We start from the raw sequence: 130,288 nt of genomic DNA, 5'->3' as shown, positions 1-130,288 counted from the left end.
CTTATGCCGAAATTTCATTCAGTTTCTGTGAATGGTATGATAGTTAGGGGCCCATATGTCGGGATAGTTTTTTTATAATCACCCCGTATATATATATATATATATATATATATGTGTGTGTGTGTGTGTGTGTGTGTGTGTAAGTTACATATATGGGATGACCATATGTCCCGTATTTTCACATGATTTTGACCATTTGGACTTATTTTTCCGTGTATTTTCAACAAAGCCTACTTGAGTTTTTGCTTTGTTGAAATCAAAGATCGAAATTATTTTTCAATTCGTAAGTTACAGCATGATAATTACGAGTATAAGGATATTCATCTCACAAAAAGTTTTATTTTCTGGGATTGATTTTAATCCACTGCAATCTGCAGTAATCCTTTTTTCCCCGCCATTGGCAATTTTTCGATGATTTATGCAAAAAGTTATCAACCTTGCAGTTTTTGGCATTTTTGCTTTGGCATCGTTTTTGGCGGTACTTGGCAATGCCTCGTATTTTTCTCGAGGACATATAGTCAGCCTACATATATACTAATCTTCTTCTAACACTCAGGATCCTCCTGGTTTTCCCTCTCGCTAAGGATTCAATGTACGGCAGAGGTTCTCAAGCTTTTTCTCTCATGGCTCCCTTTCCTTAGTCAACGTGTAGCTGCGGCTCTCCAGAATAATCTAACGAAAAACCGCTTCAAAGACTGCACAGGCATACGTCAATATCGCCCGCTTACCACGACGCTCCTGAAAAAGGTTTTTAACACTTCTAGGAGTCGTGATGCACACTGAGAACCACTGGTGTACGGTAAAGAAAGCCCTCGGTTCAACCGAGCCGTGGTTTTTGTAGATCTTGGTTTGAATCTCCACGTGGAACATGGCTATAAGCTAGGGGGGGGGCAGCCGCTACTGCAAAAAAATCGAAAACTAGTAGCGACGAGTTGATTAATTTAGAACTTACAAGCTTATGGGCAACTTTATGGAATAAAAGTCTAGTTATTCATTAGGTTACATTTACCGTCATAGGCAATAGTTTATTTGGAAGTCATTTCGTCTAAATATCCAAATATTTTCTTGCATTGAATTCTAGAATTTCAGTCGGAAATCCTGTGAAAAATTGTTAATTTGAATTAATAACGAATTAAATAAATACTCGAAAAGATTTTAAGAAATATATTTTACATCCTAATATCAGTTGAGTTAAAATAATCTTAATGAACGATATCAAATTTTCACGTTTCATTGTTCTACAGCATAATAGAAATTCCATGAAAAAAATTGTAATTGTCACTGATTAGATATATTTTTAATCCTTGAGAAATGCTACTACATCTTCTGTCTGTGTCGTTTCTGGTACAATGATTCATTTCAGCCCTTTGTACTCGAAATGAATGAACATTGTCTATTATTGATTGACGGTAGTCTTATCAGATTATGAAAAAAAGTCCCAAAAACTTTTTTTCCACTGTAAGATAAGATACACTCTTTCTTCGCTATCATCTTGCAAAAAATGATAATATCCGGGAAACGATTAGAAAAATATTTTCAACATATCTTTTACTTGGGGCCATATGACAATCATTTTGCTTTTCCCGTTTATCAGGTTAAATCACGAAAGAGTTGTGAAATTACCCGAGTTTATTTTCTCGTGTAAGAAACAATCATATATTAAACGCAAGGCATCTTTTTATTGCATCAAAATGGATTACACTCAGCTCCTTTACTGAAAATATAACGTTCCAGGTGAAAATCATGTAAAAAATATTCAAATAGAATAAGTATACACGGGGAATACTATCGACCGCTCAATAATTACACACGTAGTTCTTTGTGAAAAACTAACACAGAAAAGTATTTTCAGTATTTTGATTTGGCCAATAGTTATGAAAAAAGTTATAACACTTTAAAAATTAATTACATCGCTTCATAATCCTACCAGATTCACCGAACGTACACCAAACGAGTTTCTGAAGGTTAATAATTCTGTTGATAATTTATTAACCCTAAGAAGAATGAAAAAGCAAAAACCAGTTTTTCCTCCTTGTGTGTGTGTGTGTGTGTGTGTGTGTGTGTGCACGCTTTCTAAATTTTTACGCGATCGTTGTACCCAAAAATAAAAATGCTTTTGCTTTTTTTGTATAAAATTGCGCACAACGACTGTATTCATTTGGTTTGTCTCGTTTAAATTAATAAAGTTTCACAAACAATTTTGAGATGAGATTTTTTTTTTCCAATTCCAAGTTTCTAAAGATTTACGTGTTGCATCTTTGGTCCCCACAAGGGTGGGGCTAACAGGGCCCATGAAAAGTGTGGCTTGAAGCCCCCCAAAGATCCCAGTCTAGGGGCCCTGTGCCAGATGTGAGGGCCATGGCTGCGCCCCGGCTTTTGAGAGAGATTGTGTGTAATTCTGCAACATAATTAACTTGATTTACACAATAAGCATTATTGTAAGCGATTCGATCACAGTAAAAATTTTAAACTTTATTTGTTAAACTTCATGCCTAACAAATACAGTTTAAAATTTTTACGGCATCTCATTTATGTTATGAGTGTGTGTATGACACAATACTCAAAATCATGTTTAGACCAACAAACAGTAAAGAGATAGCTTTCATTTTGAAAATTGAGAGCTAAGGGAGGGGAGAGGGCATGACATTTTTCGGAAAAAACTAAGAAATGAAATATAAAAGCATTTCAAAGGGGCGTCAAAATTAGCACTGTCTAGAACGGCAAGACCGTGAAGTCTGTTTCTGCTAAGAGGAGCCTGGGACAACCACCTCCTTTTAAATACGACCCCGAATGAAACTTTACCTGAAAAAAAATGGTCAAGTTCTGTGAGAAACGTCTAGGCTGGAATAAATTTCGAAGTCATCAAAATCTTTCTTGTAAAAGGTAAAGTGAATTTATTAACATTTCAAGCGATAAAAATTAATTGCAGTCACAAGGAAATGAAAAATCTTTGTTGCAACATGTAGAATTTTGTATGGAATGTGAGTAAATATATATGAATAATCAACGGGAAAAAAACCGAAACCACTAATTGTTTTAAACATGTCAATTCATGAAATAACTATTTTAATTTAAAAGTTACTGATTTAATCGTTGTTATTATTTTACTGTTTCCACCAGTCACGTTACCAGTCTTAAAATTCTTCATTGAATCTTTTTAGGCAGAACAATATATCGATGAAAGTTTAAAATTAATCAAAAAAGTATTGCCCTGTTTTATTGATCAACATTAAATCTGATTAAAACGACTGCGTAAAAAAACGATCACGCAGTATAAACACTATATGCACTGTATGTAAGTACCTTTAACCAAAAAATTTGACTTGGCAGTGGAGAGAAAATTACCACATTTCGGCAAAAAAGTGTTGATTTTGAGAAAAAAAATTTCAAATAGATCGCATTTTTGGCAAACACTCTACAAATCAGGTGATAAATTTGCCAATATTGGTGAGCGAATTCATTACGTAATAACAATATTATAACATTACTCTTCATGAAGAGGAAAAGCGTCAATCGTGAAAGAATGCCGAACTTTTTTGACTTCTAACGGGATTGAATATTTCAGTTCATTTTAAAAAAGCGGCAACCCTGTTGGTGAGGGTGAAATTTACTTTCGTTCGGTGTTTGGCGCGTAGCTGACCGTTTGGAAAATGACACGTTACAAAAATTTAAAACGTTATAAGTCCCTAAATATTTGTCCGATCCTAAAACGGAAAACACTTTTCTATATTAGTTTTTCACAAGGAATCGCGTTTGTAGTTATTGGGTGGTCGATAGTATCCCCCGTATAAACTTCATGAATGCTTGGGAAGTGTGTGTTCTACATCTCACTTCATTTGAATTGAAATAACTTTTATCTGCATCACCAACTTTTCACGTTTCACTGTTCTAATACGAAACAGTTACTCCCATGATCCCCACAAATGTGGGGCTGACAGGGCTCCAGCCCAGGGGCCCACGACAGTTGTCATCATTTTTTGTACTTTCATGCTGTAAATTCACTATGGAAGAGCCCATGAAAGATCCCAGCCTAGATTCCCTGCTTCAGGATATGGGGACCATGGTTACTCCATGAGAAAAATTTCGACAAACTTCTATAAAACTGAAAGATTAACAACCTATCTTTGTTTAAAAACTATTTGGAGCAGCATGTCCTTTTCCATGAGCCATAAAAAGGTAAAATTCAATCTAATTTAAAAGCTATCCATATTTTTTGCAAAAACAACATACGTTTAAGCTCATTGCACTTACTCCGACCCAGCCCTGCGGCCATACGGCAATTATTCTGATGATCATACGCCACCGAACCTGCTCAGCACATACTCTGGCAGGGCGAAACGGAAATAATTCCCGAGTCGAGTGCCGGTGGAGAGAGATTCGAGGGAAGGTGCCGCCCCCTTAATGTCCGCAGTGTGGTTTTTAGCTATAGTTACAGAGCAAAAGCCGCTGACCCCAGGGCTTAGTGCTACGTGCACCAAGCTGAAGCCCTACCCCACTGTATCGATTTGGAAAACCCAGCCTCTAGGGTAAAACTAACCTGTCTCACGACGGTCAACGTTTAAATACTATCATACATTAGTCAACATGCGTTTAAATGTTATCAAAAATGAACTTCTCGGAAATTAATAAAGTACGTAGGTAAAGCTAAAGGGTCGTTGAAGGAAGAAAAAAAAAATCGGTTTTTGGAACGTGTTACAAAATACTGTGGGCACTTGAGTACCCACTGTCAGCCTCATCAGAAGTGTGGGACTGACATTGGCTTCGACCCAAGAGCTCCCAGGCGATTTTCATCATTTTTTTACACTATACATTGACTTTAGGGGGTTGGCCCGTGCCAAGTGACCCGTAGCCCAACAAAGATTCCAGCGGGAACGTTGCCGTTACGATCCCGGGTTCAAACCCGACGGAGGATATAGATAAGATATCTGCCTAACGAGCTTGAGGCGACCTCCTCAATGGTGGCACCTCACAGATGACACCTTCATTTCCACCCAACTCATTAATGTCAGTATTAATCGCTGTATTGCAGTAAATTGCAATACAGCGATGTGGTTAGGGTTGGTGTTTGAAGAAGTAGGCTAGGGGCTCTGTTGCAAGATGTTGAGGACACGCCCACAGTACCATCGGCTCCGACACTACTGATCTTCTAACCTCATCTCCATTAATTCTCTGGTAAATGAGGATGAGGTACTAGTTTTATATGGTGTAAAACAGTAGCATACGCAGCCGGAGGGGGGGGGGGGAAGTCGAGTGCCGTAACTAGCCATTCCTGTGCAAAAATTTTCATTTAGGCCCTTTTTGGGCCCCCCTAAGTGGATACTGTGTGGGTGCACCTGTTGCGCCTGCCTAGTTACGGCACTGGGGGGGGGGGTGGTCCAAATTTTTTTTCTTCCCGGGGGGAGGGGTTACGTTTTTTACCACAAAAAATAAATTGAAGAGCCAAAAAAACTGGTACAGGCATGCGTATGCAAATAAAGAGACATGGAACCAATCAAAGTACGGCGCTGCGGTCGGCAACGCCTATATAACACAACAAGTGTCTGGCATAGTTGTTAGATCGGTTACTGCTGCTACAATGGCAGGTTATCGAGATTTAAGTGAGTTTGAACGTGGTGTTATAGTCGGCGCACGAGAGATGGGACATAGCATCTCCGAGGTAGCGATGAAATTTGGATTTTCACGTACGACCATTTCACAAGTGTACCGTGAATATCGGGAATCCGGTAAAAAATTAAATCTACGACATCGCTGCGGCCGGTAAAAGATCATGCAAGAACGGGACTGACGAGAATCATTAAACGTGACAGACGTGCAACCCTTCCGCAAATTGTTGCAGATTTCAATGCTGGGCCATCAACAAGTGTCAGCGTGCGAACCATTCAACGAAACATCATCGATATGGACTTTCGGAGCCGAAGGCCCACTCGTGTACCCTTGATGACTGCACGACACAAAGCTTTACGCCTCACCTGGGCCCGACAACACCGAAATTGGACTGTTGAGGACTGGAAACACGTTGCCTGGTCTGACGAGTCTCGGTTCCAATTGCTTCGAGCTGATGGACGTGTACGGGTATGGAGACAACCTCATGAATCCATGGACCCTACATGTCAACAGGGGACTGTTCAAGCTGGTGGAGGCTCTGTGATGGTATGGGGCGTGTGCAGTTGGCGTGATATGCGACCCCTGATACGTCTAGATACGACTCTGACAGGTGACAGGTACGTAAGCATCCTGTCTGATCACCTGCACCCATTCATGTCCATTCCGACGGACTTGGACAATTTCAGCAGGACAATTCGACACCCCACACGTCCAGAATTGCTACAAAGTGGCTCCAGGAACACTCTTCTGACTTTAGACACTTCCGCTGGCCACCTAAATCCCCAGACATGAACATTATTGAACATATCTGGGATGCCTTGCAACGTGCTGTTAAGAAGTGATCTCCACCCCCTCTTACTCCTACGGATTTATGGACAGCCCTGCAGGATTCATGGTGTCAATTACCTCCAGCACTACTTCAGACATTAGTCGAGTTCATGCCACGTCGTGTTGCGGCACTTCTGCGGGCTCGCGGGGCCCTACACGATATTAGGCAGGTGAACCAGTTTTTTTGGCTCTTCAGTGTACATCATAATGTCAGTTTAGAGGGATTTACGAAATGTCCCGTTTTTTTACCCGTATTACCAAAGTTGAACGATTCTTGGCTTACGTACATAACGAGGAAAGACATAAAACACGAATTGGGCGCGGTAGCCCAGGTCGATAAGATACTCGCCTAAAGTACCAAAGGGTGTTTAGAGGTGTCGCGAGTTCGATACCCGGTTCGTCCTTGTCAGAAAACTTTCCTGACACAGGGGTACAACAAAAACGGCAACTTGACCGCAGCAAAAAATTGCTACCGCAGGGAGTCCCCCATCGAGGAGTTAGCGCACCAAACTCTCCATGAGTATAAGAAACAAGCCTGCCGTTCGGAATCGGTAATAAATTGTAAGTTCCGGTCTAATTAGCCCTCGTGTGCATAAAATGACCGTGGTGCGACAAAAAATGATCAAAATGATCAAACTGCTACGACTAGACCACAAAGTTAGAATAATATATCTTTAGTCTATGGACTAGACCGATGTGTGCACATTCTCGCCCGCTAGGTGGCACTCTTCCACACTAGATGGTGGGAGTTGTTTTTCACAAGTGTTTATATTATTTTGTCCAACCCCTGTAGATTCTATATTATTGAAGATCTGAAAATTTAACGAATAATCGAATTTTGGTTGGGGGAGGGGGTCCTCCTATAGATCCTCGCCTAGGTTGTAGTTAAACTCCCCCTCCTTTGAGCCAAGATTATGGTGTATTTTTGCAATGAAAAAGGAAACACCCCGTGAAGTGAAGAAAAGTTCAAACCTCCCACCCCAGAAAATCCTGCACACCCTACTGCAAGACATAATTATGTAGTTTCCAACGTATGAACAACTCAGAATGATGCGCACATCAAAGTTTGCCTTTCGCAGTGTGTACTGAACGTGTGTTGTGGGCAAAATGTGTTTCAATTACGTCTATTGATATTTTGATAAATTGATCTATACATAGATATTTTGACAAATTGATCTATACATAGATATTTTGACAAATTGATCTATACATAGATATTTTGACAAATTGATCTATACATAGATATTTTGACAAATTGATCTATACATAGATATTTTGACAAATTGATCTATACATAGATATTTTGACAAATTGATCTATACATAGATATTTTGACAAATTGATCTATACATAGATATTTTGACAAATTGATCTATACATAGATATTTTGACAAATTGATCTATACATAGATATTTTGACAAATTGATCTATACATAGATATTTTGACGATTGGCTTATAGCTAGAGCCTCGTCTGTCTTTTCACGTTGAGGAGTCATGGGCCATTCTTCATGGTCATATTAACGCATGGGCTCACCCCTGGGCTGTAACTAGAAAGGGACAAGGGGTCAACTGCCCTGGGCGGAAAAATTTAGGGGGCGTCAATTTTAGGAGGGGACAAAGAACACAGTGTTATAAAATTATCGAAATTTTAAAGTTATGAGGGTGGAAAAATCATGTTTGGCCCGGGCGGCAAAAATCCTAGTTACGGCCCTGGCTCCAGGGCCAAGTGATTTTTCTGAGGCCCTGCCTTGCTAATTTTCGAAAATTTCAACCGGTTTCCGTTTTGTGAGGCCCCCCACCGGTTGCCGGTGGGCCCATGCGTTAAGACGGCACTACCTGGCTCACCCGAATACGGTTCGGGGGCTAAAATGTATTAATGGTTTCGTCATGAAGGGATTTAGTACTACGCGATTTTCCAAAGTTAAGACTGTCCGGACGTTCTGTGGGGTGATTGCATAGAACGAACAATAAGTCGGAATAGCGAGTATCTGCTTCTTTTTTTTTCTCTCAAAAAGTTGTTCGTACAAATGTTACAAAAAAAGACATTCTTTCTAATGTTATTAGTACAACTTTTTAAACAAGAATATATAATCTAAAAAAACAAATGCAGCAAGCTTATTTTATCAACGCACAGCTGGTAGTTTTCTTCCTTGTATGATTACGCGACTAAAAAAAAACATTTCACGCGATTTATTTTGCTTTCACAAGAAAGGAAAAATAAATTCTATATATATTACTAATTTATTCCCTCCCTTTTTTTCATTCCATTTCCACTTTGATAACGAATAAAAAGACTTTGGATACAATTAATTATTATTTTCCGGGTTGTTGAAATCGAAAATTTCCTCCTCACATCCGTTATCCAGTCACCGGCTTGTGATTTTGATTGACCAACACTGTCACGTGTTTATTTGGTATTCTCCGCATTGTTATAAGACGTTGTGATTGCACTGACTAGTTTACTGTGTCTGATTGAAGTTCTTGGATCGTCAACATGAAATCATTTGTTGCAGCATTGCTTTTGGTGGCCCTAGGCCTCCATGAATGTGCAAATTTCCACAGGTTATATTTTATATTCTTCTCTATTTCTCTGCCTACTATGGTTGATTGAACTGCTTCTTATTGAATTACTTTTTTTGTTTACCATCTCTCTGAAACGTCACTTAATTCGTAAAGTGTGCATGAATGAGATGGATAAAAAAAACCTAGTGTTTGAAATTTTAATTGAGTAATTGCAGTGAAACCTCGATATAAAAAACGATACTGTGCGGACCAAGTGCAATATAGAAATGTTAAACTGTTGAAAGAAAAAATGAACAAAGTCCCAGCTTCAATAGCTCGCCACTAGATTGTGAAGTCACAAACCTTTTAACATGGGTACCTATAACAACATATTATAGTAAGGCATTTGTTTTTTTTCAAAATGAGAATTAATTGACTTTAATCACTCTCACTTTAATCCCCTCCATCATATCAAGAATTCATGCTAATGTTAGCTTCTCTCCTGAATTGGCCCTGTTAGTACCTCTATAAAATGCATTTTAAGTATTTATTCGTTGCAAAAAATTCTCATTGATTAGTTGATGAATAAAATTCAGTTAGCTGTTGCTGCCTGTTGAGTAGTTTACAGCATAACAGTTGTGTGTACGACACAGTAAGTAGCTTCACTTCAGCTTCATTAACACTTTCAGAGAGTAGGTAGTGCAAAATTATTGATGTTATTAAGCACCCTTGAAAGAGCACCTCCTGGTTAAAAATTTAAAAATACATAGCAGGTGAATTTGAGTGAAATATAAATAATATTGTTGTGGTTTCAAAATATCCTCAAAAAATATTGTTATAGAGGGGTTTATTGTAGTTTAGGATGTGATTGTATTGAGAGGAATTTAACATTGAACTTAACCCTTAACTGGCGTTGTGAAAATTCTATGCGTAACTGGTGTCGTGGGGTCATTTTGACCCTAGCAAGTATTAATACATTTTAAAAATCAACAAAAAGAGTCTTCATAAAAGCAATGAAGCAATGGGATTTTTATATGACTTCATTCATGTTTCAAATAATTCACTAAATAATATTTCAAATTTTTTTAATTATTTTCCCAAAAATAGTCTTTTATTAAGACACGCGTTTGAAAAAAATTGAGGGATACATGACTTTTGAAATATTTTTTAATTATTTAATTTTTTGAATGCAACTTTCATGATTTAAAAAATGAACAGATATGATTGAAATATACTCATAAAATAAAATTTACAAATTAAAATAATATTTACTATATTTTCACAAGCACCAAAATTAGTCTTATTCTAAGTTGGTAACACAGTACTTGTATAAACAGCACTATGACATATTTATCACACAGATGTTATGTACAATCCACTAACAACACTATCCTCATACTTACCTTGGATATACATAGACTTAGGCAAGTGGTGTGGTGGGGTCATTTTGACCCCACGGAAACTTTGATCAACGATATAGACTGATAGACAGCAGAAAAGTAGAAAAACATCATAAATTTGTCAAACAACTGGATTGGAAGGTACTGAAAATAAGATGGTCCAGATGCATTTCTTTCTCAAGGGATGGCAAGCATGGGCAGAGATAGACTTGGAAGTCTGGGGGGCACAGTCATTATTGCTGGGGGGGGGGACACGATGATGATGATGTTAATTCATATATATACAATGTACATTAGATCAGTCGACTCCACCTTTGATGCTGGGGGGCAATGCTTCCCCCCCCCCCCATCTCCACCCATGATGGCAAGATTAAGAATGTGTGTGCTCAAATTGACCCCACCGTGCCGGGTAAGGTAGTTCTAAACAAAATTTGAAAAAATAAAATTGTAGTGGAGTTTATCGTTATATCAAATATTATTGTGGCAAAGGTTTCACTGTATTCAGTTCCCTCCGATATTTGACCTATCTTATGTTAACATGTTTCTGCTGTTTATCAATTGGATATGTATTTATATATATATGAGTGTGTTGTTTGCAAAAAGCGTGCTTCAGAGATTAATGTGCATATTTTTGGTGATGATGTAAGTCGTACAGGAAATTTGTTTTACAGTGAACTAGAGATCTCTATATTTCAATTATCTTTTACCTGAACAGTTTGTCACGAAATCAAGTTATATTAATGTTTATGCAAGAGATACAGAAAACTGGATGTTGTGTGAAGATTCAGATTTTTTTGAAAAAAAAATTCATCTCTGCCGAGAATCAAACCAGATCCCTCGTATGCTGTAGGAGTGCTCTTACCATTAAGCTACAGAGGATATAGAAAATTTCTTCCCTGGAGTGTATGCTGGACGGTACCGCGCAAAAGTGACGTGTCATAAAATAATGTTTAATCTTATAATTAACAATGCAGTCGAACCTGCTTATATAATGAAATTGAATATTGAAAAAATATTGAATTAAATACCTACATAGTGTTGGAAATATCACTTAAAACGAAATGTCATGCTTATGAATATTGGATATAACAAAGTTTTTTTTGGATATAACAAGGAATTTCCAAGAAAGGCTATGGGTATGTTCTCTCAGTGGCCATCTATAGCTAGATTGTGATCTCTAGCTATAGATGGCTCCCTGTATATACAAATACAACGCCACAACAGGCAAATTGCCCAACGAGGTGGCTGACTTAAGAACATCATGGATCCCCGAGCCATTTTTTGGAGGCCCTACCTACTGCTGCTACACCACACATGCACCCCCCCCCCCCGTGGAACCCCCAACAAATCGGTACATACGGGAATGTGCGTGTACGTGTAGTGAAACCTGACGTGAAGTTTTTTGTTTCTCTGTAATGCTTGTTATGTGTAGTGCTACCATCTGCCACCAGTTTTTCAAACTATGAGTGAAGTGTTACGATTGAATGATTTATCGTTGTAGGACTGTTGCTCTCTGTGGCGAGACTTTATTAACGGGGAGATCAGCTTGCATTTGCGCCTTGAAGTTGGGAACCACAGAAAACCAACTTCAGCCGACCACCACTGTGGGGTTCGAACCCGGATCCTCGCATCGCGAGTCCGTCACTATAACCACTCGACCACCACAGCGGCCACTCCCCAAACAGAATGTTTTACATTGTTCTGCAATGTACCCTCAGCTTACTGGCAATGATCTGCAGTAAAAATTCCCATGATAATGTTTTCTACACTTTTCTTAAAATTCTTCCAGATTGTTCTGCGACGCACATTTTAGTTTTGGCATATTCTGCTTTGGGGGATTTCTCTGGTGCTGTTAATTCCCAAAACTGTTTAAATAAAGTGTGGAGGGGATTGGGATAACCACAGTTCTTTTTATGTAGATCCTTTAAATTAAAATTGACTTTTAATCATATATCGGATATTACAAATGTTTTTCATGGTCCAGTGCAACTTTGTTATAACCAGGCTCAACTGTATTAATAAAGAAACTGCTATACCATGACTATCTATTTCTTTAAAAAAAAACATTTATCCTTACATGGTATTCCATTGGATATTGATCTGAATCAGAGAAACCGCTCATCAGTATGGTGTCTGAGTTATAATGTTGTGTAATGAAATTTTATCTTCAGCATAACAGTTTTTGTTCCTCTTGTGGTGTTTTTTTCCCTGTTAACTATTTTTATTCATGATTACAGTTGTTTTACATGGTACTTAAGCTATTTAATTGTTCTGCAGAATTCCACTGTATCGCTTTCAACCAGTAAGGCAATTGCTGCATGAAGTTGACACCCCAGTGAAAGTTGCTTTCAGGAAAAACTATTTGAGTAGGGGCAATGGTCCATTCCCTGAACCACTTTCAAATTATTTAGATGTAAGTGTAAATTCTTTACTTTGAACCTTTTTATTTTTAGTTTGATGCTTTGTGATGTAGGTATTCAAATTCCTATGCCCCGATTCTATGAAGTATTCCTATGCCCACAAGCTGTGTGATCATCTGCGTGCAGTTCACTGTACTTTATACTACACCAATATATGTATATACTCGAACCCTGATTTAATACCACCATTTTGAGGAATTTTACAGCAAGTTTGGCACTATATCAAATCATGATTAAACCTTTTGTAATCCTTGTATGAAAGATTTGTACACAAAAAGTTTCTGATTCTGAAGGAGGGGGAATTCAGAAATCTGAGAAAAGTTGGGAAAGAACAGCTTAAACTAACAAATGCTTCTTTCCCTCATTTACGCTTTTCTTTTTCTTTCTTTTAAACCAAGCACAACTCTGGTCTATCACTATGACAATTTATGACCGATTGAATTGTGCCAGAAGTGTGTGTGTACCTAACAGTCTGAGTGTGTATATAGTGTTGCGTGTGAATTTTTAATGCTGCCATCTGTATTGAAAATTCTGAGTGAAGTATGGTGTTTGAACCATTGTAGGCCTGTTGCTCTCTGTGGTGAGACTTTTTAATGGAGAGATTGGGTTAAATTTGTGCCTCAAAGTTGGGAACCACAGAAAACCAACTTCAGCCGACCGCCAACTCTTGTGGCAGCAGTGGGGTTCAAGCCTGGGTCCTTGTGATGTGAGTCAGTCACTCTGACTACTTGACCACTGCAGCAGCTCTCATTTATGCTTCTCTTTCCAAACTTTTCTATAATTCTTTTAAAATTCAAATATCTTGGTGAATACTGCATTTAAAAATGTGAGTTTTTTTGCTTTCGTCAGAAGACACAGGGCAACAACTTTCTAATTAGGTTTTTTAGGACAGAGTGACCAAATGAGAAATTAATTTCTTTGTTTTAACATTTATACAACCCTTTGCAATATAAATGACATATCTCAGGTATACACGTTATTTGGATACTTTTTCTAATTGGAAGTATGCCTCTAGGATCAATGGTTCGCCGGTAATATGCAGCAAAGGGAGTTAGCTATGTGCCCTGTATATACACAGACGCAAGATATATGCATAAACCTGGAAAAGAAATATTCTTTATTTATCAGTCTATAGTCCTGCTTATACATATGCAAGATTGGGGGTTGCTTTGGTGATTATTACCTGCATGACAACTTTTTTTCCGCATAGGGAAAAAAGGAGGGGCAGAGATCTGTCAAAAGATGCCAATCTTTTTTTGTGGAGGAATGGTGGGTGACTCTGACCTCCCCATAATAACTTGTGCCTCAAAAACTATGGTTAGCTTCTGTGTCAGCCATCTTGAGCCGACCAATTCTGTTCAACCCACATGATCAGTGACAACTTCCTGAAAGAAGTGGGGGGGGGGGGATATTGACATGAACTAAACTCCATGTAAGTGGATTGTAACAAAAATCCCTATTGCCAGTAATTTCCCGGGATATTTTATTTCCCATGTAAACAGGGCTTATATGTACATAATAGATTAAGAAAGAATATTCTTGTGGGTATATACAAGGTGAGCAAAAAGTTCTTGACACATTTTAGAAATTATTAAAAAATAAACCAATCAATTTGAAAAGGTGCAGTTTGCACTAAAATGCTTATCATGTTTTTTGAATAAATTGTGAAATAGTTCATAATTCCACTCACAGATAGTGCTGTATCACAAATAGTTTGACATAAAACGTAATACAAATAATGCAAAATTAATGTATATTTTTTGTTTTACATAAAATTACTACCTTCTCTCTATGTGAGTACTGTACCCTTTATTGCTCGGGCCACATCCAAACAATACTCAATTTTAACCTGCATATCTGCAAACATTGATTGCAGAAGAGTTTCAATCACTTTCATGATTCTCGTGTTCAGTTCTGTGATGCTGGTAACAAGTGAGTGAGGCATCATTACCACTTTATCTTTGACAAATCCCACAAGAAGAAATGGGGGGGGGGAAAGAGTGAGTCTGGAGACAGGGGATCATCTTGTCCAATCCATTGGCCAGGGAATTTCTGATTAAATGAATCTCGGTACAATTTTTCCCCGACATGGAGGAGTGCCATCTTGCTCTTTCGTTATCATCAAGCAGAAATGCAGCTGATGCTCTATAGCAGCGGTTCCAAACCTTTTTCAGTCCACGTACCCCGACCCCGAATCCTCCAGGCATCTCTCCCCCAATCTGTTTTACCCATTAGAGATTCCGAAAAATTCCTTTAAAAAAAATTGTGATGTTGGAAAAAAAAAGTAATGTGATATTTAAAACTGTATTGAATTACAATATTTTGAAAAATTAGGATCAAAAAAGGATAAATACCATCTCAAATCCAGGGCTGCATTCAATTTGCTTCTATATTTATTTTTTTATATAAGTATATGAAGAGAATGCCCGTTCAACAAGCTCAGTGCTAACAAACAGCAACAAAAACATGGTTTTTCTAGAAAGTTCACTGTATTCATCACTGCGACAAGACCAAAAACACAGACTAGGTTTACCATTCCACCAATGAAGAGCATCTTCAGAGCTCTAGCAATTTCTCCTTTTCTGGAATCGACAATGAAACCGGTTCAAAATAGTCTTATTTGAAACGATTAGATATCCACTGATCACCCATTTCTGGCTCTGAAAAATATTTTTCAAATGAGGATTTTAATCCTTCCAAGCGCTCAGCTATCTTATCACTGCCTGTTAAATTTGGCTCGGCTTATGACAAGAAATCATGATATGTTTCGAACTATTCCAAAAGGGCTACTTTGTGCCAAAGTTCGAACAGCCGCTTCAGGACTTGACCCCGGGTCAACCACCTAACTTCGGTGTGCAAAAGCAAAGTATTGTAGAGGCTGTCCATGTCTTCACATAACAATTTAAATAACCTTGAGCTGGTAGGCTTCACCTTGATAAAGTTGACAACTTTGATCGCTTTATCAAGAAAGTTTTGCGAATTTGGAGGCAAAAGTTTTGATGCAAGTCTCCGTCTGTGAATACAGCAGTAAGGCTGGTATTACATTATAAAAGTTTGATAAAATCCCTCTTATAAAACTTTAAAAAAATCCAACTAATAAAACTCATAGGTTACATTCGAGCAAATGCGACTGATAAGCTTATTGGTTGAATTTTCACATTTTATAAAAGGAATTTTTACAGTGTAATACCGGCCCAAGTCTATTCTATTTTGGGGGCGACTTCTGCCACGCGTGCACGAAGGCCTGAGTACCAATCTTCTGTGGATTTTCCTGCTCCATCTGTGGTGAGCCCAACACATTTTTACCAGTAAATTCCTTTTTCAACGAAGTAATGATCGATTGCTTCAAATAAGTCTTTAACAGTCATATGACCCCTTCAATGGGTGACAGACAAAAAAATTTTCTTCCAATTCCAAGTCTTTCAAGTACTTGTCAATATTCTGTGCTACTTGCAATTGCTAACGTCTGCAGTTTTGTTGACTTGAATAGGAACAAATTCACAACCTTTGACGTGACTTGTGACTGTGCTCTCAACATCGTCTGACATGTCTTGTATTCTTCAAGACACTGTATTATTTGACAGAGGTATTAAAAAATCTCATTATACTCACTTTCCTCTGCAAGCATGCATCTGACAGCATCTTTTATGCACGGTGAAATTAAATTTTCACCAATAGTGTGATTTTTTTTCTCGATTTTTTGCAATATGATAACTGTATATAATATGGCAAGTGTAAGATAACAGATGAGATGGCATGGGGGGGGGGAACCCTCAATTAATTTTAAAACATACCTCCATCGCTTTTAAAACATACCTCCATCCTAATATGTGTACATTCATCTTAACTAAACCCCGAAACTTCTCCAACCCGATTGTCCGGGGAAAATATGTTGTAAAAGTTTGTATGTTTTTTTTCTTCTTTTTTTTTGACACAAAATAAAGTGTTCCAGACTCTGCCATGAAGCTGGGCTGGAAGAGATCTCGGCAACGGGATAAGTCCAGTGGCAAAGTTCTGGCGTTCATTCATTGTCTATCATGATCGCACAAAGTATCTACTTGAAAAGTACTTTTATATTTATATATATATTTATATATACTGCACTGCATTGTATTAACATCACCCGTTGGTTGTAAAAAATAAGATGACAAGATGATATCTTGTTGCGTCCCTGAGTGAGGGGCTGAAAACTGAATTTTCCAATTTCGAAAAAAAAAATTTCCTGTGGGTTACATACCCTGGAAATTATGATACCTTTGTGGCTATCTACCAGCATTCAAAGACAGCTTTTATATGACGTAAATTTGCTTTGTTCCTACAAGATTACACGTGCAAATTCTGTGAAAAATCATCAAGGATTGAAACAGCCGTTAAAATTTTAAAATTTTTTCTAAAATTGTTGGGAAAAACAACAATCTGTAAAATCTCTACCTTGAATGTCCACAGTTTTGTCGTCTAGCTGCAATGCTGTCATCACTGTTTCGCATCATGAAAACCGGTGTGTATGCAGAATCGGCCTCTGGGAGAGGCACAAGGAATTTTCCCACAGAAATTTTAGGCCACTAATATTCAAAAAGAATTTTAAATTAACAGATAGTATAGGAATATATATATTTTTAATATTTTAATTTTTACTACAAAAATATGTAAAATTATTATTTTTTAATTTTTGATCTTCTTGGGAGGGGGGGGGGGCACGTGCGACCATGTCCTCCTCAGATTTCTTCCTTTGGTAAAAATCTGAATTTGGAACCCACAATTGCACAGTGATAATTGGCTAAAATACGATTTTCTAAGGCTTTCCAACTTTGAGTTGGCTATTCCTTTGAAAAAAAATCTGTCCCCACGATGATCACGCAGAACCTACAATGCAAATATTTATACATTAAATTTCAAATCCACACATTACCAACTTGCAGAATAGATGGCACCACGTACTGAACACAAAATAAGCCAAACGCTGGACACACACACACAAGCACACTGTTAAGTTTCACTAACACAAATCTGACATGGCTCCCATATTCAGGTTCAAAATATGTGGCAGTTAAATGGTGGTAGATCAGAGTTATGGCCCGTCAAGGAGACGAAAAGAAAATCTTTCCTCCAGGAAATCACTTAGCAAGGATTTAAAGGAATAGGGAACCACAGAAAGTAAGTGCCAGAATTTTATTTGCGTTGAATTTAATCAGAAGATATTATTGAAAGCACTAAGGTTTTTTTTTGAAAATGGAAAATCAATCAGAAGAGAATTTATAGATTGATTTATTAGTAAACATATATAAATGTGCCTAACTTAATTATATTTGTTTTAGATTTATTACACGTGAAAAATTCCTCATGTTAAATTCTCAGTGTTAATGGCTTTCTTTGCAAGCTTTCTCTACTAGTAGACAATGAAAGTAAAAGCACCTAGTGATAAGCTGATAAATTAACCATTTTTTTCAATGAAGCTTTAGATTGAACATGTTTTTAGAAATGAATCATTTATTTCATTCACAGGGATAGCAGTGGATGATGGGGTGGGGTACCACATACTTTAATTTTTTTTGAGAGGGAGCCACTTTCACTCGAAAAAGGACCTAGATTTCGTCTATAACCTGGGTCACAGGACCCAGGTAAATTAGAGTACAGCGACATCTCTCATAAAAGTTTGTGTGACACAAATTGTAATGAACATTGATTTCACTGTTTGTGTCCCATTTTTTGTGTCGCATCAGGGTTTGTTTTTTGTGACACAGTTGCTATCTGTGAGGAAGTTTTGAACTTTTTTTTTTAATTTATCAAAAAAAAAAAAAAAATACTATGCCATGACAAGTATTTTAGTACAAACCGCACCCTTTTGTGTCAGTTGGTTGATTTTTTTATTATTTTTTTTAAATGTGTCAAGGAGTTTTTGTCCACCCTGTATATAAGCATATACAGACTATACTTGTGAGATTATTATTATTATTTTTTCACTAACTTGAATTAGACAAAGAGAAGGAAAAGAGATCTATTTTGAACACCTATTTAAGTACATTGCTGCACTTCACCTATAGACTCATCTTCCCCTGTACTTTATGAGCAGTGGGTGAAGGTATTGAGAAAGAAAAAAATGATGACACATGGATAAAGACTCCCTCAGGGATTTGAAGCGCAATAGCTGGTAAAATTGTCATGGTATACATCACGTCGGGTACAATATGAGTGAAAACCTTTTTAAACTTGCAGTAATGTAAATTGGTGTGATGAATTTTGTCAAAATCCATGTTGGTGGGTATTAGGATTTTAGAATCAATTGATGTTTGTAACATGGTTGTCTTAAAAAAAGTAAGGTTTGACTTAATTTTTTTTATAGGCTCAATACTATGGACCAATCACTATTGGGACACCACCTCAAAGCTTCAAGGTTGTTTTTGATACTGGATCCTCAAATCTATGGGTTCCGTCTAAGAAATGCAAGTGGACAAATATTGCATGCTGTAAGTGAAGAAAATTATATTGATGACAAATTATATACTGTGTCTCAAGATTACACCTAAAAATTTTTAGGGGTCATAGAGAACATGCAAATGAACTACAGTGAAACCTGTCTAAGACGGACAATGTATGAGACGGAAACCTGTTTAAAACGGAAGCAAAATATAGTCTGTTCAATGATTAGTGCTTTGATTTGCATCTTTATAAAACGGAAATCTGCCTCAAATAAAATATTATTTCAGTCTCTTGATGTTCTGTTTAGACACATACAGGTTTCACTGTATATTCATACAGGAATGTATAACTGGAAATGCCATCGGGAGGTACTAGAAGAAACACAAGGTAGAGAAATAACACAAGGTAGTGGGAAATTTTACCTCACCTGATTTAACTGCTCAATGTATGTGGCAACATTAAATGGCAACAGGTGCTCAATATTAGCACCATTAGCAGCGATGTGTGCCTCACACAGATGTCACCTTTGACCAGTGTTCTTCAACGGCCGGTCCTCATAACTAGATATAGCCATACATCAGTGCTCCACTGCCCTTAGGTAAGCCATACACGAAGTGTTTGCTACCAACCTGTGTTCATAAACAAATGCATGTTCTTTCAATTGGCTTAACTACATTTAGCAATGAAATTCTGTGAGGTAAAACAGATGAAAGAACTGATAATTGAAAATTTCATTCGAAAGGCTATTTTCTTTCTGAGAGAATTGTTAGTGAAAAATGGGAATGGGGGAAATTTCCATGATACATAACTTAAAGTTGTCTGTCACAAATCAAAATATATCAACTAAATGCATAAAACCATGTCCATACTTGCATAAAAACATCAAAAAATCAATGGACTATTTGAAATTAAATAGGCTAGATTAAATGATTAAAAACATTTTCAACTTAAATATGTTTGCTTAATTATACTTCAAATCATTTTCAACTTAAATATGTTTGCTTAATTATACTTCAAATCATTTATACTTCATATTTACTTTTGTCTTCATGGCAAAGTGATTATATTTTCAAATATATACATGAAGACAAAAGTAAATATGTTTTGAAGGGAAAAAAAGGAGAAAAACTCAGATTCTCTAAATTTATCTTGCTTAAGTTCATTTGCGACAAATATAATATGTTAAAGGATGTATAATAGGATATGTATTTTAATTTTTTATTGTTTAGAATACATGGTGATATCCATGCTATTTTGTTTTTCAGTGCTGCATAGCAAATATGACAGTTCAAAGTCCAGCACATACAAAAAGAATGGAACTGTCTTAGAAATCAGGTATGGATCTGGAAGCATGACCGGATTTCTCAGCACTGATGTTGTTAGTGTTGGCCAAGTGAAGGTAATCATAAATTTTTGTCTTGTGTATTGTGATTTTTTTTTTTTTCAAAATCATTTGAACTGGTTTAAAACTCTAAATTCAGAATATTTTTATTTGGAGTTTATCACTTTTATTTCAAATGATTGAAGGACTGCAAGTCCACTGAGAAACACTTTTAAAATTGTGGTGTACAGTTAAAAATGCTGCCTGAACTGGCAAAATATTTTAAGCTGAGGGTATGAAAAAAAAAGAAGTCTTATAGCATAATAAATGACTGAGTAGAAAAATAGTGAAGATTATATGGGTAGTAATATGTGTGTGAAATCATTAATATTCATTTCTGTTTATCTCATTTCTTTTGTTTTTTAACAACCAATATGCTGTTCTGAAAGTTCTATACTTTCAATAAAAATGAATCTTTAATAAAATAAAAATTCTAATAAAACTTTTTTTTAATGTGCTGTATACAAATACAAGGCCACAACAGGCAAAATGCCCAATGAGGTGGCTAAGAAAAAGATGCCCATAGCAGATATGGATGTCATATACAGTTGAATCCCATTATAAAGGAATCCCAGGTTTTTGCATTGTTCCTATGTAAACTTATCTAAGGTATTAGAAACATTTTCATTAAAACGAGATTTTTGCTATAATGGTATTCATTAGGTCACTACTTTGTCACTACTGTTACAGGATTCAACTGTATTTCTAAAATACAGCAACCTAATTAAAAATACCATTACAATAACTAGAAACAATATATACACATGATAAAATATTATACAATGTCCATAGAATATATTTATAGTTGTCTTATTCTAAATATGGATAGCTTTTCGATTTACCTCAACATGTTCATCATATTTATTTTTAAATGTGTCAATTGTGTTAGAATTTACTACCCTCGGGGGTAAGCTATTCCAGTTATTAACAACCCTGTTAGAGAAGAATTCCCTGCGATACCATAACTTAGAATTGTCCCTTACCAAATGATACTGGTGTCTCCTTGTAAAAGCAGTCGATTGACGGTGTACTAATAGTTCATAATCCATCCTATCCATCCCATTGAAAATTTTGAACACTTCAATCACATCTCCCAGACACCTGCGTTCATCCAATGTAAACATATTCAAAAAATGAGGTCTCCCTTCATAACTCAAGCCCTGTGTGCCAAGGAGGACACACATAGCTCTTCCCTGCACCCCTTCAACCAAGTCTATGTCCCTCCGTAGGTATGATCTCCAAAACCGTACAGCATACTCCAGTCCATAACGAATTAAGCCTTGGAAAAGCAGAAGAATGACTTTAGTAGAATGCGAAGACACCTTTTTGAAAATAAAATCGAGCATTCTATTTGCTTCTTTTTACCACCGCTGAACACTGTTCAAAAAACCTAAGCCGACCATATACTAATATGGTTTTTTTAATAATTTCTATCCATAGGTTCAAGATCAAACATTTGGGGAGGCTTTGACAGAGCCAGGTCTCGCCTTTGTTGCTGCTAAATTTGATGGTATACTTGGTCTTGGCTTTTCCACAATCTCTGTTGATGGAGTCACTCCAGTGTTTGATAACATGATAAAGCAGAAACTTGTCCAGAGTCCAGTATTTTCTTTCTACTTAAATAGGTATGCATCTATTGCTGTATAGATTTTAGAATAAAGGAGATTTTTCTTTAAATTTTTTTAAGTAGATCCATCACATTAGAATGCACATTATATGCTGGACAAATACAAATTATCCTAATGAAAATGGATATCCTTGTGTAACAAATATGCTTATAAATGTGTAAAAAGAAACAAAAGTCAAAATTATTAATACCCATTCTTCCATATAAATGAGTATTATGTGACTAAGATAATGATAAAAATTTTCCATAACATTGCTGCTAGCAACTATTTGTTGCTTGATGTTTTGATAAATTCATTTTAATTTTTAATAAATTGAAGCTACTTAGTATATAATACATGTGGTGAATTTCGAAAAGTCTTCATAATATAAGAGTCATTTTAAGATATTGGTTTCGTCATGAATTATGTTGGACTTCTCCATGTTTAAAGCTGTTTTTTTTTTGCTCACGCACATTTGCATGGTTTGTAGATAAAAAGTTATAATTTCTCAGCAGGCAAAGCACTCATCATGAGTATTGAATTTGTGAATGTTAGAAATTTTTTTATTTTTGGTTTTTAAACTTTAAAGATCGTAAAAAGCTAAAGAAACATCTTTAAAAACTTTTTTTTTTGTTGTTGAAAACATTGAAATTATGAAAAAGAAAAATGAAACGCCAAAGAAAAATTAAGGGGAAAGCTATTCCAAATTTCCATACCTGTAAACATTAAAGGTGAAGAATTCATCATTAGAGATGAAATAAATGTTCAACAATAAAATCAAATATTCAACAATATTATTCAAGGGAGGCATGGTTTGGTTTTTGAGGGTATGAAAACCCTTTGGATTTGCTCAACAAAAAAATTCTATGATATGTGAAATTATAGAATCTATGAATATCTCTGAAGCTAACAATTTGTTTGAAATTTAAATACAAATTTTTTGTTATTGCATTATTATACTACTTTTGATATGAACTTTGGAATTGCTTCACTTGCCTTTCTCTTTTTGCTCCATACTTTCACCCAAACAAACATTTGTCCTATCAGAAATGTAAAGCTGCACTAACTTTTTTTTTTCCAAACTGTTTACATAAGTAAATGTTATTTACTGAGTAGGTACATAACTTTTTCCTCAGGTGAAATCAAGCCTTATAGATTAACCAATTTCACATTTAATATTTGTTAAATTATAAAAAATATGAGTCATTTGATAAGTGTATGAAGGTAGCAACATGATTGCTTTCAGGTTATTACAATTATGTGTATCGCTCTTCAAAACCTGTCACAACTAGCTTGAGCTCAAAGTTTCCAATTTAACTCTGATGAAACATTAAAATTTGTTGAATTGTAATTTCAAAGTTTATTTATGGTTAGGAAAGAAAAAGCTGAGTTCAATTAAGTAGACCGGGGGTTTTCAGTTCTTTTTTTTGTAGCCATTTACCTGGGCTTCCAAAATATCAACATATTTTCCGATATCCTATTCCCCCCCCCCCCCCATCAAGTCAATGTCTAAAAAAACTTATCATTCTAGTAGCTTTAAAATTCTTGAAGGTCTCATGTCTATGGCTCTCAAGGGAAGTCATGGGAGAGTCTACACCATCATTAAAGACTATTTATTTTTGTATAAACAAATTTAAACGGGTTGCACTTCTACCTAAGAAGAGTGTCCTGGCCACCCATTTCAGGTCACCACCTTGAAAATTATTGAAAAATTCCATGGTATCATTATGGAAGATCTCATATTTAAGGCACTTGAGATAGCTAATGTCGTGAGCATTTCAATAGAACAGATTCACAATATTCTTAGTGAGAAATTAGGAATGAAAAAACTTTGTTCAAGATGGGTGCTATGTTTGCTGATGATTGATTAAAAGTGAAGTCATGAACGAATGAACGCCAGAATTTTGCCGCTTAACTTATCCCATTGTTGAGATCTCTTCCACCCCAGCTTCATGGAAGAGTCTGGAACACTTTATTTTGAGCCAGAAAATAAATTCTGAACATTTACCCTAGACAATTGGGTACTGTCACAATTAACAAATTTTGTGGTGATAACAGTTGAGATGGGGTTGAGAGTTGGAGAAAAGTTCTGATTTCATTAAGAATGATGAATGTACATATTAGAATGAAGGTATATTTTAAAAGCAATTGGAGATAACATCATCCCATCTCATATGTTATCTTATATATGTCATATTATATACATAGGATACAACAAACAAGCAAAATGAAAATCTTATTGTATAATATAAAATATCCATCAGAGCCAGCCATCTCGCTTAACACCTTGTTGGTGAGCAAATAGGCTTCATAACTTGTGGGCTAGAAGTCAGCATCAGTTTTATTGGGTTGAGTTCACTCGCTTCGGTGGATCTGATGAAAATATACAAAATAAAAATATCGTGTGGGGGAAATATGGAATATATACAATTTTAGGGATCACCCGTGTCATCTCGCCTAGCACCTTATTCAGTGAGAAACAGGGATATGATAATATATGAGTACGCATGTGTGTTGTGGGCATGAAATTCATGAAAACTTATATAAAGGGAGGAAAAAGAGAAATAAAAATATACATATGTTCATATACATAACTGCCAGGTCGAGGAGCCTCGCTCTAAACCTATTTTGGTGAGCAATGAGGGATTGTCTGGAGAGAGCCTTAGCTAAGGATTAGCTTCGGTCTTGTTGTTTTGATTGACTTGCTCTATCTGGTTATATTTATTGAAGAAAAAAATGAATATATATAAAATAAAAACTACATGTAATAGTTATTATGAAGCCATCCATGTTTTCCTGTCTAGCAGCCCCACTAGAAGAGCTGAATAGAGACACTTGCTGTTATCACATTTACATTGTTGTTGCGTGTATGTCATAAAAATTCTTGTTCGGGTCCCGTTGGTACATACTATATCTTGTTCATGTAATGGTAATGTGTTAATAGTGGCAGTCACACACACATGTGGATATGATTTTTGTTGTTGTTTTTATCTATTTATATTTTTTCCCCTTATTTTTGCACAAAAGTTAAAACATTATTTTATAAATCTGGTGGACAGAGAGAGATTTTGGTTTTTCATTAGCATGTATATATTTGACAATGCTTGTCATCCTTGCTGCTATGTTTTTGTTTTTGATTATCTGAGTGAACCATTGTTTTCTATTGTTTTTGGAATGTTTGTACACGTGTAGATGCTTTGTAAATTTGCACTCTGTAGCATAGTGAACTGGAGTACCCACCATACCGCAGGCACATTTGTCTGATTGGTGCATTCCCATTTGTGTAGATATGTAGGGAATGGACCGTTCCTGTTATGAAGATAGTCACTTCCCTATTCCAGTTTAATGTGTTGTTTGTGACTCAAGGGACAATTTCGTGTACTTTCCTAGCTGTTGTTCCTTGGTTTCAAATTTGCTGCCATTTCCAGAGGGTTGCTTGTTTAAGTTGTGTCTTCAGGAGCTTTAGTGAGAAAGGGTTATCAAGTTTATTGGCACAGTTGATGGCATCCTTGGCTAGAGAGTCTTCTCTCTCATTTCCAAGGTTACCTACATGGGCCTTCATCCAACCTTGGAAAATTGGAAAATTTTTGGGTTATCTCTAATAAATGCTGCCTCAATACATGTACTATTGTGGTTCTATTTGTTGGATCTAGACGTGCTTGAAGGGAGGAGCAGAGCTATCAGTTATTATTAAAACTCATTCTCCTGTTCCCATTGCATATTGTATAGCTGCTTCTATCGCTAACAATTCTGCTTGAAAGTTACTATTGTTTTTATCTAGTGCTGCTTGCCACATTTTGCTTTTCTGTATTGTTTGTGTATACACAATAGACTGCCCCAATGCCTTCATTAGTTTTGGAGCCATCTGTGTATATGTGGGTGTGTGGTAGTTTTATATCATGGCCTTCAATCAAAATTTGATTAGGGATAGTTGAACAGGAGAGGGTGGTGGTGCCAGCCATGCTCCCATGCTTTAAAGTTATTGGGGGTCAAAGTCTAGAAGTTCTGGTTGAATGTTTTCCGTAAACCTAACTGCATTTGTATAGACTACTTCCATTTGGAGTTTTAGGTGTAGTGGGCAGTTGTCTGTGATCACCTGAACTCCGAGTGGGGCTGTTGTGTCTTAGGCCCCGGTTAACGATAAAAGAAATTTCCTCTATGTGCTATCTAGGGCCTGTTGTGTTTTTTTGGTTGGATGCTTATACCACGCTGAGGCACCATGGGCTAAGAATCTCTCAACTATCCTCTTGTAGATAGTATTCCTAATGTTTTGTGAAATAGCCCAGGATTTGCCTGCTATTTTAGTTAGTTTAAAATGGAAGCCCGTCACTTTCAATTTTCGTTCATTGATGTGCGATTCCCAGCCGAGGTCTTTTTGGATGGTTATGTCTAAATATTTGAGATTGTTTACACATTTAATATTTTTACCAATAATTTTGATCCTGGGGATATTTATTTTTTGTGAAACAGAAATTTTGTTTTTTCTGTTAGGATTTTGTTCATTAAGCCGATTCGAAAAAAAATTGTTAAGGATTTCAGTTTCCTTTGCCGCTAGTTGCGATACATTAACTGACAATATCACAAAGGCAAAGTCCTCAGCAAAGGCTTGGACATGGGCATCTTCCGGGAGGGGGGATTTTTAGGGTTTGATTGACCACAAGATTCCACAAAGCTGGCCTGCTACACGAACCCTGTGGACAGCCAATATCCTGTTTTCTAACCACCAGGCCGTCCGGAGTTGAAGACATTTCTATTTGCTAGGAGGTCCAGAAACATTGATTTGATGTTGTTAGGTAGAGGAGGAGCTTCAGACAGTTCTTGATAATTGAGGAATAGGTCAGGTCGTTAAAAGCTTCTTTAATGTCGATATTTATAAAAGCTATGTCCAGTTCTTTGCTCTTGAATTAGTTAATTTTAGAGAGTTTTAGGTTGAGGGCATCATCTATAGAATTTCCCGACGTAAAGCCAAATTTAAGGTTCGAGTTATAGTTTTGGGATTCCACCAAATTCTATGGATTTGGCCTCATATGACTTTTTTCTGCTCCCAATATTAAAAGTTTTGCTTGATAGAAAAAATTGCTCATCAAATGAAGAGGCCATATCAGCTGTAATTGACTTTTTTGGGGAGTTAGAGGAAATGTAATTTTCTGAGGAACGTCAGAAATTTGAACATCATTGAAAAAAGTTTGAAGGAGACTGCTGAAAAATAAAATAGAATTTTTTCCAAAAAAAGAAAAAATTTTTTTATCTCACTCATAAAATGACCCTCGTATGCAGCAAAATGAATTTATCTGTTGTTCTTAAGCAACATGACCCTATTTTTAGTGTTCAGAGTATTATTGATAGAAATTTAACAGTCTTATATATTGAGTCTGAATATTTGACTGTATGATGAATATAATAACTAGGGCTCAGACTTTTTTAAAACCTAAAGATGAAACATCATTTCTAATAGGTTAAAAAACCTGAAATTCAGGTTTTTTTAACCAATGTTTCATCTTTAAATCATAAAAATCCTAGCCCTAACAATAACCATATTTATAAATGAAATTTCTAACATTCTGTTGATGAATCAAGTTTTAGCTGTTTTACATATTTTATATTCCTTGCACTAAAAAGTGTGAGAAATATAAATAAGACATGCATTTTAAAATGTAAAATCTTATAAAGATGCAATACGTTCAATTCTAATTTACCAGTACATCATGTGCTATATAGTATATTCTGTGTACATTTCTTTCCTATACAAGTTTGAAATTTTCTAAGTCATGCATAAATTATAATTATGCTTTCAGAGATCCTAAAGCTAGTCCTGGTGGAGAGATTATTTTTGGTGGAAGTGATCCTGCTCATTATAAAGGCAATTTTACATATGTTTCTGTTGACAAGAAGGGGTACTGGCAATTTCCTATGGATGGGTAAGTTTTATGATCCAACTTCCTTGTCTCTTGTAATTACATTTTACACTTTCAACCCTTTAACTTTGTTCAAAGTCTATTGAAGATTGGCATAGCAGAATGTGCATTTTCATTGTTGATTGACGATTACATGTATGGTGCTTTTTGCCTGTATACAAGTGATACTAGTTAGTGAACACTGTATGGAATGTATTTGCCAGAGCATTCACAATTTTCATACAAGGATAGCCAATAATACAGGATACACAAAAACTGGAAAACTTTTTAGTGCATTCGGAAAACAGAATTTCCATTCAATTTTGCAGTTAGAGTTAAAGAACTGTGAAGATCACAATAACTCTCATATACAGTCAAACTCGCCTATAACAAGGTCAAAAGGAATGGCAAAAATATTTGTTATACATGAACTTTGTCTAAACTCATCTGTAACAGCTTGAGGGGGTGCTTGGTCCCAATTGAACATAATTTGCATGCAGGACACCCTATTTTTATAATTATGGTTCCCCAATCTTAATCAAATAAAATTTAAAATAAATAATAAAAGGATTAAAAATCAAGGGGGATAAAAATGTGAATAAATCTTGCATTGCAGAAAAAATATATTTTGTATACCCTTTCTTATAAATAAATCATTATCTGAAAACGTCTGCTCAAACTTTAAAATTGTAGAGTCTAGTGGAATACCAAATTTATTCTGCATTTTACATTTTTTGTTATTTCAAATAACTATACAGTCTCAGTTTTTTAACTCTTGAACAATTCAATTGCCTATTTACAATTGATAGTGGAAATCAAATTTTCAAGAAACTAATTGATGGTACTTAAAAATTATATACTGATTTTTCCTTCAAGAGAATTATTCCACAATAAATATGAATTAATTGAAGATAAACTTTTTTCGTTAAATAAATTTTAAAAAAAATCTATGGAATGGGACTAAAAAAAAAAAAAAAAAAAAAAAAAAAAATAAATAAATATATATATATAATTTGCACAATTAAATGGTCAAGCAAGGCATCTAGTGTTGTACTTAGACATTCTCATAAGTTTAGCAAGTAGCAAATCAAAAAGGATGTTTTGGTAGTCAGATTCTAAGAGAAAACTTATCGATTCTCTGTACCAGGTTCTCTGCTGGTAAACTAGTACTATCAAATGTAGCGAAGTATTTTCAGATAATAATTGGAAAGTATAAAAAAATAGATAACATTAGGAAGAACAATGAAAAAATAACAATACAAATACAAATACAAATACAACACCACAACAGGCAAAATGCCCAACGAGGTGGCTGATAAAAAGATGCCCATAAAAATATGGTTGTCATATGTTTCAAAAATACAGCAACCCAATTAAAAATGCAATTAACACAAATTACAAACAATATATACACATGATAAAATATTATACAATGCCCATAAAGAATACTTATGGTTGTCTTATTCTAAGAATGGATAGCTTCCCGATTTACCCCAACATGTTTATCGTATTTCTTTTTAAACGTGTCAATTGTGTTACAATTTACTACCTCCGGGGGTAAGCTATTCCATTTATTAACAACCCTATTGGAGAAAAATTCCCTGCGACACCATAACCTTGCATTGTCCCTCACCAATCGATACTGGTGTCCCCTTGTAAAAGCAGTCGATTGGCGGTGTACTAAAAGTTCATGGTCCATCCTATCCATCCCATTGAAAATTTTGAACACTTCGATCATATCTCCTCGACACCTGCGTTCATCCAATGTAAACATATTCAAAAAATGAAGTCTTTCTTCATAACTCAAGCCCTGTGTGCCAATAAGGACACGCGTAGCTCTTCTCTGCACCCCTTCAACCAAGTCTATGTCCCTCTGTAGGTATGGTCTCCAAAACCTTACAGCATACTCCAGTCCAGGACGAACTAAGCCTCGAAAAAGCGGAAGAATGACTTTAGGAGAACGCGAAGAGACCTTTTTGAAAATGAGACCAAGCATTCTATTCGATTTTTTGACAACCGCTGAACAATGTTCAGAAAACTTAAGTCGCTCGTCAATGAGAATTCCCAAATCGGTGACTCTAGTTGCATCCGGGATAGTGACACCATTCAACTCGTAAGAGAACCGTGGGTTGTTCGAACCAAAATGAGCGACCATGCACTTATCTACGCTAAACGTCATGCTCCATTCATTTGCCCATGCTGCAATCTTGTTTAAGTTGGTCTGGAGCAACTCCCTATCGCTTTCATTCCCGATTACCCCCATTAGCTTCACATCATCTGCGAATTTGCTAGTAATTCCATCGATACCCTGATCGAGTTTATCGATAAAAAGTGAAAAAAGTATGGGGCCAAGGACACTTCCCTGAGGAACTCCACTTGTGACGTCTGTCCAACCAGAGAATTCCCCGTTCACCATAACTCGTTGTGACCTATCTCTTAACCACGATTCTATCCAATTCACAATGATGCAATGATGTTTGATTGAAAACCAGTTTAAAATTTTGCTATGGGCATAGTTTTCAAAATTAGCTATCCATTGTAAACAATCAAAATATTATAAGTAAGCAATACAAAGTCAGAGGGTTGTTAGTAGGCATCAAGAGGAACAAAAATTGCAATGGAACATGGTGTCACAAACCACGTTGAGAAATGACGAAAAATGCATGCAGGCTCTGAGTCCAGAAGAGGCAAAAGGTGGATGTCAGTTGATTGCTGAATGTGTATCTTGTTTTTTCTGCAACATGTCCTCCCAGACTTGCTGCAAAGTGTGCCGGCCGCAGTGCATCGAGGAACGTGGTTCATGCATGATGGTACCCCTGCACATTTTTCCAGCGAGGTTCATAATCACCTTGATGTTACATACCCAAGGAGGTGGATTGGACATGCGGGACCCATTGCTTGTCCTCCACATTTGCCGGATCTCAATCCGTGTGACTTTTTTCTATGGGAGGGGGTCACCTTAAATCACTCATGTGACGCCTGTGGACACACTGGATGATCCCGTAGTGTGGATTGTCGTTGCTGCGACAGACATTAAAAGTATACCTGGTATCTTCGAGTGCATCCAGGAATCGTTTTTACGTCATTGTAGACTGTGCAATGACGTCAATGGCCGCCACTACCAACAACTCTTGTAATAATTAATCAAATAAATCCTTTTGTAGTTATTATTGTACTTTTTGCCATTCCAGCATGATGTCAAAACCTGCATGTTTTTTGCGATTTTCACCCTCTCAACGTGGTTTACGACATAGTGTTCCATTGCAATTTTTGTTGCTCTTGATGTCTACTAACAACCCTCTGAGTTTATCAGCCCATTAACAGAACATCCTGTATATTTAAATACTGTGATACCTTGACCAATAGATTTTTTGACTAATGATTTTTTTCATGATATTTCTACCTCGGCCAATGAAAAGTTTAGTTGACATAGATGCTCACAGTTCTGAGCTTAATTTTCAAGAGCTAAATTTTCAGAATTGCTGTCATTTGAGCCCGATTAGTTTATATGCCTTGAAATACCTTTCCAGATATACTTGTTTCTCTTTCAGAAGGCTTGTGAGCCATTTCGTATGAAATGAAATATTATGTTAAGAGAAAAATTTAAAGAGCCTAAATTTGAATGTTTTCATTTCATAAGCAAATTGAAGTCAGGTCTGGATATTCTAGAAGCCTATCTTTTCCAGCTGCATGTATTAGATAGAGAAATTAGCTGACCATATCACATAAGATGACATTTACAAAGCCGATTGGGGAGGGGGGGGGGGGGTCTGTGAATAAGTGTAAAATAAAAAGTTATTCAGTGTCCCATCTTCCTTTAAATTTTCCATTTAATTGTAAAGATCTGCATTTCAGCCTTCAGCTAGTTTTCTTTTCTTTTTTACAGTGCTTCTTGGTATTTTATAAATGTGTAATAAAATTTTGGGCAAGAACAAAACTTTTTCCTAGAACAAATTAAATGATTTAATATTGAAACCTGTGGAAATATTTGTTTTGCCTAATGGATCTGATTCTGGAATGAATTACCTTCGTTAGCCAAGGTATCACTATATGTTACTTAAAAGCCGTTAATGTGCACATTACCTAGGTAATCTGCAGATTAACTAGGTCAAGGCTTTCAAATGCAGAATCATCCACAAAGAGTTTTCTACAATATACCTAGGTAATGTCCACCTTAACATATTCTAAATTGTTAAAAGGCAAAAGTTTGTTGTTTCTCTAATTTCTTTTCCTTCCTCCTTTTTTGCAAATTGATTTTCCCAATTGTAATTATACTTTTAAACCGTTTAATTGATTCTTTAGATATCTAAAAATAAATAAATAACATTATGTTTTAACACTTGTCAGTATATTTTATTCACAATCTGCTGATTATTGTTTGAAACTATTTATAACTTTATGGGATAAAAGAGTGTAGCATGTTTTTCAGTTAGTACTACATAGTATTACTGAGTTGTTTGTCTGAGTATAAATTTAAGTGTAAAAAACGTTGCTGTTTAATCAGAGATCTTATTTTCACTTTAACAAGTGCTTTGCAGAAAACAAATTTCCGCACTTTAACAAATGGGTCTAGTTAATCTGCAGATTACCTAGGTAATGTGCATATTACCCAATTTCCACACTTTAACTAACATATATGCTGTGATTCAAATGTAAAGGCACACCATTGAGCTTGATTGTATGGTACCGAGATTAGTGTGAAATCATGCTGCAAATATGTGACACTTTAATAGGATACTTTACAGTTAGAATTCATTTGATGCATTGGAGTAGGGTGACCAGATCATAAGACTGAGAAGCTGGGGGACACACAAATCCAGGAATTTGTTGAAAAATGGGCATAATGCTGGACTCATTAATAAAAACCAGGAAATGTTGAAAAATGCTTCTTAGAGAGCATTGCCATGTCAAATTGCTGAGAAAGGATTAAAATTACCTGTTGCCAATGAAACCTAGGCATTGAAATTTTGTTAAGCTGAACCTTGAAATATAATGCTAGGAAATTAAAAATATACATATATATATATATTAGAAATATTGTTTTAATACGTCTGTGTAAGTTGTTCATGTGAAAAATGATTTAAATGAGGTGTGTTTATCCTATATAAAAAAACCAGGTGTGGAATTCAAGTCCATGTGTCAGGAGGGGTGATTTATTGTGTAGGTTCGTTGGATTGTCCGGTATTTTACATAACAGGCTAAATTTCCCTATATTATTTAGCTCTTGGGCGATCCCCCACCCTCTGGGTCACCCACCTACAAAGAATCCCCCAGTTATTTTTGTTCTGGTCTCCACGTCTTGTAAGGGTGGTTCTGAGTTTTAGCGCAAAGCTGGCTGCTCTGTATCATAATGATGCTCAAGATACACATTCTGCCCAAACTTGTGGTCATATTGATGAAACAGCTTATCTCGAATAGAAACCGTGCAAAATGTGGGTACTTCAAAATTTCATGATAAAACATAAATATTAAAAAATTAATTAGATGTAATCAATCTCTTCTATACGCACGAAATAAACTGGGACAAACAGACATCGCATAAGCATTTTTTGAGATTGTGTATATTTTTTAGCAAAAAACTAGGACCTCTGGCCACCCTACATTGGAGTATTCATTGCATGTTCTTTATGAACTTCAATCAAATTTATGAAAAACAGCCCTTATAGAAGTTATTATTTTCCAGCATTTCTCTCAATGGCAAAACTGGGGTTTATTGTGCTGGTGGATGTGAGGCCATAGCTGACACAGGCACTTCATTGATTGCTGGTCCTGTAGATGAGATCCAGAAACTGAACAAAGAACTTGGAGCAACCCCTCTTGCTCAGGGAGAGGTATGTAAATACGATATAGAATTGCTATATAACAAATTCTTCTATGAAACAGTTTTTATCAAAATACTTACATTCTAATAATTTACTCTGAACTTAAAATTATTTCTATATTTGAAATTGCTTTGACACAGAACAAAGCAACTTTCTTACATGGAGACTAAACTCCATTCATGATAACATAAACTTCACAAATTCATGTGCAAATTGTTATAGTAAAGAACTGCAGGTTCATGTTTTTGCTTCAAAGATGATGGGTCTTAAGTGGTGTTATTACATATCATTTCCCATATTGAGAATGTATGAAACTGCTCAAAATTGGGGGAGGGGGATAAATTTATTTTTGTCAAGTAATCAATCATTAATTTCAAGAAAAAAAAGTGCGTGGATGACATTAACTTGGCATAGTCTTCGTTTTTTGACAAACTTAAAAAAAACAAAAACATATTTATTGATGCATATCTCTGCAAATGACCTAGTTTTACAGATGGCCTACCTTCATGTCTGTTTTGCCGGCCAACAATCTTGTTCAATTACGATGACATTTGAATCATATACTCCAGGACTTGACAATTCCTAGGCACCAGGTCATCATAGCGACTAGAAAATTGGTATTGGATCCTAAACTTTTCTATATGTGATTATTGGCTTGTGTAAACGAAATACTTGTGGCTCCTAAAATATATTTAGTTACAAGAAATATATTTCTTAGCTCAAATTTTTCCTCAATTTGTATTTTGGAAACAATTTTTTTTTCTCTCCCAAGATACATCATCATACAAAAATAATCAAACAATCATTTTTATTACTAAAAAATGAAAATGTGTTTACATTTCAATCTACAATATTGTTTGCTATGGTGACATTGTAACTGTTTGGGCTATTGTATGGCAAGATTACCACGTATTGTAAAAATTGCTTACTAAAATGCTATATTACTTATAGTATGCCATTGACTGCAAATTGATTCCAAAGTTGCCTGATGTGTCATTGATATTTGGAGGTCGGGAATTTGTTTTAAAAGCCAAAGACTATGTTCTTGAGGTAAAAATTTTTTCTTTCAATTTTATTGATTTTTTTAATTGTTTTAAATATAAGCCATTCATTAAAAATGATTTAATTTCTCTCTCTCTCTGTGTCAATAGATATTGCCAAATAATTATTTTATTTGAACTCGTAGTCTCTAGAAAACAGTTGGAAATTAATCCATTGAGTAAAACATATTGAAAGCGATGAATTTATAGCCAATTTTGAGAAGAATGCAAAGAGTTTTGATAAAACATAATTGGTGTTTGAAAATTCAGTTGAAAAGTTAGTTCATTTTCAAAATTTATTTAGAAGGTACCAGGAATAAAAAATTCCAGTGCATTTTCAATGGCTAATATTAAACAAAATAAATAATTCTAACTTGGGACCTCTAGTCTTAACAGAAATTTTATATATTTGATAATAATGTTACATGTGTTTGTTTTGATTTATACAAATATTTGAATTATTCTCTTTAAAATTAATTATGATGATAATTATTTTAAGTGTTCCTGTACAAGGTAAGTAGTTCAAGTTGAATCACTGTTTGATAACACTTTGTATTTCGAAGAAAAATACAGTGGAAACTCCTCGAGTACATTTAAATATATTGATATAATTATTTTACTCACATGTATGTACAGGATGAATAAAATCAAAAACAGGTGTGTTTAGATGTCTCTCATGCCAAAGCTACTGGGCAAACCATAACTAAATTTTGTTCATATACTTTCCTGGGTATGTGGATGTGATCTCAAAAAAAACAAAAAACATAGCATTTCAGCCGATGGAGAAAAATGGCACTATGGTTCAGGAAATTTGCATAATACCAAAAGCATCTAACAATTATTGCCAAACAAGAGTAAATGAGCAATAACTGTGCTGAAATAACATGTGGAAATGGAATCAATGACAAGTAACCGTAAAAGAAGTGTTAAATAAGTTAAGAGTTATGTGTAACAACATGTAGGAAGAAATCAAAGAAAAAACAAGCAGAAGAATAAACATGCTATAATTTAATTGTGATTGCATATAGAACTATATCATTGTAGATATGGCTTGACTATGCCTTGCTCCAAAAATTGCATTCAAAGCATGACATTCAACAGCACAATGCAAATCATTTGTGTGGGGATGTGAAGCATGTTGGTAATTCTGTCTTTTAAGACATCTAAGCAGCAAAGCACCATTGTCTTCTTGATAAAAGAGTTGAGCAAGTAATACAGGATCTGTTGAAATTTTTGTTTCATGAAAACTGCTTCATGCATTCTTATAAGCGAAAAGATTTTAGATAAGTTATTGGTATCAGCTACACATTATATTATGCAGATTTTCTTCACTGTAGCGTCATTCTCTCCTATTAACCAAAATGTAAACTGTTTTTTTCCCTTCAGAAATGGCAACCACATACCCAGGGAAATGTGTGTTAAATTTGGCTTTGGCCCAGTAGTTTCCGCAAGTCTGATTAACTTTTCCTTTTCAATCATTTTGTATATCCAATTTAATTTCAATGTTATGCTGCTCACTGTTGTCTTATAGGGAGTTCATGTCAGTTCTGCTCAATAAAAATGGAACTTCTAATTGCCATCAAAGAATGGATTTTGCTTAGATCTGCAGTAATGCAAGAACATATAATTTATTCTTGGAGTAGTACATACATTTAAATGTTAACCACAGTTTGATATTAAAGGATACTCTGAGATTAGTGATAACTTAATTGATTGGTTATTACTAATTTTGTCTGCAGTCAAATGCTGCTTAGGAACAACATTGATTCATCAACAGCATGCAGACAAGTGTCACTGCTCATCAAGGAATAATGGTGTTACTGACACTGATAACAAAATGATCACCATTGTTGTGATTACAGTGACATTTGAGTGATTTGATACATTTTTAATTTCACCTCATCTGTGACATCTTAATGCACAAGGTTTAATGTGATGTAATAGTGTCTCTTTTCATTTGTATGTTATCTTTGTCTGGAGCTATCTATCTATATCTATCTGAAGCTGTATATGAGAAGACGACTAAAATTTAGTTACCTCTGGTTGACCTTTGCAATTTTTGGTTTTTCTTATGACTTGTCTCCACAACTCAAAATTCATTATTTTAATTTATCAATGTAAGCAAATTATTTTTAAATATAAAATTGGTGTTAATAGTGTGTTTCAATTTTAGGTTTCACAACTTGGCCAAACTATTTGCCTTAGTGGATTTTTGGGCCTAGATACTGGAAAGATTGGGCCTTTGTGGATTTTGGGAGATGTGTTCATAGGAAGGTATTATACCGAATTTGACTATGGCAACAGTCGAGTTGGTTTTGCAGAAGCAGCTTAAGCTAACATTACATATTTGATTCATTTATAAGCCAAAGACTTAGTTTTCTAAACAGGTTGTTTGAAATGTGAAGTTTTGTTGTCTTTTTTTTTGGCTGTTTTGTAACTTGCGTCACAAACTTATGTTACTTAATTTACAAAAATGTCTTATTTTTGTTTCCAACTATTGTATTAAACAACTACAAATCTGTTCCTGTAACAAAAACAAGATGATTTTTATTTTTCTTGCATCTTTAAATTTATGTCACTCTAGAAACTGTTGAAAGAAAGCTTGAGATGTTATGTAATATGAATAATGTTTTGAAAGAGTAATAAATTTTGTTCTTATTTTTTATTTTTTGCATTGGTTGATATAAAATATTATTTTCAGATTCATACAGTCAAATTCCCAGTTTTGCTACTAAATTCCTTGAGTAGCTTCACACAATCTCCTGCGTAATATATTTTCTATAACTCAAATTTTTGGTAACTCAAAACAATATCAACTGCCAAAGTACTTCCAAATATCAATGTTTGACTGCATTTGCTTCCAGATTATTTTGAATAATGTCAATTTACAAGATGCAAGCTTCCATTTTTATACATTTTTCTGAGCACTAATACTCAGCAGAAGCAGTTGAATTTTTCCTTTTCTGTGATGAATGAAAGTAATTATCCCTGAATATGAATTCTGAAATATTGAATATTGTTTAATAACAATTCATGAGTTAAATTTAAGGAAGTTCTGTAACCTGATATTATTAGTCTTTTTCTTCAATTGACTTGGAAATTCAGCAATTATTGAATTATTGAACTTTTACTCATTTAAAAATATGTGTTAGTAGAGTAGTTGGTAAGTAAGCATTTCAAATCAATTTTCAGATCTCTATGTTTAAGAAATTTTATGTAAAAGTATATGAAGACCCTAGAGCAGGTGTATCCAATCCAGATGGACAGAACATGCAATCTAGCTAGCAATTTCAAAATAGCATACATATTTTAGAGTATTTTAAGGTAGATTTTTTAAGGACAAGATCTGAATCTTGCATTTCTAAATCATCTTATTACTATTACTCCAGTTGAACTATATGGTACAACAATCCAGCTAAGTTGTAGCTTACATATATTTAGGCTTAAGCATGGAAATCTTCCTGACCTTCCTGCTCATCCTTATTCAGGACCCGGACTCTTTTGACATCAAGTAAAGGACAGAGCTTTGCTAATTTTTTTCCACTTGCAATTATAAATTTTGCTTTAAATGCTCTCATTAACTACCATCTGCATTTCAAGTGTGGCTCAAAACAGTTCTAATCTAATCTGTCCCAGGTAACCTAACAGGTTAGATACCTTTGCTCTAGAGAAGTATGTGAAAAATACTTTTTGCTTTAACTTAATCCCTTCCCTGGTATGATTCTCTCATATTTCACTTATATTCTATATATTCTTTCACTACCTTGTGGTGGTGGGGGAAGGGGAAAGAATGAAAAAGATTTTTTAATTCATAATTTTTATCACACTTTGGAATATAATTACCACAAATACCAGTCATTTTCGGCACACAAGGGCTAATTAGATCAGGACCTACAAGTTATTGCTGATTCGGAATGGCAGTGCTCACATTTTGAATTTTTTATACTCTCCAAGAAGTGGGTTCGCTAACCTCTCAGTATGGGACTCCCTACAGTGGCCATCATTTTCTGTAGTCAGATTGTCACCATTTTCTGCTGTACCCCGCAACAGGAAAATTTCTGACAAGGACAAATCAGGTATCAAATTCGCAATACCTCTAAACATCCTTTAGTATTTTAGGCAAGTATCTTATGGGCTTGGGCTACTGTGCCCAAATTTGATTGAGAAGTATGCCTTACAAAATCTATGGGCTGAAAAATCTCATTGCTGAAATAAGAGTTAATTAGGTGAGATGTCTTGTAAATGCTTCTGAGAGAGTTAAAAGAGTAAAATGTGTGTGTGTGTGAATTCATATCAGTTTCAATATACATCTGATTAATGGGTTTTGAAATTGTATTTATGAGTGATGCATCTAAATTGCTGCATCACTGTTTTAGTTTTGTTATCCTATATTCACACATATACACAAAAGATCACTTTCCTATGTAGAATAGGTCTTACATCTTGTGTGTTAAGTATGCTGCCCCCAAGTAGAAATTTAAGTGTTCAGAAAAAGTTTCAAGTAAAGAAAAGTATATGTTAAGTTTTAAAATGTTTTAGCATATCGTGTGAAAGTGATAACCAATTCCAAGGGTAACTAACAGGGCAGTTGCAAGCACAGCAAATTATGTGCCTAATGATATAAGGCAGAATTTCATGTAATCACATGAATAGGAATGCAGTTAGGACATAGTAAATTCTTTTGCAGTTTAGATTTAGTATAACTTGTAGATGTGTGTGGAGTTATACTGCATTAAAACTGGGTGCTGTTAGATTCATTTTGTCAAAAGCTAAGTACATCTACGTAATATCTTAAATATTGCTGGACGTCCCAGAGAACTTTGGACATTTTTTTTTATAGAGCATAAGAAATAGTTTTGCTTCGGTTGATCTTCATTTCTTGGACTACTAAAAACACCTGTAGCAGTGACACAGCCCATGGATGTTTTTAATCTGTTATTTTGTTTCATTTTGTTAACTATTTTTTTGCTACTCTTGATGTTGTAGATGTTTCAAGCTTGGTGTACAAATAATGATCATGCTAACTATATATGACTGGTTATGAATATAATTGATGAAACGAAAATTTTCAAAAAAACTTTTATTTCGTAATATGCATGAAAACTCTTCATATAAAATTTATATTTGGAGGTGCCATCAAAATAAATTTTTGTCTTTACAGTTTTTCTTCTTGCCTGACAAATAGTTAAAATATGGACACAGATATATACAAAGTTTTTGTGTCAGTATACAAAACTATATCCTATTCATTTTACAGTGTCTCAAAATTATAAAGCTAAAATATGAAAATGTTTTAAAGAAATTCATAAAGAATGAGTTCATGTAATATGCTTGAACCTTTTAAATTGTCTTAATTCTTACAGACATAATTGGGTTAGTTTTTTTACAATATTAGAAATGATTTTTGTAAGAGAGCTAGCTGAATGATAGCTAGAGTGAAGTAGCATTACTTAGGAACTAGCTGAGTATGATTGCAGTATGGTACATATAATGTCATTGTGATAATGACCATAGTTGCAATGGGTATGCAATCCCAAAGATTCCTGTATTTAACCACATCAACCACATTTTTAATACAATTATAAAAATACATTAACATAAATACAACGATTCTATTAATACTTTAACCAGAGCTTGACAAATCCCAAGTACTAGGTTGCCATGATGACTAAAAAATTGGTGCCTAAAATTTTCCATGTGTAATGATCAAAGTCTGCGACAACAAAAATTTTTCCAAATTTGTGTTAACATGTCTGTCTACATGGAAAACAATTCTGAGTCATGAAAAACTTTTGATTTTTTCTGTTGAAAAGAAGATACGCCTAAAAATTTGGCTGGTGCCCAGTTTTTTTTAATTGTCAAACCCTGCTTAATAATTATAAACAAGTTTTTTTTAACTTTCTTTCATGTGTAGTTTACTTATAGCAATGAGAATGTTATTAAACAAAAGATGTTCTTAAAATTGTTTTTTCAATCAAACTTTCCAGTTTTAATGAAAATGCAAAAATTAATTATATTATTTAAGGCATTGTGATTGAAGTAACATTATAATATCTGTATGCCAGAGGTAAAGGGCACTATATTCATTTTTGTCAATATTGAGATAACACTGTTAATTTGCAGTACTTTCACACTGCAAATGCATATAGGACACCAAGTCCTATTTCAATAAATATAACAGATATATTCACTTTATAAAACAGGCAAGCTTCATAAGAAAGCCATACTAAAAAAAATCTTTTTAAATGGCTCTGCTCTAAAATTTCCCTTTTGTGACATGATGCCCTTTCCCTCCGACATACAGATATAAACATTGACAAAAGGAAGTAGACATTTTATTGCTAAAGTTAATAGAACAACCAACACACAACAAAATCTCTATTAAATTAATACATTACTTTAAAAATACCAGATCTAAAATCACAAACCATGCCAGTAGCGCTCAAAAGTCTTTTGACAATTTGCATTCATTGCTTTGGCCTTGACATATGTAAAGCAGAAGGAAGATATTTATCAACACCTGTAGTTGAAATTTGTTTGGGATTAGTGAGTTTTATTGTCTAATTTTTGAATTTAGATGGATCAAAAGTGTTTGACAAACATAGTTTAATCAAATATAAAAGTAATTAATTCTTATTTAATACAATTTATAGTAAGATTATGTGGAACACATAATGAAAACTCTAAAATATAAAAATATTCAGTAGATTTTTTTTAGTAAAGCATAATTAAGGGTTGAAGTCAAGCTCAAAACGACAACAGATGAGTGTGTCAATTATAAAACGTTGGATGAACATGGACTTGTTTGGTTGTCTTCCAAGTGAAAAAAAAAATGGTTATTAATTAATTACAGAAGGGAGAAGAGGGGAGTTATAAAATTATGCCGATCTTCCTATTGACAAGAGAAACAATCCAAAATACATATAGTTAATATATATTACACAATATGAGGTATTACAGGCTCCTATTGGTAGTTATAAGGTAAGTATAAGGTGTAATTATTAAGGTATTTTATGGGTTCTTTCTTATTGTTAAACATGAAGGGGTGAAAGTGGGGAATGCTTCTTTGCTTATGCTGTTGGTATGCTTTAGTTGCTGAAAAAAACACAAGGGACAGGTGTCGTTGTAAAATTATATTTTATAACTACATGTCATCCTGTACAACGTGACACATGCCACTCTTACTGATATTGCAGCATGACGATGACTGTAAATATAGCTTAAAAGTTGTTAGAAATTACTTGAAAGGCAACAAAATGATAGTTTTATAGGTTGTGAAGTCAGAGTTATTAATTGAATACCATCAAGCATTTATGGACTGAATTTGGTAGACAAGTTGGAGCCAGAAATTGTTTAAATTCGATAGTTTTTCAATTGTCCGAAAAAAGGATGGGAAAAATACCCACACTGATCATGAGACAGACTCATTGAGTCCATACCAAAACATGGCAAGTAGTTTTACAATCTAAACTGCTTCCAACAAAATGTTGACTTTGTTATGGTGCCCAATAGATGACATTTAATTATGTAGTAGGTATTTGCTTGTTTGTGTCAAAAGACTTTTTAGCCAACATAAAAGTAAATTTTTTTTTTCTGAATTTAAAAAGTTTAGATACACAATTTTTTTATCCAAGGATGATGCCACTATCCATATGAAGGTTTTAAACAGCTGGCTGATGTGAAGATGAATTCAGGAAAGGAAGAAAATTCCCTGCCCTTTGCTGGGAATCAAATCCATGTCCTCTCACTTGCTGATGTCATTAAAAAATTCAAATACAAATTTTGAAGACACATTTATGGTTGCTTAAAGACTTGCACACTACTGTATGATAGAGGCCTCTCTCTCTCTTTATAATTTCAGGAATTAATCTATGTTTTTTACTTTTAGTCATTGCTTATTCTCTTTAATTAGAAGTGTTGTTCTAGACTGGAAAGTGAAAAAATGATAAACTGAATCTTGGTAAGTTTGAAAAATTTCACCAACTTCACCACTGATTATGCATAGTTCCCAAATGAGGTTTGTAAGTTTAATAAATATGGAAAAGTTTATCTCTTTCTCTGGTGATAACATATAATTTTCACATTTGTATGGTATATGTTTAATAAATAGCATTGAATATACCTCTCTCTTAAAATAATTTTTGCATAATTTTCAAATGTAGTTCATAAATATTATGATAAGTGCATCACAAATGTCTTTCAAACCTTTGTTGTTTCAATAAATTTACTTGTAGATTTGACAAAATAAATCAAAATTTTGATAAAATACATCAAAAGTACATTCTTTATTGTATTTGCATATGATTAAAATTTAATAAATAATGTTAAATTTTATATAGTTAGTATATTAATTTGTAATACACAGCCACTCCCAAACTTAGGGACAGGATTCGTTTCAAGCATCATGCACCAATCAAAATTATGCTGATTTGGCACTAATTTGCTAATATGGGATCAGAAGCAACACAGCCCTATTCAGAAGAAAGTGTTCAGCCTCGTATATTATTGCTGTGGGAAAATTGTTTTCAAATGGGGAGACTGGCTCTCATTTACACCTCAAAGTTGGGAAACAAGAGAAAAAAGCCAACCACCACTGTGGGGATCAAACCTGGGACACTACGATGCGGATTCATCATGATGCCCATACAACCGTACACCGGTATATAATATCCTGAACTGAAGTTTATGTATAATCTCCTGTGAATTTGAGCTATTCATTGGTGATTTCTCATATTTAACAACACTAACAGAAAATTATGCATAATCTTACATGTAAATGTGGTAAATTCTACATATATGAACAAAATTTATCAAGGTTACCAATATTGTCAGTGATTATACATCTCTCGTTCAACAGATTTATCAATTTTTATAACAAATACAGTCAAACCCCGGTGTAGCGCCAATCCCGCTTAGAGGCCAAAATTTTTCAGTGAACAAATCTTCCATATATATGAATTACACCCGTTAATTTGTGATTCGATATAATGCCAAACTCGTTATAGCACCAGAAATATGCGAGATAAGTGGTGGAGTTACATCAGGGTTCAACTGTATATAAAAGACTGGGGGAAAATTTGAGGATTTTTTAACAGTTATGAGTAGAAATAAGTGATTTTTTTTAATTTCTGAAAAGTCATCAAATTACTTATTCATAATAGAAAATCACTTTATTTGTTTTTAGAAAATTAATATTTAATCCCCAATTCAGTTGGGGGGGGGGGGTTGTTCTCTGTTTTTACTTCCTTTTTAACTTGATACCTTTTATAAAAAACAATTAAAATATGAGTACTGGTGTTCATATTGTATGGAAATGGAAAATCGAAGCACATACTTTTGCTTCAATGATTCACTCCAGATATTTCAAATTTTTCTGTGAGCCATAATATTCTGTTATAATTATGGCTATAGTATGACTCTAATAATATAAATTGCAGTAATATGAGAAACACTGATATGAAGCTTTTCAGTTTTGTTACAAGTAAAATATTTTGTTCAGTCGAAATAACAAAGAAAAAATTCAATATACAAATAATGATCTGAAAAATAAAGCTAAGAATTATCCACTTTTGGCTAAAATATGCCAATTTTTTAAATTCTTCAAAAGAATCACAGCTAGAGAGTTCATTTAACTTGATAAAAAAACAGTTTCCTGGTATGTTGAACTGATGTTGCCAGACAACAGCAATGTCTTTGTATAGAGGTAAGGCATGATGTGTATGTGTGGGAATAAAACTTTCTTTTCATTCCCATATTTCCATAGTTAGTATTAGTCTACTGTGCTTTTAGCATGGGGCGTTTCTCCAAGACTTATTCCTTTCACCTCTAGGTACTTATTAGCCATTCCAGTCCAGTCAACTACAGAGCTGATAGAACGTAGTGACCTATGAGCACCTTGATTTCCAGATTGAATATCTGAAAGAAAAGGAAGCAACACCCCAATTAGTTTGCATTTTCATTAAACTATATATATATATATTTTTGGTTTTTTGTGTGAATGCAAATATTTCAACATATTTTACCAGTTGAGTAAAGAGAAAAAACCCTACATACAGAATGATACCCCCCGGTGCTTTTAAAGCTGGGGGAGGGGGGTTGCATCGCATCTGCATGTGTCAGAGAAAGAAATGAACTAATTACACTGAATGGCCAAAAAAAAGAAACTATTACAGATGAGCATTTACAAATAAAGGAGAAATGCACCCATCAGCGTAACTCGATGCGGTCAGCAATGCCTATACAGGGTGATTCTAAATTCATGGGACAAAATTTAAGAGGTGATATAAGACACCTGAACAAGCATTTTTGATCACAGAATGTGTGATCAAATCACAATAGCAAAGGCAGTATAGGGTGTTTTTAGAGTGTATAACAGCACTTCACCAAAAAACAAATACAGCAAAAGTCTTATAATGACAGTTCACAATCAGATGAAAAATTGCCGTTACAACAGACTTCTCATAATATATATAGAAATGTCCTCTCCACTTGTTAATACAAGATTCATTGAAGGTCTGGTTAATTGTGGACTGGTTAATTCTGGAGATGAAGATTACAAGGAAGAAAATTCATCTCCAAAATTAACCAGACTTTCAATGAATCTCGTATAGACTTCTCATTATAAACAAATTTTAGATTTTGGACTGTAGAAACATAAATGGGAAAAAAACAAATTAGAGATGCATTTACCTTTCTTTTTCCTTTTATTTTAAACTACTTTTGCTGAAATATGCACCTAGAGTTTTTCCCCTGGAATTAACAACAATGTCAAAACCAGGGAACATGCACCACCTGCCCATCCAACTCACCTATAGATAAAATGATGTTTTTCCACCTCATATAGATAACAAGAAGATAAGATACAGCATGGGGTCCTCTTACCTATCCGAAAATACTAATATGCTTTGTATATAAACACCTATGAATAGGGTGAAGAGTTAAAAAAAATGCCACACTTTTCGGTCCATTTTATGTATGTGTGCGTGTGTATAATTCGTATAATTCTTAAAGAAAGGATTACACATAACAACGAGATTCTCGTTATAATCCGTATTTGTTTTTTTTGTAAGGGGCCGTTCAAGTATTACGTAAGCAAATTTTTAGCCATTTTTGACCCCCTCCCCCTCCTTGTCAGCAAAACGCTGACCCCCCCCCCCTTGTCAGAAAAATTTCGTTATCAACTCTGCCCCTCTGAATCCTAACTCATATTTTCATAAAGAGTGGTTGCTGACATAAGCATTATCCAAACCCCCCTCTCCCCTTGTCAGCAAATCGGAAACCCCCCCCCCCCATCGATGATGACGTAATACTTGAACGGCCCCTAACAAACTTTTACTGTATCATATTTTTCCGACACATTTGCTGCGATATGTGCTATCAACCATTCAAGGGTACATATGCATCTTCGAATTGGATTGGAGTTTGTTTATTGGTGCAAGGACCATCAAAGTTATGCTGCGCCGAACAAAGATCAAGCGATGGTGGTAGAATTGGTTACCCAACCCAAGTAGCACAAAGATATAGATCTATATCGTAAAATTTCAGTTTCCAATATAGATCTATATCGGGCCACGATATCGTTCTGGCTAAAAAAGGCATAGTCTGAGATAAATAGATCTATATCGTGAATGTGATATATTCAAATACTTCACATTTTGGACGATAGATGGCGCCCTTTCGGAAGGAAAAAAAAAGTGTAATTATTTGGAGGTGGGTGGACTTGAACCCGTGTACCCTGAACTCTTCCCATCTCTAACTCTGTATCTTACCAACCCACCACTACAGCACTGGTTACAGTTTCGTATTATAACATTAAATCACAAGTGATATTTTTTTAACTTATTTATTTTAACTTATTATTTTCAATCAAATTTATTCATTTTCATGTCTGCACAAAAATTACAAAATAGAAATTGTGAGACATATTTATCATTTTGAGGCAGATAATAGAAAAATTATATTATAATTGAGGAAATTATATATAATACAAAAAACACAAGAAATAAATTAATGTATTGTGTAGTATATCATTTATTTAAAATTATTAATTTATATGCTAATAAAACAAAAAATACAGAATAAAAAATATGCATCACAAAAGAGTTAAAATTCTCAAAGTATGGTAAAAATGAAAACATCAAAGGAAAAAAATAAATAATTTTAAGAAAAACACACATACAACAAAAACAAAGGCAATTTTTTTTAATTAAAAAATATGTGCAATTATAAAGTGGCAATTAAAGTTAGAGTGGATAAGTTCTCGCTCCTTCTAAAATACCAACATCTACGATGTAAAACATACACAGTAAGGATTCAATCATAACTGACGAAATGATTTTGATATATCAACATAATTAATCCTATTAAAATCAAAATTTCATATGAAAAATTCAAACGTTTTTAATTTCAATTCAAACAAAAAATTGTACACTCGACTTTAAATTTTCTCCAAATTTTTATTTCAAGGCAATATTTTTATTTAAAGGCACACAATATGGTGATATATCAGCATATTGTGTATTTGATATATATCTTTGTCAGGTTCACGATATAGATGTATGTCATGCTCAGGATATAGAGCTATGTCGTCTTTGATAGATCTATATCAGGTCTATATCGAGAATCTGATATAGATCTTTGTCAGGTGCACGATATAGATCTATGTTTTTCAAACTATATTAAAATAATTTATTGTCCCAAGTTGTTGTCCTTCAAAGTAGAGATTATTCACATGGAATCAAATACATATTCGGCTGAAAAATTAAAGACTTGATCAATTAACATAATAAATAATTTGCACCATATAAGACGAGATCGTTCTATATCATAGTTATGACATCTGATATTCCTCTGACATTTCGATATATAACGATATGGTCCAGATATTGTACTATATCGTTGTGCTACTGGGGAAGTTGCACCATGAGACAGAGGTGCCGTCGTGAAGAAAACATTGGGGGGGGGGGCTGAAAGTTGTTGGTCGTCCCATGTATACAGGATTCAAGCCTATATGCCAGAAAAGGAAGGTGAATTGCATTGTTTTTTCAGAAATTATTGGGTGTGGGGCTTACCCTCTTACAAAATTTATTGCGGGGCTCAAAGTGCCTCTGCCATGAGAAGGCAACATTACAAAACCCTGAACCCTTGAATGGTTGATGGACTTTTTATTTGCAGTAGAGCCGTAAAAAAAACCATGATATTTACTTTTGTTGAGGTGCTGTTGTGCGCTGCCTGAAAACACCCTCTGCCGACTTTACTATTGCGATTCGACAGCACATTATATGACCAAAAATGCTCGTTTAGGAGTCTTATATCACCTCTTAAAGTTTGTCTCATTTATTTAGAATCACACTGTATAAGACGACAGGTAGCTAGGGAAGCTATTAGGTCGTTTTCTGCTGCTAAAATGGTAGGTTATCACGATTTAAGTGACTTTGAACATGGCTTAGTAGTTGGCGTTCGTGAGATGGGTCACAGCATTTCTGAAGTAGAGATGAAATTTGGATTTTTGTGCATAACCATCGCAAGAGCGTACCGTACACCAACAGTGGCGTACTCACGTGGGGGGGGGGGGGGGGGGGCTTAGCGGACTATATCCAAGGACGGCAAATTTAAGGAGTGAGTGGCCAAAAAAATTAGTAGAATGGGAGGCGAAGGGCGGCAAAATGAGTATAACCCTCAATATATACGCCTCTGCCCAGACAGCTGGGAATTAGATCAGTGAGTGACCAAAAAAGTGACCTAGAGCAGTGGTGTGCGACTTTTTGAAGCACGACCCCCTTTTGAAAAAAAAAATTATCGGCGATTTCTACAAAGGCAAAATTAGAATGTCCCGGAAAACCGGGACATTCTAATTTTCCGTTCGTAAATGTGCTGTCCCGAAAGCACTTTTCGGAACGTTTGTTTCGATTTTAATTAGGTGATATTGACTTCCAAAGACATTCAATTTTTTCAAATATAATATGAATATTTTCTTTGTTTTTTGACGTACTTGGTGTCTCTTATCAAGATGGAAGTGTAGCGAGGTATATGGTCCTTGAATTTTGTATACAGAGTGATTAAGGAAGAGAATCATCCGATTTCAAAATCATTCTACTCTTGAAATTGGCCATACTCCGTATATTTATATATTACTTATCATTAGAGCCCGGATTATATACACTAAAAAAGTGGCAAGACATGCTCTAAAAATATGCAAATATGCACTTAAAAATGCAAAAATGTGCACTTAAAAATGCAAAAATGTGCACTTAAAAATGCAAAAATGTGCACTTAAAATACAAAAATGTGCACTTAAAATACAAAATACAATTAAAATACCAAAATGTGCACTTAAAATGCAAAATACAATTAAAATACCAAAATGTGCACTTAAAATGCAAAAATAAGCACTGAAAATCCCAAAATATGCATTAAACACTCCAGAATTCGTACTAAAAATCTTGAAAAACTCAAAAATTAATAAATATACACAAAAAATTAGAAAATATGCATTAAAAAATCACCATGCAAAAAAAGCAGATGTGTTTTTAAAATGTATCTTTTCTATTTCTTAAATGCATATGAATTCATTTACAAAAATATATTCCCTCACATATATACCGCATATGCAAATAACTTCTGCATATTTTTTTAATTTTCAGTTTGTTGTGCCTGCTCAATAACGAAAATACCAGTAACAAAAGAATTTCGACGCTATTTCTAAAAAAAATTTAATACTTTGACATATCTCTAGAAATAGCCTTACAATAAAACGGTTAATATTCGTAAAATACTTTATAAATATGTATTAATTCACTAAATTTCACCTGCGGGAAAAAAAACCGATGTTATGAAAATATTATGAACAATATTTATTTGAAAAATTACGAAGGAAATTGAGTGGGCTTAAACAAACCTTCAAAAATATGTACTTACACTGAAAATTCTTTGATTTTATGAATTTATATGCATTAATACTAAAAAAGGCCAAAATATGCAAATGCATATGCACATATGCATGTTGCTGCCTGTAGGCTACACAAATTGTGACACCCTTCTCCAATTCTAATTTAATTTTCTTGACTACTCTTTCCATAAATGCGCATCTGCTGGCGGGAAAAGAACGGGACGGCTGACGAAAATCGTTTCACCAGATAGACGAGCAACACTGCCTCAAAAAAAAAAAAAAAAAAAAAAATCACTACAAATTTCATTGTCGGGGCATCAACAAGTGTTAGCATGCGAACTGTACCTCTATCAAGGGACCGTTGTACTGTACGGACCATATACGACCAGTTCGTAAACATATGTTGTATTTGGCGTTGTATTTGTATTTGTATATGGGGTTTCGGAGCTGAAGACTCACTCGAGCACCTTTGATGACTGTGAGGTACAAAACTGCGCCTCGCCTGAGATCGCCAGCACCGCCATCGGATTGTTGACGACTGGAAACATGTTGTCTGGTCTGACAAGTCGCATTTTCAGTTGTATCGGGCTGATGTACGTGTACGGGTATCTCCATACACGTACACATTTTATGTACATAAAACCAGGAGACTTCAAGGCGGAGATAGACTTGGAAGTCTGGGGAGGGGGGGGGCAAGATGATGATGATGTCAATTCATCTATACATATATGCATTAGATCAGTCGACTTTATCTTTGATGCTGGGGGGGGGGGGCATCGCCCCCCGTATCTCCGCCCATGCTTCAAGCTGGTACAGAGCCCGTAGTACTGGCTCTGTCATGGTATGGGACGTGTGTAGTTGGCATGATATGGGACCCCTGATAAGGCTATACAGACGACTCTGATGGTGACCAGTACGTAAACATCCTTTCCTATCACTTACACTCATTCCTGTCCTGTTCGCATTCCAACGGGCTTGGACAATTTAAACAGGAAAATGCAACGTCACGCACGTCAGACGTTACTACCGAGTGGCTCCAGGAATACTCTTCTGACTTCAGCATCCTCCCTAGGCTTCCTAAATCCCCAGACATAAACGTTATGGAGCACATATGGGATACCTTTCAACGGGCTGTACAAAATCACCTTGCACCGTTACGGAATTGTGGACTGTCCTGAGAGAATCATGGTGTGAATTGGCTTCAGGATACCTTCACACATTAGTGGAGTCCATGCCACGGCGTGTTGCAGCAGTTCTGAGTGTTTGAGAGGGACCCACACGATATTAAGTTGGTGGGTGCAAGGCCGTAGCAAGGGGGAGGGGGACTTAGGGGTTTGGTCCTTTCCCGAAATGTGAAAAAATGACCGAAAAAAGGGAAAAAGATGGCCAAATTTATTGTTCTATCAATTTGGTTCCCCCTTAATGAAAGTGGTCACGAGATGTCAGCCGAGATGTCACTGTACAGTACAGATAGTAGACACCGCTTATTGGAATATGGATAATGTTACCATTCGGGCATTGTTATCGCTTTCGCAAGGTACGGAACGGACCTACATCATAACAAGGGAAGAACTTCGTTTATAGTTATCAGGATTTCGGTTTTTATTATAATTTTTTTCTTTTGCGTATTTTGAAGTTGAGGTTGAACCAGACTTACATTTTCCCTATAAGTTATTGTTATCAACTTGCAAGACTATGTAGAAAATCAGGAAGTTTCTACTCCCCCCCCCCCCTATTTTTTGACAAATATTTCAGTACTCAGTTCACAATGTCCTAATTAGCAGCTATATGATCCATGTACGTGTGGCGCTTCTTTCGGAATGGCCTTCCTATAGTGGAGGAAAATGTAAGGAAAAAACACCTTTCAGTTCACCAGACCAATATCTACAGCAGAAAGCCTCCGCGCGAAGCTTTGACGTCACTGAATCGGATTTTACCCGTTTTTTCACACGAAACTTGATGGATGGTCACTCTATTCGTTTGTCGTTGGTTTCGTATGTACTTATCAATCGGTTATTGTTATCAGAAGCCCCGGGTCCCGATGTGACCACGTGCACTGCATATGTAAAAAAAAATCTCACAGACTAACAATCTTACTTAATCAGAGAGAATGGGAACATTAATATTCATATTAATGAATTCCAACGTACCTACTGGGGATACTTGTGCAGATCTCTTCCTTATTTTTTTAGTGAACCATGATTTGACTGCTCCTCTTCCAAAAAGCCAAAATATGGAAGAAGTGCCTTTCTCTTCTTCTCCCCTTCGTTTTGCTCTCCTTGCTTTAGCTGAAAATTGTAAGAAATTGAAATTATGAGTAATTAATAGGAATTTTTGTTACTGAAAAATAAATATTCCTGATAATATTTTCATACTAATGAGAGTCTGGTGAGTATACCCAACTATCACATTAATCTTTTTGGATGTAAATTATGCGAAATTTTTCTATATGCTGCATAAATATGCGTATAGAGAAAAAATATTAATACACAGCTTATCAAAATTTTTAAAAATAAAATACTATAGGAGACATATGCATAGGTTGTAACCAAAAAAGGAAACAGGTGAGATTTTGAGGAAAGCAATGGAACATACGAGGTTTGTTCATACAGTATCCGATCATAATTTTTTCACATAAACCAATGAAGCTAGGGGTAGCGTGGTTCCAGGCACGTATGTGGGTGATCCTAGTGCCGTATGCCCGAATTTTTTTCTGCCTGCAGAAGCTGCCAGTCACCGGCAGACTGCCGATTGAGTAAGTGAGCGTCATCGCATTTTCGAATCTGCGTCCCAGTGAATAAAAGACGCGTACTCAGTATCACTAAAGTGCGCCATTATCCCGTACGTTAGAACTGTTAGAACGCGGATGCACGCCTGAATAACTACACAGGGCTGGCGTCCACGCTTTTTATTCACTGGGACGCAGATTTGCATACGGTTTCTTTTTCTTCCCCAGGTTACATTTGCATGCATGGTGTCCTTTTTCTCCCGATAAATTTCAACAGGAATGCCGTTTTACTATTTGCGGAGCGACCGTTTAGAAACGCGCTAGCGCGTTTGCGTTTCATGTTAGACCATGCATTCTTTGATGACAATTGTTTGTATTGGTGTGCACTATCACCTCTTAAAGTTTTTCCCATTTTTTCTGAATCACCCTGTATATTTTTTCATATGAGAAATTCTGAAACTAGAGAAAATTATTATATATAGCAGAACTCCAAAAATAATTTGCTCAACGAAAACGCCCACCAGAAGTTACGGAGTTAATGACAAAAATAGGTTGCGTTTAGAAAATTCATAATTAGTTTATGAATGTACTAACCTGTGACAACCAGAGGCGTCGGAAGTGTTTCAACCCTGTGGGTGCTCGTCTTGAGTTTTATGTAGGAAATTTTGATTTCTGAATAAATTTTGGGGGTGCTCGGACTCTTGCCACAAATTTCCGTGGGTGCTCAAGCACCCACAGCACCACCAGCTCCGACGCCACTGGTGACAACTTCTGAATTTTCGCTTTATTTCTCTTACCTTCCTTTCGTGCTTTCCATCTTCTTACTAATGTTGGAAGGAATGTCACGATGTTTAGTGGAGGAGGTGTTGGTAGAGTCATATTCATATTGCGAATCAGTTTTGCTCGTCCATATTTCCATTCTTTGTCGGATTGCGATTGAATTCGTTGATATGTGTTCGACATCATAGCAATCAGTAAGTTAATGAGCACAACAACAGTTACCATCATATACACGCCGAAAACGACCTTCATGATCACTTTTGCGAAAGGTGGGCTGAGATGCATCGGGGGCATGTAGTCCGGTTCTACGAGTCCAAACAGAGCGTAAAATAACATTTCGAATGTTCCTATTGGAGATTGAAATACTTCTCCACCGACTGTGATGGTTTTGTTCTCCGGATCAAAAACCGGCTGGTAGACTGCACATATGTGAAGAGAAAAACCTGTAAGAAAAATTGCTAATATCGCCAAAAAACGCATCAAGTCTTTCATCAAGTCTCTGATGATAATTGCCCATGGTCCAAAAAGGTGATGAAAAGTGAGAAAATTCAAAAATTCAAAGAAAGCGAGAAGGAGGCATACGGCTAATAACTGGTTTCTTATATAAAGGACTATACGACGTGAATCAAGATCTGAAAAAAAGAAAGCAGATATGTGTATCGCTATAGCAATCATGCCAAAAACAACGATCACTGTTTTGATCCAGCCTAATCCGCCCTTTTCCCTTGGATTAACTACCACTGTGACTGCAAGGCCGAGCAGCCATAGTAATAAAAGCCATTCGTGGGGGTGAGGTAGAAGACTTGTTGAATTGAATAATGGAAAATACGGATTCAGTATAGAAAAACATAACAAGAATATGAGAAAAATATGGGACACTAAACTAGACATGAACTTAATGATTGGAATGTTTGCTAGTCTATGAAGTGGTAAAGAACATGCCATCCAAGTGACTGGACAAATGATAAACGCTAGAAAGAGAAGCAGAATTTGCCACGTAGGCCATTTTAGGTTCCCCATCCATACGTCAGATAAATACTTTTGAACTGCCGAATGCGCGACTACGTCTTTTCGTTCCAGTTCAATCAGAACATCAAGGAAGACTGTGTTCTTGTGGTCTCCGGCTTGTAAAAGAGCACCTGCAGTGTTGTTACTTGCAGCTATTGCCAGTAAGTCTGAAGATAAGGTTTCACAGAAGCTCGCTATATTCTCTAAATCTTTGGCTCGCTCTTTTTCCTGCTGTGCTAAGTCTTCGTACCGACGAGACATCTTGACAGCAGTGTCGATCGGTGCTGGCGATACGAATACAAACTCTAAGAGTGGTTTTTGTTCGTGATTTTTTCCACACACCATCAAATCAACCAAGAACTAAAAAAAAAAAGAAAGAAGTGATGTTGAGAATAAATCAACTGTTTCGAATCAAAAACCATACCTGACAGGAGCTAAATGTTACGTATTATGTTATTGCACTTACTGACGAATCTTCCATTAGAGCAACTGTATCATGTTCCTTCTTAAAAAGGTACCTTAAAACATCTAGGTGATTGGCACTAGCAGCTATACTGAGAGGTATTTTTCCATCCTGTTCATATAAAAATATTGACACTTACAAAAGTTCCCATTACTATTTAGAATTTGAGTTTGAATACGAGCTGCTGCTCGAGAAAATATATTTAAGAATTTTACATTTTATAAACATAAAATTTTTATGGAGTATTTTATTTGAAACACGAACAGAATAGGACAAAATATTTTTTTCTGCGAATGAATATTTATAAACTATAAATGACTGAAAAAAGCTGTACCTTTGCTCGGGCAACAGAAGAGGCCCCACTATCTACAAGTAGGTGAATCATATCTATATAACCTTGTTTAGCAGCATAATGGAGAGCTGTCCAACCATTCTACATAGAGATCAGTATATAAGGAATAAATAAATAAATCGAAAAATATCAAATCTTTGTGTTTTTGCTAAAAACTATTGTTTAAAAATACATTCTCTCATAGATAAATACTTTAGATTCAGAGTGACGAAATTATGGCGACGACAACCATTTTTGTCAATCACTTTTTTTCTATTGCAGAGAATACTATTTGAAGTGCTATCTCTTGTCTAAAACAAAATTTTAATTATTGAACTTCATTAGATAATCTTATGAGGCCTTTCCTCACTGAAAGGCCGATTTATGTAGAGCACAGTTGGGCCGGCCTCCTTAAAAAAAAGAGTTTCTCAACTGTATTTTCTTTGACACACATCTGACATTTCGAAATTGAATAATCTGTACTTGATTTATTATTTACATTTCTATTTGACTATTTCAATGAGTAAGATCGTAAATTAGATACGGAAATTTATAAAGTGGGAAGTAAGTTGTTTGGTCCCGACTTGCTAATTGAGTGGCTGAAAATTGATATTGAAGCGTTACTTTGCATTAGGTCTACTTGATCGGGTGTTTGAATTCAGTTTATGACAGGCAAAGGCGGAGATAGATAGGCGAATATAGACTTGAAAGTCTGGGGGGGGGGGGCGATCATTATTGCTGGGGGGGGGCATGATAATGATGATGCAAATTCATATATACACATATTAGATCAGACGACTCCACCTTTGACACTGGGCCAATGCCTCTCCCCATGCCCCCCTGTTTCTCCACCCATGTGATTGACAGGAACTTTTGCAGCCTCCCCCCCCCCCAATACAAATCGGATCTTTATTGTATGTACAGTTGAACTTTGCTTATTCCAACTTGCCTTGAGTTTTCTATTCAATTTAATGTTGAAACTACCTGCTTAATTAAATTTTTTTCTTAACGTTTTGGATAATTCGAAGTTTGATTCAGCTATGTCATTTGCAAAATGTTTTTTCTCTGAATTCTTGACTCACTTTTAGTCACATTTTTCTTTATTCAATGTTTACTGATCTTTACCAGAATATAACATGCAGCTTACATTAAAACATTAAAAAAATTACAATAAACGAAATCTGAACCTTTTTTGCTTTGGCTCTAAATAAGAAGCAATTATTTAGTTACCAGTTCCACACATTGGTGTGTTTCACCTGATTTTGGATGACTTCATTATTACCTGGCAATGACATGCAAATGCTACTATTCAGGAAATACGAAAAATTGTGTGTCTGCGATAATAAACTCTTCCACAGATGGATTGTTTTCAATCTAAAGTGCTGAAATCTTAGTTTATTGTCTGGTAAAATGTGACGAAGATCATTTCTCTCTATTATTACTATTCCTTTATTTCGGCATATCAATGAGGCTTAAAAAAATATTTTTCACCATGTTCAAACAAGGTTCATACGCTTATTCGGCTCTAGAAAAAAAAATTGTGGTTGACTCACGGATGCAGAGGTAGGTGAAGAAGTAGAAAACACAAAGCCTCATTCAATCTTCTCACGAACAGGACGAAAACGAATCTAAGAAAGCTACATAGGTGCCTATTGCAACATTTGCAGAAGCTACGCGGACATGCTAGAAAAAACATGGCTGTTGAAGCTCGAAAATCGCACACATCTTTCATTTTCTAAATCAACTTGAATATTTTGTGCTGTGATCAAGAGAAAGCAATTAAAAAAACAAAACAAATGGAAAGTATAATTTCGAAAATCTAATAGCTTTTATGATCTTCCAGTTTTATGCAAACACTAGTTGCAACAACGAGGAAAATGGCAGAGTAAGTGATAGCATTCAGTACATTTTAATAATTATCAAGAGTTTTATATATAGATTTTTTGTGAAAATATAGTTATCCTATACTGATGCATGGGATGATCCAAATTTTGGATAATTCGAACTTTTTTGCTGTCTCCTTGAACTTTGAGTTATCCAAGTTCGACTATACACTATATTTAACACTTGTATGGCTAAAATAACAGTGACGCAAAAAAAAAAAAAAAAAAAAAAAAAATGAATGCACACACACACATATGAAATTTACTTTTAACTATAAATAAAATAACACTTTCATTGAATAAAAAGAAGCTTAATGTAATAAATACATGTCTTACATTATCTGAAGCATTGATGTCTGCTCCCTGACCAAGCAGTAGCCGAACAATGTCTTCGTGACCATGTTCAGCAGCCATGTGTAAAGGTGTTCGCCCATTTACATCCCCAGAATGAAATTTATCAGTGATCCTGCTTAGTATAAGGCCAGCAACAGCCAGGTGACCGCCTTTGGCTGCTAAATGAAGCGGCATTATATGCTGAAGATACAGAATAATGTTAGAGAATGTTTTTCTGAAAAAATAATAGTTTACTTGTGAAAAGGCACAAAATACACGAGAGAAATTGAGTTCAACGAAATAAAGCATTGGTAATTTGTCAAAAATTTAAAAACAACTCGAAATTAATTCAATAGAACTCATTCAAGCGAGTGGTTCACGTGAAGAAAACCTAATGAAGTAGTAGATTAATTTTACACAATAGTTTTTCATGCCCTTGTCTCTTACGAAGCAGAAAAAAAGAAACAACAACTAAAAAACAAAGTATGTATTCTAATGTTTTATATAGCCCATCCTAGCCTTTATTCGATTGAGTAGAGTTAAAAATTTCACACAAAGCGGTTCACTAAGCTATGCTAAACATATGCAATGCAGTATTAACATAAACTGTAATAATTGGTAGATTTTTCAAAATGGCTGAGAAAAAATAACAAAGAGCTCGATGGGCAATAATTTGAAGAATCCTGAAGTAGAGACTTAACTGTTTTGTAAACCATTGTACAAGTAATATACTAACTGTCAAGATTCGATAATGGATAGATAGATTTATTTGCACAAAAAAAAAACCACTAGAAATCAAAATATTCTAATTTTGAGTTTCCTATTCTATAAGCCATCCTAGTCTTTATTTGATTGAGTAGAGTTCAACATTTCATCCATTGGCTTAAAATGAATAGTTTTTTTGGTGCTTTGAGGGCCGAAATTCAAAATTATCGGAAGTAATGCCATGAATTTCCAATGTGACTATCACTGGAAAGAGGGAAGACACATTTAATTAAAAACGTTGGAAATATTTTCCGAGCTATGAGGCTTTTTGGATCACGTGATATTTCCCTCTTTCTTGAGGGACATACAAACCGTAGACGAAGGTAACCAATATGGCGACTTCCTGCGCGACTCATGAAAGAAACAAATACAAATCTAAATTAAAGAAAAGTAGAAATGGATTTTTTTTTCTTTTTGATGGGAGCTAGATATTTCGAAAATTTTCTTGAAATTCAAGTTATTGATCTGCCTGTTTTTGCTTCAAAAAATGCTTGATTAAAGCTGAGGAATTTCTTCAATGTAATTTATGATCCCATAATTAATTTCAAAATATACTAAACTATATGAATCGATGCTGTTGTATATTATAAGACAATACGAAGACATTAATTTTCATTTTCGTGCTTGAGAAGATAGGAATAAAAAGTTGAAATCAATGTATTGCGTGAATATCCAACTCAAAAGTAGGTCCGGCTAATTACTTTATATTTAATTTTCTGAGCTTCGTATCTCTACGAAACTCAATATTTCGAAAATAGAGAATTCAATTTATTTTTTAAAATTATTGATGTGGTGGAAAACCCCACTAAATTTTCGCATTTCTATGCTAAAATAGGAAATTTTAACACTGATTTCTATGGGGATCATCCTATGCCTGTCTCTCAAAGTGATGCTGATGATGATTATGATGTCTATTCAAAAAGCCTCATTGCTCAACGAATTATCATCACTATTACTGTTATACGATCCATTTCGACTGCATTGTACATATATTGTATATAAAAGAAGTTCTATCACCTTCAAAGAGAAATTATGAAAGAATCGTTTCTCAAACCTCGACAGTTGTTGCAGCATCAACTTGGACACCGGCGCTGTTCAACAATAATCTAACTACATCTTCTCTTCCGCATCGGGCAGCCAAATGGAGCGGAGTAAAACCATACTGTTGAAATATCGAACCAGATAATTAAGTGATATCATCAAGATAATCCGTTCTGACTTTACGAAAGAAAACGTTAATATTTTTTACCTGAATGACCAAAAAAGTATAAGAGAATTTCAATCTGAAAATTTCGGTTGCTCAACCTCTTAAAAATTTATCATTATGTACATATCCAACATGTAATATGTATATATGAGTAGGATGACCATACGTTCGGTATTTGTATTTCCCGGGACAGTCCCGGTTTTTTCTGTTTTTCTGGCCGTTCCGACTTTTTTGCAGAAATGTCCCAGCTTTTCCCGTTTTTTTAAACAGAGTTTATTTGAATTTGTTATTTTCATCAAAAATGTAGACCCAGGTAATTTTAATAACTCAGTAACTATAAGTTGACGAGTTGACATTATTTTCAGTGATGTATATTTGCATTTTCTCTGAATATTACACGTATTGACTACACTTGAGTGGTCAAAAGTGAATTGAAGGATTTCGAAACATTCATTGAGGCAGTATTTCTCAACGTACATGAATCATACGGAGTAGAATGCTTATTAATTTTTTTTTTGTCAGAAGCCTGCTGCTTTTCACATTTGACAGGCAACTCTGAATAAGTTAATTAATTTAGTATATTTTATTCAACATCTTGTCAGTTGAAAGTAACATCGGTTTTTTAAATAAAACGTGGACATGACCTGTGAAAATTTCACCGAAAATCCATTTTTTTATTATATAAGGTGTCCTTCAAGTGCTAGCACGGCCTTCATCTCATACCATCCGTCGTAGAGGTACGATTCTAATTTATAAAATTCTGAACAGACGTTCAAAAATTACCCTGTACTACTTTTGAGAGTGGAAAAACAGTGCATCACAAAATAAAAAAAATCTAAATTTTTATACGGTCCCAGTGTGCTCAAGAATCCAATTACAAAGTTGTTGTCCTGTCTCTCTCCTGATGCTATAAAAAAATTCCATGTTACCAAGTGCAATATTTACAGAAATATTCGAATTCGAAAAACGGAGGAAATTTAGTAAAGAACAGCGACAAATGCGGAAAAACCGTTTTACCCGCATTTAACGCTGTTCTTTCCCAAATTTCCTCCGTTTTTCGAATTCGAATATCTCTGTGAAAATTGCACTTAGAAACATGGAGTACTTTTTTAATAGCATCAGGAGAGACATGGCAACACTTTGTAATTGAGCACACGGGGCCGTTTAAAAATTTTGATTTTTTATTTTGTGACACATTGTATTTCCACTCTCAAAACTGCTACAGAGTAATTTTTGAACACCTGTTGAGCATTTTATAAATTGGAACCACACTTCTACGACGGACGGTTGATGAGATAAATTCCGTGCTATCACTTACAGGACACCCTGTATATTTTGCAGAATAAACACATTCAGAACACGAAGTGAAACTTTCAACAAATGTGTGAAAATGTTTTGGTTGCAGTTTTTTTTCTTCATTTGAGGGAAAAGGTTGGAGGGGGGGGGGGGTTTATCGTAATTTGGCGATATCCCGTATTTGAGAACTAAATTTCTTATATTTTTCTCGAGGAAATACGGTCACCCTATATATGAGGGGTTAGAGTGGTGTAAGTAAATAATCCTCGTTTTGAGAAAAAGACTTTACTAGAATTGTTATCATAAAGTCCCATGTGTGTTAAAATTTTGTAATTTCACTACTATTGTCGAACTAAAGCTGAGAATTAGTTCATTTTTTCTTTCAACAGTTAACACCTCTAGATTGCATTTTTGGATGAACTTATGTCAGAATTGGTGAGAAAATTGACTTACGCCACTTTTACTTTACCCCTCCTGATATGTGTGTATATTCTGCTGAATTGGCTTTAAACTGCGTGAAATTTTCGGTCTTTCTAATTTTTTTTAATGTGCTGAAATCGAGCATGGATTAACAAAACAAAACGAAACATTAAATCTAAAACCTTTACTTTTTCTTATGAACCTTATGAAGAACTTTTGATCTATGTTGATTTTTGCGATCCGGGGGACAAATTTGCGAATTTAGAGTATAAAAATATATTTGAGAAGAACGATCAGATTTTACAAAAAATATGTTTCGATTCAATTCGAAGCAACTTACATCAGCCTCAGAATCTCCTGATGGTTTCGAGCTTTTTATTGTTGCTGGAACTTGAGTGAGAATCTCCCGCACGAAATCTTCTTGGCCATATCTAGCAGCTATGTGCAACGGTGTTAGTCCTGTCTGTTGAAGAATGATAATAAATACAGTAATTCATTTATTTCATACAATGGAGAGTATCTATAAAATTATAGACAAGATCTCGTCTCTCTCTCTCTCTTATATGCCAGAAACATGAATGTGTAAATTTCATAAAATTGGGAAATGACGTTTGAATGTTTACTCTACCCATGTTAATTAATCTATGGATGTCATTTTCTTAAAATGTTTTACCTAAAGGGTGTACACATATTCGCGTATCTGGAAAATTTTGATAGCAAAATAAGTTATCCAACCAGCTGATAAGCTCTTTCGCAGAGAAGATGCTCGTCTTCCACTACGTAGGCCCATGGGTTCGAATCCGGGCGTAGAACGTCAGAAGCAAGTTCTTTACCTACAGAACCTGGGGCGACCACGGATGGATGGAGCCTTCATTTCCCCCCCAACTCCACTGGTTGGAAATTGCCGTATGGCGATATATGACCGGAGTTGATGTGCGGTAAAGTAGCTCATGAACCCCAAAATTGAGAATTTGTAAATTAATTTCTCTGGCATTAGGGACGACGACTGTATAGACAAGGGGTGACCAACTTCTTTCTGTTCGCGGGCCAACATAACGGTCAGCTATAACGTCGCGGGATGCATCAGTGGAGCAACTTCGGTGTATAAGACGCTCCATTATTAATTAATTAGTTAGTTATTAAATTAATTTCGTCACTAGAAATAAGAAGTTCGTAAGCAGTTTGTTAATCAAGAAATCTGCTATTGGAACCGATTGTTCAAATAATGATCACAAATTTAATTTTTTCACGGCACTTTCACCTTTTCGCGGGCCGCACAAAACCACTTCACGGGCCAGCTGTTGGCCACCCCTGGTATAGACGATCAGGGTCCCAGCGTCTTCATCAAACTTTTTAAGAGCATCACGTCAAGGATATTGATGTATGTCGATTTCTTGATTTAAAGTTTTGAAATTCAAAGTCTATCGGAATCATACATGTCACGATGGGTGACATATTTGTGAATAGTTAATCCAACAGGTAGGTGAAAAAGGTCAGAGAGCTACTGGCTTAACTTATGATTGAAAAATCGTGGTAGGGTTCGTGGCAGGTTCTCCATGTCTATACTATACGTTACACCATGTGCAGTTTTTATAAGAAACGTCACCATAACTATGATAGCAGTTTCATTAATTTTATTCATTTTTCTCAAAAATATTTCAGCATTAATGTGAATCAAGATAAGTTATTCAAGGATGCAATGAATTGCGTTAGTTTGTGCATCATTGCATATGCATTTCGATATCGTATATATAAATTTACCTTTTTGCTGGCTACTCTCCAAGATATGACTGATTTGAGAGCGTGTAAAACATCCACGTGCCCGTATTTTGCTGCGATGTGCAATGCTGTATATCCTTCCTGAAAAGAAAATTACTGAGATAGGATATGCATATTCTTAGGTTTTTTTGCCTGGATAAGTATGATAATTTTTTCCGGAAAAAAGGTGGGGTTACCTAAGTGTCCCTGTTTCGCTGCTTATACCAATGGTGATGAATGATGCTCATCGATTTAAAAAACGATTTCTCAAAGGGAATAGTAAAATACCTAGTGCTGACAGCATCATTAGGAAATAGAATAATAAGTAACTCTCTCCCGAATTATTTTCAAGCAATGTTATTCAACCTGGCATCTCTGGCAACAGGAAACAGTAATGATTAATTTACTCGAACAGTTTTTCGCTCTGATGGTAGTGTTTTTGACGTCTGACATTGGACGAGTCGTGTGCATTAAACGGTTTTCATCTGATCATTTTTGTCTCACCACGGTCATTTTCTGCACATGTGGGCTAGTTAGACCGGGACCTACAACTTATTGGCGATTACGAACGGCAGCTTCTTTTTATATTCACAGAGGGGTTGGTACGCTAACCCCTCGATGTGGGACTCCCTGCGGTAGCAAACTTTTTCTGTGGTCACGTCATCGTTTCTGTTGTACCCCTGTGCCAGGAACGTTTCTGACAAGGACGAACCAGGTATCGAACTCGCGATACCTTTAAACATCCTTTGGTACTTTAGGAGAGTGTCTTATCGACCTGGGCTGCCGTGCCCGGAAACGGTTTTAAAATGAATATGCAGTATACCTGTTTGCAAATGATACTGGTTTTCGAAGCTAATATTTTTCGTTAATTTCAGTGTAGAAAGGACAAATGTAACAAATAGATTCGCGAGATCATGAATATTTACGTCAGTTTCATCCGATGGATTAGAACCGGCTTCGAGAAGGACTTTCACAACATCTGCATTTCCTCCTGCGGCAGCTTGATGAAGAGCCGTCGAGTTATTCTGCAATAGAACATTTGCACAAAGTATTTACATAAAACGAGCATGAAATTATACATGTTTTTTTTCCAAGATTACCATGCATGCCACTTACTTTACTTCTTGCATTTGTGACTAGATTCGGATCAAACTTCATCAAACCTTTTATGACAGCAACACTTCCTTTCATGGCGGCGATATGGCCACAAGTGATACCGCTCTACTAGTAAACAACAAGAAAAAGGATGTGCTATCTCTAATCTGTATTTAAATATGGTGTAAAAAACAACACAAGACATGGAGAAAATTGTCATATCAAAATTTAAATCACTGTACGCTATAAATAATATAGGTGCTATAACTTTGCATACTAACAAATTCTTTTCTTTCTACTTCTCATATTTTAATTTTTTCTTATGAGTTACAGGAATCAGTTTATGCATAAATAAGAAAAAACTTTAAAAAATAATAAACAAATAAAATAAATAACTAAAAACAAAAATGAATAAAAACATTTGCTAAAACCATAAGAAATCACTTAGATATGTGTTAAAATAAAAGTAAAGGATGATATGAAGCTAGTCAAATAGAAGAACGATAAACAGTACCGAACTAGCCATCGTAACAAGCTCAGGCTTAAACTGAAGAAAAAGTTTCACAATTTCTGAATGGTCATTTTCTGCTGCCAGTAGCAATGGAGTTTGCCCTGTCTGTACGATGGAAAAAAGAGAGAAAAATAAAATTATGCAAAAAAAAGAACTGGTCACTCACTTTATAACTACTTCTTATATCACTTATCCCGTTTCTTTATTATGTGTGTTAATGAACACAAAATAAACGAATTTCGACGAGCATTTTTTGTGCGTTTACTTACATTGTCTTTGGCATTCGCATCAGCTTTTAAATCTAAGAGGATTCTACACACTTCCAGTTGTCCGTGTTTTGCTGCCAAATGCAAGGCAGTTTGCTTACTCTAAAAGTCAAGAAAGAAACATAAAACACATGAAAATGTAATGTAGGTTATAGATGAGTTTAGACTATAATGTAGACTTCTAACTAAACGCCAGCTGACTGCACTAAGGTGACCAAATGCAAGCTTCTTACTAATTGTGCAGTGACTAGATAATTTTTTTTTCAAAATTAGATTTATTTATTTACTTATTAAAAAGGACTTTTTCAATGCTTTAAATTAGTAACACTGATGACTTGTTTAATAATCAAGTAAATAATGGAATAGACACAAATTCAAATAGCCCTTATTCACTTTCGTTCCGTTATATTGTTGCTACAGTTGAATTTAGTAGAAGTGGTAAAGATTCTCTCAACAGCGAACTGAAGCCTTTTTTTTTGATCGTTAAGAAAAAAACTACGAATCGCAACATATCATTACGTCCCCATAGGTAACAGCTCCATCATTTTTGTAGCTTTAGTTCGAAGTGGTTCGATCAGAAATTGGTAAAGCATGCACTTATGTTTCCGATTGTAAATATTTTGCGTAAGAAGATTCGAATTTGAAATCCTTTTTATGCATGTTTGATACAATTAAAAAAAACTTACGAGAGTTAATCCGTCAGTTGAAGCTCCATATTTAGTGACAAGTAATTTGACGACATTCGTATGTCCACGAGCAGCCGCATGATGAAGGGGAGTCATTCCTTTTTTAGTTCTCACGTTAACAAAAGCTTTGTGGTTCAAAAGAATCTCTATGACATCGCAGTGGCCGTGTTCCGCTGCCAAGTGCAAACCGGCTCTACCTTCCTGTAGGTAGGGATACACATATATATTGTCATAAAATATAAGCAATAATGTATAACATTTGTTGCATAAAACTCGAATAGTTCAATATAGTAACGGCCGTAGCAAGAAGGTGACCAGAGGGTTTAGGTCCCCACGAAATGTGAGAAAATAAAAATTTCTGACTATGGCCCTGGATATAGTAAAGCACTGATCATGGAATTCTGATTGTTACAAAAAGCTCCGTAGTAAATAATTTTTTTGTTCAATTCAGCAGAATTGAAGACTACAGTTTTAATAAGATGTGTTATTGAAGATGTATCAAACTAAGTTTTATTTTCTGCAGCCTACAATGCATGATTTAAAAAGGTTTGTGTGTACTCATTCATCTCATCTGACTTCCAAAAAAATCTCTTAAATGCAATGTAATATAAGATATATATATGATGTTTGGAAAATTCGATGACAATATATTTTTGAAAGTCCCATTAGTGCTCCTCGAGCTATTTTCTCACCTATTGCCTCCATGGCTGTGATTGGCTAACCATGCAGTCTCAAAAATTACGTTATTGGAAGTCAGAATGTTATTTGTAAAAAATTAGTCATAAATCAGTGACCACTCGGCAAATAATCAAAATAGTGGGAAAAACATTATTGAAGAAGGCGGCTATTAAACAAGCACTACTTATAAACTCAATTTAAAGTCTACTTCCGATAACTGATGTATACGTTTTTCTATGTAATACTAACATTGTCAAAGACATCAACTCTGGCATTATTTTGTAAAAGCATCTGGACAACTTGAAAGTTACCGGAGTTACAAGCATGTAGCAAGGGAGACCAACCATTCTGTAAAGAAGATAAAAAAAATAAAAACTAAGTTCATCTCAATTTTCACTGAAATTTCACTCAATTCACTGAAAATAAAACGAAATTTGTTTTCTTTTCTCACCGCAGCTTGTTTGTTGACTGCCAATTGGAATTTTGAACATGGAAGCTTAGCAATAATTTCCCTCAGAATATCTTCATTCCCTCTTCTACAGCAGTAATGAATTGGCGTCTCTCGACTCTAAGAAAGAAATACAATTTTTGATGCATTCTAAGAATGTTTTGTTTCCAATATTCTCTGATGCAAAAACATGAAAGCAAAAATGACTTACCTCATTGGTTTCAACAGTAATACTACCTTCTTCTTCTAAAAGTAGAGCTACAATATCGGTATCTTCAGTTGGATAATGTAGCTGGTCTTTTGTAATGGACGATGCATAATGGACTGACGTTTCTCCTTTCTGTAAGCGAGGGAAAAAGTTTAGTCCTCTAGAAATTTAGTTTATTTTGCTAACGGTTCCATTAATTTTTCAAACAGTTCTATTCGACTGAAGTTAGACGTAAATAGGTTACGAAGAAAGCTTATGCTCATACCTTGTTTGGTTCATTGATGTAATTCACAACTTCATCTTTATCGACAATTTTTTTCTTGTAATTTAATAAGATTTTTGCTATTTCATAATGACAGTTGCCGACCGCCACGTGAAGAACGCTTTCGCCTATCTGGAAATTAAGAGAAGTTATATTCGTTTTCAGGAAAAATATTGTTTTTTTTCTCTGACGTTTTTTTGCCGAATAATATAAGCAATAAGGAATAAAACACTTCAATGTAAAAGAACAATATAACAACTGATGCATCATAATCTCATTTACTTTTGAGCTCTTGTCAAGTTCAGCACCATCTTCGAGAAGTTGCTTAGTTGTTTGAAGTGTACCATGTCTCGCCCCGTTGTGTAAGGGAGTTTCACCCTCCTTCGGTAATAAATGGAAAAAAATATATGTATACAATTTTTTTTATTAATTTAAAAGTAAATTTTGGTGCTCAATATAACCAACATATTTACTAATGAATTTCTAATCCTCTTATGATTCCAACATTCAAGCATCTATAACGTAGCTTTTATCCGTTACCTCGTTTCTTGAATTGACATCAGCTCCACTCTTTATGATCAGTTCAGCACACTTGTGGCCGTCTTTTATTCCAGCGGCCATGTGTAAGGCTGTCTCACCATTCTAATACAAGTTAAAATCATTAAAAAAAATTTAATTAAAAAAATTAATTTAAAAAGAATCGTCGGAAAAATAGCTGCAATGAATTTTTATTTTCAGAAAACGTTCAATGGTTTTTAATAATTTCAAGTACATTTTATATAAGATAGAGTAATAATAACAAGACCTTTCCGGCTTTCAACTGAACGTTTGCTCCATGTCCTAACAGAATCTCTACGACCTCCGGCTGATTTGCTTGAACTGCAAGATGTAACGCTGAGAAATTTTCCTGTGAAATAAAATGGAATGTTCTAATATAAATACTAACACAAAGGACACAACAGGTGAAATAAATGTCCAACGAGTTGACTGAAAAAGATGTCCATACGAAATATGCATTTTGAATAAGAAATATACAAGGTGCATAGCTAAAACAGGGCGTATGGTATTTTACTGGTGAACCGTGGATCCTAGAGGGATACTTCCAATTAGAAAAGTATCCAAATAACATGTAGCAGCATTCCGATAAGTCATTCGTGTTCCAAGGAGTTGTATAGTTATTAAAATAAAAATGTTAATTTTTTATACGGACACCCTGTGCTCAAGAACCGAATTACAAAGTTGTAGCCCTGCCTCTCCTGATGTAAAAAAAAAACACCTTTTCCAAGTGCAATATTCGCTGAGATATCTGAATCGAAAAAGGAGAAAAGTTGAGAAAAACAGCGTTAAATGCGGATAAAACGGTTTACCCGTATCTAACACTGTTTTTTAATTAATGTTTAGCAAGTAAAATACCATACGCCCTGCTATCTATGCAGCCTGTACATATAATAGACAGAATTTTATTGTGAAGCTGTGAGCTTGTTGCACAATTTGGTGTCATTAAATACATAACAAACACCAAGAAGGAGAATACAAAACTTTGGAAAAAAAAATAGGTAAATAGAATAGCAAGATTGCATTTTGAATTAAATACATTTGCGTTAAAATGCTCGGTTTCATTCTGAAGAAGGTTTCTTCGCGTTCTTCTAAAGGGTCATTCCAAGTTTTCCGGGGCTTAGTTCGTCCTGTACTGGAATATGCCGTCAAGTTTTGGAGATCATACTTACAGAGGGACATTGACTTGGTCGAGTATGTGCAGAGAAGAGCCCCGCGTGTTCTCGTTGGCACACAAGGCTTGAGCTATGAAGAAAGACTTGATTTCTTGAATATTTTTACATTGGAGGAACGCAGGTGTCGGTGTTGATATGATGGAAGTGTTTAAAATTTTCAGTGGGATAGATAGAATGGACCATAAGTTGTAAATACACCATCAATCAACTGCTTGGACAAGGGGACACCAGTATCGATTGGTGAGGGATAATTATAGGTTGTGGTGTCGCAGGGAGTTTTTTTCTTATAAGGTTGTCAATAAATAGAATAGCTTACCTCCGGGGGTCGTGAATTCTAACAAAATTGACACGTTTAAAAAGAAATACGATAAACATGTTGGGATAAATCGAGAAGCTATCCATACTCAGATGAGACAACCATAATTTTTTAAGACAGTATATTTATATTTTATCATAATTATTGGTGTTTTATTGTTCTTTTTGTGTTGCTGTATTTTGATATAGTTTAAATATGTATTCGACATCCACATTTTTTATGGGTATCTTTTTTCACAACTTCGTTGGGCATTTTGTCTGTTGTGCCCTTTTGTATTTGTATTTGCATAACACCTTTTTAAAAACAACATTAAAAATACAATAAATAAAAACATTAAAAAATAAATGAAATAAAAACAAAAAATTCATGAAAAATGCATTTGTGGTAAAATACATCAAATACTTGAAATTCAATCACATATTCTCTTCCTGCGAAAACAAAACTCTTCAACCTTTGCGCAGGGGCAATAAAATTAAAAAGTGGATGGTATATTACTTAATAGTCTTAAAAGGCTATTTATTTAAAGTCGATATGACTTGCAAGATTAGATAAATGTTTCTGTCTGTATGAGTTATAAATGGGACAGTTGGAAAAAAACCATAAAAAACATGATGCCAGGTTTCGAGTTCTTCCAGATTCTACACGTTGCAGACTTTGCATTTTTTACCGCGGGGAAAAAATTTAAACTCTGCTTCATTCTAAGCAGAAAGAGAACTCTTTTCACTTTAAACCTTAAAAAATCTGCTTCTACATATATATGAATAACATAAGTTATTACTGGTGTTGTTGCATCAACTTGTTCTCCCCGTTCTAGTAAACTTCTGATTACTTCGACGAAACCATGGATGGCTGCAGCATGAATAGCTTTTGTACCAGTCTAAAGCAAAAAAAGTGGACACCATCAGTAAATTTTATTTTTTCAACTTTAATTTAAACTTAAAGAACATTAAAGTTAATTTCTCACGAAGCATAAGTATATGACATATGAGAGCTCAACATACTTTGTTTGACATGTGGAGGGGTACACCTTTCTTTAGAAATACTAAAGCCGTTTCTTGATGGCCTGATTCGGAAGCAATGTGCATTAAAGTCTTTCCATCCTGTAGAAATACACGGAGAACCAAGAATGTGAATAACCTCACAAGTGACTAAAATTATGTACTGGGACTGTCACCAAAATTGTCCGAAAGAAATAAAAGTTCTACAGAGGTAATTTAGCAAAAAGAGGAAAAAGTCCTGAAATTTTATGAGACAGCAAATTTTAGCAAGTAAAAGTGGCAAAAATAAAAAATTTCGATAACCGATATCTCAATGATTTTTCATTCAATTTTTACAGTGAAATGTTTTGTGTATAATAGAGAGAGACAAATTTTTCTGATTGACAATTTTTGATTCGGGACTGAATAAGAATTTCACATTCTGTATTTTTCCCAATTATCATATTTTTGGGGGAAAGGGGTTCGATTGTCACAGAACATTTTACTCTCTTTTTGCTGATAATTTTTCATATTTTACTTGAATTTTATTTATTTTTTATTGACCATAGAATTTATATTTCTTTTGAACACTTTTGGTGAAACAATCCGTAAGAGTAAGGTATAACGAACAATCTTCGATTATAGTTTCGAAAGTAATTTGACTAATAAACTTCTTGAGGTCTTTTAAAAAAATCATAATTAAAAAGTACATTTGGATGGAAATATGTCTTGTAATTAATGAGCTTACTTTAGTCCTTTTGAAAATAGATGCTTTGAACTTTTCCGCCAAGATCTCGACGATCTGGCTGTAACCCTTTTCAGCAGCTATATGCAAAGGAGTTCTATCTTGGCTATCTGTTATATTTGCATTGGCACGGAACTGGAAGAAAACTTTTAGAATTTCTTCGTCTCCTTGTTCACAAGCTATATGTAGTGAAGTAAGCCCTTCTTTCTGTAAATTCAATTGCATTCTTGAGAAATTTGAATTAGATGAATTTTTAGAAGAGCAATGTTGCGGGAATAAAGTAATATTTCAGTTATACATAGTGCAATACATACATTTTGAGCGTCAACGTTCCCACTATTGTTGAGACAAAGTCTCAAAAGATCTGGATTATGCCGTCTTGTTGCAATGTGCATAATAGTATCACCCCGTTCTGCCGTACGTGTTCTAAGTTGCTCTTTGGCGAACTGTGTAAGAAGCTCTCGACATGCAGTATTGTTATCAACCGAAGCTGCTAAAACCAACGGAATATTTCCTTCCTACCAAAGAAATTGAAATGCATTTGCAAACTACATCACGGTTCTCAGTAGGGGAAAAAGAATCAAAAAACAAATATATATTGTGACAACCAGCTAATATCTAAACAATACTGTAGTTTTATGCAGTCCGGCAGCAGAAGCTGGTCCCGAAATGGCACTATTAGATGACAGAAGACTATAACAGGTGTCTATAGATAAGCAGACTGCAGTTCATATGAGAGATGCTGGAAAGTTTAGAGCCATAGAATGAGCATGATGATCGAGTTGGTCCCAAATATGCACGTTGGGTTCAGGTCTGGGGAATTCGGAGATCAGATAAGTACTTGAAAATTTTGGTCATGATCTTCAAACAAGAAGGAAAACATGACACGTCGTAATACCATTGTGGAAGATTCCATACGTTTCAGGGAAAGACAACCAATATATTATTGACAATATACAAGACAATTGATATGTATGATCAGACAATATGAGATCTGGTAGCTCCTTGGTTCATTTGGACCGATTGCTGAAATGCAGTGCGGTTTTTCGGTCCTAATGAAGCTTCATAGCCAACAGTAAATTCTTACATTCATGGCACTTGATGCTTCTCTGTTTCCACTTTGGCAATATGTGATAGTGTCATTTTATTGAATTTAGGGTACACTTTGGATAGCAGCCCGCATACATTTCTCAAACTGCCCGGTTTAAGTCATACTTTGATCATCGACTGAAAGACAAAAATCATTATTTATTCAAAATCTGATGAATTTATCTGTGACAGTAATACATTTTTAGAATGCATGCATCCCATCTAAGGCGCATTTTGCACTGGAACGATATTACAGGTAGTGCAACCTGTGATTCTACAAGGATTGGTTAAAAACCTTAACTTCAGGTTTTTCAATCAATTCGTGTCGAGTTGCAGGCTGAATCGCTTGCAGTATCACTCCTGTGTAGAATGTGCCTTAGGCCAGTCATCCACTGAAAGCGACAACACGAAGCAAGCCACGCGAGCGAAAACAGTCAACAATGAGTGAGACGACTGAGGTCGTTCGACGTCGTTCATTGAAAGTGACCCACGCGTTACTCAGTTCGCAACAGTACTCCGTTTAGACGAATATGTTCGTTAATAATCTGGAGAAAATATTGAAAAATTTCTGAGAAATGGATCCAAGGGCCTGTATTTATCAAGTCCATACTTAATGAGACCTCTGACACAAACTCGGAGAAGGCGTTCGTGTTGTGAATAAATAAATAATAATATTTAATCGATTACTACTTGCCGTCACAACCCATGAACGGCAATTCGGCAATTATCAAATTTTTCAGCTTTCACGTTCACACGGGAAAGGGGAGAGAGAGAGAGAGAGAGAAACAACGGAGTGAGTGGCCCGAAAAAAATTAAAATAAAAAACCAAATGAACAACTGTACTGCGTCTGCGCAGATAAGGCAAGACGCGTATGATACCAAATTATTCGGATGTAGTCGGGTGTTGCTGCTGTCGCCGGTAAAGGTTGTTTCTAGAGGACGACGATCTCCTCCTTTCTGTACAATAGAACCAGTCTTGCGAACACCGACAACTGTGCGCGACTTGTTTATCGCTTCCAATGGACGACAGGTTTTACATTCACTTCAGACCAGAGCTAACGACACTTGCGTTGATTCATTGGCTACGCAGAATCGATATCAAAAGTGGGAGTTGGTCACAATAATATGACTTGACTGTGTCTATCTGGATATATACAACTCTAATAAACTCTTGATTTGGGAAAACTAATTAGTAGAAAAGGCTGTAAATTTTTTAGATAAAAGTTGTAGACGTACAGAGTTTTTTACATGTTAGGCTACCGCAACCGTTTAGGCTTTTAATTTCGCTACGGTTACTATCAACATTTAATAAGTAACGAAATAATCCTATAAAATAATCAAAATTCTTAATCGCTTAGTCATAAAATGGAATTGTCGATTCTCAGTAAGATGATTTTCTTTCGGAACATGGAATCTCCTTAAAACAATCTTTTCTGTTCCTTTATTTCCTGGCAGATATTGTTTTTGCTATGTTGCGTCACATCGTTTATTAACCTTCATTTTAACATGGTTACTTTCAGTAGCCAATCTTGTTCGGTTGCGTGAATTTAAACACTGCACGAGCACGTTTGGTTTCTTTTTCCGGAGCTCGAGACCGGAAATTTCGTGTTTTGAACTCTTCCGCTAAAAAATGTGCCACGGCCATAACAACGCCAAACGATTCTAGTAGCATGGTCAAGTTAACTTGTAAGCAACAAATTCTATTTTGCTGATATTCTCAGATCAGCGTTTTCCCGGTATTTAATAACTATGAAATCCATTAAGTTATACCGCATTACCACACGGGAGTAGGGATGCCAGAAAATTTGTTGATATTTTATTTGGGAATGATCGTGAACAACATTTTGAAAAGCACGATGTTTTTAGTTTTGTTGAAATACAGGATACGAGAGTATATTCTTGTGAGAGCCATTTGATTTTCGTTCGAGAATATAAATCCAAGCACAGTTTTATGCTCATAGCAGGATGACGTTTTATTTTATAGCAAGTGCCTATTTACTTACCTTATCTTTGATTAATCTCATTTCTTTGCTTCCTGAGCGCAGGAGTAAGCTCAATGTTGCCGATATGGAACCTTTTCCACGGGAGCACAGAATGTGAATAGGAAGTTGACCTTTAGGCTAAAAGCATTATAATTTAATTATTTACTTTTTGTGTTTTCATATAAAATCCATCTGATTGCAAAAAATAAATTAAAAAAATAAATGCACAACACATATACAAGTGTTTGAGAAATACTTGTAGTTGATAAGATTTATTGTTTGCTAGAATAATATGAGTTTTCTACGATGTCTTATACTGAAGGTCAGGATGCAGACCTGAAAGTTTCAGGATGCAGAAAATCCAAACTCTTAGGAATCCAGTATTAGCTAATTTTGTTTAATATCCTTTTGTAAGTATTGAGTTCAAAATATATAGCATTATTTGAAAGGTTCGGCCGAACCCTTCGTCTTTTTTTCAAACTTTAGGAGAGACGCAATAAAAGTTACCGCTAAATTAGAGAATTTTTTTTTTGCCTGAAAGTAACATAAACTGTTATTCAGTCTGGGAAGAAAACAATGAACACAATGGCTACATAGATCTTTGCTCCAATTATAGAACTCATGATTGCAGCTGTGTAAAGTGGCATAGCAACGACATACTAGTATGTTGGTTTATTAAGGAACTGACTTGGGGGTGTAAAGGAAGCTATACGGAACGTTATCTAGTCAAAAAACCGATTTCACAAAAATTTAACACAGACCGTTATTCGGCAGAACCCTTCATTTGTTCATTCATATATTCAAGGAAAGCTTTTCTCAGACACCAGAAATTCTCTCACTTTTCTACATCATAGTGAAGCTTTCACGAGAACATTTTCGAACTATGACGGTTTAAATCTAGTTTGTTGGAATTGCAGTAACTTCAGCTTTTGCAATCTTCATTTCAAGATTCTTTTGTATCTTAAACGAGTGTTTTTTTTTTTATTGGTTTGGGGAAATTCTTTGTGAAAGAGCAAGCCTAGAAGACGACGAATCAAGTCAGTTAGCTCCAAATATTGTGACCCCCAAAAATCGCCTTCGTGCAAAAGTGTATCGCCTTCGTGTTGGTAAGGGAGGACCAACATATATCCGGCAAAGAGAACGCGTTGTCGATACAATGCGTGGGCAGTTTGGATTGACATAGCCACGTATAACCTTCCTCCTCTCCCATCTCATCTTTGTTAAGAGAAACTCAAGCCAATAAACACATTACCAATTAGCGGATCAGAAAAAAAGAGAGAGTTAAGGTGCACAATTTTTCATGAAAGTATCAGACAATGTTACTTCGAAACCCTTCTGAGATATTATCATGGGTAGTAAAACTTATCCACTAAGATCAATATGATCTACGTACAAAAAAGCAATCTCAAGCTTGGCTCTTCACAAATCAAGAAACATCGAAGTGATCAAGAATTGTAGGTCACCAAATAGTGGTTCGCCTTTTTTGTTGAAAAATTAATAATTTAATCTTTGTTTTATTACAATGAATAGTGTACATCAGTATTTTCCAACATTCGCAAGCGGCACCCAAAAACAGGGATAAGGGGCGTTATCCTTCTTCATGTCAATGCAGCAACTGAACTTGCGAATTTTGTGCAAGAGTTACGGATTCATCTGGTGCCACATCGACCCTACAGTCCAGACTTGGTATGGTGTGATCGGAAGTGAAGAAATCTTTGAAAGGCAAACAGTTTTCTACTTCAAATGATGCTGTCGATGCATAGGCTATACTGCTATAGTAAAGGACTCGCGGAAACAAGAATGGGCTCAGTGCTTTAATTCTTGGTTTTCACAGAAGAAAATCGGCATTAAACAGTTTCGGGAAAATGAAATTAAAATTTCTGTTTCAGCCGGCATTTTTTTTTATTGCCGCCTTAAATTTTCAGAGTGACCTCGTATGCATTAATTTATTCGTAAATGATATTTATGGAGCATTTTTTATCTAATTGTTCATCATTTGTTTTGCAATGTGTTTTTGACCGTACATGCTGTATAACGCCAGGTGTCACATACGAGATAAATATCTCGACTAAGATAACAGTAACTGCGAAGTATATACCTGCGTATATATTATTCGCACTTTCTCACGTATGTGAATTGTAATAACAATAAATTTCAACGTTTCCGCATGTTGAGATCTAGTACATTCATTTCGTTTCCGAATAAGGACAGCAATCTCCCCCTCGAGATATTTAGAAGCAATGTGGATGGAAAACATTGCGTAGTATAAACCCACACAATCTCTTTATTTACCATTTTTTTAATCATCTTAGCTATTTTTTTTTATTGTCTACGATGCATGGTCTTTACGGAAATGAGGCAATGGAGGTACATAGAAAAAAAAAAAACGTACATATGTATATAGAATATGCTTCACAGTGGTGTGAATATTTTATGTCTTTCCACTAAAACGGAGGATCGTTGACGAGCTATACTGCATACAAATGTCCGTGTGGTATAGAAATTCTACCTTTCATGGAAGAGACAATAAACAGCATGGCATAGGTCTTCACCTTCTCCAAGCCACTCTTTTCTCAATTAACTTGGTCTCACGTGACTGTTATTTACGTGTAGAAAGTCAGTTGTTGCTACTGTCGTGGAAGACGAAGTCGACGTATACGCCCTGCTTTTTTTTCTTCGAATTCAGCTTCATAGAATATTTATTTTCCAATCAAATAAAAATCCAAGCAAAGTGAGTAGGAGCATGTCCTTTGCCCTACTACCCCGGTACTGAATAAATGATGGTAATCTTAATCCAAAAGAATGAGGACATCTCTTTTTCAAAAAAAAGGACAAACAAACGATGTGCATAGGTACTATGTACCCGTAACAATCGTAAAAGCTAGAACATTTCTGAGGTTTTGAAAATCAACTATATTTTCATTAATTCCGGAAAAAAAGATCAGTTTAATTTTGTATTTTCTAAGTTAAATAAAATCAATAATGCTATTTTTTTTACATAAAACTGCTTATCATTTTACTGGAATCTAGAGATGTAAAAAAAAGTTGTGTATGTGTGGTAAAATGTTTTGTTGTTGAATATCGGTACTTCATGCCACAAAATTGTTTAAATCGAGATTTCATGTTAATATTTTATGTGTTGGACAATATTATTATTCAAAGCTGGATGAAAAAGAAAAAAAATACCGAAATTATTTAAGTAAGAGGAGATGAAATCGCACCAGAAATATTTAAAAACCTCGAAGAATGGATAGATGCATTTTAGTGAGATAGTTTTGCAATTATAATAAATTGATCCGAGAGAAGCATTCATCGACATTTACCTTTAAGTGACCATTATAAGAGAACATTAATATCGTGGGTGGCTACGACAAAAAAAAAGCAATACTTCACGCGATCTGAAAACATTCAAACTATGGCTTCGGTGTCAACACTTTTTTTTTTACTTCAAGTATAAAACAGCACAAAAGAGGGGAAATATCGATTGATATTGCCTGTTAGTGCATTGAAGCATCAAACTATACTTAAAACATTTGATGTAGAAAATGGTGCGCACGTGTGCATGTAATTAGGTCGTAAACAAATGAAAATTTATAGAGCTGGCACGTCGATACTATGGAGTGGAATCAGTTACCACGAAAAAAAAGTTTGTGTTCTATATAAGTTATCCGTTACTTCAACAAGCATACAGAAAATAGATCTTAATATACAGGGTGTTCATAAGTGAAGTTGGCATGTTCTGAGCTGTTACAGCCTTAAGAAACTTGAGAAACTTTAGGAATGTGGCCTTTTAAGAAATTCTTTATTCCAGCTTATTTATTCCTTTTTTTAAAGCCCTTTTAAACACCAAAAATTTTCGTGAAGCTTTTGGTGTGGAATCTCCTTGTTCATAAAAGAGATTCACCTGCAAAAACACACTCTTGCAAAATAAACTTCATACTCATTAGTGGAGAAATGAGAATGGAAATTTTTCTGATGGAGATGTGTTGAAACACTCTGTCATGAGGCTTGAGCAGTTTCGTAACCTGTTCGCAAACAATTATAACTGCAATATTTATAGAAAACTCACTCCGCGGTGGTGAATTTGAGAATTTTTTTTTGTTGCTCTCTAGATTTATCCCATCCTTTCATTAGGACGTTTCCAAAGAGATCCATTGTTGTGGTGAGAAATAAAAATTTCATTTTTTGTGATGCCTTCTTTCTGATTTCGATGCGAGTTCTAAAGAGATATTGAAGATGTATTTAAAATGTATATTTTTCTGTTGAAAACAGTAAAAAGTTCGTGTAAAGATTTAACTCTTTATTTGGCCGTGTTGCTCTCAAGAAACATGAGAGTTTCCTATATTTTTCAAATAAAGGCATTTCATATTTTGAGCTCGTTTCGGCATTGATGCTCGGCAAACAATAAATGACATTTTTATACTATTCAAATCTACGTAAATCATATAAATACAGGGCGTTCCCTGAAGTGCAATATCCCATATTTTTTTAAATAGTGACAATAATTTTTTTGTCATTCAATAATATTCAGGGTACCTCATTTGCTTAATATAACCCCTCAAAAATTTTCTCCTCTTTATATTTCGATGCTTGCGAATTAAAGGGTTTATATATGCTGGTCCCCATGCATGTAACGAAATTCGGCTCTCATCCGTTTGGTTATACTCTTGCTCATATTTGAAAAATTTAAATTTCAGTAACGATGCTTACAATATTTATTTTGTATAGCTTTACATTTCCTTGCTTATGATTTGTATGAGCGGTTGTTGAAATGCGTAATAAAAGAGTCATACGTACCCCACAAGCTATGGACGTGTCTGCTTTTTTGTTCAACAGAAGACGAATGGCATCTTCTTTCACCAAAGACGTCGCAAGATGCAATGCTGTTACGCCATCCTGTTTATCACGAAGAATAGCTGGTTATAACTTTCATTTCATACGAAAAAAAAAAAGAAATTGAAAATTTGGTATAAACGATTATTTAGTGATTTTAGAGCTCTAGAGGTTTCCAACGTTTTAGTTCATGTGAAACCCTTCATTGTCACTAGTCTGTTTCAAGGAATCCAAACAAACAGGAATGTTTTTCAAATTTGAATATCTTTATTGCAGCATCAATGAAAAAATTAGCCAACAAAGGCAGTATTTCTTGTAAGCTGCACGAGTCCACGACAAAATCAGTGAATGCAGTGAAATTCCGATACTAAGATACTCTATGGATTAAGAAAAAATATCGTTGTAGAGGTATTATCTAGAGACAGCATTATCATCAGGAGCCATTACATTTGTTTTTAAAAGTAACAAAAACATTTTTTTTTAAATTTTAGCATCTTTTAAATCTGTGTTGCTAATACCACCAAATGCACTTGTAAGTATTTATTCGCCGCAAAATATTATAATTACTTAGTTAATTAATAAAATTCAGCTAGATGTTTTGCTTCTGTAAAGAAGTTTGCTAAATTACACTCTGACGTACTGTACCGCATAGAAAACGGCAATAACGGCAACTTCATTAGCACTTCGATGATCAGGTGATGCAAAATACCAATGTTATTAGATACTCTCGAAAGAACAAAAATAGGTTATGAGTTTAAAAATATATTGAAGGTAGTTTTGAACGAAATGTGACAAAAAAAAAAAAAATATCGTGTCATAGAGGTTTTAAGATCTCTTTAAAAATATCGTTAGAGGGATTAATTGTAGTAAAGGATATCAGGATATCGTTGTATCCACAGTTTAACGATAGACTATAGGACGGACGGACGGAGGCGCGCACGCGCGCGCACACACACACACACACACACACACACACACACACACACACACACAAAAACAAAATTTGAAAAGAAATATCGTTGTAGAGGGATTTATCGTTATATCGAGTATCGTTGTAGCAAGGTTTGACTGTATATCATTGGTGCGTGCGTCACATGGCGCACCCATTTTGGATCCTGTAGCCACAAATGTGGTCAATTCTTTTTTTCACTGTAGATATATTTCTTAACCTTAGAACAGGGCTTCTCAAACTGTGCACCGCTGCTCCCTGACAAAAATTCTTCGAAGCGATTCTTTGTAAAGCTTTTTTGGGGAGCAGCGGATAAGCGTTGATTAGAGAAAGGGGCACCGCGGTTGAAAAAGTATGAGAAAAAGATAAAGTATGCCTCAGGGAGGCAAGCTCTGATTTGAATGATTATGTGTGTTTTGAGTTAGGAATATGGTATTTATAAATATGGTATGTAAACTTTGGAGGCTTTCATCAGAGGGCAGCACTTAAAGTTGGACTTCATGTGTTTTCAAGATAGCTTCTAGGAGAAAGTGCCTTCGGAGAACTGCGATGTATTATATAAAATTTAGCAATAAAATTCTGGAGAAAGAATTTGTATGTGAATATAAATATACTCTGCATCATCTTGACTGAAAAAAATTGAATGGGGTTGAAAAATTGAATGAAAACCACGTATTTTTCTCACTTATGAAGCTCACAACTTTAACAAAAAAAAAAAAATTGAAAATTTGAGAAAAAATAAAGATTTGCTGAAATATTTGTTTTTAATTATTTTTTGAACATTAAAAATGCAAAAAACATCTTGAAAATTCCAAAAAATGAATGCTCGGGTCTGAAAGAGATATTTCTCTACCACACATAAAAAATGGTCCTTGCAGGTAAAAAAAATTGGAGGGAACCATTTCTCCCACAGGTGGCAAAAACAATATAAATTAGCCCGCGTTTACTTGCAGGGTCTATTGTATAAATCGAAATCTTAATAACTCGAAAATCTTTGGTGAACATTCTCGATAATGGTCGAAATATTTCTAACAATTGTGGTAACAGACAAAACTGCAGAAAAACTGCAGTAAACGGATTTTGAATTTTATATGGATAAAAATGAACATTCGAACTGTAAAAATTCGTTTCAGTAAGAAAAATTGAGACAATCGGTTTTTGCTTTGAATCCTAGACAGTCAAAACATCCTTTGTATTTGAACGTCTTTTTATACATACATTTATTCGTTGTTTTGGTATTTTAATGTAAACCAGAGAATTTTTTATTTGATTAGTACATAAATCCTGGAAGGCTATTAGCAGATTGCTGGCCAATTCACCGGAGCGAAACCTTACCCATTGAACATAAAAGCAGGCGGATCCAACATGGATTTTTTTTTTTCATTCTTAGTTGTTGTTGTTGTCGTCAGATATTCACTTACAGTTGACTTTGGTGTTCAAGCTGCAGAAATGCATACCGTCAAATACATCTCCGCAGTCACGCAAATGCGACTGAAATCAATAGGTAGCCGAAAAGAAACCGACCTCGGTATCTTTGCTTTGTGGTGAAGTTTGAGGTGCGTGTGCTGCTTCGAAGGATTTCGCAAATGCCTTAGCAAAAATCTGACTAATGGCTTAGAAACTAGTGGCAGTGAAAGCACGCAATGCTTGACGTCATTTGAATTTCTGGACTCGCTCAACGTTGATATCAAAAAGAACTAAAAAGAAACAGGCTCTACGAAGAAGTTTATGAACCCCTTTCAAAAGTGTAAGCAGAAATAAGAACAGTAAAAAAAGAATAAAGAAGTGAAACTTTTAATGAGCTTAGTTCAGAATAGCAGTTTTTTTTCACTTATAGACATACATACATATACATCTACAATAATAACATACCACGAAGTTTTGAAAGTTTTTCAAACAAACTTGTCTAACGTTTTATCAAGGTACCTATTTTTTTGTCGAAGTAAATTAATTGTGTATCTATAATTAGCTGCAACGTTACGTTTGCAAAAATACAGCTCAGAAATCGCTGTCAGGTGCAAATTCTGGGCAATGTATAAGAAAATGTGACCAATTGTGACGTGAAGGTCACACGTCCCAGTTTTACGGACCATATTATTCGGTTGTCCCGTCATTTTGGTAAAAATGTTCATTTCACCAAGATTTTTGGAAGAGATCAAAGTAATGCCAGGACCATCTTATAAGCATCACGACACCCCCCCCCCCCCCGAGTAATGCACTGTAATAACCCCCTCCAAATCTGATACAATTGGTGATAACTACTATGCCATATTATTAGAGGCGAGCCCATGCGTATAGACTTTCTAGACGCATTTATTCACACAAATGTATTAATAAATCCATGACCGTCTTATCGAGTTAAGGAGCGTGAAGACCAAGCATTTATTGAGACCCCCATGAGCACCATTTATGCTTCAAAAATTCATGTATATGCATATTAATAAAAATCTGACATAATTTGGGGTCCAACACCGATTTGGTTCACCAGTTAAAACACCACTGACTCTTGTACAGAGAAGTGGGAGAAAAGAAGCCAAAGATGTGCCTCTCGTATGAAATCATTGACCTTCTTTCTCATTTTTCAGTTTGCGTGTGTCGAAAATTTCGATAATTAATCGTGTTCTTCTTTTATTCTCGGGCTCTCAAAGAAGGCAGTTTGATCCCACCGAACCCTTCTGGATCCTCACCCACGGCTGCAACTAGATACTTCGTCACCCGGAGCAAGCATGCATTTTGGCGGCCCCCTTGTAATGTTGAAAGGGAGGGTAAAGGGTGGAATTTGCACCCACCTCTGGTCCGGCAAAGCAGAACACCAGACCCGTCTGCTCCCCCCAGGTGCGGCTTTGTCCTCACCTGCAACGTTTGTACAGAACGCTCGTAACTTGGTTCATTTTTGAATGCTTCAAAGTTACATAATATCCGTGGGCAATTTCACAAATTATGCACAAGCTGGCACCATTGCGTAGTAGATGATGTGATCTCTATGAAAGTGAGGCTAGTTATTGTGTAAGACTATTGTGTTTGAGGCTAGTTATTGTGTAGGACGATTGTGTGAGACTAGTTATTGTGTAAGTGCCATCTTAACTCATAGGTCCATCTGTGCAAGGCCTACGGGCCTCGTGATAATGAAAACTGATTACGATTTTTGAGAGTATGTAGATTAGTAGGGGCAGTTACTTCCAACCAGGTGGGCTCAAACATCACTTTTCCTGAGGGTCCACGATGATGTTTAGACAGACCTGGTCTAGGAATTTTGGCAAAATAGGATTTGTTTTTCCTCTATTCTATTTTGAATTGACCGTAGTTTGAAATGTTTCCCACGGATACCTCAAACACTGTGGCATTTGAAGATCAAATATGGTCTCGATAATATAACTTTATTGAAAGTAAGATTTGAATCAAGTATTTCTGTTCCAAAAAATTGATATTGATGAATAGTGGGTTAGAGACATTGAACGATGGATGAAATTGTCAGTAAAACAAGTGAAGAAGTGTATCATCCCTACGTTCTCAAAAGGTTCAACGAACACATCGAAAAAGTTAAGCAAATCATCAATCCTAAGCAATACACTCAAAGGAACTATCATGACAGATAAAGTTCCACGTATACCAAATGTCATACCAACGTATTAGAAGAACATCTTAAAACATTACACTTGCGCAATAAATGTACTAAAACCAATCAGGAAGAGAGCTTTTCATTCTGTATCACAATACATGTCGGCACTTGAAGAATGCTGTGACCGATTTCGCTGAGTAAATGTAAGAAAGAAATGTTGCCTTACACTAAATACATTCCACATACTAGTCCACGGACCTTCGATACATCCCCCATGTTTAAACAGGCTACGTCAACACCAGTATCCCACACAGGAAAAGGATTTTTCTGAGGGTACCCGAAGTATCCAAAAACTGAAATGGTACCCTTCGCGGAGTAGCAAAGCTCTCAAAACGAAGAAACGTGGTGACTGCAGAAGCAGTGATTAAATGGCAATATTATATAAGATTTACAGTATTATCAAATAATGAAAACCAATGTCGGGAACCGAAATTCCGGGAAACAGCGAGGAAGATGAGCAAGCCGGAAAATTCGAGTCATAGATTCTGGATAATTCTTGAATATCTTTACTCTAAGAATTGACTGAATTAGGTGATCTTGTTTGTTCTCTGCATTCTAGAATTCTTTCTATTTTACGAACCTACGTTAACCCTTTCCAACTCAGTGTACCCAATCTGGACACACCTGAAAATTCCCTTTTCAAATACTGAAAATAAACGATAAATAAAATAATAGTAGAGCACCACACAAACCGATCCATACTTTTGGCCTGTGTTTTTTTTTAAACCCTTATTTTTCGAAGAGAAATGGATTCAAATTTCAAAGATTTTGTTTTTGTTTTTGGATATAAAAAGGATTTCTGGAAAAAAATGTCTATGTTATTTTATTGGCTGTACACTAATCTCTTTATTCTGTATAAATTTTAACTTTTCACATTCAAAGCTTGCCTAAAATCGAGTCCCGAATTCGAGGTTGGGCACACCCACAAAATTAAAACGGTAAGTGTTATCTTTACAAAATTATATCCGCGTATTGCTATATTCCTGAATAGACTTCCTACAAATGTTCTTTGTGAAATTCCAACTTTAAAGAGTAGCGTGCCGGAAAGGGTTAAGATATTTTTAGCTTTATGTGTTTGCTTCCACTACCACAAATCTGGATTTATAATACAGTGAAACCTCGCTACAGCGATACTCGATGTAACTATGAATCCCTCTATAAAGATATTTTTTTCAAAGTTTGTTTGGAATTGTCCGTAGTCTAATTTTAATTTCCTCTCGATGCAATGATATCTTTCACTACGATAAATCCCTGTATAACGATACTATTTGAGATTTTTTAAAACCACTACAACGATATTTTTAAATAATTTTCTCATAATCGTTATGAATTCGATTTTAACTTCGTCACTTGTTTTCGTTCTTCTGAATGCTTCTTATTACATCGGTATTTTGCACCACAGGATCACCGAAAGAGCTGAGAAAATAATTGGTACTGCTACTTTTTGTGTATGATACCATAGTGCAACGCAGTAAACAACTTTAAGGAGGCAATGCACCAACTGAATTTTATTAATCAATTACAATTTTTTGATGCGAATAAATACATAAAAGCGCATTTTCTAGTGGTACTAAAAATACTTATTTAGAAAAGATGACAGCATGTGATGATAATGTTGCCTCTTGATGTAACGATAATCCCTCTACAACAATATTTTTTTCTTGGTCCACAGAGTATCGTTATGACGAGGTTTCACTTTAAACGTCGGATACTAAGCATACTCAGTTGAGTAAATCAGATGAGTCGAATGGAAACATATGCATGTAGACTGTGAAGTAATTTTGTAACCTTTGATTGTGTGTGTAAAATTGGAATGAGAAAAAGTAGAAAATTAAAGAATTGGATTGCAAAACATGATATTCTAATACAAAAGCGCCAGCATATTTCTTTAATTTCTGAACAAAAATCGTCCTTGTCGGAAATTTTCCTGACACGGGGGTAAAACAGAAGCGGTGAGATGGCCACAGAAAAACATTGCTACCGCAGCGAGTCCTACACAGAGGAGTTAGCGCACCAGAATCTTGGAGAGTTGCTCCGGTCTTTCGGCCGGAATCGGCAAAATATTGTATGTCCCGCTCTAATTAGACCTCGTGTGCAAAAAATGATCGTAGTGCGACAAAAATGATCAATGATCTGAACAAAATAATTTTCATACTACGGTATCTGTATATTTCATATTAACTTAACAGTAATTCCTGAGAGTAACGCATTTCCTTCAATGAAAAACGGTTATTTTATTCTTATTCGTTATTTGTTCATTATTTAATATAAGTTGATGTTAATCTTTTGGATTTATTCTGTGATCCGAAAAACCCTTTGAGGGACGGTGGTTTCGCTGCGAAGCCACCAGTTCAAGAATTATTTCTTGAGCCGGGTGGTGGTTTAAGGGCGGTCGATTTAGAAAAATATGTTTTTTAATATTCAATAAAGCTATCAGATGCACAAAATAGTTTTCTTTTTGTTTTTTTACTGACTTATATGTGAACAAACTTTAGTTACAAGGAAGATGAAAATTTTTGATTTTCTCATTCATCTCAAAAAAATGTGATCAATAACCTTCTCGAAACTTATTAATTTTTCAACTACAAACTTCTTTATTTGTGAAAATCATGAAACCAAGAAAAATTACTGGTAATTTCTACAAATTTTTTTTCAAAGTACTTAGGTGGTTTCATGGGTAAACAACCGCCCACTTGGAGCTAAGAAGTATATTTTCTTGGTGCTATAAGGTGTAATATGATATGTCTGAATTATGATCTAAAATATCTGAATTATGCATTTTTGTGAGGTCGGTGTTTTGCCCTTTTCTGAAGACTAGAAGGGTAACATCCCACGTACCAGTAAAGTGTACATCCAAAAGATGTGCCTTTTTCAGTACCAAAGAGAAGCCTCTCTGAACAAGTACTATGTGCAGTACTTTTAAAGTGCTATTGTGTTCTTATCAAAAGGGTGGGACACGTTTTCAGAAATTTCATGATTTATAAAGGCAAGTAAGATATAGAAGAATTGAATAATATGAATGAATTTTGGATATATATACACACACACATATGTATATATGTATATGAATTTTTTATTGAACAATACTAGATTAACTTTCTGCACTTTATGATTTTATTTCTCCACATTTGTTTTATGTTCAGTATCGGTTGATACAAAGTCGTACGAAATAGAATCAGAATAAATGCTAGATTTTTCATTACATTTTTAAATAACCTAAAAGATCTTGAAAAATGTTCATTTTTTATTAATATTCACCAATGGAGTGATGGATAATTATCACTATATGCTTTTGTGTAAAACTTATATCTTGAAAATTCATCAATACCATATTATGCAGGAACGGTGGTTACGCCGCTAAACCACCACCACTACCCACCCACATCCCTTCTGAAGGATGCAAAAAAAAAAAAAAAAAAAATTGCTCACCATATTTCTCATTCATAAGGCCCGGATATTACATTTATAAAGTAATTTAATCAAATATTGTAGAAAATAAAAAGCGTTCCTAAAAGGGTTAAACCTCACTTTTCCAGACATGCAAGGAATGGACCAAACTCCAACATTCAAATAGCTGGTGTCCTCCGATTTTTATGGCATGCCGTCTTACGGTAAACGGGAATTACGGTACTTACAATATTTACTTTTACTGCCTATAACAAACTATGCACGTGAATAAAGTGACATTACTTAATTACGTAATAACTCACGTATGAATAGAAATAATACTGAGTCATTCAGAATATTTATCAACCTGAAAAGATATCATTCTTCTCCTCTTTCAATTATTTTCGGAGCAATTAGATTAACTTACGAAATAAAAAAAAGAGCAATAGCGATCTCGCAAATTACATAATTTTCTAATTTCCTATCAATTCCGTTCACGATATGGGGCTCCTGTTTACTCAGCTCATTGCAACACAATGCCTGCATTTATCTTCAAGTATAAAAGGAAAACTGCCATTAGTATGTTCTGATTTAATGTGTTTTTGACGACTTCACTGAGATCACGGCACGAGTATTGATAAACGTACAAACCTCTTATTACCAAAAGGAAAAGGAGAATAAAAATATAAAAATCCAGGCACAAGTGGGACAATCTCTTGCGAAATAACAGGTGTTCAATGTGAAATCAAAACGAGCTCCATTCTGATCGTGAGCTGCAATTATCCATAAGTCTTGGATACGTAGCAAGTTTTTGTCAACGACATTGGTTTCTAGCGTCGAGAACATCTGTTAGAGAATTACTATCCTTTTCTTTTGTTGGCTGCTCAATGTGTAGCGCCAGTGAATAATGTTATAAAAAAAAGAAATTAATGTTTTTTCTGTTAGGCGAGAAGATTGCCACGAGATAATAATGTAAGAAAAAAGAATCATGCTCAAAAGAAATCCGACTGTCTTCAGATATTCTGCGACTCCACCCATTTGTTCACTCTGGTAGCAGCATTTCATATATTCGCAATAAAACGCCTGCTGCCGCTATACTGAATATACCTGTCATCGAGTCCCACATATATATATCCACACATACATATATTTATTTATGAAGTGCTAAAAGGAACTATTTATTGCGCACGAGATTCTTGAATAAATTTAATCTCATAATAATTTTTAAACTCACAACGGTTTCGTTATTTTGAAAAGTTTAAAAACGTTTTATGAACACATATTAGCAGTTTTAAGAGTATACATAACTTTTTTCTTTATAAGTATTCACTGTTTTTAGCAATTAGCCGATAACTATATCGTCCCCATGCCAGAAATATGAATTTGCAAATTTTCATTTTTTTTATTAGTTGGTTGGATCCCTTATCTATCTAAGTTTTGCCAGAAACGCGAATGTGTATCTCTATTAAAACACTTCTTACAAAACACTTTAGGAAAATAACCTCCGTAGAGTAATATGGGTAGAGTAAACATTCAAACGTCATTTTCCACGTTTCCCCCCCCCCCCCAAAAATGTTCACATTCATGTTTCTGGTATAAGGGAGACGACATCATCAGCTTATGCTTTATATGGATTCCGTGTAGAAAGATGGTATAAATGTGCTTTGTCTGGATATTTTAAGGGGTCATAGTCACACACGTTAAGATTCACATCATGCTTTCTGCGTCTCACGTGCCCTGTATTTCGCCATCATAAACGCTGGAATTATACGCCTTAATAATAGGGATTTATTCATGAGAAAAGAAAAAAAAAAGTTTTTGTCAAAATCTTGGCTTGACAGGCAAAACAGAATATTTTTCCGTGTACTTAGCCTTGAAGTTAGTTAATGAGTGGTTAATGAGAACTTTCATAACTTTTCTTCAGATTTGAACATTGTGATTGGACTATCATTTATTTGTACGTTAAATAACCATTTAGCTGTAAACAGTTTTCAGGTTTTTTAGAGGAAATTATATTTTGGGGAAAATGGGGGCTATTAACAAATTCCGGTTTTTGATTTTTTCAAATGGAAATAAACAAATTTGAATTTTTTGTTTTTGTTTTATTGACAAACAAACACATTTGTGTTACATGATAAAAATATATTCAAGACAGATAATTTCAATTGCTTTTGCAATGATGATCAATTTTATACATAACTTGTTTGTCCCATTAGACCCCGACCTCGGGATCTAATGGGGCAAGAAAAATAAACCCACAAAAAACTGGAAAAACACTTTGTAATATTATTTTGACATAACTTTTCAGGAATTTTTATGTCTAAAGCCAATGTATATTTAAAGGGAAGCATTATAGTTTCAATTGTTGTGTTAAGCCATGGTGTAACTTTGTTATCTTGTGCTTGAGAGAAAACACTTTGTTAGGCCCTAATTTCGGGGTAAATATTCCGTCAATATATATTATATATATTTTTTTATGCTATATGTAATATCATACATACATTATATAGTCTAACTTGTTGAAAATATAAAAATAATACATAACAACACTAGAAACCAGAAACACCTTCTCTAAATCATTACTATATGTCCCATTAGACCCCATGTCCCCTTGAAAATTTATATTTTTGAAATCTAAGCAGCACATGTTTATCAAAAGAAAATTTAACTGAGGTTTATGAAAAGTGAAATGTGTGTTTAAAGTATACAAAAATTAGCAGTATCTATACTAATGTAAAGAAATTTAATATTTCGAAATCATTCAAACAAAAAAAACAACAAAATTTTTACTTTTCAGGGTGGAAAACTGATTTTCACGTTTCTTTTTCTCTAATAATCAGGAATGGTTCACTTCTTGTGATTAATGGCAGCAGCTTAACTGTTGTCATTCAGATGTTAAGAAATATTAAAAAGAAAAATACTGAAATTTGGTTTTGTTTCATTAGACCTTACTTTCCCCTATACTGTGAGAAAAAATATTATATGGTGATGTGATTTGAATTTAAATAGCAGCCTATATATGGTTCCCATACTTACTATGAAAAATTACTTTATTTCAACTTGCAAGATCAGTGACATTTCTACTCGTTGCTGAGATTAAATGCAGTTTAATCTTCAAATGAAAGCATACAAAATTAACGTCATTAACTTCATTTAAATATTTTAATTAATATGCTTTTTGTGTATGAAAAATAATACGAATCGTCATTTTTGTTTTACCTCTAAGCAATTGGAAAATGCAGCTGAGGATTGTCAAATATTCCCGTTTAAAGCATAATTTGTAAGTGCGTTGCGTGAGGGCCATTGGCACGTTCTACAATCAGAATGTCCAACGTATCAACAATGTCCAACTTTGATCCGACAATGTGGATACACGTACTAGGTACGTCACACGCAACTTTGCATTTAGAAACTGAGCTATAATATCAGAAATAGCTCAAAATTTTTTTAAGATACATAGACAATACATACACAAATTTCCCCCCAAAACGGGAAAATATTATTCAGGTTATCAGGTCATTTAGTAATACTCACGTCAGGTAATAAAACGTAAGGTAACGTCTAGTGATTGATAGACTTCTTGAACCCATGAAGGTAAAATTCTAGGAAATCGTATCATTCAAAATAATTGAAATTTAGAAATAAGCTGAAAAAAAAGTTTGTTTCCCAAAAAATCTTACCTTTGCTCCGGCATTGACATTTACACCCATGTCCAAAAATCTATCGGCCATGAAGATTTTACTGTCTTTGATCGCATACATTAAAGGTGTATATCCAGTATCCTGAGGAACAACCACAAATGCAAAATACAGAAACTTGAAAACGTACAAATATAATATACGAGGGAATTTTTTTTCCATTTTTATCGATATTTGCAAACTTCACGATAAAATGGTTCATGTAGTGTTTAATAATTGTACACAAAAATTTTGCAAAAAAAATTATTATTTTTAAAGAGTTTATTAATTGATTGTATCATTGAAACTCATTTCCATAGTCCGTCAATTTGATATAAAGATGTTCAAAATGAGAATATTTCAGAGAAATTTGATATAAAGATGTTCAAAATGAGAATATTTCAGAGAAATTTGATATAAAGATGTTCAAAATGAGAATATTTTAGAGAAATTTGATATTAGGTGTTCATTATATAAAATTGACCAGTGTTAGATAATTATCCAAAATATAGTGATTATATGCTGTATCTTCAGAATGTGCATAAAGTTCCGAATCTTTGACTTCCGAAATTATAGATGAACCATGAATAGTTCTGTTGTTAAATGCAGATCGCTTTGTAGCCACAGTGGCAATGACATTTCCAAAGTTATGTACCGAGTGAAATGTTTTTAGTGACAACTATTAAAACTTTTGTACATAACTTATATGTGAGAATATAAAAATACTTACCGGATCGCAGAGGTTTGGTGGCAGTCCTGTTTTACTGAAGTGTTTTAAATGAGCTTCAACAGCTGTCCAATCCGATTTCCTGCATAAATTCAAAAGCTTCTGTTGAGGATCATCTTGTTCTTCCGAGCTGGCTGTTCCGACACGTTCTTTGTCTTTGTTTTGAGGATCGCCATCTACTTGCTGTACTGCAGGGATCGACTGTCCTTGCGTTCCCAAAGATGTAGTATTTTCAGGGACTCCGTTTTTCTGAGATGCGGAGCCTGATGTTTGTTGAGGTCTAACACCTGTTAAGGTTTGTGCTGAAGGGGCTTTGTTCGAAGCATGGCGACGTATTTGCCTAGAATTTTCTCTCGGTGGAATGGGAGGCTTTGTGAGTGGCCTGTTTAATGTCGAGGTATCAGATTTCTTTGAGTTTTGCAGCTTGTTTCTAAGACGGTGTCTCATGGCCAGTTTTATTTTCTCTAGTTTAGCTGGAGGGAAAATAGTAGCCGGTTCCTCTGATTCTTCAACAGGCTCCGGAACATCTGCATTCGGGATAGGGGTTTCGGGTTCTTGCACGACTGGCTCGTCCGTTGCATTGACCATGTCTTTTTCACGAGATGCTTCATTGAAACGTATATCGGCAGAACTTCCTTTGGCCGATGAAGATGCTGGTACATCATCTGCTACATCCACGGGCGAAGAAGAACCATTCGGAACAGCTAAAGATTTCGGCGTTTTTCGTGACAGCGATGGAGCGGTCACTAATTCGGTTTCATTTTCAGATTTCTCTGGTTCGTGAGATGTCTCAGGAGATTTTTCACTACTTTTCACCCATTCATTATTGTTTTTAGGGACAGACGACGGTTTAGGGTCTTTACTCTGGATGTGTTCGAGAAGAAATCGGACGGGATCTGTAAACTTGAAATCAGATATACGAGATCGTATAGGGGTCGGCGAATCATCACCCGGTTTAGAGGGATCCATGTTATTCCGAATCCCTCGAGAAACGTCGGTCAAAACTTAGCAAGAAGCGCCACGCGACGCCCCCCTATAAAGCTCAAGAAGCTTTTCTTGACGAATCTGCTCCCAAGGGAGCTCCGACGGTCAACAGATCTTCGATCTCTCGTGCGCAGGAATGTGGGACGAGAGGCTGCCATGCTCTGCCCATGCGCTGCTACTACCATCTTTTCCACCTTACCCCTACTAAGTTTCGGGGCCGAAGGTATCGCATCCACGCGGAATAATAATGAACAACAAAGGGTGGAATTACGGTCTATAATAGGAAAATATTCGTCATTCTCGTGCTTGGTAATTAGGACAGCGAAAGGAAAAATTTAACCAAACAACTTGTTCTAATACGGAAGAATTGACTTTTTATTTGAGCCGCTTGACAGAAGTAATCAATTTCACGCCTTACATGTTGACGTTCAGAAAAACATGGAAGATCACATTTTTATTATAAACGGTACATAAATTAATTTTTATTATAAAGTTTTTTAGATTCTTAAATCTTTTTGGGCAAAAAAAAAATCATTTTAAATCGCGAAAACCTTTAAAATTATAATCCTTCATTAAATACTTGATTTTAATCAAAATGATCTGATCCATCACTAAGTTTAGGGGCATTTTCAGGGTCTAACTTAGATTTTATGGGAAAGCAAAAACAAGCATTAGTAAAGGCTAAAAGACTTGGGTAAACTTTGGTTAGTCAATTAATACGGTACATTCACGGGTATTATGGAATAGTCCGGTAATATGGAATACCGGGTTTTCTCCGGATTCAGGTATGGCCTCAAAGTGGAACAGTGATAAACAACTTTGAAATACTTCGTTATAGAGTCAGTGTCACTCGATTGCCACCATCGTCACGGCTGCTATGGGAGAATATTTGTTTTCTACTTACAGAACTTCATTAAGGCAAGTGTGTGTTCAAAAATGTTTATAAAGTATTAAAAATGTGCCCAGTAGTTTGAAACTAAGCACAATGTGTGCATAAAAAGTGTTGCATTTTATTATGTAGTGCTCAATTTTTCTCTAGCGATTCTTTCCGGTTAAGTGAGACGCTATTTTTTCACAGATGGTGTGTCGGGTAATGTGGAATACCTTAAATATTATCTCAGTTGGGATAGAATATCTCTTCAAGATTTTCCATGTTTAGTAATGTAGAAGGGGGAAGGTCTAGAAATAATGTATGTCCTGAATCAGGGTCGAAACTAGATGCTTGGTCAGCCGGGGCAATCACGAATTTTGATGTCCCCTCGTAATGTGAAGGTGAGATTAAAGGATGAAATATTGGTGCCCCCTATCTGGTCCAGCATCCGGGGCACCAACCAGACTCGCATGCCCCCCCCCCCCCAGTTGCGGACAAAACAGAATATTTTTCCGTGTACTTAGCCTTGAAGTTAGTTAATGAGTAGTTAATGAGAACTTTCATAACTTTTCTTCAGATTTGAATATTGATTGGACTATCATTTATGTATATTTGTACGATCAATAACCATTTAGCTGTAAACAGTTTTCAGGTTTTTGGAGGAAATTAGATTTTGGGGAAATGGGGGCTAGGGACAAATTCCGGTTTTTGATTTTTTCAAAGGGAAATAAACAAATTTGAATTTCTTTTTTCGTTTGTTTTATTGATAAACAAACACATTTGTGTTACATGATAAGAATATTCAAGACAAATAATTTCAGTTGCTTTTGCAATGATGATCAATTTCATACATAACTCGTTTGTCCCATATAACACACCATATGATCAACTACAAAAGCAAGCGATGAAATTTTCATTTTTCATTGTCATAGACTCATTAAATCTTGTTCTCGATCAATTTGAATTAGTTTTCTTCATTTTGAACCCCTATTCCATATTACTAGATGGCAATGATTTTTTAAATGCGTATTTTCTTAGACATAATATTTATTTTCAAATTATGATACACTTAGCGATGCAGGTTTCTATTATGTTTAAATTAGAATAACCAAAAAAAAAATAGCATTCCATATTACCCGAATATATGTCGTAACGCCTTAATTAAACACTTTGTTCAAAATGCATCCAAGGAAGATTACAATTACCCTGATTTAAGGCGTGCATATGTTAAACTTGCCGTAAGGGTGCTCTTCTCTTAGTGATGGGTATAGGCAGTGCTCACGACTCAAAATTGGTTGAATATTAATTATTAAATTATTGGACCTTGGGAAAATGGCCTCAATTGCTCATAATAAAATAAGGTCCAGGGTATTGTTATGAAATAAGATTATAATTTATGTTAATATACGTGTTTCTGAAGAGGATTTTGATGAGTTAAAAAATTCTGAGAGTTTTTTATTTAGTTGGTAGATTTACATCTGTGATAGATTACGTTTGTGAAGAAATTTACGGGAATAAAAAATATTCATGGTTATTATAGAAACTGATATGTGATAATAATTCTTATTGGATGACACATTTTTTTATTCTGATTGTGTTTCATTTTTGGAATGAATTTAACGTTCAGATTTTTAAACGTGAGAAATATGCATTTGTTCTTAAAAATGATCGATTATTGCTACGATCATTATTTTTTAAAAATCTGTATACCAAGGGCATAATCTCATATCTGAGACGATCGTCTCGGATGCTGACATGAGATTAAAAAAAAACATGAATTTAAATTTGGATTTATAAGATTATATAACTTTCAATTTTGTTCATGTATTCAATCATCTGAAGTAAATATTCAAATGCATGGAGTACGAGTAGTTACTAACAAAGTCGGTTAATATTCTTTAATGCTTTAAAAATTATATTTATGATGAAGAACATTAATATTTTAGTAAAATAATTATTTAATAAAATCCCAAATCATAAATTCAAATACAAAAATTGTAAAACCCAAATATTGTTGAATGATGGTGCAACAATATTTCATGATCCATCATATATCGATCCCCTTGAAAATCTCAAATACGACAACCGTATCTCACGACGCCTACGCTGTTTCAAAGAACACACACATTCAACTAATCAAATCTCTCTTCATAGCTCAAGACTTGCATAACCGCTAGCAGTCTAGAGGCTCTTCTTTGCACCCCTTCAACCAAGCCTATATTCTTTGGAAGATAGGGTCTCTAAAACGTACTCTGGACAGGACGAACTAAAGCCGTGTTTTAACTCGGTTTTGTAAAACTCGGCTTAAGCCTCGATAAAGGGGAAGGATGACTTTAGAAGAATGCAAAAAGATACCTCTTTATATATATAAGAATCAAAATCCCCCCCCCCCTAATATTCTGTTTGCTATTTTGACCACCGTGGAACAATGTTCAGAAAACTTAAGCTACTCGTCAATAGAAATTCCCAAATCAATGTAGTTAGTCAGTGAAACGCGCGGGTTGTTCGAACCAAAATCAGCGACCATACACGTGTCAATGCTAAAAGTCATGCTCCATTCATATTGCCCATGCTGCAATGTGAATACCTTCAGCCTTAGAATACCTTCCATCCTCCAATATTTGACGATCATTGCCAATGGTGGAGGGGCCACTTGCCCATGACCAACCATGGAAAGTATCGGGCCAGAATTGACACAAGTGTGGCCCTGGCTTAACACATTGACAATGCAATTAGAATTTTAAGAAAATGATCAGAATGATTGTCGTATTTGCGAAGGATATTCGGGATTATCTGGCTTTTTACAGCAGATCCCGAGCTCTACAAAAGGTAAAGATTTACTCTGATCAGAACCAGCTCATTAGTTCAGAACAGCCAGAAGCAAAAAATATTACAGGTACAGTATCTTCCCCTCACTTTACGCGATTTCACTATAACGCGATTTTCAAAAAATGATTTTAGGAAATCCAACCTGCAAAATAGCTGGGAGTTAAACTTTAATCCTGATATAATGGGCTTGCAAATTGAATATATACCATAGAGTTAACTCCTTTGACAACGAAATACGTTGGATTTGACGATGCAGCTGAGACAAAAATGTGAGAAATTCTCATATACAACTCACCAGATCTCACTGATGAACAACGTTTGGTAACACGTTGGGTGTCATTCAAGTATTACGTCAGCGTCGATGTTCGTGGCAGGGGGTTTCCGATTTGCTGGCTTTTGATGGCAAGGGGGGGGGGGTTGAATGATGCTTACGTCATCAACCACCCTTTATAAAAATATGAAATATTCTTAATGGCATCTCTTACTCGGTGTGCCAAAAAATGAGAAAGTTAGTGGTGGGCATTCTCCCTATTGATAAGTCGCCTACAGAGCCACTTTAGTGATCTCTAAATGTTTCGCTGATCTACGTGATCTGGAAATGTGTTTGGGCCGCTTAAAAGCTCTGAAACTGCGCCACGCATCACTCATGTTATCCGTAATTATGCCGCGGATCGTTTAAGTAATCTGGAAATGTGCAGCGGGTAACTTGAGCGATGCAGAACCGCACTGGGGGGGGGGGGGGCATAACTTAAATGCTTTTAAACGGTGCCACATGTCACTCAAGGGATCTCTAAATGTGCTACGGATCACTCAAGTGTTCTGGAACTGTGCACGGGTCACTTAAGGAATCTGTAAATGTGCCGTAGTTCATTTTTACAAAATTAGGTTTCAGGGGGCAGGCCACATTTGGTTCGCAGGCCAAAGGTTTACCATATATGCCTTAGAGAGTAGATCGCAATGAATCTCTTAAAAAGAAATTTTGAGTTCTTAGCCTTCAAATAGCATTGAGATTAACAGAAATTGATTTTAATAACATATAAAGGTATTTCTTTCGAAATTGTAATTTAAAAAAAAATTGCATTAATAAAATAAATTTTTGATCGTTTTGGGGGGGAGGCACGAGGCCCCCTATTTCCCCCCCCCCCACCACCCGCGTACGCTTCTGATCCCACCAATGTGCGTTAGGAGGTGGGGGGCAGAGCTGACGAAATTTTGCTGACAAGGAGGGGAGGTGGTTCGGAGTTTTGCTGACTTTTGCTGAAAAGGGGGTCGGTCAATAATAGTTGAAAATTTGCTGACGTAATACTTGAACGGCCCCTCGATAATGTCATGAGAAATTTAATTGAAAATGAAAAAAGTGGTTTCAGTAAAACTAGAATTTTTGTATTTATGAAAAATATGCGGAATTCTCTGGCTTGCTACTAAAGTCTTTTTATGGAGATGAAAAATGCTGTTCGTCAGCGAAATATCGAGACTGATGAGAAACAGTTATCAGCTTAATCATGCCAAGATCTTCACGAAAGAAAACATCCACACTCAATAAAATGAATCTGAAGTAGTGAAGACAGAAAATGTATTAATTTAATTCATTCATATTACCTAAATTCACGAGTTCATTTATAAGTTTGAATAATCAAGTCATTGAAAAAAGGACCCTTTGCTGTTGGATTCAACTTTTTAATCCTTCTGAAGAAAACCAACCTCCGGTCCTTCCCATGTTAAATTCAACTCACTTTACGCTATTTTGTCTTATGCGATTATTTGGCGGAACCAATTAATCGCATGAAGCGAGGGACGCCTGTACAAAAAAGTACTTAAAATAGAAACAAGAGCGCCATCTATTGAGCAAAATCGTAAGCTATTTAGATGTCTCATTGGATTGTACTTTTTATACATGTTCATCTATTTGGTAAACGCTTACAAGATATAAACAGAGTATCGCTGATTAGTTTGAAAAAAAATTCTGAACATTTTGGGAGACAAATCAAAATATGGAATTTTGATTTATATTAAGTTTTAAAAATGTAAAAAAAATAGAAATTCTTGGAAAAGTTTATTATTTGATCACAGATGGCGCCAGTGAATCAAGAAAATTAGACAATGCTCAATTTCAATATTCATTTCATTCCTTGAATAAAATATAGTTATGAGAATATATTGTTTTATATATATATATATATATATATATATATATATATATATATATATAAATTTGAATACACATTTCATAAAAAATTAATAAAACTCTGTATCGCGTTGGAGTTTACTTAATCAAAACAACATTTTCTTTTTTCGTATTGAGAAATTAAAAAAATTTTAAGGTTTCATGTAAAAAACTAAAACTTTTTGATGATTAAAAACAAAACCAAACATAAAATTTGGATTGATTATCTTATTGTTATGATTACCATCAAATTTTTCTCAATTCCGAAAAGAATCGTTAAACGAATGATAATATTCATAGCTGCATATCAATAAATTTGTCGTTGAAAAATTCGTATTAATCGCATGTTAAATGCCCAGATAATATTGATAGCGTTTTATCAAATACTTTTTAATCTAATTAATGTCGTAATCAAGTAATGTACAGCAAAAGCTATGGAATCTTTTCATTAAAGTAATTACAGTATATTTAGCGAGTTCAAAGAAAAACACAGATTTCTTGATGCATTGTACTTTTATCTTTATTTTTGATCAATAGATGGCACTAACACCACACTGTGTCAGTGGCATCAGTTAATTCACAAAAGAATCCGGTGTATGTTAACCCAAGGTTTCTAGAATATGTTAACCCTCCAGTGCACGGGTGAAAAAATATTCCGTGAGTGCACGGGTTGGGTCTCACAGACCCATATTGAGTTACTAGTTATACACATTCTTTTTCAGCATTTTGATGCATCTATCATTACATCATTTCAGCTTCCACATGAACATAAAATGAAGACAGTTAACCATTCAGAGCACCCCTTAGGAGCAGTGTCGTCTTAACGCATGGGGCATGGCCCCAACATGGACAGGTCTGACAGGGCTTCAGCCCTGGGGCCTGGGACAATTATTATTTTTTGATTTTTCATGCTATAAATTCACTATAGAAGGGCCCGTGAAAAATCTGGTTCGGGGGCCCAACAAATATTCCAGCCTATGAGCCCTGCACCAAGATGTGGGAAGCCATGTATGGGCGCCCCACCTGGGCACGGTCCGGGGGGCTCAAGAGAAGATGGGTCTCAAAAAAATGAGATCTTGTTGAAATTTGTGTGAATTTTGAATTATCCAGGTAGGGCATTAGAAAAATCACTTGACCCGGAGGCCTGTGATGCTCTTAAGACGGCCCTGCTTCGAAGAGTATGACAGGAGCGGTCGCCGCGCACTCACGGTAATAATAATTTCTTTCATGAATTCTGAATTTTCATCAATTCTGGAATTATAAATTTTCATCTGGAAAAAAAATTCTGGAATTTTCAGCATTTTCATCTAGAAAAAGAAAACTATTCTTGAATTTTTATCTAGAAAGAAATAAGTCTGGCAATATTTATTTCATAAATTGTGAATTTCCACCAATTCTGAAATCGCTTCTTTAATAAATTCTGAATTTTTCTCACACATAATTTTGGAATTCTGAATTATCATCAATTCTAAAATTCTAAATTATCTATAAAATATATTATTTCTTGCGTTTATTCTTCATTTACATCATTTTAGAATTATTTCTTTCATTTATTCTGAATTTTCAAGAATGCTGGAATTATATCTTTAATTTATTTTGAATTTTTGTGGATCTGTTGGAATTTTCATTGTATATTATTTTTCTCATTTTTTATTCATCGATTCTAAATTTTCATTGGTTCTGATACAATTTCTTTCATTGGGTGCTAATTTTAATTGAATCAACAGTTTTAAGAAGGGAATAAAAACCAAAAATTGCAAAATTTTACTTTTTTTACTTTCAAAGTATCTCCAAGCTTTGCCCTACACGTGAGTTGTAAAGAAAATCAGTCTCCACAGGCAGATATAGCATCTTGAATTGTGCCTTTATTTTTTTGTATGGGTATTTTTCAGCATTCCTGTATACCTTGTAATGTCAGAATTTTTTCCCTCTCCACAGAATACGGTATATAAAATCGGGGCCCGTAATTATTGAGACGTCTCTGGCTCCGCTAGTATTTTCGCACCAGTCCCGGATCTGGTAAGAGAGGCCGTGTAAGCATTGCTGCACTATTTTATAGCAAATTTCAAATTAGCAGTTCTGGATTACTCATAGCATTATACTAAAGAACTCAATGATAAAAAGAATAAAATGATTTTTTTCCATGTATAAATACAAATACAACGCCACAACAGGCAAAATGCCCAACGAGCTGGCTGAAAAAAGATGCCCATAAAAATATGGATGTCATATATTTCAAAAATACAGCAACCCAATTAAAAATGGGGAATAGTCCTTATAATATGAAAATATAAATATTTATATCTCATTTTAAAATAACCATATCAATTACCTTCAACTGGGGGGGGGGGGGAGGGGGGAGGGAACTTTGCTCAGCTTCGAAATTGAAATTAAAAAGTCTCATTCAACCCGTTGGTTACGAGTCGAAATGACAATTTTTGTGTTTTATAAATGGTTCGTAGATATGATATATGCATGCAGTTTTTATTTTAATGGGCCACTCCCCTCCTTTTTATAAAATAATGAAAACTGGGTGGGCAAAGTCACCCGGCATAATGGGATCACTTCGCGCAGCACCTGCTTTGTGTATTTAACAAGGATGTGAGTGGTGATACAGGGCCGTCTTAAGTGGGCCCCCGGGCCAAGTGATTTTTCTGAGGCCCTACCTGACAAATTTTCGAAAATTTCAACCGGTTCTAATTTTTCTCAGGCCGCTCTTCCCTTGGGGACCCCGGGCCATGCCCGGGTGGGCCCATGCGTTAAGACGGCACTGTGGTGATGTGATCTAACACGTTGTGTCAAGAGAGTCACAATAGCAACAAAAATTACCCAAAATAGTGCAATTAAATTTTATTTGAAAAAATATGACTCAATTATGACTTTTCCTAAAAGCACGCACATGAAACTACAATAAATTAAAACAATACGCGTTAAAGTTGAAATTCGATAAATTATATACATTAAAAATTCATTTGTTGTTATAAGGAAGTAAACTTTCTGAAAAAATGAATTTCAAGTTCAGCAGTCGAAGACAACGAGGGGAAATCTACAAAACCCGATGGTTTCACTGCAATAGAAGTTAAAATACAGAGAAAACCACTTAACATGGTTCAAAACTACAAGCACCTATTATTTTTAGAAAATGCGTTAAATCTAATATAGAAAGAGTTGAATATATAAAAAATCCGGAATTGAAAGGAAAAGTTAAGGCAGTAAAAGTTACTCGTTGAATGGTTGCCCCAGTGCCGTCTTAAGGCATGGGCCCACCCGGGCACGGCCCGGGGGCCTCAATAAAATGAGATCTGGTTGAGATTTTCGAAAATTTGCAGAAATTTCCTCAGAAAAATCATTTGGCCCGGGGGCCCAAGATGCTCTTAAGACGGCCCTGGGTTGCCCATAGATATTTCATGAGTTCGCCCTAGAACAAATCATGATTAATGTCACAGGCTATTTTCTGTTTATATTTGTTCTTTATAAGAGTGAATCTCGTGCTTAAAATAAACTTCTGTTTTTGCTAGCGCTGTTGAATATTTTCAATTCATATTTACGTTATAAGATTTTATTGATTTATCCCCCTAAGTTGGTACTCTGAGGCAAATTGGCAATTAAAATGTGGGCAGATTGACCACATTTGGGGTGACATTACCCACTGAAATAAAAGTCTGCGGTAACGTGCAAAACCAAAACTCCGATTGCTTTGCAATCTTCATTACATCTACTAATAATGACAATAACTAATGGGACTCACCTGGTTATCAAAAAAGCGACAAAAATAAAAGTTTGAGGTCTAAAATTTCTCTTGATATTGTATCTCGTCGAAAAACCAGATTATTAGCGATATCTCTTATCAGGAAATGCTCCCAAACCTCAGGTCGTCTATATAACGTAATATAATTTAAATAATAATTACAAAAACACCAGAAGATATACTAGTGTGAACAATTATTTAATTCATATTTTCACCGTACCAAATTAAGTTGAGATCGTAGGCCACATCTGAGGACTCCGAGGCCACCTTTGGCGATCTGGTCATGGGGTGAGCATGTATGGTGTAATATGTATATAAGTTCGACCGGTAAATGCCAGTTTTTATACCAAAGTGACGTGTTTAAAATCTAAAAATGCGAAATTATCCAGTTGTATAATGAATAAATATGTATGATTTATTGTTAAAAAATAAAGATGTATGATTTTAATTTTAAAAGTACAGCATATAATTTGTATGATATATAATTTCAAAAGTAAAGTATATATTATGTATAATTATAATTTTTTAAATTATATATTATACATAAATGTACTGTGTATGATTTATACAGGGTGAATCCGACCTATTCTGGCAAATGAAAAGGGATGGTAGACGAGCCCACGTGTTGGATCATGAAACACCCCACCATACCTGTCCTATCTCAAACCGTTCTCGAGTTATGGTGGATAATCGATAATGGAAAAAAATGCGTCAAGTCCGAAAAAACCAGAATTTGTGAAGTTTCTGAAAGACCTACACGCAAACTAAGCACATATTTAGAAAGCGTAGACCAAAATTTTATATGGTCACATCAATCTCATTGAAATATCTGGATTTAATGGCGAGCTACAGGCTCTGAAAGATTGGCAAAGAGTTCAAAATTGAATTGTCACCAAAATTTTTAATTGCCAATTTCGCAAACACCCATCTAGCTACAATTGGTCAAATTTGCGAAAAACTTGCACATTCTACCGGCTTTCGGAAGAGCCTATAATAAACCACATTGGTAATTTATTTCAGGAGAAATTTAATCGTTTGTTTGCAACACATCAGTCAAATCTGCGTTCGTCGAAGTAATTTTTGTAGGTTTTATAGCGACAATTTTTTTTTCGATTTTTCATTTCACCGATCTCTCAGCACTTGTCGCTCGCCATTAAATACAGATACCCTGTTGATAGAGGTAGGGTCACTTTATGGGATTTTTTGTGCAAAATCAAATTGTCGCCAAAATCTGTAACCGCCAATTTCGATCGAATATCAATATATAAAGTGGTTCCCAATTCTTGAACAAACATCGTTTTCCCTCCGTGTATTCGGAGGAAGACCCAAAGAATCATCCGAAGAAGTAAAGTAAAAGAGGGGAAAAAAAATAGAGTATTTTTTCTTCCGGGAGGGATTCGAACCACGAACCTTCCGGTTGCTATCGATTCTACGTCGCTATCGTACCAACTGCTCAACCGTTGCAGCGAGCCCTTATGAAATTAAATAAATCAATTCTCGAACATCTATTTGTTTCTAAAATGCACGTGCGCTCTTAGATTGGACACCTATAATAATCATGAGCGCCAGACACACACACGACGTCAGTTTCTCTCGGATATCCTTTTATAAGCATGGGGGGATGATAGGGCCCCTGGTTCCTCGCATCGGACGGGGTGAATAAAAACCTCTACTCTTCCGCCTATGACTCTAATATACACTCATACGATTATTTTTATTAGGACTTACATGAATGCTCCTTGGTTGAACAGCGAGGGAACTTAGGACCCTCGGGTCTATTTATTCATATCATTTTAAAATGTTCTAAAGTTTATTTCAAAATTCAAGTGAAATGTGAGAAATAATCAACTGAGCTATTAAAATTGTTGTGCGATGTTTGAACCTTTCAAAAATTATTATTGGTTAGTTAATTTAAACTACAAGAATTACAATTTTTATCCGGCAACAATGAAAAAAAAAGGAAAAATTTTCTCTATTAATACCGATCTCTATTAATAAGTGTCCGTTAGATTCACAACACGTACACGTACATTCCAACAAGTACCAATTCGTTAGAAGTTCCGCAGAGGAATATGGACGAGGTGCATGTGTGGTTTAGTAGTAGTAAGTATGAAGGCGGGGGGGGGGAGGGCGCTAACGAATCTAAGGCTAGGATCAAACAATAAATGTTTGATAAAATATCTTTTACAAAACTTGAAAAAAAACTAACCAATAAGCCTATTAGTTACATTCACTCAAATGCAGGGCCGTCTAAGAGTACCATGGGCCCCCGGGCCAAGTGGTTTTTCGGAGGCCCAACCTGGTAAATCCTAGAAAATTTCAACCGGATCTCATTTTTGTGACTCTCTTCCTCTGATTTTTCCTCTCTTCTCTTGAGGCTAACGGGCCGTGCCCGGGTGGGCCCATGCGTTAAGACGGCACTGCTCAAATGTTCCCCAACTTTTGTCTTCTCAAAATTTATCGGTTACACTTCGCATTCCATATTCGTTTTTCAATTCACCCACGATTTCTTTACTGGTAAAATCGTCCATTTGCCATCACTTCATATGTTTTTCCCCCTCCATTACACGAAAAGACCAAAATTCATACTATATCCCGCTTTATCATTTATCATAGTTGATTTATCATTTGATGGCACGTGATTCAAAAATTTTGCACAATCGTCAACTAATTGGTATCATACGTTTGCGAATACTGACAGCTGATTTCGATCAATTTCTCAAATTATACATCATATATAAAATTAAGATTTTATACCAGTATTATCTAAATTTATGGATATCAGTGTAATGAATTATTTAAAGTTGGTTTATTCGCAGTTTGCAGCTTTAAGGACGTTAAGCCGATTTACTACAACTTTGGAAAGTCTGGATCCTTCAACTGATTCAGCTACCAAATGCCCAACTCTCACGAATCTAGCTGTGATATTCACGACGGCTTGTGGATACATTGGGCAAGATCAGTGGCTCTCAACCGATGCTCCACGGCCGCTAGAGGAAAATAAAGTAAATCAGTAAATTTAACAAATAAATAATAAACAAGAGGTCTACAGTGGGCTCTGTCATAGAAATTATATATTCTTATACTAAAAACGGCTTCGAGAGTCAATAATGGTTGACAACTTTATTTGTCCATCCAGTGATGGGCAAACTTTATACGAAAGAGCCAAAAAATAGGAAACTAAAAACTGGAGTATACGTGTCATAGACACGGCTGCGGATTATGGCGTGAATACGTTTTTTGTGCCTTGAATCGTAGGTACATAATGCAATTATATCATTATCATCGGTTTTGTCTTTGGATAGAGAACAAACGATACCAATGTTGTCTATTTTCGTTGTGAACTGCTCGAGATATAGCAGAAAACAGTTTGCTACGAATCAGGGCAGCAAGCCTGGTGCCCAGACGGGAAGAGATACTGAAACCGGAGTGATATAATTGAAGGCACTTTTTCAATGTGTTTCTGACGATACCATTGCTTTTGGCTTGCGTTTGGTACTTTCTGAGATATGATTGTTTATAGAATTTCTCCACGAAACTTTCTGCTAATTCTCCCAGTATCGTCAGATGATTTAAAAATAAGACACAATGATTTATCTTTCATAACTGTGGAAATAAATAAGAACTTCATATTTGTTTATTATCGCATGTTCCAATTTTTGTATATCAAAAGTTTTTAAATCAATTTCTATTTAAATTCTCACAGCTATATTTTGCAAAAAATTTTTAAAGTACCGAAATTGAAAATTTCTATACTAATATTTTTAAATCACCGGTGGTCGGATCAGGTTCGTCATTTCAACTTTTTCGGGGGCGGCAGGCAAAGAACATATACTGAATGTTTATATATATATACCATTTCTAGTGTATTTTTTAAAACCGGGGAAACTGCTTAAAGTCTAATATTAAACTCCTCTCGTTATAACGATATCCCAAATTCTCCCAATACGATATCCCCAATGATGTTTATTTGACGATATTCGAAATACAAATGCAAAGGTTACAACTGCCATAATGCTCAACGAGATGACTGAAAAGAGATGTCCACAAAAATACGGATGCTAAATATATCTAAACAGCAACCCAATAAAAGAGCAATTATGGTTTATTATGTTGTGTGACTTAAGCGTTAAATGCGGAAAAACCATTTTAATCGCATTTAACGCTGTTCTTTCCCAAATTTTTCCTTGAATTTTTTCCTCCCTACTTTTTTTGAATTCGAATGTCTCTGTGAATATTGCACTTAGAAACATGAAATGTTTTTTGTTGGCATCAGGAGAGAAAGAGCAACAACTTTCTAATTGGAGAATAGATCACTGGGGTATAAAAAGTTTGCTTTTTTATTTTGTTACACACTGTATTTTCACTCTCAAAATCGGTGCAGGGTAATTTTTGATCGCCTGTTGTGCATTTTTTAAACTGAAATCATATCTCTACGACAGACACTTGATGAGATAAAGGCCGCGCTAGCACTTACATGACACCCTGTATATATATAACTGAATTTTATTAATTAGTTATAACTTTTTGTTGCGAATAAAATGCTTATAAATGCATTTGATGGTATCAATAACGCCAATTCAGAAGAGATGCCAACAACAGCATAAACTGGGTGGCGACTGATGATAACGCTACCTCCCGATATAATCTCTACGATTTTTTTTTTGGTCCACACAGTACCGTTACAGTAGTCTCGATATTTCAGTCGCTGTGGAGGTCGAGTGGACATAGTGACGGACTCGCATCGCGGAGATCCGAGTTCGAGCCCCACAGTGGTGGTCGACTGAAGTTGATCCCAACTTCGAGGCGATAATGCGGGCCGATCTTCCGGTTAAAAAGTCTCGCCACAGAGAGCAACCGGCCTACAACAATACAAGTATTCAGTCATTACACTTCACTTCTGAAGTATAGATGGCAGCACTGAAAAATCATGCACGACACACTCAGACTGTTAGGTACAACTCACTAGGTAGTAAATTGCCCATGGCGATAGACTTGAGTTGTGCTCGGTATTAAAAAAATGTCTCGATAATTCGTGCCTTGAAACTTCGAGGTTCTGATTAATATGAGATGCTCGGATTATTCGAAATTCTTAAGGGCTGTAAATGCATAATTCGTAAGGGCGGCTTCGATATTAGGCCTTCAGGCCTTCGATTCTCCGTCAGTCTCACTTATAAAGAGGCCATGGGTTTTGGCAGTTGTGTAATGAATTAAGGGGTCTCGTACTTTTTAACAGTGAAAAACTATGCTCTAGTAGAAATACCATTAAAAATACTACTTAACCATTGATTTATTTCAAATTTTTTACACACATTTTTGATTGTATATGCTATCCTATGTCAGTATAAAATTTTTGAATATCAAATTTCAAATATCTTTGACACTCAATGTTTTACAAATTTGAAAACGAAGGAATTAAAAACAGCTTGCATGCATGATAAAATAGCATTACATCAATATAGCTTAATAAAAATTGATTAAAAATATAAAAGAAACTGTTCAGTACATGAAATGAAGATAAAGATTGGAAGATTTAATAACTCAATCTTATTTAAAGTTAAATTTTAAATTTTGAAATTAAAAAGAATTTAATTTAAAATTTAATTTTAAATAAGATTGAGTCAATGAAATCTCAATCTTTTGCTTTATTTCAAGAACTGAACAGTGTCCTTTATATATTTTGAATCAATTTTTATTCAATTACATCGATGTTATGCTATTTTTTCATGCGCGCAAAATATTTTTAATGCATTTTTTTTAAAATTTGCAAACATTTAAGTATTAGAGATAAATAAAACTTTATACTGACATAAGATAGTATATATAACCAAAAATATGCATGAAAAATTGAAATAAATCAATGGTTGAGTAGTATTTTTACTAGAGCATAGTTCCCACTATGTTAAAAGGTATGAGACCCCTTATGGACAAAACAGGTATGAGTACATACTCCCTATACACTTAAAAAGCCGTTTTCTATTACTTTTAGAATAATCCGAGATAGTCTAGGTCCCGTTCAGCTCTAATTATCGAGATTCAACCCTGGCGGAATTTCTCCTGAACTGATTTTCTTCAAAATTCTCTTTTCCCATAGCTAAGTAGTATGGTGTGAATCGTGAATTCAATCATCTTGGCTATAATGATCAAGAGTACCCTGAACAAGTAAAGTTTTCAATTCTCAATCACCTACCGTATGGAAAGAATGCTGAACTCGAAATTACACTTGGAAATTTCAAACGATACCAAATTTAAGATGAATGAAAACGTGTGCTACTCGCAAAAGAGGATATAACAAATGTACTTAATCTGATTGACTTCAGCTCTTCACATTCGAAAGTTGATAAGTCGACAAAGTCGTATCTTTGGCTACATAGTTAATGAAATCAACGGGTTGCTTATTCAATTCAATTCACGTCTTTGTTGCAAGTAGTCATATTCACTGAGAAAGTTCAAGAATAATAGTCCTGCATGATTTAATGTGTTCAATATTCTTTTCCCAATTATCACATTTACCAAGTTTTTTGAATTAAAAGATTTAGCTATCACGATAAGGTTTTTAATCAATTATTGTCATAGTACGAGATAATAAATAAAGTTTCGGAGGATGATGCCACTCTCCGCTATCCATACGAAGGCTTTCAACAACTGGCTGATGCGAAGATATATTTAGGAAAAAGAGAAAATATTCAACTGTCCTTGCGGGGAACCGAACCCACTTCCTTTCACTTTCCGGGTGAACGCCCTAGTTCACTACACCAAGGAAAGATTGCGATATCTGTTGTCTTTGTAGTGTAGTGTAGTGGTCTAGGGCGTTCATCCGGACAGTGAAAGGACGTGGGTTCGATATCCCGCAAGGGCAGTTGAATTTTCTATCTTTCCTAAATATATCTTCGCATCAGCCGGTTGTTAAAAACATTCGTATAAATAAAGTTTGCCTGATCGGTTATTTCTATAGGGATTAACCGGGCTCTAGGTGGGAGTCCCGAGAAGATCACACGACGTTATACATTTCTAATTTTTTTACACTATCAATTTATGTGAAAAGCAAGATGGGGGGGGGGGGGGAGGGCCTTGCCGGAAAAAACTTTCGATTGAGAGTCATAGGGGCCTTATTAAATAATTTTGGGCTCCATGTGTGGATATCTTTAAATTCGTTCTACGTTCGGGAAAAAATAGACACATGTGCCGGCTAAACATGTTAGCTGGTCTTATTGGCCTATAGTAAAGGTTAACCTTTGAGTCAATGTGGCTCTTGAGACAGGTCGTATAAATTAACCCTCTAGTACACGTGTTGAGCCTGTGAGACGCACGAACCTGTATTTCTGTCATTTATTTATTTATATATACACATATCAACAGGCAAGTATTGCCCAATTATAGAGATGGACAAGAGACGAGGAATGCAATGCAATACAAATACATAAACAAACGGAATGGCCTGTATTCAAACATTCAATAATCACATATCATAACTTTTGCGAAATTCCCTTATAGTTGAATTAAACATACCGGGTTTTAAAGGGTTATACGAATTACCGATCTCACAAAAATAGGGGAACGTCGCAAAATATTTTTTCGAGGTTTAGGCAGGTGAAAAAATCGCCGAATAGACCTATAACGAACTGACACAGAAAACTCTAAAAGGTGAAGAAGATCGCAATATCAATTCTTATGAGGAAAAAACGTTTCTTTTCTTCATTTATTCAATTTTTTTTACCAATTTTTCTCTGATTTCGAATTTAAATATTTCAGCAAATATTGCCATTAGAATCGTAGGATTTTTTTTGTTTGCTCAGAAGAGATGGAAAAACTTTCTAATTGGGTTTTTGTGCACACGAGGACTGTATAAAAATTTAATTTATTTATTGTTTTATGTATACTACCCCCCTCTAACAAATTTTAAGATTTTAAGTAACAGCACGTCATTTGAAAACTTTTTGTAATTGACAGTACGTGTCTCTAAACTCAACGGTTACAGACATTCGCTGTGCCAACAATTTGGGACACCCTGTACAAGAGAACGCGTTTGATGGTGACGGAGGTATTGTTTTACATTTTATTCTTGCGAATCACTTCATTCTCAATTCAATTGAAACAACTGTAATTTCAATTGTAAAACAATTAAAATAGTTAGCTATCACCATTATTCGTTCACCTTATCCGATTTTTATAATCTGCAATTACAGACCCCATGCTTTATGGCATTTATATTAATTCTTTGGATTTTTCTCGCGTTTGCGGCAACGAGGTTTATACAAAAGTGAGAATCAAATCAGTGGTGTAAATTAAAACTTATGGTCGTGCAATATTACCGCAATGCCGTGGACAGAGGCAGCCAATTATAGTTAGAGCAGAGGTAAGAGGTAGTTGTGAAATGGGAAAGGGGGTGTTATAACGGGAAGTGAGCCGCTTCCCAATCGATTTTTAGCTTTAGTTTCCGGGTGCGGTGGTCAAGATTGCGGCGGCATGGATTGCGGGCAAACGACCGATAATTGCAATTGGTGCCATCCATTGCAGCAGCAACTACGGCCAGGCCACCGCGTCGACCAGATGGACGGAACACACACACGCTCAGCCTCTGCTATCCCCCCTGTAGGGCGGCGCTGTTCTTGGCTCACGGTCATCCATTGGAGGAGGCCGCAGCCACTGACGAGCTTATACATACTTAATAAGTATCATCGTAACCCCTTGGAGTAAAGGAAAACCCCGTGCACAATCGACCCTCACTTTATTTTTTATTATTATTATTTTTTCCTTTTTTTCTCTTTACTCCTCCACAACAGAAACATCTCGCCAGAATGAATGTATATAGACGAGAGAAAAGAAAAATCTCGCGAGGGCCCCAACAGCAATAAAAAATAGTATCCCTCTCATTCATCGTCAAGGAAACGGAGTGAAGCAGGGTTATAGCACTCCAATTCACTTGAATGCGAGTCCATAGGTATAAAAAACGAGTGCGTTTCGTTAATATACTTCCTACGTATACACTGTACATAATATAATCGAGAAAGAGAAACACCAACATGTATGGAAGAGAGAGCACCGACTAATAAAAAAAGAACAAAACAAAAACTCTCGAATAGTCTGATTATAATTCTCAAGATTTTTTTTTATATGCAGTGCTTGCTTTCCTTCAAATCAGCTTCATAAGGCACTACATTCTGGTTTCATATTCGTAACTTTCCACGTTTATGTACCGTGCATACTGACCACCGGCTAATATTTACTATACCATAGTATATAGGGTGCATCATGGCCCCCACATCCTGTAGCGGGGCCCCTAGGCTGGGATCTTTTGCGGGCCCCTGGGTCAGACTTTTAACGGGCTCCTTCTGTAGTTAATATGTAGCGTGAAAAAGTAAAAAAAATTATGATAACCGTCCAGGGCCCCAGGGCTAGAGCCCTGTCAGCCCCCCCTATGGGGGGGCCATGGGGTGCATAGCAGACAGGGAGCTATAGCATTTTACTGGCGAACCGTTGATCCTAGAGGCATACTTTCAGTTAGAAGAAGTTTCCAAATAACATGTAGTACTCAGATATGTTATTCATATTGCAAGGGGTTGTGTAGTGATTAAAATAAAAAATTGACTTTTTATACAGTCCCCGTGTGCCTCAAAACCGAAATAAAAAGTTGTTGTCCTGTCTCTTCTGATGCCAACAAAAAAAAGGTTCCACGTTTCTAAGCGCTATATTCATTGAGATATTAAATTTCAAAAAACGGGGAAAAGTTGGGAAGAGACAGCTCTAAATTCGTATAAAAACTGTTCTACCCACATTTAACGCTGCTTTTTTCCCCAATTTTCAATAGGGTCTTTTGAAATAGGGCCTTTTAATTATGGGCGCCCTGCAAATATTCACCGTGAAACACTGTAATTGATTGGTTGATTAATAAAATTTATTTGGATGCATTACCCCTGTAAAAAAGTTTACTGTTTGCACTTATTTGTCTTTCACAGAAAGTATCCACACCAACAACTTCAGCAATACTTTTGGTGATCATGTGGTGCAAAACACCAATGTTATTAGACGCCCTTGAAAGAATGAAAGCAAGAGTCAAAGTTAAAATTGAATTCATGAACGATTCTGAATAAAATTTTTGAAAAATTTTGTTTCAGCGGTTCAAAATCTCTTAAAAATATCGTTATAGAGGGATTTATCGTTGTAGAGGACATCGTTGTATCGGGAGGAATTTAACATTAGACTATAGCTAATTCCAAACAAGATTTGAAAAAATATCGTTGTAGAGGGATTTGTCGTTGTGTAGAGTATCGTTGTAGCGAGGTTTCACTCTACATCAAATATGCTATATTGTAGAATACAATAACAAAAATGGAAAAAAAATTAATATTGAACGGATTATACGATTTTGTTGTCTGTAACAGAGGCAGGCATATATGATTCTAACAACAATATTTTGATCTGGATATTAAACTAAACAAAAAAAAATATAGAAGAACTGAAAGATAACATACATCTCAAAACATGGAACATATAGTAAAGGAACGCAATGCGGAAATGCAAGCCTTATATATTCTTCGACAATATGCAGTTTCTGTTTTAGATTTGAAATTCGCTGTCTGGGGTTGTTATCCTTTCTAGAAAAGAGAGCTTTCCCAGCAGCAAATATGCTACTGCTGTTGAGCGTGTGCTAAGGAGGAACCAAGAGAGAGAGGTTTTAGACACAGAGCAAATTTCTCTACCAGCAGGAGAAAGTGCACCAACCACACCGCACCATGCACCATACACTCTCTTCTACACACTCAAAAGCCAAGAGGAAGAGAGACTGGTTCTCTTTTACAACTCTCGCCATAGCTACTAAAAGAAAAGAGAGCAAAAGAGAGAGCTGAGCAGAGCTACTTGTGTTTCGTCGCGTATAATGGATCAGGACGTGGAGCGCGTGAGCTCGTATCGGCAGCACACGCGTTGACCTTGTCTTTTAAGCCTATCGCCGAGGCTAAGCTGATTACTGGGATCGTTTTCTCCTCTCCCTTACACTCGTCACGACCCAAGGAAACGAATTAATAATGTAGCTTCTGTTCGCCGTTAAATATTCACAAGCCGATGGAATATTAATGCTAACGGGAGGGTGGAAAGAGGAAATAAAAGTCAGCCTTTTTGGATTCTTAGAAGAAGTGCAACTGGTGGACCGGTACTCATCGAATTTAGCTTTGACTCTCTCTGTATGTTTTCGCCGACCGCGTCTTCTTTGGCCCAATTACTGCACTCTCTGCTAACTGGCGCACAAAACTGAAAAAAAAAAAAAAGATAAAATTCCAAAGTGGTGGAAAAGGTATGTGTGTGTAAGGTAAGGCGAACGTCAATCCGACCATTTTCTTCAAATAGAACCGATTGATCTGTAAACGAATAAGTGATAAAAGGAGAGGAAAAATAAATTTCCTCTACTTATATGTAGTGTTTGTTGGCACTTTCTCTCGTGTTGCTTTTCTTTTTTTGCTCCTTTTCTACAATAACCCGAATTCTAAAAGAGTAGAATTTGTATATTTACTTTTATTTTATTTTTTAAGATGCTGAAGATCTCTTACGGATCATCAAAAAATTGTGTTATCCTTTAGAATCTTCAATTGTGTTGCCTTCGCCTTTTCCCTTGTCGTTGTTCAAAAGTTATTCGCCACTTTTTGGTTCTCTAACGATCTGAAATCATGTTCGTAGAATTGGATAAAAAAGGAATCTTGAATGGCTGGTATTGAATCTTTCGGATAAGATTTTTCTTTTACACTTAAGTTTTAGTTTGAATAGATACCATTTTCTTCAGTAAAACTAAATGTCTTAGTACTCAGTGTCAAATACAGTAATACTTCGGCTAACGAAAGCCTCAGCTTACGAAATTTTCGGCTAACGAAGTTTTTTGTGTGATTTTTCTGCCTCGGCTAATGAATATAGATTCGACTAACGAATATTTTCGTTGATATGGATGCACGTTCTAACATAAGACAGTCACGCCGTGAATTTTAGCGCCAATCATCATCAGAAAAATTTTCACTCTAGACATTCACTCATGTCTACTTTTTGCAAATGTACCTACACTTGCTTTTCTGAAAAGTTTTCAATTATTTCATGTAAAATGAAAGATTTAGCTAATAAAAAATGCATTTTTTAAAAAAAGGACTCGTTGTATAGAGTATCGTATGTTTTCAGAGCACACGTTCTTTCAGTGCAAGGCTCTTAGCACCAAACTGAACAGTCTGGACATTCTAGGAGATTATCTTACTATCTGCATGTATCAGACACAGAAATGAGATGCTCAAATCACAAATGGATGGGGACACCTATGAACTCGACTGGGTGTGTCAACACGGCTTTAGTAGACTAAAGCTGATACTGGTTGGGTAAATTTGTGTAAAATAAAAAAGATCGCTAGTATCTCTCATCTCTTTCCTGTAAACTCTCATTTATCCAATTTTGAAGCTGTTCATCTTAGCATTAAATCAGTTTTTGTCTTTTTTATAGCGTTCCTTGGTGTTTTAAAAACTTATCTTTAAATTTTGTGCAGAACCTGGAACAAGTCAAACGGTTTTCCATAGACACTTATAACGTTTCAGCTAACGAACGTGATTCCGGAATGAAGGATGTCCGTTAGCCAAGGTATCCCTGTATATCAGATTTTTTTTAATTGCAGGGTGTCTATAGAAGATGAAAATGATTGCAAGATTTTATTGTAGTCATATTGTAGCAGAACCACCTTCATCTGGCCCTCCATTATACGAATCTTTCCATGAGCCGGCCTTAAAAAATCCCTTTCTTTGGATGTACTAAACGATATTTTTATGTTACTATAGGTATGTAGGTCCCTATCGACTCTATAAAACACTATATAAGAATTTTGCTTCTTTGTAATTTATTTGTCTGATCTCTAAAGAAGTATTCGTGCAATGCAGTATTTCTTTATAAAGTTACACAGCAGATTCAAGACACAAAATACACGTAAATAATTGCGCACTGCTTTCAATATTTCCCTCGTTTATCAGGATTTTCTGTCAACCGGCTGGTCTTCTGTCTCAATTAGAACGGACAAACGAGTTTCTATTGTATTTGAAATATGTATATCACAAAATTTTACAGTTATATAGAAAAAAATCAAACTTTTTTTTCGCAGTACAGGGGTTGAATCCGGTGAACGTGAGAGGCTGTAACAGCAGTTGGTGGTTATCATTCCCGACAAGACTGATCCATCGCTTTCGCAATCTGATGTTCCAGAATTCACGAGCATTTCCATGGAAATAGGATGGTTCTCCATCCAGTTGGTAGACGAAGCCTACACTGTCAGTCTTCAATTCGACATTAAATTTTTTTTTAACATGTCCTAACACAATTTTGCTGTGCCAGTCTATTCGCAGAAGAAAAATTTCATACGATATTTTTTGCTGTTTTATGCCATCTTACCGACTATGAGACAAACGACAACCTTTCGCGGCCTAAGTGAAAACCGAATTAAAACTATGAGATATATTTGTGTTGCAAAATCAAACTAAACCATTATATCGCTAATTATTTCATTGCTTAAAAAAATCACAAAACAACTTAAATTGTTTGTAGACACTCTGCACAGTAGAATTTGTCTTATCCGAAATTCAACTTGGCGGCATAATGAGAGAACATCTTGAACCGTCGCACCCTGGTCCTCAACAGGTCTTCCGCTCGTCACTTGATGTGTTCGGGTTGTCCAAATGTGTCTTCGAAGTCCCGTTGTAAAATTGTCCAGCTAGTAATGAGGTCCTAATTGTTCTCAAACTATTGCTTAGCAGTGTCAGTCAAGTAAAACACATTAGCTAAGTGAATCGAATCATCCCAACGATTGTAATTGGAGATCTTTTCATAATCTTTCAGCCACTTTTCAGGGTTTTGACCATCAGTAACGGAGAATATGCGGTGGTCAGGAGAATATGAATAGCTGGGACATACGCACTGGGAGCATGTTGAATAGATGGAGCTAACCCGATTGATTAGGCCCCCCCCCCCCCAACTTCCCGATTCTTGGACATAGCCATCGGGCACCGAAGTCTTCCACAGGAGTCAGGAAGTGATACGAGCTCAGAACTCAGCCCTCGCAGTCTACGGCTTCTTATGATTGGGGTTTTCCGTAATTTTGGATTACCCGGCGTCTCCACCAAAATATGTCATATAGTTTATTTTATTATTTGTTAGACAACAATTATAACCACACACTCGAAATACAACCAGAACATAAAGACATACATAGGGATATTTCAGAAGAAATAAAGCAAAACAAGAATAAAATATGCCTTGTTAAAGGATAGTTTTAGAGTCTGGAGTTGATAATAATAATAATTAATTCTCTGCCCTGTTTTTGCATCTTGTCGAATAAAAAAAAAATTCGAATATAAGTAACAAAATATAGTTTAAATGCAGTAGAAGCGGTTAAAATGTACAAAAATGAGAGGCTCTAAGCCAGATAAAGGCTTCAGTTCAATGGTTGCATCGAACTGGGGACATAAGGGGTAAAAACTCAAAAATTATGCATGAATGTTATACAACCTTGTAGTGTCGTCCTCATTATCAATTAACAATATGGCTTTCTTCATTTTTTTATTTTAGAAATTTCACTGCTGAGATGAACTTATGTTGTGGAACCATTCTGTAAAACACATCTCCAAAAACTGTTTTGATTTTATTACACACGTATTTTCTTATATTTTTCCTGTCTTATCCGGGGTCCCCCACAGCTTGATCTAAGAACGAGATCCTTTCTACTTATCGAATTGAATTTAATCAAGACTAAATTTATAATAAACAAAAATTTTATAAATAAGATCTATCTCTGGAACTCTTGAGCCAGGTACAGATTCAGAGAAGGTGGGTGATCATCCCACCCATGAGCCAAATTTATATAATTTGTCTGTGTAAAGTACTAGACAATCCATTGAACCCACGAAATGTATCAATCGTCCCGACACATCAACGTAGGTTTGATCCTACCCTAAGAAAGACTTCAGTGAGTTTCCTTTTTGTATGGTCGTCACAACATCATGGGTCCTTGGGAAAAGTGATGTTCTGGGGCCCCATACTTAGCTGGACGGTATTATCTTACATATTTACATACATTTCAAAATCTTACTACCAGATCTCATCATGAGACTCTGGCCCACGGCGCGTGCTCCTCTCCTCTCTACACATGAGCCCGTGTGTTAAGATGGCCCTGGTGCTATAGACAACTCTGCTGGATTCTGAGTACTCCACTTTTTATATACCAGTATTTTTTCCCACCATATTTAACTTGAAAGCTTTATTTCTTCACAGATCTTTGTGGTTCCCCCTTTCATCTGATCCCTCCCCTTTCACCCGTGGATCCCTTAAAATATCCTAGGACAGCAAAGAGGCCATATGATCCCAAAAACCACTGTCTTAGAATACGCGCATATACAAAATTATTTTGGATGTTTCTGATATGAGAGGGGTTCTACTACACCTATTTACGGCATCTTTCTTTTACCAACTGTCTATGAAAACAATAAGAGATATACAGTGAAACCTTGATAAAACGGTACTCTGTGGACCAAGAAAAAATAAATATCGTAGTAGAAGGATTATCGTTATATTGCGAAGCAACACTATAACTTATGATGTTGTGGACATCTTTCCTAAATCGGCGTTGTAAGTATTACTCTGAAATGTGATTCTAAGAATTCATTCGCAGCGAAAACTTGCGATTGATTAGCTAATTTATGAAATTGAGTTAGATGCATTGCCTCTAAAAGAGGTTTACCGTATTGAATTTTTGTTTCTTACATGGAAATTAGCTACATAATCATCTTCAACAACGCTTTTGGTTATCATGTGGTGCAAAATACCAATGTTAAAAGACGTCCACGGAAGAACAAAAACAGATGAAGAGATTAAAAATTTTTGAAAGTGATTTTGAACGAGAATAAAAAAATATTGTTATAGAGAGATTTATCGTAGTAAATAGTATCGTTGTACCTAGAAAAGTTTAACATTAGACTATAGGCAATTCCAAACAAGATTAAAAAAAATATCGTTGCAGAGGGATTAATCATTATATCGAAAATCGTTGTAGGGAAGTTTCACTGTACTACTATAATTTCAATATAAGATATTTTGATTATGCGACTGAAACGGTCAAGATCATCTTCCTGGTTAAAAGATAGCTCTGTAATATCAAGCTACAGTTCTTGTCTGGTTGCCACTTCATTAAATTGAGGTCTCCAGTTCATTTTGTGGATGATAGGAGCATGGAGAGAGGGAGAGAGTGAACCGATTCTTCATTAGATACACGTGACAGTTCGATGAATGATGACGTGGTTAAGAGGTGGTATCGAATGTTCAATAAAGAATGAGAGAATATATGCATGTGATGGAATGAGATTTAAGCGGCGGTCTTTGATAAACGATCACTTGGTGCGCAACGTCGATGAAGAATAGCGAAAAAAAAACTATCCTTAGAAGAAAATTTTTAACAAATTTTTTATCTTTCTTACTATTATTATTTCTGGCAATTCCCCGAAGTTTCAAGGCCTTTGCTTCACGACGACGTTATCGCAAGTCAAAAACCGCGACCACATCATTATATATGACATATACTCGCCTAACCAGAACTTGTCATGTATGCGTTCTACGGCTAATTATCTCAATTCTTATGACGAATATATAAAAAGAGATAATTTAAGGGTACAGAAATTTTATGCAACAATTTTTTTGCGCTATAATTGATGGTTTATTGGAAGCTACCATCATTATATGAGTTACCTTCGAATACAATGGAAGGATCGAGATGAAAACTTTCCACTAACTACATTGATAAATTCTGTTGTCCATGAGGCAAAGATTTATATTGTTTGAAAATAAAGATTATTTGCAGTACGTATACTTATTTCCATCTAGAATCAATTATCTATAGCTTTTTGATATTTCAGCCACCACATATTTTGTTACCGAGATTAACGATTCATGGGAAGCTATTTCCAGCAAAAAATTCATTTATTCATTTTGAATGCACTTTGGTTTTAACTGATTTCGGAACATTAATCGATAACTGTTCTAGTATGCGTTTCAAGCATGTTTATAAAATTAATTTAAGGTTTGTCCAAATCTTTACATCACACAATTTTATCTTAATAAATCAGTGTTTTGTTAAAGTGTGCATTGCGTCTCCTACGGGTGCTGACAACTTTTCTGAGGTGCGACGCAATGAGCTAGAGTATTGATGAACGTGCCTATTTATGCTTTGAAGTGGTTCTTTTATAAATTCACAGTAGCTATTAAACTATTCTGGGGAGCCGCAGATGAACCATAAATAGGGCAAGGAAGCCGTGGGTGACAACATTTTGAGAACCACCGCAATATATAAACTATATTCCAATTTACATATAACATATCATTTCTCCTGAAAAATAAGCAGTTCAAAATCAGAAAATCACAGGAAAACACTAATTAGACATTTCAAGTCCAGGTTTAGTGAGAATTTAAAGGTAATGATGCCATGATAAATTTTGAAAAGACAATAATTGGTGGAATACTGTGTCACATCGAAAAAATGCACGAACACTTCTATTTCAAAAAGAAATCACAGTATATGATCAATACGTAGTTCTAGTTCCTTTTCATATAATTGCATTAATAAGTTTTTATAAGTATAAGAAAAGCAGTTAAATTATACAGGGTGTTTCAAAGTTAATGAAACAAACTTTATTATTTGATTATTTATTTATTTATTCAATGTTGTTTGGCCTAAGCTTATAAGCTTATACTTGAGATTGAGGGGTGACAACACACCTAAACAAACATTTATGGTTGCAGGCATTATATTTTACTAGGTAGAATTAAAGTAGGATGCACCATCACTCATCCGATAAAGCATGTGGCTCTATCATGATGCAGCATCATCTGAGTTTTGCAATGAATTCAGTGATTATTTGGCTAAAATTCTGAACTAATTGATTGGGCACGAGGGATACATCTCTTGGCCAACCTAATTTATCAATTCGTCTTCTCTCACCTTTTTTGTGGTGATATCTCAAGAACATTTTGTTCCAGAGCCCCACTGAAAGTGCTGAGTGCGTTGTAGCTAGAATTTGTGACATTACCGTATTTGTGCTTCCACTCGACAATGGCAAAAACTACAAAAATACAAATGTCAATATGACAAAAAAAAAAGATTCTTTAAATGTCACCCTTATCACCCCTTAAAATTTGTCTCATTAGTTTTGAAACACTCTGTGTGGTATCACTCATAATTGCGAAATAATGTAGCACGATGGTCTCATTAAAACTCGGCAAAATTTAACGTTTAATCATAAAGTAATGAAAGGAAATGTAGAAAAATAACCTTAGCTTTTGAAAGCAAATTAAAATCCGCACGTTTAGTCTGCATTTCTTTAAAATGAAATTGTTTGATTTTACCCTAAAAACGAAAAAAAAAAAAAATGTCAATAATAAAAGCGTGACACAGTTGAATACTTAACGCCAAGATTTTTTGTCAATAGCGTGTATCAATGCATTATTTAACAAAAGCAGTCGTTGAATATGTAATTTTCGTTCTTTTTCTAGTAGAATGATCATGAAAAATGAAGAATGACGTATAGATTATTCATAATGTTGTTATATTTTATACAATAAAAATTCAGAATGACACGCCATTCGAATACAAAATTTCCTTTTGATGATATCGCAGTCTATTTCATAATATAATTTTTCTGATTTAGAAAAAGCCGTGTTTGGTCTAACAGTCGAAAATTGCTTAAAAAATACTCAAATAAAAAATAAACCTCTTTTTGCGCTGTTTGGTTATATTGATCTGTAAATGTTGAAGTAGTTCTTAAAAAGAATTTCTTTACAAAAAAAAAAATTCAAAAAAATCAACCCGGTTGGTGAACTATAAATATCGTACGTTGTAGTATCACTTTTATTACTTCTTCATTCGCTTTAGGTTCGTACACACTTTGCATTCATTTGATATTACTTTTTAGAAGTGGTGCCATTCCCTTGTAAGAATAAAAAAAAGACACACACGCACATGTGCGTATTCCTTTTATCTTGCTTAGTAGTCTTTTTTTCTTCCACTGGAGACCTTTATTAGGCTAAAAGAGCAAAAGTAGGCAAGGTGAAACGAGGCTGTATGAATATGTATATATATATATACATACGCACACAGTGCCTATAAAGAGAAAGCGGTGCAAGAAAAACCATTTCTTGAGAGAAATGCAGCCAAGCTCTTACGACACCATCCAAACAAATTTGCCTAATTACTCGGGCTTAGTTTCTTTCCCCAGAGTGGCCACCGAGCCACGTAATTCGACAAATTCCCCAATATTTTATCATCGTTGTCACTTTTCCCTTATTTCCGCAACAACAAAGTGATTATCGCTGTAAAACTCTCGGATAATCACTTTACGAAGCTTCTGCTGTTGGTGCTGCTGCTGCTGCTGCTCTGCAGGAAGCAACTTCTCCTTTTCTCTTCTCTCTTGGCCGCCTGGGTGCAGCTTCGTCGTCTCTTGCAGTCTCAGTATATGCAAGAGAGAGAAAGAGAGATAGAACATCTCCTTTTCCATGGCCCAGAGCAGGTATGGAAAGAGAACATAGCAAGAGAGAGAGAGAGAGAGCTAGCTCTAAGAGAGAGACAGAGATAGCAAAGAGATCCAGAAGAGAGGAGAAGCGCACATACATACACACATAGAAAAGGAGAGTTTCTACATCAAATATTGAAGATCTGATACAGAATGCATTATTGATGAGAAGCCAGGAGGAGCTTGCGGCGTTTAATCAACATTCTCGGCAAGAAAAAGACGAGCGGCTGGGAGACGTGAGTTGGGATACTGAGAGGGAGACTTTTGGAGATGAGGGGAAATGACTAGATGCACACACAAGAAGACTCTCTCTCTCTCTTCTCTAAAAGGGCGGAGGAAGGACGAGAGAGATTCATCCTATGCCATCCATAGCCCATCTTCCCCTTGTGTTCTCACAAGCGCTCCTCTCCGTATTTACGTGGAAACGGATTAAGGGCCTGATTTTGGGCTGTGCTCGTCTTTGATTGGCGAACGCTATTTCACTGGCAAAAAGATACAAGAAAAGCAGCACACACACACACATGCACTACGCGCACCAAAAAGTACTGTGTCCTTAATACTGCCGCTGCAGTGTTAGACGTTGTAGCACAGAGAGAGATAGAGAGAGAGAGAGAGAGTGGAGGAGAAAAAAAAAAGAATGGTGTGTGTGTGTGGTGGCGAAACGAATCTCCAGACTGGCCCAGTGCCCTATGACTTGGGAGATTTTTACCCATATGGAGAAAAGAGAGGCAAAAAACAAATAAAAATGAACGGGACAAGCCAAAACGGAGAAAAATACGGGAAATAAATACAAAGAAAACGAATAAAGAGAAAAAGCAAGAATTTTTGTGAAAGTATTAGCCCTGTTCCCCCCGAGGGTACGAAACTGATATAATACATAGATATCTGCAAGACTGCTAGTTATATTTGTCATGTCTCTTCTCTTCGTATATTCTAAGTCTCCTTATTTCAGAAAAAAAACATCTTTCATTTTCTTTATCTTACGTGGAATTTCTCGATACCGATGGAAAACGTAGTCGTGTTTTATCACGAATGCTGCAATGATATTTTTATTTTAATGCCATTGGGGGGAATATTTTTTAAGTTATCATTATTTTCAAATGTCAAATCATTAGATTACAAATGTCAAATCAAAATTTGTAATCTGCTTACGACCGTGATGATAATGAATTGATAGCAGGCTTCAATCACTTTGATTCGGCTGTTAGATCACTCACACGTCGACTGACGCAAGCGTAGTGTTTCTCAAAGTGGATGAAATTGCATCCTGGTGGACAGGGATGGGCTCCAATATTTCACGGAACGGTACAAAAACAGCTTTGCGACCCTCTAAAACCCAATCCCCAGTAACCATGAACACTTTGGTGCACGCCAGGCTAATGATCGGTGAGTGACCAAACGTGAGACCTAGAGAATGACTAAAAGAGTGACCTAAAGTGAGCAAACATGTAAAGTGAGAGGAAAAAACGTCAAACTACTGTTCCGTAGTCATGAAAAAACATTCGACAATAAATTTGAACGCTGCCCAGCGAAAAAAGTTTCCCCCGGGCATTTAAAGGTTGGGGCTGTCAGAGCCAGAGAACCGATTATCCACCCAGGGCAGCAAATAGATACTCTTTCAGCCGGGCAAGTAGTATTATGCCTACCTCGTGCAATATTAGTAATTTAAGAAGAAATAATTTAGCATCCCCTCTGGTGCAGCTCCCAGGTTACTAGATCCACCCACATCCTTCTATTTAAACTTAACTAGCTTGGGAGGAGAGGCTCTATGAAAACCCTGGGGAAGAGGGTTCAATGCTTGAATTTTAGAGGTCTTGGACATAATTTTAAGTTATTTGTTTTGTTAAAAACATAAAATTGAAAATGTAATCAAAATATGTTTATCTCATTTTGCGGCATCTAAAATTTAACGGCCGGATGCGGCCGCACCCTTCGCACCTGCGCAAGTCCGGTCCTGCTTCTAGAGCTAGAACGTCTGTCAGTGTGGGTTAAGAGGCTATGGGTAGAATACAAAATGCCACGAGTTGGACCAGACCAGAATCATAAATCAACGTCGTTTCTTAGCCTCAGCTATATAAAGGGTGATTCCATAATTCCCCTTGCAGCACTTTACTGACGAACCGTTGATCCTAGAGGCATACTTCCAACTAAAACGTATCCAAATAACGTGTAGAACTCAGACACGTCATTCATATTGCAAAGTGTTGTTTTGCTATTAAAATATAGAAATTAACTTTTTATATGGAAAAAGTATATGTGGTATAAAAGTGGGTATAAAGGAGGTAACCCAATTAAAATGTTGTTACCTCCATCTGTGTTCTGAGGCCAACAAAAAAACTTCCAAGTTTCTAAGAGCAATATTCACTAAGACATTTTTAGATTTCAAAACCGGAGGAAAGTTGGGGAAAAAATAAACTAACACACACGGAACGGACCATCATTTTTTCCTTTATTTATGCTTTTTATGCTTTATTAGGCTTTTCCAACTTTCCTCTGATTTTTGAATTCTAGTACCTCTGGAAATATTGAACTTGAAGACGTGATCTTTTGTTAGCCTTAGAGAGACAGGGCAAGAAATTTCTTATTGAATTTCTGAGGACGTCCGAACGAAAAGTTAATTTTTTTATATTTTAATAACTATACAACCCCTCGCAAGAGGAACGACGTATCATAATTCTACGCTTTATTTGGATACCTTTCCTAATTAGAAGTATGCCTCTAGAATCTACGGTTCACCAGTAAAACGCGGCAAGGGCAATTATGGAATCATCCTGTATAAATAGAAACAGTGAACAACAAAAATAAAAAAAAAACCATATTTCTACCTTTACATGTAATCAATAGGAAAGCTTGTCTCGGTACTTTTTATATTGTTCGTGTAAAGCAGCGTTTAATAATGACATTCCAACTATCAAAACAGCGTGAATAGAAATTTTCATCTGGGAATTACATCACTTCCGCATCAGAGGACATTTTTTATCTGACTTTCTATTGTCCATTTTCTTTTACATTATGGTGGGGGGAGGGAGGGGGCTATCATTGGAAGTCAGACACTGTACGGTTTATATCCATATATATATATACACATCAGGTTTGGCAGGTTATTGTGGCTAGCTATCAAAACATCCAGATCCACAGAAGGTGGAGTTTTGGGCTTGAGAGGCTTCAGCGTCAAACTCGTCCACCGTAACATCGCATTGCTGGTCGCTATGGTAGCATTCGCTAAGCGTGAAAGTCGAGCACCCGGGGTGCACCTTTCCTACCAAAAGAAAAAAAAGCTAATCGCCGTGGGCCCCCCCTTTCCAATATAACCATATAATGAAATGGCCATTCATAATGTTTTATTTTTTACCCTATACTCCTTTGTTTCTTTTTTTGTCATCTTCTTTTTGTATTGTTGTTCTTTTTCGTGTGTGGTAATCAAGAGTATGAGACAGGTAGGCCATTACAGGTGCAAAATATGAAAGTACATTGAGGTAATTAATTACTGCCATATCCCCTTGGCGAGGGTTACTGGCGACATGTTACCAGGACTCTAGGGAATGGCCCGTGTTATATTACGGGCGATGTTATCTGTTTCACATCAACGTATTTTTTGTGGCGTTGGTGTTGCGGGCTTTTTGTCTGGTTGGATGAGTCTCGTGACGGGACAAAGGCTTCTTTTTTCTATTTTTTAATGGACTAGAAACGTTATAAATTCAACCAAAGTGGATTCTGTCATAGTCGGCAAAACATAAAAAATCCTTTTTTCTGTGTATTTTAGTTTTTCTTGCGGGAACAGCAGAAATAGTTTGGGTTGATAACTGTATAAGCAAGTTTTTTTTCAAGAAAAATAGCAATCAGCGTACGTTTCAATCAATAGTACGGTTTGATATTAGCTATTTCCCCCCGAGGCATAAATACAAGAGGCAGCGCTAGTTCCTAACCTTTCTTTTGCCATGGCACACCTAAGCATTTTGTAGAATCCGATATGTCCCCTTTTAACCCTTCTTGAATGTCGTTGCATCTGCGCAACGCTTTGTTTAATTTTTTTTTTCAATTCATTATCATACGAATTTTTGTATACAATTTTTGGAATTAAACGGCCGAATGAAAGAGAGATAGTGGTATACAATTTTTTTATGACTTTTCAAAAATGTGAGATTTTTGGAAATTTTATCCTGATTTTCCATTTGGAATTTTTTTTCCCATGACCCCACGGACAGAAATAATTTTTTTAATGTTTTTTCTTAAATTTGTTCGGTCACGTATTACATGAGATTTCAAAGTCATAATTGTCAATTGTTTTAATTTAATGAAGTTCATTAATGTGCATTAATTAAAAAGTTGATTAATTGGAAATTTTCATTGATTACAAATATAAAACATGCTAATTAATATCCAATTTTTTTAAACTTCTCAAATATGTTATTTAAGTGACCAGCTATCATACATAGAAAAATTGTGCAATTTAGTTATGAATTGGAGAGGTCAAAAATTGGGCAATGGACACACGCGAGGAATAAGGTGTAGGGGGTTGGTCGCCCACTCATCGCCCCTCCCCCCGAGATGATTGAAAATTGAATGAAATTTGCACAAAAATTAAAATATTGAAAAAATCCTTTAAATGCTGTTTTCATCTATTTCTGTGAATTTCAAATGCTTTTTGAAAGTCAAAACTCAAAATTTTCTTGGAGAAATTCTCTGTACTCGCCTCGAACCTTAAATTAACCTGTGTGCTCCCCCCTATAAAGTAGATCCTGCGTATGCTCCCTACCCTCTTTCCATATAACATATAGCTCCTACAATTCAAAAAGAGAATGTCTATCCATGTGGAGGAAGCCCAAAAGACTATGAACTTAGTCTAAAGTACTTTCACTTATGAACTTAGCCTAAAACAGGGGTTTCTAACCTTTCAGACATTGCGGGCGAAAAAATTTTTATGAACCCCAAAAGGCCAACAAGCCGTTTGTGGTATCTCTTTACACAGCGACATTTTAACGGGTACAACAAGATTATTTTTTCATTAAATATGAATTTTTATAAATCCTGATTTGCGAAACAATTATATTTATAATTATAAATCTAATTGCCCCCCATGGGACGGGGGCCCACGTTGGGCACTACGATACAATTGCTTTCGATGGGGCCTAATGAATTTGAACCAATCACTCGGCTAGTTTTTTTTCCAATATTTTCGTAACAAATTTTTCAACATTCAACAATATGAGTTCTGAGTTAAATTTGCCATTGCGATCTCGCAAAACATCGGTTAGAAATTTTTTTTTATGTAACTATTTTGTAACTTAAATATAGATTTCTCCTCAAAAATGCTGTTTTTTTTGAGGGGGGGGGGAACGTAGGATTATACACGAGTTTTATATTTTTTGCCGTTTTGGTGGTCCTCAAGTGGGCTGTCAGCTTACATACGAGTATATAATCTTTGATTTTCAGAAGGCATTCGATCGGGTCCAACATGGTAAACACTTGAAGCGTTTACATGAGATTGGGATTGGGGGCAACTTGTTGAATTGGATGGAATCATGGTTGAGAGATTGGTCACAACGGATTATGGTGAACGGAGAATTTTCTGATTGGCCAGATGTGAAGAGTGGAGTCCCTTAAGGAAGTGCCCTTGGGCTCGTACTTTTTTCACTTTTTATCGATGAACTCGATAGAAAATTCGCAGGTGACATGAAGCTAATGGAGGTAGTCGGGAATCTAAGCGACAGGGAGATGCTCCACACAAACTTAAATATGATTGCAGCATAAGCTAATGAATGGAGCGTGACCTTTAGTATGGATAAGTGCACGGTCGCTCATGTGGTCGGCTGAAGTTGGTTTTCTGTGGTTCCCAACTTCAAGGCGCAAATGCGAGCCGATCTCCCCGTTAAAAAGTCTCGCCACAGAGAGCAACAGTCCTACAACGTAAAATCATTCAATCATAACACTTCACTCATAGTTTGAAAAACTGGTGGCAGATGGCAGCACTACACATAACAAGCATTACAGAGAAACAAAAAAACTTCACGTCAGGTTTCACTACACGTACACGCACATTCCAGCATGTACCGATTCGTTGGGGGTTCCGCGGGGGGTTGTGGGCGGGGTGCATGTGTGGTGTAGCAGTAGTAGGTAGGGCTCGTAGGTAGGGTAAAAAAGGGTTCGGGGATCCATGATGTTCTTAAGTCAGCCACCTCGTTGGGCAATTTGCCTGTTGTGGCGTTGTATCTGTATTTGTATTTGTATAAAAAATTTGCATTTCTCTCTTTTTTTTTACCTAAGGCATTTTAGTCCTTAACATTTTCATGAAAATTCATCGAGATATCGATGACTGAAATTCTTAATTTTTATCACCTTTTACGTGATCAAAAGACTGCCTCAAAAAAGAATACCGAGACTCGTAGAAAGTGGTTAAAATCAGGAATCTAAATCATTAATATCTCGAGGAATTTTTATTCAAATGTTATGCCGTAAATTTCATTCGGATGATAGGGAAATGGGAAACCGTGCGTTAAGATATTTTTTCCATGTGTTTTTCATATTTTCCGCAATATTTATTTTACGGGAATAAAATTATCTCGGCTCAATTTCCTTTTTTGGTGTTTATTTTTATATATTTATATTTTATTCAATATTAAAATCAACATTTGAATTTTTCTTTTTTCGGACTATCTACGTGAAACACTGCGCCCTTACTTTACTATTGATAAGGCAATGTTTTTGCCTAGAATTTTTTCGTTCCCAAAATTGGAAGGGGCGGGGAAAGGCGTCGGTAAAAAATGCCTATATTGCATTGCCTACCCAGTACCATTCCGACATAATACCTTTTGGTATGGAAATATTTTCTGATACAGTATATATGATGTACAGTAAGTCTTAATTTGGCTTTTATCTCATCAACCGTTAGTCGTAAAGGTATTATTTCCATTTAAAATTTCTCAAAATGTTTTAAGGTAATCACCCTGTACCAATTTCGAGAGTGAAAATACAGTGTGTCACAAAATACAAAAAATTGAAATTTTTATATGGTCTCCCTGTCTTCTAACTTTTTTCCAATCAGATAGTTATTGCCCTGTCTCTTCTGAGCCCAGTCAAAGAAATTCCATGTTTCTCAGTGCAATATTTGCTGAGATATTTGAATTCAAAATATTAGAGAAAAGTTTGGAAAGAAGGTTTTTTCTAAAATGAGGGAGTAGGGGGATTAGTTTATGCTGTTCTTTCCCTAACTTTTCCCGATTTTTCAATTCAAATACCTTTGGGAATATTGCAGTTAAAAACATGGAATTTCTATTATTGGACTCAAAAAGTTAGGGAACGGCGTGGGGGAACCGCATAAAAATTTAGATTTTTTATTTTGTGTCAAACTGTATTCTCTTTCTTGAAATTGGTACAGGGTGAATTCTGAGCACATTTTGAGCATTTTTTAAATTGTAACTGTACCTCTACGACAAACGATGACGACGCTGATTAGAAAAATACCGAATCAGGACTTACTGGGCACCCTGTATAAAAGTATAGAGAAATAATGGATTCAACCAGACGGCAATCTATTGGTTGGAAATTATTTCTGAATATTTACCAGGTTGCCGTACGGTAAGTTAGTTTTTCAAGGGGTGAGTCGAACATATGGATACATGACGTGTGTTGTAGTGAAAACCTATAATATGATATGAAATAGTGAAATGATAATAACTGATCTTATACTCGAACCAGGACTTGATGTATGTGATATCGACATTTCTTCAGGAGTTATGATTTTTTAGAGGAGCAACGGCAGCTACGAGTTGAATCGCTTAGCTTCATGATCAAAAATGACGTATCAAACTGCTTATAAAATGACCTAAAAAATGAGTGAAAGCTTATAACGGGAAAATACGTCTTTCAAACCTCGTTACAGTGCAATACGAACTGTTTGATCTGGTAAATAAAACCGAAGTCTTCATATAAATTGAGCATTGTGGTATTTGTCTTAACCAGATGTATTGTGTGCTATTGGTGTCTATATGCGTCTTCCGTCTTCAGAATTCTGTCTGAAATACAAACGTAAATAATTTAGTTACGAAAGTGTTCTAAAAGTCTGGTACCTAAGACGGAAGACATATTGATACCAGTATAATACCGTTAGATTTATCTCAGTGAGATCCATCAGTAGGTACGAAAAATGCTTATATGTTTTATACACTTCCTGAGGTATCAGCATTTATATTATGCAAGTATATAATAGCAAGTATTTCATTATGTAACAGCGATATAGTCGGTTTGGTCAGAGATAAATGATGTAAAATACATATTAACGTCAAATTTAATCAATGTCCGTAATGATTCGCAATTATATCCATTCACAAGTGACCCAAAATATGCGTTCTCTTATTAAAACGGTATCGTAACCATGGAGATTGTTTGCTGTTCTGTTGCCTTTTATAGCTTTGTTGACTTTTTTACCAACATAATTTGATTACAGTTTATTATTATTATTATTACAGTATTATAAAAATATCATGTGCTGAATGCAAATGGATAAAGGAACCATTTTTCATTTTCATAATCGAAGGTGCGAGCAACCTTGACTCCAAGAACATTTAGAGATTTCTGTAACCGGTATTTAGGTGCATTTTGTTGGTCATATCCTAATTTAATTGTATTTATAAAGCATGACACATTATTTACGTCAATGAAAATTTTCATTGTAAAAACAGCAATTTAAGCCCAATATAATATTCAAGATAAGTAGGTGGAAAAAAAAAATTGAACTGTTCAGAGCTGCTGTTTCAAATTCGTTTCTGGTAATCTGTCACAACGAGGGAACACACACACACACAAATACTGCCAAAGCAAACAGGGGGGGAAAAATGGAAACTGTGGGTGGATGAGCGAGTCTTTTGAACTTGGAACTAGAGTCGAGTGAAAATTGGAAAAAGTACAAGAGATGAGATCGTTTCTGCTGGCCGAGATCCAGGCTGAGTGAAGTGGGACCACGCCCAGGCCAGAGAATGCGAGTTGCAGCAGCGCAGCGCGCTGGGCTCTATCAGCGAAGTAGCCCTCCCGCAGGTTAGCACGCACCACGGAAAGAGGGATCTGCTGGCACTCCACCCATAATGCGAGAGAGAAACAAGAACAACGATGTATAGCCAAAGCACCACACGCTGCCTGCCAGTGAAAAGACAACTAGGCAAAGCACCTGCTCCTATCA

At 35.5% G+C, this 130,288-nt stretch overlaps 2 protein-coding genes across 2 annotated transcripts; one reads left to right on the top strand and one right to left on the bottom strand.

Annotated features, from left to right (window-relative positions):
* Positions 1 to 8,631: 8,631 nt before the first annotated feature.
* Positions 8,632 to 37,582, top strand: cathD (cathepsin D). The gene is made up of 9 exons (XM_089238992.1): positions 8,632 to 8,996; positions 12,614 to 12,749; positions 19,097 to 19,220; positions 20,439 to 20,572; positions 21,995 to 22,179; positions 27,957 to 28,079; positions 33,739 to 33,886; positions 34,829 to 34,927; positions 37,091 to 37,582. Exons 1-9 carry the CDS (start codon positions 8,929 to 8,931, stop codon positions 37,247 to 37,249), a joined length of 1,176 nt encoding a protein of 391 aa, XP_089095118.1. The 5' UTR covers positions 8,632 to 8,928; the 3' UTR covers positions 37,250 to 37,582.
* Positions 37,583 to 43,223: 5,641 nt separating this feature from the next.
* Positions 43,224 to 91,898, bottom strand: LOC149080043 (uncharacterized). The gene is made up of 29 exons (XM_089238991.1): positions 90,965 to 91,898; positions 90,238 to 90,339; positions 78,567 to 78,665; positions 73,791 to 73,907; positions 71,013 to 71,216; positions 70,702 to 70,905; positions 69,978 to 70,076; positions 69,755 to 69,853; positions 67,736 to 67,837; positions 67,471 to 67,572; positions 67,213 to 67,311; positions 66,934 to 67,062; positions 66,672 to 66,800; positions 66,464 to 66,580; positions 66,262 to 66,360; positions 65,335 to 65,535; positions 64,652 to 64,750; positions 64,386 to 64,487; positions 63,893 to 63,997; positions 63,703 to 63,801; positions 62,780 to 62,878; positions 61,359 to 61,481; positions 59,150 to 59,257; positions 57,334 to 57,531; positions 55,118 to 55,216; positions 54,787 to 54,894; positions 53,330 to 54,680; positions 51,955 to 52,092; positions 43,224 to 44,832 (listed from the first exon to the last, which is right to left on the bottom strand). Exons 1-29 carry the CDS (start codon positions 91,547 to 91,549, stop codon positions 44,687 to 44,689), a joined length of 5,262 nt encoding a protein of 1,753 aa, XP_089095117.1. The 5' UTR covers positions 91,550 to 91,898; the 3' UTR covers positions 43,224 to 44,686.
* Between the last annotated feature and the right edge of the window lie 38,390 nt (positions 91,899 to 130,288).

Source organism: Pholcus phalangioides, unplaced genomic scaffold (assembly GCF_987345545.1).
Source record: "Pholcus phalangioides strain wild (caught in Gottingen) unplaced genomic scaffold, Ppha-v1.0 ptg000011l_1, whole genome shotgun sequence".
In the NCBI taxonomy this organism is placed as follows: Eukaryota; Metazoa; Arthropoda; class Arachnida; order Araneae; family Pholcidae; genus Pholcus; species Pholcus phalangioides.
Note: the sequence above shows the minus strand (reverse complement) of the source record. Positions and strands in the feature narration are given on the sequence as shown.

Excerpts from the sequence above, each read along its gene's own strand:
- LOC149080043 (XM_089238991.1), bottom strand. The coding sequence starts at position 91,549 with ATGGTCAATGCAACGGACGAGCCAGTCGTGCAAGAACCCGAAACCCCT. Across the intron at positions 67,063-67,212 it reads AACTTGACAAGAGCTCAAAA|ATAGGCGAAAGCGTTCTTCA; the intron begins GTAAATGAGATT and ends CTTAATTTCCAG. Across the intron at positions 44,833-51,954 it reads TGCACAAGTATCCCCAGTAG|ATATTCAATCTGGAAATCAA; the intron begins GTACGTTGGAAT and ends CTTTTCTTTCAG.
- cathD (XM_089238992.1), top strand. The coding sequence starts at position 8,929 with ATGAAATCATTTGTTGCAGCATTGCTTTTGGTGGCCCTAGGCCTCCAT. Across the intron at positions 20,573-21,994 it reads TTAGTGTTGGCCAAGTGAAG|GTTCAAGATCAAACATTTGG; the intron begins GTAATCATAAAT and ends TTCTATCCATAG. Across the intron at positions 28,080-33,738 it reads TGGCAATTTCCTATGGATGG|CATTTCTCTCAATGGCAAAA; the intron begins GTAAGTTTTATG and ends ATTATTTTCCAG.